Source organism: Helianthus annuus, chromosome 15, assembly GCF_002127325.2.
Source record: "Helianthus annuus cultivar XRQ/B chromosome 15, HanXRQr2.0-SUNRISE, whole genome shotgun sequence".
NCBI classification, from domain to species: Eukaryota; Viridiplantae; Streptophyta; class Magnoliopsida; order Asterales; family Asteraceae; genus Helianthus; species Helianthus annuus.
Genome location: NC_035447.2, coordinates 52,322,012 through 52,466,190, shown reverse-complemented (window position 1 = coordinate 52,466,190; position 144,179 = coordinate 52,322,012). Strand labels below are relative to the sequence as shown.

The 144,179-nt window shown below is 37.3% G+C and overlaps 6 protein-coding genes, 4 long non-coding RNA genes and 2 pseudogenes across 10 annotated transcripts; 7 read left to right on the top strand and 5 right to left on the bottom strand.

Annotated features, from left to right (window-relative positions):
* The first annotated feature begins 50,555 nt into the window (after positions 1 to 50,555).
* On the top strand, positions 50,556 to 56,538 carry LOC118487601. Its single transcript, XM_035984579.1, has 2 exons — positions 50,556 to 50,704; positions 52,716 to 56,538. Exon 2 carries the CDS (start codon positions 53,125 to 53,127, stop codon positions 54,376 to 54,378), a length of 1,254 nt encoding a protein of 417 aa, XP_035840472.1. The 5' UTR covers positions 50,556 to 50,704; positions 52,716 to 53,124; the 3' UTR covers positions 54,379 to 56,538.
* Positions 56,539 to 58,964: 2,426 nt separating this feature from the next.
* Positions 58,965 to 59,705, bottom strand: LOC110913692 (agamous-like MADS-box protein AGL80). The gene has a single exon (XM_022158516.1). The coding sequence runs from the start codon at positions 59,703 to 59,705 to the stop codon at positions 58,965 to 58,967; it is 741 nt and encodes a 246-aa protein (XP_022014208.1).
* Positions 59,706 to 66,264: 6,559 nt separating this feature from the next.
* On the bottom strand, positions 66,265 to 67,615 carry LOC110911011. The gene is made up of 2 exons (XR_002576661.1): positions 67,547 to 67,615; positions 66,265 to 66,522 (listed from the first exon to the last, which is right to left on the bottom strand). It is a non-coding gene; the product is annotated as an uncharacterized LOC110911011 (long non-coding RNA).
* Positions 67,616 to 81,069: 13,454 nt separating this feature from the next.
* LOC110909665 lies at positions 81,070 to 81,737 on the top strand. The gene is made up of 3 exons (XR_002575522.2): positions 81,070 to 81,151; positions 81,281 to 81,437; positions 81,539 to 81,737. It is a non-coding gene; the product is annotated as an uncharacterized LOC110909665 (long non-coding RNA).
* Positions 81,738 to 83,637: 1,900 nt separating this feature from the next.
* LOC110913694 lies at positions 83,638 to 84,213 on the top strand. The gene is made up of 2 exons (XM_022158517.2): positions 83,638 to 83,746; positions 83,830 to 84,213. Exons 1-2 carry the CDS (start codon positions 83,693 to 83,695, stop codon positions 84,211 to 84,213), a joined length of 438 nt encoding a protein of 145 aa, XP_022014209.2. The 5' UTR covers positions 83,638 to 83,692.
* Positions 84,214 to 85,734: 1,521 nt separating this feature from the next.
* On the bottom strand, positions 85,735 to 87,013 carry LOC110913695 (protein FAR1-RELATED SEQUENCE 6-like). The gene is made up of 2 exons (XM_022158518.1): positions 86,717 to 87,013; positions 85,735 to 86,456 (listed from the first exon to the last, which is right to left on the bottom strand). The coding sequence occupies exons 1-2, from the start codon at positions 87,011 to 87,013 to the stop codon at positions 85,956 to 85,958; spliced, it is 798 nt and encodes a 265-aa protein (XP_022014210.1). The 3' UTR covers positions 85,735 to 85,955.
* Position 87,014: 1 nt separating this feature from the next.
* Positions 87,015 to 87,654, bottom strand: LOC110909666 (protein FAR-RED IMPAIRED RESPONSE 1-like). The gene is made up of 2 exons (XM_022154502.1): positions 87,408 to 87,654; positions 87,015 to 87,327 (listed from the first exon to the last, which is right to left on the bottom strand). Exons 1-2 carry the CDS (start codon positions 87,633 to 87,635, stop codon positions 87,115 to 87,117), a joined length of 441 nt encoding a protein of 146 aa, XP_022010194.1. The 5' UTR covers positions 87,636 to 87,654; the 3' UTR covers positions 87,015 to 87,114.
* A 204-nt stretch (positions 87,655 to 87,858) lies between these two features.
* LOC110913696 lies at positions 87,859 to 88,753 on the bottom strand. The gene is made up of 2 exons (XM_022158519.1): positions 88,675 to 88,753; positions 87,859 to 88,565 (listed from the first exon to the last, which is right to left on the bottom strand). Exons 1-2 carry the CDS (start codon positions 88,745 to 88,747, stop codon positions 87,859 to 87,861), a joined length of 780 nt encoding a protein of 259 aa, XP_022014211.1. The 5' UTR covers positions 88,748 to 88,753.
* A 17,063-nt stretch (positions 88,754 to 105,816) lies between these two features.
* LOC110911610 lies at positions 105,817 to 106,927 on the top strand. Its single transcript, XR_002577173.2, has 2 exons — positions 105,817 to 106,415; positions 106,550 to 106,927. It is a non-coding gene; the product is annotated as an uncharacterized LOC110911610 (long non-coding RNA).
* A 6,334-nt stretch (positions 106,928 to 113,261) lies between these two features.
* LOC110911611 lies at positions 113,262 to 116,187 on the top strand. The gene is made up of 9 exons (XR_002577174.2): positions 113,262 to 113,639; positions 113,755 to 113,903; positions 114,139 to 114,237; positions 114,330 to 114,456; positions 114,648 to 114,755; positions 114,874 to 115,034; positions 115,128 to 115,563; positions 115,822 to 115,998; positions 116,076 to 116,187. It is a non-coding gene; the product is annotated as an uncharacterized LOC110911611 (long non-coding RNA).
* A 198-nt stretch (positions 116,188 to 116,385) lies between these two features.
* LOC110913697 lies at positions 116,386 to 117,495 on the top strand (annotated as a pseudogene).
* A 23,857-nt stretch (positions 117,496 to 141,352) lies between these two features.
* LOC110913698 lies at positions 141,353 to 142,136 on the top strand (annotated as a pseudogene).
* Positions 142,137 to 144,179: the final 2,043 nt, after the last annotated feature.

Here is a 144,179-nt window from a genome sequence, read left to right as displayed (position 1 = left end):
GATTTTCAATATAGTTTCTAAACTGGAAAAGAAATACAGAAACTTAAATGTAGAATGTAATGAAAATAAACTATTTACAAACATATTTTTGGTGAGCGTGTTAGGGAATCATATCAGCTATCAGACAAGTCACTAGTACCGTTAAGCTTTAATTTCATACTCAGAATTAAACAATTCACTTAGATTGTCGATATGTTGATCCTCTTAAATTCTCACACAATTTTCAATCTGTTCAGGATATGAATTAGGTGAATTAAGAACTTAAAATCACTCATGTATCCCACCTCTTGAATATACTCCCGTATCCAGATCCCAATATTCAGTCTTACAGGTGAGTATACTACAGATGATATCTGTAAGGGGTTAGATGCGAAACCGTGAGAGCTCAGGTCAGAACTTCCGTTCAACAGAGAGATGACGGTTCGACTTTCGGTGTGTCCCCTTTAGAGGATCTTTTTTTACAACAGCACACGATTATCATTTTGCAATGTTTCATCGTTTTTTATGCTGAGGGCGAGCTATATTTCAAGCAATGCAGAAAGTATTATTCGGGGACAAGGTCAGAACTTCCATTCAACAGAAGTCCCGGAATAATACCCCAGATATCACTGAGTATAAAGACCAAATATTTCAGAAAGAGGGACCTTTCAAACGAGATTTCAGGGGTTACCTATATATCCAAGTAGTGTTCCCCACGAAATAAGCAAGTTTGAATTTTATGTTTATATCCCGAACAAACCTACTAAATGTGTAAAAACCTATCGGCACATCATCAGTGAGACTGTTTAACGCTTTTAAACTTTACAAATCTTTAGCGTACCGTAACTGTCAAGCCAATGTACTATCATTTTCCCTTTTTTACACAAGCTCTTTTTCAGTTTTCTATTGTTTTTGGATTTTGAAATTTTCTCATGTTTTTGGATTTTTGAATTTTTTACTGTTTTTGTACTTTCTGAAAATATATATTTACTCCCCCTAAATACCAAAACAAGTAAAAAATCGACAAACCATTGCAGATTGCTTCTCATCTTCATCTACAATAGTACCTTCATCAACGCCAATAATTCCATCCGACACCGAGAAAAGCATCACACCGTTCAGTTTTAAAAGATATTTAAACCGTGTTTTATCAAAAGCTTGGGTATGTAAATCAGCTTTCTGATTGTCAGTGTGGATTTTCTCAATTCGTATCCACTTCTTCTCAAAGCAATCTCGGATGAAATGATGTCGAATTTCTATGTGTTTAGTTTTAGCGTGATGTACTGGATTTTTCGTTATATTTATAGCGGCCTCATTATCAGCAAAAATAGGTGTGTTAAGAAACTGCAAACCGTAGTCGCGCATCTGTTGCTGGATCCACAAGATCTGAGAGCAGCAACTGCTAGCAGATACATACTCCGCTTCACATGTGGATAGAGCCACAGAGGTCTGCTTCTTACATTGCCAGGTGACCAAACATGGTCCGAAAAACTGACAACCCGCTGTTGTTGATTTTGCATTGAATTTGCAGCATCCGAAATCAGAATCGGAATACCCTTCGAGCGTGAATCGCCTTTTCTTGGATACCACAACCCCAATGATGGAGTTCCTTTCATGTAGCGTAATATCCTCTTCACAATAATCATGTGCGAAGCTCTCGGGTTAGATTGAAATCTTGTTGCGAGGCACGTTGGGTACATTATATCAGGTCTTGAAGCAGTTAAGTACATCAACAAACTGATCATGGAACAATACATTGTCTCTTCTACCTTCTCTCCGGTGAGATCAGGATATATCCCATGATTCGTTGCTAGTGGGGTTGACGCTGGAGTAGAACCTGACATTCCAAAATTCTCTAGAATATCATGAACGTACTTCGTCTGGTGAATGAAAATTTCCTCAGGTAGTTGATCAACTTGAAGTCCCAATAAGAATTTCATCTCCCCCATCGATGACATTTCGAATTTCTGCTTCATTACTGATTCAAAATCTTTGCACAAATTCTCATTTGTAGACCCAAATATGATGTCATCCATGTATATCTGAACTATTAGAAGATGTCCGTCGACCTCTTTGGTGAAGAGAGTGGCATCCACTTTTCCATGAATGAAGCTGTTGGCTAGTAGGTGTTGAGACAATGTCTCGTACCAAGCTCTCGGGGCCTGGTGTAAACCATACAGCGCTTTGTCTAGCAAGTAGACCTTGTCTTTGTGGATTGGATCGGTGAAGCCCGGTGGCTGACCAACATATACCTCCTCTTTTACCTTCCCGTAGAGAAACGTCGATTTCACATCTAGCTGATATACTTTGAAGTTTTTCCAAGATGCAAATGCCAGGAAGATTATGATTGCTTCGAGTCGAGCTACAGGAGCATACACTTCAGTAAAATTTGTACCCTCCTGTTGACTAAAACCCTGGACTACGAGTCGAGCTTTGTTTCGCACAACAACTCCTCGATCATCTCTCTTACACTTGAACACCCATTTTGTGTTGATCTTCCTGTGACCATCAGGCAAGTCTACTAACTTCCACACTCCCAACTTCTCAAGCTGGCTCAATTCTTCTTGCATAGCATTGACCCAAGAATCTTCAGTTAGCGCCTCTTTGTAAGTTCACGGTTCGATCTGCGAAATAAAACAACTTAATGAAAATTCAGTTTGTAAAGGTGCTACTGTAGAATAAAAACAAGTAAGGCCTTGGTCAATTTGACGTCTAGTGCGAACGCCTGATTGTAGTTCTCCAATGATCAGCTCTTCTGGATGGTATGAAAGAGTTCTTGGCATCACCTCGCCTGGAACGTCTACCTCGCCTTCCAGATTAGTAACATTCTGGTTTGCACCTTGTTCACTGACAGGATCTGTTTGACTTGAAATCTGGAACTGCTCCCCCTCAGAATCTGAATCACCACGATCAAATATCGGCATATTCTCAGATTCTTAATTATCATTCTGTTCCAGATTCTTAATTATCATTCTGTTCCGTCTGATTACCAGGAGCAACTTCATTTTGTTGAATATCATCATGTTCTCCAGCATTGCTTGGACCTGCTTCATTGTCATTTGAAGTTTGTCGTGGTCGCCTTGAATACTCAGCTGGGAACCTTTCCTGTGATGACTCATACTCCCTCAGAATATCCAACTCGTCAAAGAAATCTTCTTCTTCTTCCGGTTCTTCCATCATGTCAAACGAATCCCACAAAGTGTCGTAATGATAACGCCATGAATCTCCAGGATTCTGCGGCGACACTGTATTACCTTAACATTCAACATTGTGAGCTTCAATAATCCGCTTCAAACTTGGAATAAAGACTCGGCGTAATGGACTTGCATAACCGATGAATATTCCCTCAATACTCTTCGGACCAAACTTTCCAAAAGGCTCTAGAACAGTACAGGGTGACCCAAACGGTTCAAGATACTTCAGATTTGGTTTGTGGTTATTGATCAACTCAAAGCTCGTTTTGTTGAATTTCTTGACAGTGAGAACTCTGTTAAGCGTATAGCATGCAGCAGCAACTGCTTCTGCCCAAAAATTTATCGGTAGCTTTGAATCAGCAAGCATTGTTCTAGCCATTTCGATTAGTGTCTTATTCTTTTTTTCAACGACTCCATTCCGTTGCGGAGTGTACGGAGCACTAAACTCATGCAATATACCTATTTCATCACAAAATTCTTCCATCTTGTTGTTCTTGAATTCAGTACCATTATCAGTTCTGATTCTTTTGATACGCCTTTGGTACAGATTCTCAATTTTCTTGAACAACGCCATCAGACTATCAAACGTCTCATCTTTCGACTTTAAGAATGAAACCCACGAAAATCTGGAATAATCGTCAGGAACCACAAGACAGTAGAGATCTCCTGTAATACTTTTGACATTCACTGGACCAAAAAGATCCATGTGAAGTCTCTCCAAAGGTCTTGAAACTGAATTGACTTGTTTTTTAGGGTGTGACTTTTTCTTCTGCTTGCCTTTGATGCAGCTAATGCACTCACCTTCCAGATGAAAACCTTTCACATGAACACCAGTAACCAAATCATTATGCATCAGGTGATTCATTTTTCGTAGGTGAATGTGGCCCATCTTTTGATGCCACAACTGCGATTCTTTCTCCGTTGCTCTAGACACAAAACAATAAGCCTGACCCGTGGTTGTAGTAGCTACGCTCATATCCAACACGTACAGATCATTGACTCTTGGTGCCCTCATGATAATCCATTCTTCAGGAATAACAAATCCTGGCTTCAAGATCAAACATTCTTTGTCAGTAAAGTGAGTGGTATACATCCTGTCACAAATCTGTGAGATACTCAGCAGATTATTCTCCAGCTCAGCAATGTAGTTAACTCTTTCAAACGTCACAATCCCATTGGATAACGTTCCTTCACCAACTATTCTACCACCTTGGTTGCCTGCGAATCCCACATCCATTGAAATTTCTAACATCATACAGTAGTGCTGTCTTCCCTGTCATGTGCCGAGAAGCTACACTATCCATAATCCATCGCGAAACGGATCTCGGAAGCTCATGCACATATCACAAATTGATTTAGCTAAAATAAACTTCTCAATAATACACTTAACTATTTAAAAAAAATTCAATAAAGATGCCGATTCATCCTTCGCGATTACCAACTAGGAAGCTCCGGCAAGTCAGGTTTTTCAAATGAAGAAAATATCCACCCAAGCCTCACCAGCCTTGGGTGATACCGTGTTACCTTCAACTTTCCCATTTTGTTTCTTAAAATTTTTAGCCTGAAGTGGTGGAAAGTTTGCATCATCCACAATTGGAACTGAATTCACCACCTTTTTCACTTGTGGAGTTGAAGTTTGTTTCTCTGTTTTAGGCTTCCAAATATGTTGAGACGATGCAACCCATTTGTAAAACTTGTCATTTTTAGTTACCACATCTTTACGGGTTCAGTTTTGACTTTAGTGATTTGATTTTTCAAAACTTTTTGCTCAACAAACATTGGAGCTTTTCCCTTCACATAATTTTTCTTCTTTGAATTCATCACAACTTCAATGTTAGGTTTCAAGGTGGTACACTTTCGTGCAATATGTCCAACTTGATTGCATTTGAAGCATGTTTGAGTGTCAACTACTTGACTTGTGCCTTCAGACTGAGGCTATGAGGCCTTCTTCTCAAAGAACTCTTTGTTTGATGTCAAAAAAATCTCAGATTCTTCATCAGAAAGTGAACTCGAACTGTTCACAAACACTTCTTCTCAACAAACTTGTTGTTTTGAACATTTTTCATTTGATAATTCTTACCACCCTGATAACCACCCGACCATCTGTTTCGCTACCACTTGTTGGATCGTTCCGGTGACCTTAAACAATCAAGTTGAGTAGTTCATCATCATTTACAAAGGCGGAATCAATGAAAACAATGTCAAATAGCTTGTTCCTTTTCAATTCCTTTTCTATTACTAAAATCCTGAGCTTTTACACGTTCAAATGACAAACGAACAGCACCTCGACTCAGAATACAAGACCAGATTCCGCTCCAAATGACACACCCTATCTCCTATTTATACTAATGGTGATTCCGGTTGAAACAACTCAAGCGGACCCTAATTCCGCTCCAAACACACTCAAGCGGAACCTCTATGTTAAGTTCAAGCGGAACCTAATACATTCGATTTCGCTTGAAATGACATATTGTCATTTCAAGCGGAATTACCCACTAATTCACACTATCTTGATTTCCGTGCACTATTCTTGTCACACCCCCAAATTACCACCTAGGGCGTGTCCCTACTGGAGGTGTAACGATCCAACAGAGAGCCACCAATCATATCAAACACAAGTTATAATGTACTGAAATACTCAATTGGAAGAAATGTATTGTTTGAAAGTTAAACCAAAACCAAAGTATTGAGCGGAAGCATAAATGTATAAGCGTATAAATGTATGAAAACCAAATCAATATAATCGTTTATTACGACCATAACCACTCCAGCAGCATCAGACGGCAAGCTCCCAAGTTCCTTCAATAATTACCTACAAGCATGTAAACAAGTGTGTCAGACTACGCTGGTGAGTTCAAGGTTTGTGTTTGTTTACCAAGTTGTGTTACCGATCATGTGAGTAAAACAGTTTACAAAACGATATGTTGTTTGTTGTTGTGATGTTTGATGTTTCGATGTTGTTATTACTCGATTACCGAATGGCCATATGATATGTGATTGCCAACCCCAATGCCTCTATCAAAGCATTGGTCATGTTTTAAGGTAATTAGTTCACGCCCGTTCTCCTCGAACGTCGTGAGGGTGCCAAACCTAATAGCGCTATCAACTAATAACCCCCGTTGCCCTACAAGCAATGACCCGGTAGATGTAGTGGTCTTACAATGATAGAAAACGGAGTACGATAACCAACATCCCATTACACATGCATTCCCCCTCGGAATGTTACCCGTTATCCCTTCCCTGGGATCCATGCTTGAGAAAGAGCAATGAACTCACCTTTGGTTTGCTCGGTTAGATTAATTACTCGTTTAACAGATGATCAATCAGTCCCTATTGTGGTTACCGATAGCAGTCAGTTTCACGTTCACATGATCATGTATTCATTGCATTTATTACACAAGTTACAAGTAAGCAAAACGCACATCGTTATGCAAGTCTTAGCAAGTATTTGGTCCTACTTATAATCACAATATAGGTTCACGTCACACCTTATCACAAGTGGTTCAGTTCACAATTAACTTTATACGTATCGGTTCGTAAACAGCTTCATAATCACATTTGTATGACACACCATAAGTTAATCACATAATAAAATGGCATTAGGGGTTTGGGTCCTATATTCAACGCCTATCATCAATAATATCAAACTGTTACTATAGTTCTTATAACCACTCGGCCCATCTAAGTCGGCCCAGATACATCATGTGTGCATGACGGATCGAGGGTGCAGGGCCTGCTATGTTCATTCACCCAGCCCACTTCTGATGGGCATTGCGTCTTGCATATGGTCCGGTTTACTATCTGTGGCCCAACAGCTCAATAGGCCCATGTCACATGTCAAGTCCAACTAAATATCAACAAGGAGCTGTGTAATTCGGCCCAGGTGTGTGTGGGTGGATCTGTTACTTGTTTGGCCCATATACTTGTGTGAAACCCAATTAAAATCATATGTTAATTACCCCATTTAATCGGCCCAACCCACTTTCATGAATTTATTAATTTGTTTAAAACAGCCCAACTTAGTCATACACACATAACCTTGGTCCAAGTAATAATCAAAGTTGTGCCATTAACCCTACATACTGTCATTGCTTAACAATCTGATACGAAAACAAAGATTCCTATCATGTGCATAATGATCAGTAATAATTTCTATTTGAACCTCATTCCTATGAACAACCACCACATAATAATTCTATTCCTACCGATCTCATGCCCATTAAAACTAAGCAATAGTTGCACTAATTAACACAATAAGGTCACAGGAACAGTGCTATCCCTATCACATGTAACAAGATACATACAATTAATCAACAAGCTGGATCAGAAGTCAAGAAAATAGCCAGCCCAAGAACCCAACCCCTGTTGGACTCTCACATCATGACATCTAATCCCTTTAGTGGTTTCGGCCCATTATCCCAAACTTCATTCAGTGAATAACCTTCCTATCTAATTAGCATGATTTTAACTGATGATGACCATGGTTATTAATATCAAAGAAATCGTGAATTCAAGTACAAAACAAGGTCACACAAGATTCATAGTTTCACATATTACCAAACCTAAAATAAGATTTCTCATAAACACTAATCAAGAATTAATGGCCGAATCTTCACATAAACAAGCAAGTCAACTAAAATCCTACTGCCAGTTAATTCTAATTCGTTTGTTAAAAGATGTACAACAAGATCATGCAACCATACAACCATGAACACCTTAGATAGAAATCACTAACCAAAAGTTTTGACTAATCAGAGTTATCTCGATCAGGGGGGGTATGCTCCACTGCCGTGCGTAGTCAGGGAATAGGTAGGGTTGTTATGATTTTAAACTAATCACAATTTGATTAAGAGTACAATACGTATGCCAATATCTATATGGATAAGGGTGTTGGGCCGGTTACCCTTTCTAAACAAACAGTTAGGGTGTTGGGCCGGTTACCTTTTCTAAACAAACAGTTAGGCCCACTGACTACTACGAGACAATAACTGGTCCAACTCAATTGACGACTATGCTAACTGGCTGGTAAATATTAACAAGATGTAGGTTATCTAAATCTAACCGAGTTAGTTAGGTTTAACTGAGTTGAGATCACGAAATTTAAACGATAACGAAATTTAAACGATACTAACCGTGAAGGTTCGGGTTGTCACATCATCCCCAACTTGAAAGAAATTTCGTCCTGAAATTTGGCAAGCGCCAAGTGTGAGAGAAACGAAGTGCGAAATCAGGATTGTTGCGGGTTCTGCTCAGTTCTGACATCATCCCCAACTTGAAGAGGAATCTCGCCCCGAGATTCACCAGTTTTGCTTGACTCTGCTTTGTCTTTGGGAAATAGGTGAGGATACTTGAGCTTCATCTGATCCTCGCGCTCCCACGTGAACTCCGGTCCACGTCTTGAGTTCCAACGAACTCTAACTATGGGAATACGACTGTGTTTACGCACTTTGACCTCACGGTCCATGATCTCGATGGGTTCTTCAACAAACTGTAACTTGTCGTCGATTTTTAACTCTTGAAGAGGTACCGCTAATGGGTCATCAGCATAACACTTCTTTAACTGTGATACATGAAATACGTCGTGAACATTACCCAGCTCAGTAGGTAACTCCAACCTGTAAGCCACCTTACCGACACGCTCAAGAACTTTAAACGGCCCAACATAACGTGGGTTCAGCTTGCCACGCTTCCCAAAGCGTACAACCCCTTTCCACGGTGAGACTTTCAGCATGACGCGATCATCTACTTCGAACACTACCTCTTTGGCACGCTTGTCCGCATAGGCCTTCTGGCGGTCACGAGCAGCTGCCATACGTTCTCTGATTTTCACGATCATATCAGAAGTTTCGAGTACCATCTCAGGACCTGTGATCTGGCTATCACCTACCTCAGCCCAGCAGAGAGGTGAACGACACTTCCTCCCATACAATGCCTCAAATGGTGCCACTTTGATACTGGTGTGGTAGCTGTTATTGTAGGAGAACTCTACCAACGGCAAGTGCTTCTCCCATCCTTTCCCAAAATCAATAACACATGCCTGCAGCATATCCTCTAGTGTCTGAATAGTGCGTTCACTTTGACCATCCGTTTGTGGATGATAGGTCGTGCTCATATCAAGACGTGAGCCGAACGACTTATGCATAGCCTGCCATAACTCCGAAGTAAAACGAGGATCTCGATCAGAAATAATAGAAGTCGGCACCCCGTGCCTAGAAACCACCTCTTTAAGGTACACCGCTGCGAGCTGCGAATACTTATCTGTCTCCTTGATTGCTAGGAAATGTGCTGACTTTGTGAGACGGTCGACAATCACCCATATAGTATCGTTCGCAGCCTGTGTTCTAGGTAACCCCGTAACAAAATCCATAGCGATCTGTTCCCATTTCCACATAGGTATTTCCGGCTGCTGAAGTGGTCCCGAAGGCTTCTGGTACTCTGCCTTGACCCTAGCACAGGTCAAACACTTACTCACGTAGGTGGCAATAATAGCTTTCATGTTCGGCCACCAATACAAAACCTTGAGGTCCTGGTACATCTTATCAGACCCTGGATGAATAGAATATCGCGACTTGTGTGCTTCGTCCATCACAAGTTCTCAAAGATCACCAAATGAAGGAACCCATATCCGTTCCATGAAGTAGTAGATATTGTCAGACCGTTGTTCGAACATCTTCTTGTGTAGCCCTCGTAATCCTTCGGCTTCGATATTTTCTTCCTTTAACGCTTCAATCTGAGCTGAACGAATACGGGCAGGTAAATCAGAGTGAATAGTAAGTTGTAGGGCACGAACACGCTTCTGTTTCGGTTCCTTGCGACTAAGGGCATCAGCTACAACATTAGCTTTACCTGGATGATACTTGATAGCACACTCATAATCATTAAAAAGCTCGACCCAACGACGTTGCCGCATATTCAATTCCTTCTGGTCGAAGATATGTTGAAGACTCCTGTGATCGGTATAGATGGTACACTTGGTACCGTACAGGTAATGCCTCCAAATCTTCAACGCAAAGACTACGGCTCCTAACTCCAGGTCGTGTGTCGTATAGTTCTTCTCGTGTACTTTCAACTATCGAGAAGCATAAGCTATCACCTTGTCTCGCTGCATCAACACACAGCCGAGACCCTGAATAGACGCATCGCAATAAACCACAAAATCTTCAGTACCCTCTGGTAGTGATAAAATCGGCGCGCTGCACAACTTCTGCTTTAAGAGCTGAAAAGCTTCTTCTTGGTTCGATCCCCAAGAATAAACAACTTTCTTTTGAGTCAGGGCGGTGAGGGGTTGAGCAATCTTAGAAAAATCCCGGATAAACCGACGATAATATCCCGCAAGACCAAGAAATTGACGCACCTCCGAAGGATTCCTTGGTGCCGCCCAATTTCGAATAGCATCGATCTTGGCAGGATCCACATGAATACCCATTTCGTTAACGATGTGCCCGAGAAAGTGTACTTCCCGAATCCAAAAGTCACACTTAGAAAACTTTGCGTACAACTGCTCCTTCCTCAGGAGCTCCAAAATAAGACGAAGATGGCGCTCGTGGTCTTCCTTGTTCTTGGAGTAGATCAATATGTCGTCAATGAAAACGATAACGAAGTTGTCAAGGTAAGGTTTGCACACGCGGTTCATGAGATCCATGAAGACCGCTGGTGCGTTGGTCATCCCAAATGGCATAACCAGAAATTCATAGTGGCCATACCGCGTCCGAAAAGCTGTTCGAGGCACATCCTCCTCTCTAACCCGTACCTGATGATATCCGGACCTCAAATCAATCTTGGAATAGAAACTTGACCCTTGCAGCTGGTCAAACAAGTCGTCAATGCGTGGCAGAGGATAACGATTCTTGATCGTCACCTTGTTGAGCTCGCGATAGTCGATGCACATACGAAAAGACCCGTCTTTCTTCTTCACAAATAATACAGGGGCTCCCCACGGAGAAGAGCTAGGACGAATGAAACCCCTGTCTAGCAACTCTTGAAGTTGATTTGATAATTCTTGCAACTCTCCTGGTGCAAGACGGTATGGAGCACGAGCAATCGGTGCTGCTCCTGGCTGGAGTTCAATCTGAAATTCTACTTGATGATGCGGAGGTAAACCAGGGAGCTCTTCAGGAAAGACATCGGGAAACTCCCGAACAACAGGAAGGTCTTCGAGTTTCCTCTCGTCAGTCTGAGAGTCAGTAACAAGGGCCAAAAGGGAAGGATAGCCCTTACGTAGACAACTTAGAGCCTTCATGGCTGAGATAATACCTACTGTAGCACCGCTACGATGACCCTGAACCGATAAAGATTCACCACTAGCAAGGGGAATACGGACGACTTTCTCCTTGCAGAGAATTTCCGCCTGATATTTGGATAACCAATCCATTCCAACAACTACATCGAAGCTTCCGAGAGTGACAGGGAGTAGGTCAATGTCAAATACTTGACCTAAGAGGTCTAATTTGCAACCCATGAGGACATGAGACGCTTCAATAGTTTTACCATTTGCTATTTCCACTACATGTTTAACAACAAGAGGTGTGGGACTCAATCCTAAACGACTACTGAACCCCGTAGACACATAACTCCAATCGGCGCCCGAATCAAATAATATAGAAGCATAAACACCATTAACAGAGAATGTACCAGTAACTACATTGCCGTCGTTCCGAGCTTCACCAGCTCCAATAGTAAATCCACGCCCACGCGCCACGTTGCCCCCATTGTTCCCACCATTGCTCCCTGCGTTGTTACCACCTGTATTCTGTTTCAATTGTGGGCAATCCCGCTTCATATGCCCCTCAGCCCCACACTGATAACATCCTTTTCTAGACCCCTGACTCTGCTGAGATTGCTGCCCTTGCTGTCTCTGATTCGGCTGAGTCTGCTGCTGCTGCTGCTTTGGCTGAGGAGCCCTACAATCCTTGGCCTCATGGCCTACCTTGTCGCACCTGCGACAAACTCGATCACACTGCCCATAATGATGAAACCCACATTTGCTACATTGAGGCTTCTTTCCCACATAAGGTCTCTGATTTTGATTCACTGAGGATGATTGGCTAAAGCTGCGAGTACTGCCAGTGTCTGTCTTCTTTTGGGGCTGAATCGAGTGGGACGCCTTGTCTATATCACCCCACTTGCGCTTACTATCAGTGACAGGAGTAGTGGCTGTGGTGGTGGCAGCTGTAGCTTTAGAAACACGCGGTGGTAGTGAGTTGCTTTCCACCTCCTGATCAATAATCTTGTGAGTCAACCGGACAATCTGGGTTAAGTTATTGAGGTTTGTAGCAGTAACCAAACCCTTCACTCGTGGAGGTAATCCCTTGATGAATAACTCGATTCTTCGAGACATAGGTCGAGACAAATTCGGACACAAGTCAGCCAACTCATACGACCGCTTCACGTATGCTTCAACCTCAGATCCCACCAGTTTCAGATCGTAATACTCGTTCTCTAGCTTCTGTATCTCATCACGAGGACAGTATTCCTCCCTCATTAATTCCTTGAAGTCGTCCCAAGTAGTAGCGTTTGCTGCATCAATACCCAGCAGCTGAACCTGGGCATTCCACCAGGTTAAGGCACCATCCTCAAGCGTTCATGTCGCATACTTCACGCGGTCCCCCACAGGACAGTTGCACATCGCGAAGACTGACTCAGCTTTCTCGAACCACCTCAATAGTCTCACAGCCCCTTCCGTCCCGCTGAAGGTCTGTGGCTTACAATCCATAAACATCTTGAACGTACAGGCAGGCTGGTTGTTCGGGTGCGCTGAGTGAAAGAAGATACAACACAAGAGTAAGAGTTGTGTACACGATACAGGATTAAAAGTATTTGATACAGTTCATACCAGCTTGGTAGGCTGCCAGTGCCTCAGCCACACGTGTGTTTCTCAGATTCGTTAACTCAGCCTGAGTCATGTTGATGCTACCACGTCCGTGTCCTCGTCCACTCATGTTTCTATATATGGAAATGAGCTAATCTTAGGAGTCGAGAACGAGAAAAGTGTTCAGGTTTATCACGTTAAGAACGATTAACTACCATATTCATACACAAATAGGGAAGAACCCCTCTTACACTCGTTAAGCCTCATTGGGATTTGCATGCACCACGCGTTATTATTATGTGTGCACCCATGATAATAAGGCGGTTTGCATGCTCCTCTCGATGCTTCTTAACTTATGTTTGAAGTTTCTCCCACCCCAATCAACACAAAATATGCACTACCAACATGATTAGGATTTACTAGATGCAAGCGTTATGTTACACTATTAATGTGTCATGATGCCTACCATGCCGTATCGTGTATGCTATAAATATAGTTACGTTTACTAGGCATATAATGCGTAAACTAATGAGGAACGAACCTTGCAATCTGAAGCTGAGTGTCATGGTCATCGTTTGGATCAATTCGGTTATAGTCTGGTTTTTATGAAAGCATTTTAAAACCGAGTTCTCTATAACCAGTGGCTCTGATACCAAACTGTCACACCCCCAAATTACCACCTAGGGCGTGTCCCTACTGGAGGTGTAACGATCCAACAGAGAGCCACCAATCATATCAAACACAAGTTATAATGTACTGAAATACTCAATTGAAAGAAATGTATTGTTTGAAAGTTAAACCAAAACCAAAGTATTGAGCGGAAGCATAAATGTATAAGCGTATAAATGTATGAAAACCAAATCAATATAATCGTTTATTATGACCATAACCACTCCAGCAGCATCAGACGGCAAGCTCCCAAGTTCCTTCAATAATTACCTACAAGCATGTAAACAAGTGTGTCAGACTACGCTGGTGAGTTCAAGGTTTGTGTTTGTTTACCAAGTTGTGTTACCGATCATGTGAGTAAAACAGTTTACAAAACGATATGTTGTTTGTTGTTGTGATGTTTGATGTTTCGATGTTGTTATTACTCGATTACCGAATGGCCATATGATATGTGATTGCCAACCCCAATGCCTCTATCAAAGCATTGGTCATGTTTTAAGGTAATTAGTTCACGCCCGTTCTCCTCGAACGTCGTGAGGGTGCCAAACCTAATAGCGCTATCAACTAATAACCCCCGTTGCCCTACAAGCAACGACCCGGTAGATGTAGTGGTCTTACAATGATAGAAAACGGAGTACGATAACCAACATCCCATTACACATGCATTCCCCCTCGGAATGTTACCCGTTATCCCTTCCCTGGGATCCATGCTTGAGAAAGAGCAATGAACTCACCTTTGGTTTGCTCGGTTAGATTAATTACTCGTTTAACAGATGATCAATCAGTCCCTATTGTGGTTACCGATAGCAGTCAGTTTCACGTACACATGATCATGTATTCATTGCATTTATTACACAAGTTACAAGTAAGCAAAACGCACATCGTTATGCAAGTCTTAGAAAGTATTTGGTCCTACTTATAATCACAATATAGGTTCACGTCACACCTTATCACAAGTGGTTCAGTTCACAATTAACTTTATACGTATCGGTTCGTAAACAGCTTCATAATCACATTTGTATGACACACCATAAGTTAATCACATAATAAAATGGCACTAGGGGTTTGGGTCCTATATTCAACGCCTATCATCAATAATATCAAACTGTTACTATAGTTCTTATAACCACTCGGCCCATCTAAGTCGGCCCAGATACATCATGTGTGCATGACGGATCGAGGGTGCAGGGCCTGCTATGTTCATTCACCCAGCCCACTTCTGATGGGCATTGCGTCTTGCATATGGTCCGGTTTACTATCTGTGGCCCAACAGCTCAATAGGCCCATGTCACATGTCAAGTCCAACTAAATATCAACAAGGAGCTGTGTAATTCGGCCCAGGTGTGTGTGGGTGGATTTGTTACTTGTTTGGCCCATATACTTGTGTGAAACCCAATTAAAATCATATGTTAATTACCCCATTTAATCGGCCCAACCCACTTTCATGAATTTATTAATTTGTTTAAAACAGCCCAACTTAGTCATACACACATAACCTTGGTCCAAGTAATAATCAAAGTTGTGCCATTAACCCTACATACTGTCATTGCTTAACAATCTGATACGAAAACAAAGATTCCTATCATGTGCATAATGATCAGTAATAATTTCTATTTGAACCTCATTCCTATGAACAACCACCACATAATAATTCTATTCCTACCGATCTCATGCCCATTAAAACTAAGCAATAGTTGCACTAATTAACACAATAAGGTCACAGGAACAGTGCTATCCCTATCACATGTAACAAGATACATACAATTAATCAACAAGCTGGATCAGAAGTCAAGAAAATAGCCAGCCCAAGAACCCAACCCCTGTTGGACTCTCACATCATGACATCTAATCCCTTTAGTGGTTTCGGCCCATTATCCCAAACTTCATTCAGTGAATAACCTTCCTATCTAATTAGCATGATTTTAACTGATGATGACCATGGTTATTAATATCAAAGAAATCGTGAATTCAAGTACAAAACAAGGTCACACAAGATTCATAGTTTCACATATTACCAAACCTAAAATAAGATTTCTCATAAACACTAATCAAGAATTAATGGCCGAATCTTCACATAAACAAGCAAGTCAACTAAAATCCTACTGCCAGTTAATTCTAATTCGTTTGTTAAAAGATGTACAACAAGATCATGCAACCATACAACCATGAACACCTTAGATAGAAATCACTAACCAAAAGTTTTGACTAATCAGAGTTATCTCGATCAGGGGGGGTATGCTCCACTGCCGTGCGTAGTCAGGGAATAGGTAGGGTTGTTATGATTTTAAACTAATCACAATTTGATTAAGAGTACAATACGTATGCCAATATCTATATGGATAAGGGTGTTGGGCCGGTTACCCTTTCTAAACAAACAGTTAGGGTGTTGGGCCGGTTACCTTTTCTAAACAAACAGTTAGGCCCACTGACTACTACGAGACAATAACTGGTCCAACTCAATTGACGACTATGCTAACTGGCCGGTAAATATTAACAAGATGTAGGTTATCTAAATCTAACCGAGTTAGTTAGGTTTAACTGAGTTGAGATTACGAAATTTAAACGATAACGAAATTTAAACGATACTAACCGTGAAGGTTCGGGTTGTCACAATTCTATTTAGTTATAGACATAAGACTCGATTAAGACGAAGTTAACAGACACTAGATGTACCAACATTTTGTCAGTAAAGTTTTATTACAATATAAATTACTAGTTTTTCCACTACTAGTTTGTGTTAAATTGTTAGTGATTTTGTTTTGCAGATTCGAGCATATGAATGGTACAGTTCATGAAGGCGATGCGGGACAAACACGGAAAGATTTTGAGAAATGCTCATATATGAAGGAGGGGTACGCTTATAACTTTGGCCCCTTTCTTCACTCTCAATCCCCAATTGACCTAAACACACTAGTAGCATAAGAAAGTGATAATTGTTGTTATTCATTTTGTGGATCTTTTGGGGCAGAATTTTTTTCATTCGATTTGGGTTTTGAATATATGCTTCACAAAGTGTTAATTCTTATTATTCATTTTGTAGTTTTTTCTTGGGTCAGGATTTGTCATTGTCACACCCCCAAATTCCACCTGCGGACAACACCCGCTTCGAGGGCGTGACTGACCAGGATCCAGCCACCAATTATACTGAATAATTAAATTGATAGCAAAAGTAATACTTACTAACCATAAGATTAGCAAATATCAAGTTCAGAGTTTAAGGTTTCAAGTTTAAACAGTAACAAGTAGCGGAAGCATAATTAAATAGTTTTAAACAGTGTTCATAAGGTAAGCATAATAAATGCCCAACACACGGGCAGACGACCACTACACATCCCAAGTAGCTGCTCCAGTCACTCACTGGCCACCTGCAAAGCATGCAGTAAAGGGGTCAACAATAATGCTGAGTGAGTTCACTAGTTGTCCAGTTTTAGTTACCAAAAACTTGTTTCACCAGTTAATTTATCCGTTTATACATGCCATGGGGAGCTACCCCAAAAGTTAGCGACTAAACTGTTTTTCCAATACCGAACACTAGGTAACCGTTTGCGTTTCCGCAGGATGCCCCGATGTCAATGTTCTATCATCATTGACGGATGCCTGAGTACATTAGTTCACGACCGATCCCATACCATGGCACGGTGTGAGGCTGGTAAGACCTAAATAGCGCTATCAACTAATAACCCGTTCGCCTGGCACCGGCGACTAATCGGTATTATGTAGTAGGGACTTGAGTGATAGAGTTGCGTTTAGTGCCGTTGGTTGCATTCCGTATAAACAGTAATTAACTAAAAAGGTTTCCCAATACAAGGGAAGATAAATTACGTTTGTTCCCAATAACTAGGGAAGGAATGTAGACGGTATCCCCTTTACAAGGGGATAGGGTTGTTTTAGTCTCGTGTCCCAAACCACCGGGACGCATGCTTTTAAGTTGTGAACTCACCTTGGGTTGCTCGGTAGATTAAATACTTGGTCAAGTATGTTGGTCACCACGTCCTAACATGGTTACCAAATATTGGTCAAGTCGGGTACTAGTAAACACATAGCGAACACGTATGGTAATACATATAGCAAACACGTATAACATGCGAATACACAAACAGTTGGGGTATTGGGCCTAAACAGTAACAGTTACGCAAGCAGTCCAGTTAATAGATAATCCAACAAGTTCTTTGGCCCAATAACAGCCCAGTCGAGACAAGGGTGACTCGCAACCAAGGTTGCGACTCGCAACGGAGGTCTCGGTTCGTCATGCTTTGGTTACGACTCGCAATCAGAGATTCCGACTCGCAACCGGCGGTTCCGACAAAGCAGTTATGGTTACGACTCGCAATCGGATCGATACGCGTTGATTACGACTCGCAACCGGGAGGTCTCGACAAATCCTGCTGTGGTTTCGAGTAGCAACCAAAGGTTGCGACTCGCAACCGTGATTACGTGCACATGAAACAGTTTCTAGAACCTGTCTTGTACTAACCAATAGAATTGCATTTTCATGAAACAAATATGTACTATCCACTAATATTGCATAAACATGTTTTCTTGTCTAAAATAGGCATAAATCGGATCAAACTAAGCATATTTGAAATATTCAAGTGACATTCATCAAGTTCATCATTTATTTAAACCACATTCAAACAACATTCAAACCCAAATACTATGCATAAAACCCTCTAACCAAGACCCTTATATTTCTCGGACAACATCAATGCACACAAACAAGTTATCAAAACAACATTTTATCATGAAGGTCCTAAAAATCAATTCTAAACCAAACCGATTCACATGGTGTCACACATATGTAAACCGGTTAACACAATCATTTCATATTCAAGACCCTCAATCATCACATAAGCATTATTTGGTATTTAGTAGTCACTTTCTTTATCAATCAAGTGCTAGATCACTAAGTTTTTGCTTAAACAACAATAGTAGCATAATTATACAAGATAAGCATCATTATACAAGATAAGGCACATTTGTCATGCATAACATTTAACAAACAAACACAAACAATATCATCTTCACTAACCGGTTACTCGGAGTTGAGAGAAAAAGGGGTGTTCGGGTGGTCTCTTGGTTCGGCCGATCTTCCTTGTTGATAGCTCACTTGATCCGAGAGATATGAAGGAATGGGGAGATGATTTTGGTTGCTAGAAACTTAGGGTTTAAGTGTGAGAGGAGAGTGTGAGAGTGTAGTGAGATGAGTGTTGTAAAAATGGTTAAGGGAGGGGTGGGTTGGTTTATATAAGGTTCCGAATGGGCTTAGGGGGGTTCCGGGTTGGGTTTTCGGCTACAAGGCCTTAACCGGCCCAAGTGCTTCACTGTTCACTCGAGACCGGGTGTGGTCTCGAGTCGGGTTCGCGGGTCTCGGCTCACATATATATATACATACGTATAACACACTAGTACAAAGATCACATATAATCATCAAGCTATTCATTTAATAATGTACACGTTTACATACACAAAATGTTGGTTCGAGAAGGTTGTCCGGGAGAACCCGAAGTGTCACATTATCCCCAAGTTTTAGGAACTTTCGTCCCGAAAGTTAAGGCAGCCACTGACAAGCTAGTGTAAGTGAAAGCGTTTCAACGGGGTGTCACATCATCCCCCCGTTAGTTTGGAATTTCGTCCCGAAATTCGGCTGTAGCTTCAGTGCTGGGGTTTTCGTTAGGGAACAGCTGGGGATACTTGTGCTTCATCTGGTCTTCCCGCTCCCAGGTATACTCTGGGCCACGTCGCGAGTTCCAACGGACTCGTACAAGAGGTATCTGGCTACGTTTGAGGATTTTGATCTCTCGATCGGTGATCTCAATCGGTTCCTCAGTAAAGTGTAGCTGTTCATCAATCGTCAGTTCCTTAAAAGGGATCACAAGTGTTTCATCCGACAAACACTTCTTCAGGTTAGATACGTGAAAAACGTTGTGTACCGCGCTCAGTTCTTCGGGCAGGTTCAATCTATAAGCAACCTTACCGATCTTCTCGGTAATTTCGAATGGTCCGATATAACGCGGATTAAGCTTGCCCCGTTTACCAAAGCGAACCACACCCTTCCAGGGTGAGACTTTAAGTAGAACCCGGTCACCGACCTGGAATTCCAATGGTTTCCTACGCTTATCGGCGTAGCTCTTCTGACGGTCACGAGCTGCCGCCATGCGTTGTCTGATCTGGGCAATCTTTTCCGTTGTATCTACCACCATCTCTGGGCCCGTGATTTGACTATCACCGATTTCTGCCCAGCAGAGGGGTGACCGGCATTTACGACCGTACAATGCCTCAAAAGGTGCTGCCTGAATACTAGTGTGGTAGCTGTTGTTGTAAGAGAACTCTACTAGCGGTAGATGCTTCTCCCATTTCTTGCCAAAATCGATCACACACGCTCTAAGCATGTCTTCTAGAGTCTGGATGGTGCGTTCAGACTGTCCATCCGTTTGCGGGTGATAAGCAGTGCTCATGTCCAAACGTGAGCCAAAGCATTTGTGCATAGCTTGCCACAATTCCGAAGTAAATCGAGCGTCTCGGTCTGAAATAATTGAGGTTGGCACTCCGTGCCTCGAAACTACTTCCTTTAAGTAAATCTCTGCCAGGGTAGAAAACTTGTCCGTTTCCTTAATAGCCAGAAAGTGCGCGGACTTGGTCAATCGATCTACGATTACCCAAATAGTATTATTTCCGCGTTGAGACCTAGGTAGCCCTGTAACAAAATCCATGGAAATTTGCTCCCATTTCCATTTCGGGATTTCTGGTTGTTGGAGTAGACCTGCTGGCTTCTGGTATTCTGTCTTAACTCTCGCGCAAGTCAAACATTTGCTGACGTATGTTGCTATGTGGGCCTTCATACCAGGCCACCAATATGTAGTTTTCAGGTCGTGATACATCTTGTCCGAACCAGGATGTACTGAGTAGCGGGACTTGTGGGCTTCGTCCATCACGAGTTCACGTAAATCTCCATAGAGTGGAACCCAGATACGCCCTGTTACATAGTAAGCACCATCTTCTTTCTGTTCTAGTTGCTGTCTCGATCCTCGCAGAGACTCAGCCCTGATGTTTTCCGGCTTCAATGCTTCAACTTGAGCACTTCGGATCTGGGTTGGGAGGTTAGACTGGATGGTAAGTTGTAATGCTCGCACGCGCTTCGGTACAGTGTCCTTTCGGCTGAGGGCGTCTGCCACGACATTGGCTTTGCCCGGATGGTATTTGATGGCGCATTCGTAGTCATTCAAGAGTTCGACCCATCGACGCTGTCGCATGTTCAATTCCTTTTGCCTAAAGATATGCTCGAGACTCCTGTGATCGGTGTAAATAGTGCACTTGGTACCGTACAGGTAATGTCTCCATATCTTAAGAGCAAAGATCACTGCTCCCAGTTCCAAATCATGCGTCGTGTAGTTCTTTTCGTGCGTCTTGAGTTGTCGAGAGGCGTAGGCAATAACTTTCTCGCGTTGCATTAGCACGCAACCGAGCCCATGAATAGACGCATCGCAGTAAACCACAAAGTCGTCAGTGCCTTCAGGTAGCGAGAGAATAGGAGCGCTACAGAGGTTATCCTTAAGCCTCTGAAAAGCAGATTCCTGCGCTTCATTCCACTTGTAGGCGACGCCTTTCTGAGTGAGTGTCGTGAGAGGTTGTGCAATCTTCGAGAACCCCTGAATGAATCTGCGGTAGTAGCCTGCCAAACCCAAAAATTGGCGAACTTCAGTGGGAGTCTTAGGCGTAGGCCAGTTCTTTATCGATTCGATCTTAGCGGGGTCGACGTGAATTCCGTTCTTATTAACTACATGGCCGAGGAAATGGACTTCTCGAAGCCAGAAGTCACATTTAGAGAATTTGGCGTACAGTTGCTCGTTGCGAAGGAGTTCGAGGATAAGGCGTAGGTGCTGTTCATGCTCTTCTTGACTTTTCGAATAAATCAGGATGTCGTCGATAAACACAATCACAAATTTGTCGAGGTAAGGCTTACATACGCGGTTCATAAGATCCATGAACACTGCCGGCGCGTTGGTCATCCCAAAAGGCATGACGAGGAACTCGTAATGACCATAACGAGTCCTGAATGCAGTCTTGGAAATATCTTCATTACGAACTCTCAGTTGATGATATCCTGATCGCAGGTCAATCTTAGAATAGTAGCCCGATCCTTGCAGCTGATCGAATAGGTCGTCGATGCGCGGGAGAGGGTAACGATTCTTGATGGTAACCTTGTTCAACTCACGGTAGTCGATGCACATTCGGAATGTGCCATCCTTCTTCTTGACAAAGAGTACTGGTGCTCCCCAGGGTGATGAACTAGGACGGATAAATCCTTTATCCAATAACTCCTGCAGTTGCGTAGAGAGTTCCTTCAGTTCTGCAGGGGCTAAACGGTACGGTGCACGAGCTATGGGTGCGGCTCCGGGAGCTAGCTCGATTTGGAATTCGACCTGACGGTGAGGAGGGAGTCCAGGTAGTTCCTCAGGAAATACCTCGGGATAATCGCGCACTACAGGAAAATCTTCAATCCTCTTTTCCTTTTCGTGGGTGTTGGTGACAAGTGCTAAGATAGCGGTGTGCCCTTTCTGCAAACACTTCTGGGCTTTTAAAGGCGAGATTATGCCTGTGACTTCTCCGCCCTTGTTGCCTTGGATGATGAGGGGTTGACCAGAACGGCGAGGTATACGAACTGCTTTCTCTTGACAGAGGATCTCAGCGCGATGTTTGGATAACCAATCCATACCAATGACGACGTCGAAGCTTCCAAGTTTGACAGGGAAAAGATCGATACTAAACGTGTGACCAGACAATTCTAGTGTGCAGTCGTGGACCATGTGCGTGGCCTCGATGTTCTTACCATTAGCTATCTCGACGATGTGCTTAGAACTTAATAATGCGGGCGAGTGCTTAAGTTTCTTACTAATGCGAAGGGACACATAACTGGCATCGGCACCGGAATCAAATAACACAGAAACATAACGATCATCAAGTAGGAACTTACCCGCCACGACGTTGGGGTCGTTCCTTGCTTCTCCAGCTCCAATCACGAAAGCTCTTCCCCTTGCATTCCCAGCATTGTTGTTCTGCTCAATGTTCCCAGCTCCCTGATTGTTGTTGCGATTCTGATTCAGTTCAGGGCAATCCTTTCGCATGTGCCCTGTTGCCCCACATTTAAAACATGCTCTATTGTTTCCCTGCTGCTGTTGCTGTTGGGGTTGTTGATTCTGCCTTGCCGGGAACTGACTTCTACAATCCTTTGCTTCGTGCCCCATCTTGTGGCATCGCTGACACTGACCCTTGTTGCATGCCCCATTGTGGTGCCTGTTACACTTGTTGCACTTAGGGTAGTTTCCCCGGTAGCCACCCTGTTGCTGAGTGCCTTTGTTGTTGTCAGTTTTCCTTTGCTGAGCTGGGGCTTGAGTAGGGTTAGCATCCTTGCCCTGATTTCCATCCCACTTACGCTTGTTGTCACTAGAAGTTCCGACAGTAGCACTGATTCTTTTGGGCAACCTGCCCTCTTCCACAGCCTGATCAGTGAGTTTGTGAGCAAGTCGAACGATCGGCTGAATGGTAGTGTGGTTGGCTGAAGTTACATGGCTTCGAATTTCTGGAGCCAGACCCTTGATGTACAGTTCGATTCTTCGATACATAGGTCGAGACATGTTTGGACAAAGAGCAGCATAGTCGTTGGACAGCTTGGTGTAGGTCTCAACCTCTGACCCAACCATCTTGAGTTCATAGTACTCATTCTCCAGCTTGTGGATGTCATCCCTGTGACAGTACTCTTCCTTGATCAAATCCTTGAAATCTTCCCACGCAGTAGCGTTTGCAGTCTCTAAACCAAGCATTTGAATTTGCGCCTTCCACCATGAAAGTGCGCTTCCCTCTAGATTACCAGTAGCAAACTTCACCCAATTCGCAGGGGGACACTCGCAGACAGCGAGGACAGCTTCGACCTTCTCGATCCAGTGCAGGAGACCTATGGCACCCTCAGTGCCACTGAACGGAAGAGGCTTGCAATCCATGAAGGTCTTGAAGGTACAAACACGCGGTTGCACAGGCGCAGGCTGACCTGTTGTGAGAAGTGAAGCGAAATAGGTTTAGAGGCGAAAAGACGATGTGGCGGTAGGATCTAAACATCCTAAAACATCGAGTTTACCTATAGGGTGAGCCGCGAAAGCTGCAGCCACAGTGTTGAGCAGGTTAGTGAACTGAGCCTGAGTCATGTTGACGTTTCCTCGTCCGCGTCCACTCATTGTCTTCATAACCAGTAAACATAGTATGAGTGTGTGATAGCGAGAATAAGATAGAAGAGAGAAGATGTATCTATCTAATCAGGCAAACTAGAACGTATAGCAAAACGGAAAGCATAAGACAATTAAGCAAGTAACTATGGGTCCGAGCTATGAGGTCAGATAAGTCGAGCCTTGTACTTGGAGTGTAGTGTCGTCACAAGTCACGGGTTATAGTCTGGTTTTTCTCAAAAGATTTTTCCCCTTTTTAAAACCAAGTTCACTATAACCAATGGCTCTGATACCAATCTGTCACACCCCCAAATTCCACCTGCGGACAACACCCGCTTCGAGGGCGTGACTGACCAGGATCCAGCCACCAATTATACTGAATAATTAAATTGATAGCAAAAGTAATACTTACTAACCATAAGATTAGCAAATATCAAGTTCAGAGTTTAAGGTTTCAAGTTTAAACAGTAACAAGTAGCGGAAGCATAATTAAATAGTTTTAAACAGTGTTCATAAGGTAAGCATAATAAATGCCCAACACACGGGCAGACGACCACTACACATCCCAAGTAGCTGCTCCAGTCACTGGCCACCTGCAAAGCATGCAGTAAAGGGGTCAACAATAATGCTGAGTGAGTTCACTAGTTGTCCAGTTTTAGTTACCAAAAACTTGTTTCACCAGTTAATTTATCCGTTTATACATGCCATGGGGAGCTACCCCAAAAGTTAGCGACTAAACTGTTTTTCCAATACCGAACACTAGGTAACCGTTTGCGTTTCCGCAGGATGCCCCGATGTCAATGTTCTATCATCATTGACGGATGCCTGAGTACATTAGTTCACGACCGATCCCATACCATGGCACGGTGTGAGGCTGGTAAGACCTAAATAGCGCTATCAACTAATAACCCGTTCGCCTGGCACCGGCGACTAATCGGTATTATGTAGTAGGGACTTGAGTGATAGAGTTGCGTTTAGTGCCGTTGGTTGCATTCCGTATAAACAGTAATTAACTAATAAGGTTTCCCAATACAAGGGAAGATAAAGTACGTTTGTTCCCAATAACTAGGGAAGGAATGTAGACGGTATCCCCTTTACAAGGGGATAGGGTTGTTTTAGTCTCGTGTCCCAAACCACCGGGACGCATGCTTTTAAGTTGTGAACTCACCTTGGGTTGCTCGGTAGATTAAATACTTGGTCAAGTATGTTGGTCACCACGTCCTAACATGGTTACCAAATATGGGTCAAGTCGGGTACTAGTAAACACATAGCGAACACGTATGGTAATACATATAGCAAACACGTATAACATGCGAATACACAAACAGTTTGGGTATTGGGCCTAAACAGTAACAGTTACGCAAGCAGTCCAGTTAATAGATAATCCAACAAGTTCTTTGGCCCAATAACAACCCAGTCGAGACAAGGGTGACTCGCAACCAAGGTTGCGACTCGCAACGGAGGTCTCGGTTCGTCATGCTTTGGTTACGACTCGCAATCAGAGATTCCGACTCGCAACCGGCGGTTCCGACAAAGCAGTTATGGTTACGACTCGCAATCGGATCGATACGCGTTGATTACGACTCGCAACCGGGAGGTCTCGACAAATCCTGCTGTGGTTTCGAGTAGCAACCAAAGGTTGCGACTCGCAACCGTGATTACGTGCACATGAAACAGTTTCTAGAACCTGTCTTGTACTAACCAATAGAATTGCATTTTCATGAAACAAATATGTACTATCCACTAATATTGCATAAACATGTTTTCTTGTCTAAAATAGGCATAAATCGGATCAAACTAAGCATATTTGAAATATTCAAGTGACATTCATCAAGTTCATCATTTATTTAAACCACATTCAAACAACATTCAAACCCAAATACTATGCATAAAACCCTCTAACCAAGACCCTTATATTTCTCGGACAACATCAATGCACACAAACAAGTTATCAAAACAACATTTTATCATGAAGGTCCTAAAAATCAATTCTAAACCAAACCGATTCACATGGTGTCACACATATGTAAACCGGTTAACACAATCATTTCATATTCAAGACCCTCAATCATCACATAAGCATTATTTGGTATTTAGTAGTCACTTTCTTTATCAATCAAGTGCTAGATCACTAAGTTTTTGCTTAAACAACAATAGTAGCATCATTATACAAGATAAGCATCATTATACAAGATAAGGCACATTTGTCATGCATAACATTTAACAAACAAACACAAACAATATCATCTTCACTAACCGGTTACTCGGGGTTGAGAGAAAAAGGGGTGTTCGGGTGGTCTCTTGGTTCGGCCGATCTTCCTTGTTGATAGCTCACTTGATCCGAGAGATATGAAGGAATGGGGAGATGATTTTGGTTGCTAGAAACTTAGGGTTTAAGTGTGAGAGGAGAGTGTGAGAGTGTAGTGAGATGAGTGTTGTAAAAATGGTTAAGGGAGGGGTGGGTTGGTTTATATAAGGTTCCGAATGGGCTTAGGGGGGTTCCGGGTTGGGTTTTCGGCTACAAGGCCTTAACCGGCCCAAGTGCTTCACTGTTCACTCGAGACCGGGTGTGGTCTCGAGTCGGGTTCGCGGGTCTCGGCTCACATATATATATATACATACGTATAACACACTAGTACAAAGATCACATATAATCATCAAGCTATTCATTTAATAATGTACACGTTTACATACACAAAATGTTGGTTCGAGAAGGTTGTCCGGGAAAACCCGAAGTGTCACAGTCATCTAGTTGAATATATGCTACAGAATGTGTTTTATTTGAAGTTACATACTACAGGTTGTAGCTGGATTAGCTGCATATAGGAGGCATGCAAGAGCCAAGTCTGAAACCCACAACTATGAAAGGTTTTATTTTACTTACTCTTTTTCCTGTCACTACCTTAAGATAACACTTTTAGTACTGGAGAGACCCTATTTAAGTTGGGTTTAAATAAAGTTTGACTGATGATGCAGGCTTGTATATGTGACAGTAGTTGGTTACTTATAAAATGTTTGGTTAAGGCTTTTTCTGAAGCTTGTATCTTGTGTCTTGTTGGGCATAAGTGTAGAAATGCCTATGGGTTGTGCATATAGGATTATAGGAATTTAGGAGTTTGGACTAGTATAAACTTATGTACTGATTGATAAGTCATAAGGATGATTGTTGATTACAGAACAAAAAAGAAATGAGTGATGGACATCTTCAAGAAATTATGTAATTTGTGTTAGTTTGACATATCGGCTATCAGAGTATTTAAGGTTCTATTATTCAAAATTGTGGTCACTGGTCACTACCTTTTGTCAGTAAAGTTTTATTACAATATAAATTACTACATAACAGTGCGCATGTGATCCTTTATTTTCATTCCTTACATATTACTATATATTACTTCTTGACTTGTCAAACTATTTGACATGAGACTTAAGTCTGTTAAGTTCCTTATTGGCTGCAACTAGGGGTCTAATCAAGCCGAGCTAAGTCCGAGCTCGTTTGACTTATGAAAGCTTGAGCTAAACTTATGAAAGCTTGAGCTAGAGCTCGGCTTGAGCTTTGTTTCTGAAGCGCGAGCTTGGCTCGTAGGTAGTTTTCAAGCTCGAGGTTAGCTCGATTGGACCCCTATGTGTATGCATGTATGATTACTTTACCATTTGAGTTTAAAGATTGCATTTTATACATATGTACGCTTGCGTATACATTTTAAGCTTCATTTTTGTTAATGTAACGTTATGTTTTGTTTTGTTAGGCAATTTATATGGTTCCGGTTGCAAGTATGAATTGAAGCCGTCCATTTGGGTTGCAAGTATGAAGACATTAGTTTGGGAAGTTATTGTATATCACTTTCATCTTTAGAGATAAATGTATTTGTGTTACTTTCAAACTTTTTTAATTTTGTGTTACTTTGAAATCTTTGTAATTTATATTCTTGGGTTATTTTATATTGATTTTAATTTAATTTTTTTATTTATTTATTTTCATTTTTAAATAATTTGTTTATAATGAGAATTAATTGTGAAGTTTTACTATTTTTTTATATATTGAACAAAAATATATTATTTAGCTTAAACATCAAGAGATGCGGTTCTTAATGACTTAATAGGTTAATGAGAATTAAAGTGATCAAATGATGCGGTTAAATTGGCTATGAGATGCGGTTTTAGACTTGCATCTTATAGCATGGCATCTTATGGCTATATGTAAAAAAGATGCGGTTACAAGAGATGCGGTTATAAAACCGCATCTTTTTGTCAATTTAAGCAAAAACTACATTTTTTTCAATTTATTCAAGAGATGCGGTTTTAGAACCGCATCTCTTGGTGTTTAAGAAAAATAATATATTTTTTGTTCAATATATAAAAAAATAGTAAAACTTCACAATTAATTCTCATTATAAACAAATTATTTAAAAATGAAAATAAATAAATAAAAAAAATTAAATTAAAATCAATATAAAATAACCCAAGAATATAAATTACAAAGATTTCAAAGTAACACAAAATTAAAAAAGTTTGAAAGTAACACAAATACATTTATCTCGAGAGATGAAAGTGATATACAATAACTTCCCGAACTAATGTCTTCATACTTGCAACCCAAATGGACGGCTTCAATTCAAACTTGCAACCGGAACCATATAAATTGCCTAACAAAACAAAACATAACGTTACATTAACAAAATGAAGCATAAAATGTATACGCAAGCGTACGCATGTATAAAATGCAATCTTTAAACTCAAATGGTAAAGTAATCATACATGCATACACATAGGGGTCCAATCGAGCTAACCTCGAGCTTGAAAACTACCTACGAGCCAAGCTCGCGCTTCAGAAACAAAGCTCAAGCCGAGCTCTAGCTCAAGCTTTCATAAGTTTAGCTCAAGCTTTCATAAGTTAAACGAGCTCGGACTTAGCTCGGCTCGATTAGACCCCTTGTTGCAGCCAATAAGGAACTTAACAGACTTAAGTCTCATGTCAAATAGTTTGACAAGTCAAGAAGTAATATATAGTAATATGTAAGGAATGAAAATAAAGGATCACATGCGCACTGTTATGTAGTAATTTATATTGTAATAAAACTTTACTGACAAAAGATAGTGACCAGTGACCACAATTTCGAATAATAGAACCTTAAATACTCTGTTGAATACTTGAATCTTTGTTTGCAGAATTCTCCATCTTCCTTTTTCTTTGCAGACTCTAGATGAATACTTGAATCTTTGTTTGCCATTGTTATGTACAATGAGCTGTGTGTGTGTCTGGCATGTATTTATTTGTAGGAAAAGCTTTTTTCAAAGAAGATGATAAAAGTGGTCATTACCCATGTAAAGCAAGAAACAAGTAACTTTTGTTGCATGCCTATTTTTGCTTGCATTGCTCTTTTTCTCTGTATAGCCATGTAAAGCATGAATCAGTGAATTTCACATACTATGCAACTAACACAGTCCAGTATCAGATTGAGATCTACTCAAACACACGATTCTAACCGAATGATTTCGAAAAAAAAACAGATGAACATCACAAGTCAATAATCGATTGTAACTGAATAAAATCGATGAAGAAAAAAAACACACAAGCATCCTCACAATTATGAACGAGCCAGTTAAAATCGACGACGAATAGGATCGAACCAGTTAAAATCGATGAACAGTCATAATCAATTATGATCGAACCAATTATGATCGAACCAGTTATAATCGATGAACAGTATCGAACCCGTTAAAATCGATTAACAGGATCGAACCAGTTACGGTCGGAAAAAAACACACAATCGATGTTGTAAACAGAATGTTTGTACAGCCTATAAATGAACAAGATTCGAGTTTTTGAACATACCCGATGAAGAAGATGAACGACGTCTTTGGTGGAGAGTAGAAACTGTGTAGGGTTTGGATGATTTGATTATGCGAATGGGGATATACACGCAGGAGTAATTTGAGGGTAGTTAGGTAATTTCTCAAAAAAAGGAGAAATATGTAATTGATTTTATGGTTTAGGGAAATATGTAATAAGGAGGCTTAGGAGGGGGAAATATGTAAAAATCTCTTCTCTTATTATTGGAATTGGTTTTATCCATACGTAATCCATCAATAATCACCAACACCAAGGGCGTCGCCCGTCTACTAAAGTAGCATTATTTCTTTAGAATCCAGTATAACAAGACGAATAGAACCAGCAAATAGTTATCAAATTGTACATCTAAAATCACAAGTTTAATGATTACGTAATTGATTGTATGTTTTATGATAAACTGTAGATGGATTCGTCAAATGTCGACATCGAGAATGTATCAAGCAACGACTCTGACGGAGAGGAAAGAGGAAAGAGGAAGTCACGGAATGTCGAAAAAGAAACTGCAAAAAAGAAAATTAAAACCACAACGATGAAGAAAACGACAGGTTCTAAAACATCAGGAAAATCTACTGTTTGGATTGATTTTGAGAAGTATAAAGATGAGGACGGAAACCAACGGGCAAGATGCAAGCATTGCTCGAACGATTTGGCTGCAGACCCATATAAAAATGGCACATCGGTGTTGAGTAAACACAATAGGAGATGTGAAAAACATCCGGATTTTTTTAAAAAAACCAAAGCAATATTTTCTTGAAAAAAGGTGATGATGGGGAGGGCGGTAGTGGTGAGGTCAAGGCATGGAAATATTGTGCGAAAGCAAGTAGAAGAGCCATAGCAGAGAAGGTGTTAATAGACGAGGTACCGTTTTCAGTCGTTAAGAATCAGAGATTTAGAAGGGTTATTGTTGATGCACTTTGGGTGTTAAGTGCATGCCTTCCAATTGTTAGGGTCTTTATTGTACATGTCTTGAAACTTAGTCCATGGTTTATCCTTGGACAATTTGTCCAAGTTTTTGTCTTGAAACTTAGTCCAAGGTTTATCCTTGGACAATTTTGTCCAAGTTTCTGTCTAGACTTTTGTCAGGGGTTTGTGTTTAGGCAAAAGTCAGGGTTTTAGTGTAGTTTGTTTTGTCCAGGCTTCTAGTATGTCTTGGAGTCCGTGGTTTGTCTTGTATATATACCTTTATGTGGAATAGACAAGATGGCGATTCTTTGTGAAATTCCGTGCACCTTTCTAACCCTAATTATTGTGTGTGTGTTTTGTCTGGCGGCTACTGTGTGTGACGTCATTCATCTTCCTCATCAAGAATACTCTGTGTATTCTTGATTTCTCTCACAAATCTTAGCATTCTAGTGTTTCATCTACAGTGGTTGATCATCAGGTGGATTCCGCACACCTGTTGGTTGCATTGTTGGTGCATGAGATGTCTGTTGACTACGTTTGTATCGTGTCTTAGGTCTAGATAGATTGTACTGAGTCGAAAATCAGGAAATAGGATGTTAGAGAGTAATTTCGCTCATAATGACATGTGTGCCATTATAAGCGAAATCTGTTAGTTAGATATTTCGCTCATATGTACATAGGTTATATAGATTTCGCTCATTAGGTCACCAGGTGGTTTCGCTTTTAAGGTCACACGGGATTTCGCTCTTTAGGCAGTCCTAAGAGCGAAATCAGTCCTCCTATAAATACTCTGATGTGTGATTTTCATTTGTAACTTGGAGCGAAATCTGGTCATGCTTGTGGTGTCGAAACTCTGTCAAAATCAATTCAGAAAGCATCAATAAAGAAGGAATTAAAGAGGAAAAGTTGTTGTTACTTTGTATACATTGATTCCGCCTTTGTACGCAAAGATGAACTGCCTTAACTGACTTTTCAGGGTCATAGAACGGTCCAACAAGTGGTATCAGAGCTCAGGACGAGGAGTTCATACTACTATAGCTTGATTCTACCAGATTCTCTTACTTCTACTCACTTCTTCTCATACTTTTCTGATTTGAACTAGTTCCAATAGTTGAAATGGCCTGAATTTCGAGTATAACGTGTAAAACATACAATTAACAAACCCTAGAAAGTATCAGGTTAAAATTCGGACTAAAAATGGTGAAAATATACTAAAAACCTGATTTCGCTTTTATGAACATCGAGGGGTAATTGCTTGATTTCTCTAATAAGGACATAAATTTCCTGATTTCGCTCATAGGAAAGTTCTAATTTCGCTCATAGTGCCATTAAAATCAGATTTCGCTCTTAGATCATCCCTAATTTCACTCTTAGGGACAAAAATTGACTTATTTCGCTTTTGTGACAAATTGACTGATTTCGCTTTTGTGACAAGTTGTTGATTTCGCTTTTGTGTCATCACAACTGATTTCGCTTATTAGTCACTGCTTTCCAAAATTTCGGAAATTTTTCTAATTGTTTGCTGATTTTTCAGGTACATTCAAGATGGATGACATTTTCTTGAACCTGTTTAGCGACATGTATACGCATTTTCTGGAAATTCGGGAGACGATACATCTTCAAGCAACAACAATGAGAACCCGCCAAATGTAAAGAAGAAATTATCGGATGCTTTGGAAGTTGAAAGTGCTTTCGGAACTTACAACAAACCCCCGAAGTTGATGGCTATTGAGGATTATAGTCGGTAGGCAAAGAAATTCGAAGATTGGTTGATGGCGTTTGCGTTTCCTAGTTGGAAGAATCTCAAAAATGGCTACGATAATGGGAACAAAAAGGGTGAAACGTTATCATCATCTGAAGAGATAGAATCGTTTGTTGCTGAGCAGAAATGTATTGCGTTGATGTTTCAATATGTTCGTGAAGATATAATCTCTCTGATCGAATACTCTAGTTCTAAAGATCTCTGCGAAAAGTTAGAAAAGAAATGTATAGGTAGTGAAGAAATCAAGAAAAAACAAAAAGAAATTACTTAGGAAAGAGTTTGATATGTTTGGGTGTTTAAAGAATGAATCAGTTTCAAAAATGATCGAGAGGTTTGGGCACCTGAAGCTGGAATTAGCTAGACATGATATTAAGTATCCTGAAGATGAGCTAGTTGACAAATTGTTCGATTCGTTGCCAGACGAGATCGATTGGCGATATTATGCGCTGATGCTGAAAAATACAATCAAGGCACCAGAAGTGTTAACTTTAGATTTGCTGATTGAGAAACTCGAGAGTCACGAGTTGGAATTGAAGAAGACATTCAAAGTCAATCACTCAACTTACCAGCAGAATTTGGATTTGTATTATCCAAAGAGCATGATGCCAAAAACAACATCTCCTAAGACTGCGTTTTCTGCTGAGAATGTGTCCACAACTAGCAAAGAAAGTCAAAGCGGTCAAAGCAGTGGAAATCACAGTGGTTATCACAGTGGATCTTCATCATCTGCAAGTCATTCTGATGGAAAGAATCGTTTTCAATGTAACATCGCAATAGACTTAAAGAATGCTTAGAATTTTGACGAGGAGTCTGCTAAACAACAGATGATTTTCTTAGCATCTGTGTTGGAGTCGTATGAAGGGTTAGTAGCAGGGAAGATAGGCAACACCAACCTAACGAAAAAGGACTATGATCAAATAGATCCTGAAGAAATGGAATTAATCGACATACGGTGGTGTATGGCCAGTGTTGTTCGTCGAGCACATCGTTTCATGGAAATTACTGGCAGAAAGTCAATTGGTGGACCATCTACCAAGCTGGGGTTTGACAAGTCCAAGGTGACGTGCTTCAAGTGTAAGCAGAAAGGTCACTTCAAGCGAGAATGCAGAAACGCATATGCTGATGAGTCGGAGAACCATTTCAGAGAAGACTAATACAAAAAGGCGATATATCATCAGAACAAATCGGAGCCGCCAAGAATGAAGCAGATTGAAGAGAACAAAGAGAAGTCTAGAGCTCTTGCGGTGATTTATGATGATGAGGGTTACGACTGGAGTGAGTTGCTACCGGAGGAAGATGCGGTTGGTTACACTTTCATGGCAAAGAATGAACCTGTTCCGTGGAAAGACAATAGAACTGAACAGCAGAAGTATAGATACAGAAAAATGTTAGCTGAAAACAAAATTACTAGAATATCTGGTATCTATTTGGAAGCGAAAAGAGCAAGAAGATGGGATCCAGACATGGAGTGTTATCTTGACCCATATGGAAATATTGCTATTGATCACAACACTCTTGATATAGAATCCATAATAAATGAGTTCAAAATTGATGATGATTATTGGCAGAATAAATGGTGGGGAACTGGAGACGAGAAAGAGAAAGAAGAGAAAGAGAAGACGGAAAAAGAAGAGAAAGAGAAGTCAAAGAAAGTTGATACTGGAATCATTGATACTACTCAGGAGTTGACTGCTGAAAATCTCGGAAAGATGGCTGACAAGGTGCTGGCAGCTAAGGCGATTGAGGTAGACTCTAACTCCGTGTCTGAGTCTAAAAGCCAGGTCAGTTCAAACACGTCAACGACTGAATTAGGTAAGAATGTAAATGGGAATGTTGATTGCAAAAATTGCATCAAAGAATGCAAATTTTGTAATAAGTCACATATCTCAACGGTAAGAAGGTTGATGATCTGACAGCAAAAGTCAGAAGCGTTGAGAATCAAATTCTTGATCGTAACAAGATGGTTAAAGCTTCAACTGAACGGATAAAAGAGTTAACTAACAAAATTGAAAATGATAAAATTGATCATGAAAGGATTAGAAAAGAAAATGAAAAGTTAGTTCTTGAAAACCGTCAAATCACTGAAAAATTTGAGAAGCTTAAAACCACAATGAAAGATAATGGTGATCGAAATGGTAAAACTTATAAAGAAAATGTTCAATTAAAAACCGTGCTTACGGTAAAAGAAGAATCAATCAACCAACAACTAGATGAAATCTCTAATTTGAAACTTAAGGTTCAAGAGGCTGAAATCGAAAATGAGCGAATCCAGTTGAAGCTTAATAGTTACAACTCCGCAAGCTTTGTTTTGCAACACATTGTTCCAAAACCCATCGGTAAAAACAAAGCTGGCGAAGATGTTTATTCTGATGGAACAGGGGTGGGTTTTCATCAAGTTCCACCACCTATTCTTGATAACTATTCGAAAAAGCAATCGGGGTTGGTTGAAATTGGAGAAGAAAGTGAAGTGAAACTTCCTGAATCAATTGATGTCACGTTCACATCTTCCAATGACGATAGTGTCCAAAATGATGTTGTAAAAAGTGTTGTTGAAAATGTGCTAAAAACAAATAGTGACATTACTGAGGAAGATGGATGTTTCTTGGACAAATACATTCCGAAACAAAAGTCCAAGAACAACTTAAATGAAGAATCAAATCTTGTCATGTACAAGATGTTGGGTTCAGATAAGTTGTTTTCGGATCCAGAGTTTCCCATTGAGAATGTAAACATGAACAAATTGACAAATGTTTTCAAATTGGTTGAAGTTGAGTTGTCAGAAGTGAACAATCTGAGTCAAACAAAGAGACAAATGAATTTTGCGAAAGATAAAGCTTACTACAAGAAACCTGTAGTTCCACCGCGGTTTTATAACAACAAACGAAATAATTGTTCGGGTGGTTATCAGGGTGGTAAGAATTATCAGAGAAGAAATGTTCAAAACAAGAGGTTTGTTGAAAAGAAAAAGTTTGTGAACAGTTCGAGTTCACTTGCTGATGAAGAGAAAGAAATTTTTTCAAAATCAAATGAAGAATTTTTTGAGAAGAGAGCTTCACAGGCTCAGTCTGAAGGCACAAGTCGAGTGGTTGATACTCGAACATGCTTCAGATGTAATCAAGTTGGTCACATTGCACGAAAGTGTACCAACGTGAAGCCTAAGACTGAAACTGTGAAGATTCAACAGAAGAAAGTTGAGGTGAAGGGTAAAGCACCAATGGTTGTTGAGAAAAAGAGTGTGAAAAATGACAACACCAAATTGAAAAATGAACCCGTAAAGAAAGAGGTAACTAAAAATGACAAGTTTTATAAACGGGTTGCATTATCTCAACATGTTTGGAAACCTAAAACTGAGAAAAAGATTTCACCTTCTGAGGATTCAATTCCGATTGATTATGATGCAAATTTTCCACCTCTGAAGGCTGAAAACTTTAAAATTCAAATTGCGAGAGTTAAAAGTGTCAAGGTTACATCCAAGGCTGATGAGGCTTGGGTGGACACCATGTTTGACTAAGCAGTTTGAATTGCCGAAGTTTCCTTGATCGCGAAGCATGAATCGGCATCTTTATTGGAGTGTTTAAATCATGTTGTTATATGTGCAGGATCTTCCGAGATTAGTTTCACGATGGATTATGGACAGTGGAGCGTCTCGACATATGACAGGGAAGACTGCATTGTTGTATGATGTGAAGAATATCAATGGAGGTTATGTTGGTTTTGCGGGTAATCAAGGAGGAAGGATTATTAGTGAAGGAACGTTATCCAATGGGATTGTGACGTTTCAGAGAGTTAACTACATTGCTGAGCTGGAGAACAATCTGCTGAGTATCTCGCAGATCTGTGACAGGATGTATACCACTCACTTCACTGATAAAGAATGTTTGATCTTGAAACCAGGATTTGTTATCCCTGAGGAATGGATTATCATGAGGGCACCAAGAGTAAATGATCTGTACGTGTTGGATATGAGCGTAGCTACTACAACCACGGGTCAAGCTCATTGTTTTGTGTAGAGCAACTGAAAAAGAATCGAGATTGTGGCACCGTAAGATGGGACATATACATCTTAGAAAAATGAATCACTTGGTGCACAATGATTTAGTTCTTGGAGTTCATGTCAAAGGTTTTCATCTAGAAGGGGAGTGTATTAGCTGTCTTAAAGGCAAGCAGAAGAAAAAGTCACACCCTACAAAGCAAGTCAATTCAGTCTCAAGACCCCTGGAGAGACTTCACATGGATTTGTTTGGTCCAGTGAATGTCAAGAGTATTACAGGAGACAAATATTGTCTTGTGGTTACTGATGATTATTCCAGATTTTCGTGGGTTTCTTTCTTGAAGACAAAAGACGAAACATTTGACAGTTTGATGGCATTGTTCAAGAAGATTGAGAATCTGTACCAAAGGCGTATCAAAGAATTCGTAGTGATAATGGTACTGAATTCAAGAACAGCAAGATGGAAGAATTTTGTGATGAAAGAGGTATTTTGCATGAGTTTAGTGCTCCGTACACTCCGCAGGAGAATGGAGTCGCGAAACGCAAAAACCGGACACTAATCGAGACAGCCAGAACGATGCTCGCAGATTCAAAGTTACCGATAATTTTTTTTTGGGCTGAAGCTGTTTCCGCCGCATGCTATATGCTCAACAGGGTTCTCACTGTCAAAAAGTTCAACAAAACATGCTTTGAGTTAATCAATAACCGCAAACTGAATTTGAAGTATCTTGAACCGTTCGGGTCACCGTGTACAGTTCTTGAACCTTATGGCAAGTTTGGTCCGAAGTGCATTGAAGGTATATTTGTTGGATATTCAAGTCCGACGTGTCTTCATTCCAAGTGAGAAGTGGATTATTGAAGCTGCAAATGTTGAATGTCAAGGTTAGTCTATGCCGTCACAAAGTCCAGGAGATTCATGGCATTATCATTATGACAAGTTGTGGGAATCATTTGACATAATGGAAGAACAAGAGGAAGAATCTTCGATGAGTTGGATATTTTGCATGAATATGAGTCACAACAAAGGTTCCCAGCTGAGTATTCAAGGCGACCACGGGAAACTTCAAATGACGATGAAGCAGGTCCGAGTAATGCTGGTGAACACGATGATGTCCAACAGAATGATGTTGCTCAAGATAATCAGACGGATCAGAATGATAATCAAGAAGCTGAAAACATGCCAATCTTTGATCATGGAGATTCAGATTCTGAGGGGGAGCAAATTCAGGATTTAAGTCAAACAAGCCAAATAGGTGAACAAAGTGCAAATCAAAATGTTACTAATCTGGAAGGCGATGTGGATGTTCCAAGCGAAGTAATGCCGTGAACTCTTTCATATCATCCAGAGGAGTTGATCATATGAGAATTGCAAGCAGGCGTTCGCACGAGACGTCAAATTGATCAAGGCCTTACATGTTTTTATTCTACAATAGCACCTTTACAAACTGAATTTTCATTAAGTTGTTTCATTTCGCAGATCGAACCACGAACTTACAAAGAGGCGCTTACTGAAGACTCTTGGGTCATTGCGATGCAAGAAGAGTTGAGTCAGTTTGAAAAGTTGGGAGTGTGGAAGTTAGTGGATTTGCTGGATGGTCATAGGAAAATCAGTACGAAATGGGTATTTAAGTGTAAGAGAGACGACAGAGGAGTTGTTGTAAGGAACAAAGCTCGACTTGTTGTTCAGGGCTTTAGTCAACAGGAAAGGATTGATTTTACTGAAGTCTATGCTCTTGTGGCACGACTAGAGGCAATCAGAATTTTCCTTGCATTTGCGTCTTGGAAGAACTTCAAAGTATATCAGTTAGATGTAAAATCGGCGTTTCTTTATGGGAAGGTTAAAGAGGAGGTTTATGTCGGTCAGCCGCCGGGCTTTACTGACCCAATCCACAAAAACAAGGTCTACTTATTGGACAAAGCGTTGTATGGTTTACACCAGGCCCCAAGAGCTTGGTACGAGACGTTGTCTCAACACTTACTAGCCAACAGTTTCATACGTGGAAAAGTGGATGCCACTCTCTTCACTAAAGAGGTCGACGGTCATCTTCTGATAGTTCAGATTTATGTGGACGATATAATCTTTGGGTCGACGAATGAGAATCTATGCAAAGATTTTGAACAGGTGATGAAGCAAAAATTTGAAATGTCATCAATGGGGGAGATGAAATTCTTTCTGGCTCTACAAGTTGAACAACTACCTGAGGGAATTTTCATTCACCAGACGAAGTACGTTCGTGATATTCTAGAGAAATTTGGGATGTCAATTTCTACTCCAACTGTTACCCCACTTGCAACAAATCATGGGATTCACCCAGATCTCACCGGAGACAGGGCTGATGAAACATTCTACCGTTCCATGATAGGTTCTTTGATGTATCTAACTGCTTCACGTCCTGATATCATGTACCCAACGTGCCTCGCAGCAAGATATCAATCTAACCCGAAAGCTTCGCATATGATTATTGTGAAGAGGATATTACGCTACCTGAAAGGAACTCCTTCATTGGGGTTGTGGTATCCTAGAAAAGGCGACTTTACGCTTAAAGGGTATTCCGATTCGGATTTCAGATGCTGCAAAGTCAATTCAAAATCAACAACTGCAGGATGCCAGTTCTTTGGACCTAGATTGGTTACCTGGCAGTGTAAGAAACAAACGTCTGTGGCGTTATCTACATGTGAAGCGGAGTATGTTTCTGCTAGCAGTTGCTGCTCTCAGATCCTGTGGATACAGCAACAGATGCGCGACTACGGTTTGCAGTTTCTTAACACACCTCTTTTTGTTGATAATGAGGCCGCAATAAATATAACAAAGAATCCAGTACATCACGCCAAAACTAAACATACAAAGATTCGTCATCACTTTATTCGCGATTGTTTCGAGAAAAAGTTGATACGAATTGAGAAAATCCACACTGACGAACAGAAAGCTGATTTGCATACCAAAGCTTTTGATAAAAATCGGTTTAAATATTTGTTAAAACTGAATGGTATGAAGCTTCTTTCAGTGTCGGATGGCATAATTGGCTATGATGAGAGTACTGTTGCGGATGAAGATGAGAAACAATCTGCAATGGTTTGTCGTTTTTTTACTTGTTTTGGTATTTAGGGGGAGTAGATGTATATAGTTTATTTTTTCAGAAAATACAAAAACAGTAAAAAATGCAAAAATACAAAAACATGATAAAATTTTAAAATCCAAAAACAATAGAAAAATGAAAAAGAGCTTGTGTATAAAGGGAAAATGATAGTACATCGGCTAGACAATTATATTATGCTAAAGAACTGTAAAGATTAAAAGAGTTTAACAATCTTACTGATTATGTGTCGATAGGTTTTCGCTCATTTAGTAGATTTATTCGGGATATAAACCTAAAATTTCAAACTTGCAAAATTTGTGGGGAACACTACTTGGATATATAGGTAACCCCTGAAATCTCGTTTGAAAGGTCCCGTATTCTGAGATACTAGGTCTTTATACTCAGTGATATCTGGGGTATTATTTCGGGACTTCTGCTGAATGGAAGTTCTGACCTAGTCCCCGAATAATACTTTCCGCAAAATGCATGAAACATAGCATCGCCCTCAGCAAGCTGATGAAACAATAAAATTGATAGTCGCTGCTGTTGTAACTAAAAGATCCTCTAAAGGGGACACACCGAAAAGTCGAAGCCGTCATCTCTCTGCGTATACGGAAGTATCGACCTGAGCTCTCACGGCCCTCGCATTTAACCCCTGACAGATATCATTTGTGGTATACTCACCTGTAAGACTGAATATTTGGGATTCTGGATACGGGAGTATATTCAAGAGGTGGGACACATGAATGAGCTAAGTTCATAAAACATCTAAATCGTATCCTGAGTAAATTGAAATCTGTGTGGGAATTTAAGATGGATCAGTATATCGACAATCGACGTGAATTGTTTAAGTCTGAGTATGAAATGAAGCTTAACGGTACTAGTAATTTGTCTGAAAAGCTGATATGATTCCCTGACACGCTAATCAAAAATAAGTTTGTAAATAGTTTACTTTGTTTAATTTTTGCAATTTAAGTTTCTGTATTTCATTTCTTAGTTTAGAACACTTTATTAAAATCCAAAAAGATTTTATTTCTGCTTTATTTTTGACAAACCAAAGTGGAAAGTTGATCGTTGGATTCTCGAAGATCGAAGCAGATGCAGGAAAAGTTCCGAGCTGAAGAATGAGGAGAGCTTATCTTGTCGGAGTGTGAGATATTGAAAAGTTTAAACAAGTTCATTAATTTGATGCTTGTTACATGTTTCAGAAATTGTTTGAAAATGTTAATAAAAATCAGTCTGTATTGTCAAATGATCAACCAAGGTCATTAAGTTGAACTTGGTAGATTAATTGAGTAATCAGGGTCATTAATTTGGACCTGAATACTTGAGTGGATTTCTAGTACTGATAGATTGTGTGATTTTGTGAAAAGATAAGTTTGTAATGTTTGATGTTTGAGACACAGTTTTGGACTTCATCATTCCCACGGGAGCTAATTGTCAAAGCTTGAACCAGATCAAGACGTCAGATTCTAGCATACTGAGAGGGGGAGTCTGTGAAAGGGGGAGTCTGGATCAACAAGTCAAAGGGGAGTCTGGAGATGGAGCTAGGAAGTGATCCTGAACTTGTGAAGATAGAGTTTTTACGATGAAAAGACAGAGTTGGAGAAAAGACCAAGACTGAAGACTCGGAGCTGAAGACTTCGTCAACATCTAAGGGGGAGTCTGTTGGTGCATGAGATGTCTGTTGACTACGTTTGTATTGTGTCTTAGGTCTAGATAGATTTTACTGAGTCGAAAATCAGGAAATAGGATGTTAGAGAGTAATTTCGCTCATAATGACATGTGTGTCATTATAAGCGAAATCTGTTAGTTAGATATTTCGCTCATATGTACATAGGTTATATAGATTTCGCTCATTAGGTCACCAGGTGGTTTCGCTTTTAAGGTCACACGGGATTTCGCTCTTTAGGCAATCCTAAGAGCAAAATCAGTCCTCCTATAAATACTCTGATGTGTGATTTTCATTTGTAACTTGGAGCGAAATCTGGTCATGCTTGTGGTGTCGAAACTCTGTCAAAATCAATTCAGAAAGCATCAATAAAGAAGGAATTAAAGAGGAAAAGCTGTTGTTACTTTGTATACATTGATTCCGCCTTTGTACGCAAAGATGAACTGCCTTAACTGACTTTTCAGGGTCATAGAATGGTCCAACATGCATTAGCTGAGTGAGATCTTGGATTAGGAGGCCTTACAAGTGGTATCAGAGCAGTGTGCTCATACTACTGTAGTTGTTTCTTAGTTTGAAGATTTTTGTGAGAAAAGTTCAAACTTTGATAGGGTTTAGTGAGTGTTTATTGAGTTTTTGTGGTTTATTCTTGATTCATCATTCATTTCTAGTGATTTGGTGATGGATTTTGAGTAGCTTATTGATTCTTAGTGTTGATCTTCATCTGGGTTTTACAGAGGTTTTGGTTGTTGTTCATAAAGTGTGTTGAAGGTTGAAAAAGATTCTTAGTTTGATCTTTGGAAGGATTGTCCGTGCTTTAAAGTTTGTGTTTGTGTTTCAGGGTTATTGGTGAACCAGTGTGAAGTCACACTGGGGAAATAATCTGGAAGCTTGTTTCTGAGCCTTGTCCGAGTTTTTCTTTACACCTTTACTTGGTCAAGGCTTGTAGGTTCGAGTTTTAGAACCTCCATTAAGTCCGAGTTTTAGTGGAGTCTCTTTGTTAGTTTCAAATTAAGTCCCTGAGTTTTAAATCCAGAACTTGAGAGGTCCGAGTTTTGAGTTTGTACCTTTTATTCCGAGTTTACCTTCTCTAGTTTATCCGAGTTTTTTAGTTAAAATTTAAGTCCGAGTTTGTTTGTTCATCAGTATTGTGTCCGAGTTTCCATAACCTTTGTGGGTCCGAGTTTTTAAAAGTTCATTGTAGTCCGAGTTTATTTTAAGGTGTCCAAGTTTTTAAATTGTCCGAGTTTATATAACAATTGATCCGAGTTTTAGTTTTTCTTTTGATCCGAGTTTCTTATAAAGTTCAACAAGTCCGTATTTTAGCATAGAGTAGAGTGGTCTGAGTTTAATTCCTTAACAGTGTAGTGTGGAGTTTTTGTTTGTGTTCTATTTCAGGTTGTTATCTGGGTTTGCTCTTTGTTAAAGGCTCAGACATTTCACTCTGTGTTTTCTCTCCGGGTTTGGACTTAGAAAACTCCCCCAGTGACTATTTTTGCTTGGAAACCTACTGTTAACTTTCTGTTTAAACTCAATGTTTCTTTCACAACTATTTCGAAATGGCAAACAACAATCTGACTGCAATGGTGCAAAACCTCAAGCACAATGCTGAAGTAGGGAGTAACGACAAACCTCCTTTGTTGATAAACGAGCTTGATTTTCCTGAGTGGAAGGGGCGTTTCGAAAGGTATGTAAGAGCGAAAGACATCAAGATCTGGTTGCGCATCGTTAAAGGATGTGGAGCTACTCCAGTAAGAACGTTAACGATTGATACTTACATGGCACTCACCGACGACCAAAGAAAGTTTTATGATTGTGAAGAGAAAGCTATGTCAATGATTACGATGGCTATGACGCAATCTATACTTCATACTTTCCGTAAGAGAAGTAACTCGAAGGAGTTGTGGGATAGCATGATCGAGCGCTATGAGGGAAATGCAATGTACAAGAAACGACGTCTCGAACGATTGAAGCTCAATTTGTTGTGTTTAAAGCTTTAAGAAATGAATCATTCGATGATACGGTGAACCGATTTTATCATCTGTTGAGCGAACTTGATCGTAGTCAAGAGGGGATTTACACTGAATTTGAGAAAGTTGAGAAGTTTCTAAATTGCCTTCCCAAAGAATGGAATATGTACACTGCATTGATTAGAGAAGGTGTTCTCTACGAGGAGCTCTCATTGGAAGAAGCTATACAAAAACTAAAGGGTTATGCTTGGAATATGGAAGATCAAGCATCAGATTTCGAGAAGATCCAAGATCCTCAGTTATATAAAGCTTCAAAACCGACGGATAAAGGTAGTAATGGAGTAACCGGTGTTGCCCTATATTCAGAGAATGAAGTTCCTGCAAGTGAACACGCCTTTATAAGCAACAATGTCAGTTCAAGTGGAACAATAAATTCCAATCAAGGAATGTACTCTTCTAATGGAGCTCAGAAATCTCAAGCAACAAACTTGAACATTCCAAAGTTAGATGCAAGCTGCTTAAAGTTGATAGAAGAAAACATGAGCCTTTTGGCGTCCTTCATGACTGCCTACGAGAACTTCTGTCTTGGAAAGCTTGTTGAACCGTCAAGTCTTGATGAGGACTTTGACCAGATAGACCAAGACGAAATGGAAGAACTTGATCTACAACTCAATATGGCATTCTTAGTCCGTAGAGCGAAGAAATTTCTGTTGAATACGGGTAGGAAGTTCATAGGAGGTCAGACGAAGACTCGAATGGGGGTAGACATGTCAAAGGTGAAATGTTACAACTGCGGCATCTACGGGCATTTCGCACGTGATTGTCGGAAGCCGAAACTGGAAAGATCTGACAGAGAAACCAACTCTCAAGCAAACAGTTCAAGACCTCACAACAATGCATCAACTACTTCAAACTCAAGTGCCCGTCCTAGTGGTTCTGAAAATCTTACACCTTCGATAAACAACGCCATGGTGACTCAACCTCTACAAAATGTGACTCAGCCTTACGACTGGGGTTGTGCATTGGAAGACATTTCAGGAGCTATTGTGTCACAAGCCTTTATAGCTGAAATGAACCAAAACTGTGTTTTGGAAAAGAACAAAATCATTTTGAAAAAGGATAATCTGATTTTAGATCTGCAAGAAAAATTGAAAAGTTCGGGGATTCATCTGAAGTGATGAATTTCTATATTAACAGCCAACGTCTCAAAGAATCTGAGGAAGAAATGTTCGGCATCGGTTATAAGAAAGTGCCTCCACCGGTAAATCATAATTATACATCGATGCCAAGCATTGATCCTGAATTGGCAAATTTTGTGCCAAAGACCCCTCTGATGGTTGAACCGCAAAGTGAGTCAGAATCTGAGCCAGATGAGGCTTCTGACTCAGAACAGTCGAAGGTGAGTGAAGTTACAAAGAAAAATGAGCTAAATTTTGATAACATTGGGAAGTTGATAAGTAATAAATTTTGGAAATTTTTAATCAAGTTCAAAATGCGAAGTCTAAACCAAAGTCACGTGGGAAACCCAAAAAGAATTTAAAAATTATCCCTAAAACTGAGTTTGTTAAAGGGGAAGATTTTATCAAAGAAGAAGAGAAAATTGAAACAGGTTCAAACTCTCAGTTTGTAAACCAAATTTTGAAAAATCCCACTAACGCCTCATCATCTTCGACCAGTCATGAGGAACGTCCAAAGAATGTTGCGAAAGTTCGCAAATGTTATAAGTGTCGTGGGAAAGGACACTTAGCAGCAGATTGCCCAGATGACAAGGGTAAATCCCTTGTTGATCCTGATCAGAAGAAACCTTTTGTTGAAAAACCACAAAATGAAACAGTTAATGTTGAAAAGAAAAATGGTAAAAATCAGAAGGTTGAGAAAAACAAAGTGATTAAACAAGAAGTAAAACCGATTATCAAAACAAATGTTAAATCACAACAAAATCAGGATCATGGGGAGAAACCAGTTGTTATTAATCGTGGTGAAGGATCGGAAAGTTCATCTCAAAGACATGATACTCGTGAGAAAACTCCTCACAGACGACAAAATCATGTTACTTTCCAAACAGTTGAGAATGACCAACGTTCTGGAGGTTCGAACAACAACTATGTTAGACCTCATGCACAGAACAGATTCATGAATGATCGAAATGCGTTACCCCCCCTGATTTTCAAATCAAAGACAGCATTCGGATAATCATCCACGATCATTCTCAAGACACGATGATGGTCCTAGATTTGTTAGGAATTTTGAGCCACCCAGGAATCAAAATTACGGTTACCAAAACTATGGAAGCTGAGGTTATGGAAACTCTGGTTATACCAACAGATCGTCAACTCCGTATAGTCCACGATTTGCGGGGAGTCATTCCAACAATTACCGAAATGGAAATGGAGGACACAGAGGCGATGATGGTTATTTCAAAGAGTTTTCTTATGTTGATGAATCGGGACGACCCAAGACCATCATGGCTTGGGTCCCACACTCTAACTAAATTTTCTTGTTGGGGAGTGTAGGAGCAGCTGAAGAGGGCTATCTATATTTGGTATATCGATAGTGGCTGTTCCAGACACATGACAGGAAATAAAGAGTTATTGAACAATTTTAAACAATTTCGTGGTGGTTATGTGAACTTTACCGGTGAGAAGGGTGGATACATCACCAGTGAAGGTTCGGTGTCAAATGGAAAAATTACGCTGCATAAAGTGAAATACGTTGAAGAACTGAAGCATAACTTGATGTCAGTTTCTCAAATTTGTGATAACAAGTACACAATGTTGTTCACTGATAAAGCTTGCTTCGTTTTGCGTCCGGGATTTGTTGTACCTGAAGATTGGATCGTTATGAGGGCTCCAAGGGTGAATAACACATATGTCATGGAAATGCGCCCGTTGGTTAACTCGTCTGCTCCAGTGACATGTCTACTTTCGAAGGCGACTGAAGATCAATCGTATCTCTGGCAGAGGAGAATGGGCCACGTGCATCTACGAAAAATGAACCACTTAGTGAAAAACAACTTAGTGTTGGGGGTTCCTTTACGTAGTTTCAATATGCACATTAAATGTGAATCATGTGAAAAAGGAAAAATCAAACGAAAGCCTCATAAACTGAAAACTGTTAACTCAATCCAAAAACCACTTGAATAGCTTCACATGGATCTTTTCGGCCCAATCCATGTTGCTAGCAATGGTGGGATGTCTTATTGCCTAGTTGTCACTGACGATTTCTCACGATACTCGTGGGTATTTTTCTTAAAAACAAAGGACCAAACTGCTGGTATTTTAAGGGACTTGTTCAAACAACTTGAGAAAAATTATTCACTTCCTATTAAGAAAATCCGAAGTGACAACGGCACTGAGTTTAAAAATCATTATATGGATGAGTTACGTCAGGAAATGGGAATAGTTCATCAGTTCAGCGCTCCATATGTTCCTCAACAGAACGGAGTTGCAGAACGGAAGAATCGTACCCTAATTGAGGCGGCCCGAACTATGCTTTCTGAATCAAAATTGCCAATTTTCTTCTGGGCCGAGGCGGTAAACACTGCATGTTATGTGTTAAATCATGTGCTTACGGTCAAAAGAGAAGATAAAACGTGTTATGAATTGCTTGAAAACAGGAAACCGAATTTATCTGGTTTTCAACCTTTTGGGATCAAGTGTGTTATCAAACGCACCAAAGATACTCCTAAAATGGGGGAAGTTGGAGAAGTTGGGTTCTTTTTGGGATATGCCAATGGAACTCCAAACAAACGCGTTTATAACATTAAGAAGCGTACAGTGGAGATCGTGTTTGATATAACTCCTTTGAGTTACGATCCTCCACCGTCCGAATTCGGTCCTAAAAGCAGTTATGATTATGATAAATTATTTGACTCATTTGATCTTCCTGATGTTTCAGAAGAAGATTCGGAGGTTGTATACACACATCTTGTGAACAAAGTTGAAGTGGATGCGAGCTGGAGAGCAAGTATTCCTACTAATGTGTCTTCGAATGTTCCAGTCGCTGATTCTTCGATCGTAAATGAAGTTGTTGCTGAGCAGATCCCCAATGCAGCTGCTCAATCTACAAGTGGTGATCTTTACGTTGACTTTTCAGCATATCCAAATGTTAATGCGTCTTCTGGAAATGATCAACCTTCTAGTAGTAATGCAAATGCTGAGGAGGGAGATTCAATCGAATTTTGGAAACAATCTTCAAGCTCCGGTAATCCCAGTTCCAAGAACAAATATTCATCATCCTGTTGATAATATTATTGGGAATCCAAATGCTGGAGTGCAAATGCGAAGGAGTATTTCAGAGATGCAGTGTCTGTTCTCTACTATCAAAAATGAAGAAATCTACAATCTTAGCCTACATGAATGTTTTATCTCTCAGATAGAGCCGAAGAACTATCAAATGGCTCTAAAGGATAATTCTTGGTGTGAGGCGATGCAAGAGGAGTTAGCTCAGTTCGACAAGTTAAAGGTGTGGAATTTGGTCGATCTTCCAAAGGGCCAACATGCAATCAACACGAAGTGGGTTTTCAAGTGCAAGAAAGACGATAAGGGTGTTGTCGTCAGAAATAAAGCACGGTTGGTTGTTCAAGGCTTCAATCAAGAGGAAGGGATTGATTATACAGAAGTTTATGCACCGGTGGCAAGACTGGAAGCCATTCGTCTGTTTCTAGCTTTGCTGCTCACATGCGCTTCAAAGTCTATCAGTTGGATGTGAAAAGCACGTTCCTTTACGGGAAATTACATGAAACTGTGTATGTATCCCAACCACCGGGTTTCGAAGCTCCAGGGTCTGACAACAAAGTTTATCTGTTGGACAAAGCTCTCTACGGTCTCCATCAGGCTCCTCGGGCATGGTACGAGACTTTATCAAGACATCTATTGGAGCACGGGTTCTCGCGTGGCGCGATTGACTCCACACTATTCATACTGAAGAAAGGGGGAGATTTTATGATCATGCAAATTTACGTTGATGACATAATTTTTAGTTCTTCAAATGAAGAATTGTGTCGTGAGTTTGAGGCGGTGATGAAGTCAAAATTTGAAATGAGCGCGGTGGGCGAGTTATCGTTCTTTCTAGGTCTTCAAGTGAATCAAGAAAAAACCGGGACGTACGTGCATCAGACGAAGTATGTCCACGAGATTCTCAGAAGATTTGGATTGGAAGATAACTTACCCTATGACACGCCTCTCCCGACAAATCACAAGCTTTCACTCGATAAGGAGAAAGATCCTGAAGTGGATCCGACTCTATATCGAGCAATGATAGGTTCGCTAATGTACCTTACTGCTTCACGACCAGACATTATGTTTTCTCTTTGTTTGTGTGCCAGGTTCCAATCAACTCCGAAAGAGTCTCACTTGAAAGCGGTCAAGCGTATCTTCAGAGATCTGAAAGGGACGCCTAAGCTTGGATTGTGGTATCCAGCTGAAGGTGGTCTGGATTTGCTGGGGTATGCTGACGCAGACTTCAGAGGGTGCCCGATGAACAGAAAGTCAACCTCTGGCGGCGCACAACTTCTTGGGAACCGTCTTGTCTCTTGGCAATGCAAAAAGCAAGTTGTTGTTTCTTTATCCACATGCGAGGCCGAGTACATTGCTGCATCAAGCTGTTGTGCTCAGGTCTTGTGGATTCAGCAGCAAATGAGGGACTACGGTTTGAATTTTACTCGAACTCCTATTCTTGTCGATAACAACTCTGCCATTTCCATAAGGACATAGATGTTAGGCATCACTTCATTCGCGACTGTGCAGAGAAGGGTTTATAGAAGTAGTTAGGGTAGACACCTTGGATAATCTTGCCAAAAGACATTCGATCGGGCTAGATTTAAAAATCTGGTCCGAATGATTGGCATGATCAACCCCGAGTAAAATGCTTTTCAAAACTCGCATAGAAACTTTATTTTATGTTTTCTGTACAGTTCTTACCGCTTTCCAAAAATTGAAAAACTTTAAAAAATATTTTACTTAGTTTGTAGGATAAATTTTAAGAAAAATACAAAACATTTGAAAAATATAAAATGAAGTCATGTTGAGATATAAGGGAAATGATAGTACATCGGTTAGTCGTATCTGGTGCAGGACTATGGTCATATATAAAATTAACCGTTAACAATAACAGCTTCATTATACGTTGCTTCGGTAGGTTTTACGCGTCAATAAGAACCTGTTTTTGGCATATAAACATAATGAACTGCGTAACTTGTGTGGTACATCTCTCGGATATATAGTCTTGGTACCGTAATTTCGTTTGATAGATTGCCGAGGTTCTGAGATATGTGGTCTTTATGCTGTTTATCATCTGTGTATCATGGTTGTTTCTTTTACCGAAACAACGGGGACGCAAGTCTAGATCTTCCATGATTCCATACATACGTGTAAATATCATTCAATCGTGTATATAATAAATGATGCATTCGACCTCAATAAGTGATAAACAATCACATGTCCCACAAAATATGTGATAATATATCACAACTCTTATGCGGGAGTCAAGTTCGTCTCTTTATCTGTACGATGGTACTAACCTGTTCACGGACTTGCTCCTGTGCCCTCATGCATCTGAAAATCAAGTTCCTCATCAATAAGTGATTCTATCACATGGGGCTTGTTTTCAATTCAAAATAAGTGAGTATCTCACATCAGTTTATACGTCAAAACAGATGATAAATGGTATACTCACCAGTAAGATGATCTCTCGTGCATACCTTGATACAGGAGTATATTCTGAGGTGGGTAAACATAGTTACAATCAGTTATTAATACACTTAATCACATATCTCGAAAACAGTGTTCGAAAGCGTGCTAAAACTTAAGTGGACCACAATACCGTTGAACGTCTTGAACTATTAATATCATTCTAAAGGCTTAAACTAAAATACTATGGTTCATGTGTCGGATACTGACATAAAAACCGATATGATCCCTTTGCTCCGATTTCACAAAAAGATAGTTAGTGTGAATACGTTCGTAGGTTTAACCTCTTTTTCTGTCAAAAATTGAAAAACAACAAAAAGATTTTGCTTTCTTGTTTCTATGTGCGAGTTATCTTTCTGAAAAATACTCTAAGGGTTGTGAACATTTTTTAATAAGATGTTAGACATCAAGTTCGGTAACTTAAATAAGTCTTTCTCATGAAAGTCGGTCGTGCAAGATACATTTAAGTGTGTGTGGGAAATTTCGTCATTTTAAAGGGTTCGATAAAATTTTGTTCCGAGTAGTGATATTTTCCGTTTCGAAATTTTTATGTGCGGAAGTGAAAGGATTGTTTTTTGAAAGTTTTACCAATTTTTTTAATTTCGAAAAATTATCTCTATAGTTAATGTTCAAAAAAAACTAAAAAAAAATAATAATTTTTCGAGGTTTTGAATTTAGGGGTTCAAGTCCGAGCCTTAAGTGGTCCGAGTTTTAATTGGTTTAATGTCCGAGTTTTAAGTCTAACTTCAAGCCGAGTTTTTATCATATAACCTCCGAGTTTTGGTAAAGGGTTTTAGGTTCTCCTCCCTCGTTCAATTTCAAAGTCTCAGTAGATAGAAGACCTGCATCGACCCCTCCTCTTTCCTCTATTCTTTCTTCCTTCAAATCTCTTTTTCACTTGTGATTAGAACCTTAAGTCTTCTTTAAGGTATGTGTTTCTACACTCATAACATCTCCATTGTCTCAAATTAGGTAAGAATCTTGGTTTCTAGGGCTTGGATTTCCATCTTAGTTGAACTTAGTGTTCTTATTTCTTGTTAATTCTTGCTTGAATGCTTCTTTCTTGCTGAATGATGATGATATTTGATGCTTTTGAACATCTTGAAGTTAGGGTTTTGTGAGAAATTTTGGGGGTTTTGTGTTTGGCTTCAAGAACTTGGTGTTCTTGAGGTTTGGGGTTATGAATCTTGAAGAAAATTGAATGATTGAGTTAATTTTGAGCTTTGTTGGTTAAAATCTTGCTTGGATGTGTTTTGAATATGCTTGCTTAGGTAAAATTTTGCTTGTTTTTGTGATGTTTTAGTGGAGTTTTGTGATGTTCTTGGCGGGTATTCTTGGGTTTAAGGAAGAAGACAAAAGAAATTTGAAATATCGGGTTTTGATCTTAAAAAAATTGCCAGTTTTGTTGTTTGAATATCCGAGTTTTAAAGAAAGTTCGGGGTCCGAGTTTTATTGATAATGGTTTTGTTCCGACTTATGTTGAAACTGTTTGGTCAACGAATTTGTTCCGAGTTATAATATGGATTGGTTCCGAGGTTTTTTTTTTTAAGTTTTGAGTTTCAATAAATGTTTCCGAGTTTTAAAATTTCGTTCATGCGTCAGTTTCTAAGTTCCAAGTTTTAAGCAGTGTTGGCTCCGAGTTTTAAAACAGTCTTCTGAGCGTTGGCTCAATTCCGGGTTATTGTTGTTTAAACTTGTTCCGAGTTTTAAATTTTGGAGTTATTAACAGTTTTGAAACTGTTTGGATTTGTTCCGGGGTTTCAACTTTCAACTTGTTCCGAGTTTTAAAATTTGGAGTTATGATTAGTTCTGAGGTGACAACTTTCGAGTAAGTAACAGGTTCTGAGTTTTTTAACTGTTCATTCCGAGTTTAAAAAAAAAAACAGTTCCGATCTGTTTCAGTTTCAGTCTTCCGAGTTTAAGATTCCGAGTCTTAACAGTTCATTCCGAGTTTTAACATGAAAGTTTTAACAGTTCCGAGTGTTTAACAGTTCATTCCGAGTTTTTTTTAATCAGTTCCGATCTGTTTCAGATTCCGAGTTTTAACAAGTTCCGAGTTTTCAAATTCCGAGTTTTAACAAGTTCCGAGTTTTCAAATTCCAAGTTTTAAAGACGGTTGAAACTGTTGGATTTGTTCCAAGTTGTTCCGAGTTTTAAGTTTTAATAAGCTCCGAGTTTTTCAAAGATCTGTGTTATTAAATTTTGGTTCTGAGTTTTGTTCAGAGCTTTTAAAGTCCGAGTATTAGAAGCTCCGAGTTTCAATCTGTTTAAACAGTTCTGAGTTTTTAATAAACGGTTCATCACTGTTTCCAGGTTTGGGTGTCCGGGTGTTTAAGTAAGTTTTGGTTTTGAGTTATTAATTTTTTCGAGGTTCCCTGTTATGTTCTGAATTGTTTATAATTCCTTTAAAACTGAAATTGATTCTGAGTCTCGCTTTTATTTTTCTTGTGCTATAAACCGGACAGATCATATAAATGACCCATATCAGTTGTCAAGTGTCTGGTCCGGGGTGTTGGGTTTATAGTCAGAGTTAATGAGTATTAGACTATTAGATTGTTATCTGTTAACTGTTTCTTGTCCATATCTAAAACTGTTATGTGTTAACTGTGTTTTAACTATTAGATTGGTAATATGTGATTAGTTCACTTTTTCTCTCTCTCTCGGATTCAGCTCTGTGGTACTATGTGATAGTTTCTTTGCCAAAAATTGAATGTTTGAAGTTTACTATGTGTAAACTGCATACCGTTGTTTCTATCTATTCCGAGACACTTGTTTGTTAATATGTTTAATATGTCGAAGATTGGTTCCAAATTTGTTCTGATCCGGATGGAAATAGCTCACTGAGAGCTGTTGTGTTTAACAATATGTTTGCTTCTGTTAATATTCCTTAGACATTATATCTGATGCATGTGTTTCGTTTCTGTTTTGATTTCCAACAGAAATGGCAGATCCACCTCGTCCTGTTCGAAAATTTCATCGTCATCATAATCAGATTGCATTGTTAAACGAAAACGTTCGTGGTGGAGCCGAATATTCTGATATTATACATTTTCTTTGAAATTCAAGAATTTGTTTCGCGATTTCAGAAAATATTCACCAAGTACAAGAGTATGTTGAAGATTTTTGGCGTACGGCTCAGATTGTTGATGATTCTATCGAAGCTACTATTCATGGAAAGCCGTTATTCGTGCGGCTTTGCGGTTTGGTGACTTAGATTATGGAAACACGTGTTATGTAAAGCAAATTCGTGAACGTGGGGCTAGATCTTTCGGTTACGTGGGTTGTTTTACCAGGAAGGAGATCGCCAAAGGATTGATTCTTGGGCAGTGGAGATATTTCTTTCATGTAATGATGCAGTGCTTAGCTCCACGAAAATCGGGAATGGATGGCATGGCTCATGATCTTCTTTCGGCAATGATTGGGTTAACTTACAACCAGCCATACAGCTTCTCACTGATGATTTTCCAAGCTTACAAACATCAAATTGGCCTGAAAGAAAATGATAAGCGATTGATGATTTTGTATCCTCGTTTTCATTCGCTTATTATTCGACACTTGTTGCCAAATCTTTCGTTCGATGTATCTCTACCTGCGTACGCTCAAGCGCCCATGCATACTCGTATTTTTACCGATTGTGCCAAGGTTAATGTGTCCAAAAGGACTGATGCTCGTCCTGTTACGACTCCTTTGCATGGTGCAATTGTTCAAGAGAACTACAATCTGGAAAATGATCCAATTTGGATAAACATTCGGAATGGTGTTGATCAAATCTTTAGTGGAGGAATGCAAACAGTTGAGGCTAATGTTCATGAACCCGTGGCTGTTCAACCTCTGGTTGATCTTCAACAACCACCGGTTAATACTCTACAACCTGAACCCATTGAAGAACCAGCTGTTGATGAATCAATTGTTGATGTTTCTGTTCAGGAAAATGTTTTTGTTCATACTCCAGTTTCTACGTCTTCGGCAACGGGAGTTGCTGTAGAAACTGATGAGGTGATCCTAGAGCTTGATGCGGCTCTAGAAGCGGGTCCGTCTTCCCGTGCAGTTGATAAACGGAAGCGTCCTATCGAAGAAGTTTATGTGGATGAGTCGGTTAATGATATGCTAACTGAAAAGCAATACCTCCTGTTAGTTATGAAGAACCTTCAAAATCGTATCACACCTTCTGAAAGGGAAAAACTTGATTTATTTCGCGCAAAGGTTGCTTCTTTCGGTCCCTCTTCCAACTGGTGTATACGCTTAGTGAGTTGGAATGATAGAGCGAACGATTTGGATTCAATCGCTTTTAGTTCTTCTTCTTCTGATGATGAGGATGAAGACCGTCGTCGTCCCGATACTGATACTGTCCGTGTGTCAGCTCCTCTCAAGACGTATAAGCGACGACGGGTTACTGTTTCGGATTTTCAGTCTTCGACTCCGATAGTTGCTTCAGTTATGGTTACATCAAGCGCTGCTCCATCAGATTCCAGAGGTCTCCTAAGATTGGAGTTATCTATCGCTCTTCCGTCACTGTCTTCTTCACTTCCGTTCACATCCTTTGTGGAAGCTACCAGCATGATTACTTCTGTTCATCCGTTAACGCCGATGATGTCTTCTTAGATTCCTACAGTACCGCTTTTTGGGTTGTTATCTTCTCCAATGGGTACGGGCAATTTGTTTGCCTTATCAGGAAGTTCTTCCTTGCCACCGCGGCCTAGTGCTTTCACCGATATGCGAGCGCCAAAGACACGGAAAGTCCGTCCGAAGGTTGCTTTCGGTCCAAGTCCGCCAGTGCGATCGAAGAAAGGATCTCAGAGACCTCCAATTTTTCCGTCTTCAGGTCCTAGGCCATCCGGTGCACAACCGTCTGGTTCTAGACCTGCTGCTCCTAGACCTTCGACAGCTTCTGCCTCGAGACCGTCAAGTTCTGGTCAAGAGCAGAATTTTCAAGAGTTTGTTCGTGGAAAATTTCAGGATGCTGCTAAGGTCATGGTACAACATAAGAATCAGATCGCGAAGCAGCAGAAAGAAATTGTTTACTTGAAGAAAAAGGATGTGGTTCGAGATCAGCAGATGACGCAGCTCTTTCGTCTAACCAAAGACCAAATTATTCAGTTGGGAAAGTTCATAACGCAAGATGCCACGACTTCAGCCCGACAGAAGACTTTGGCTAGGACAACAGATCGGCTTCTCGGTATTGTGACGGATCTCGTGTCACTCCTTGCTGCTCAGGGGGAGAATTTGGATTTTCAGATTCAGGATCAATGTAAGATAGATGAGCTAAAGAAAATCAGAGATGATCTCGACAAGGACAAGGACAAGGATCCCAATGCAGCGAAGCAGGGGGAGCAGTCAAGGAGCGCACGTGCTCCTGAAGCTAAAACCTCGGCTCAAGTTGAGGGGGAGTCCTCGGGTGCAGCCGCAGGGGGAGATAAAGGTCCTGTGGATGCTGATACAGGTGCCTTATCTGATTCTAAATTGGATCCTGCTGTTTATTTGGTTTTAGGAGATGGTGAAGTGGTTGAGGAACTGGTTGAAGACTGGCGAACTGATGACGAACTAGCTGGTAAGTTCGAATTCATTGAGACTGCGCATGGGAATAGGATCGAGTACGAGTCCCTACCGGTTAACAGTGATGATATTAGAAGCTTTGTGTTTGGAAGTGAAATGCCTAAATAAATCTATAATCCTATTCGAGTTCCCGAGGAAGTTAGTTTAGCAGCTTGCAAATGGTTTAAACCTCTTCCCAACGAAACTCAAAGGAATAGGTATATGAACGCAAAAGGTGAGTATTCGGGTCAAATTCGAAGTTGGGACTTTGATGAACAACACAGCTTGGTGATGATCAAAAGGACCGATGGGGTACAGTATTTTAGGCCAAGGGCCAAGTTCCTTCAGACTCTTCTAGCTCGTGATCTCCATCACATTACTCAGCTGAATCTCAACAACGATACGAATGTTGCTAGCATCAGATGATTAATTCCTCATCTCGTTGCTGAGAGTCGAGCAAATAAATGGAAGACTTTCAAGCCAGCAATTAGTCGGGGAGTTAAGTATCTCAATAAGTTTACCGGCAAGGAAGAATGGAAGATGGTCTATCCTCCAGCGAGATGCCTCCGTAAAATCCCTATGCGCAAATTTGATCTCTATAAATTTGACAGCTTAGGTTATTGGTATCTCAATGGCAAGACTGGGGAAGCGGTGATTACCAAGAAGAAAGTGACTGACGAGATTGCAAAAATTCTGGATCCGATTTGGCTTGTCAACCTAAGGGAAGGACATCTGAAGAAGCTTCGACACCTGCCTCTGAAATACTTTAAAGAAGATCGTGAGCTAGCTGATCAGTTCTTCAAGGTAGTTCAATTCTGTGTGAAGAACAAGGTATGGGCAGGAAGCAAGTACTCGAAGCAAGGATGAAGAATTCAAGACCACATGAAGACCATGCACTGATCAAGGGGGAGTTTGTTGATGCACTTTGGGTGTTAAGTGCATGCCTTCCAATTGTTAGGGTCTTTATTGTACATGTCTTGAAACTTAGTCCAAGGTTTATCCTTGGAAAATTTGTCCAAGTTTTTGTCTTGAAACTTAGTCCAAGGTTTATCCTTGGACAATTTTGTCCAAGTTTTTGTCTAGACTTTTGTCAGGGGTTTGTGTTTAGGCAAAAGTCAGGGTTTTAGTGTAGTTTGTTTTGTCCGGGCTTCTAGTATGTCTTGGAGTCCGTGGTTTGTCTTGTATATATACCTTTATGTGGAATAGACAAGATGGCGATTCTTTGTGAAATTCTGTGCACCTTTCTAACCCTAATTATTGTGTGTGTGTTTTGTCTGGCGGCTACTGTGTGTGACGTCATTCATCTTCCTCATCAAGAATACTCTGTGTATTCTTGATTTCTCTCACAAATCTTAGCATTCTAGTGTTTCATCTACAGTGGTTGATCATCAGGTGGATTCCGCACACCTGTTGGTTGCATTAGCTGAGTGAGATCTTGGATTAGGAGGCCTTACAGTTATAGAAAGTTTTAATCCGAATTTTAAGATGCCTAGCAGGTTTACGATTACGAGGGATATTCGGGAAATATTTTTAGAGGAAAAGGGGAAGTTGAAGTCATTGTTTGTAAAGAATAGCACACGGGTGTGTCTAACCACAGACACGTGGACTTCAAACCAGCGGGTTAACTATATGTGTGTTATAGCTCAATTTATAGATGACAATTGGGTGTTACACAAAAGGATCATCAACTTCAAGCAAATATTCAGCCACAAGGGAGACGAGATAGGTAGGTCCCTTATTCACTGTTTAAAAGAATGGGACATTGAAATGTGCTGGCCATACAATTTCTAAAAAGTAGGTTAAACAACCTCTTGTTCGACGGGAGATACTTGTACATCAGATGTTGTATAGCACACATAATCAAGCTGATTGTGAAAGACGGCTTACGTGATGGGTCAATATGCATAGATCGTATCAGAGATGCAATTCGCTATATTAGAATGTCTCCTCAGCGATTAGACACTTCTAAAAATGTGTAAAGGCAGAAAAGATCGAAAGCAAAGCATTAATAAGTATAGATGTGGCTACAAGATGGAACTCGACTTGCGAGATGTTAGACAAGGCAGAAAAAATTGAGAAGGCATTTAACAGATATGATCTGGATGACCCAAATTATAAAAACGATTTGGGTGATGATGCTCCTAGAGTTACTGATTGGAGCTACGCGAGACAATTGGCAAGTGTGTTAGAATTGTTTCAGCGTAAAATTGCCAACGCTTCTGCTACAAAAACAGTTACCGTTAATTTATTTTTTAACGAGGTTAAGGATATAGACAAGCATTTAAGGGAGATGAAAGACGGATCTGACTTAGAAGGTAAACTTATGGGTGCTAAGATGCACCAGAAGTTCGACAAGTATTGGACAAATCTACCTACTGGCAGATCTTTTAATTAAATTTTGTATTTTGCTGCACTTTTAGATCCAAGGTTAAAGGTTCGTGTTATTCAGTTTGGATTTGAGAGAATATTCAGGGCTGAAAAAAAATGAATAGACAGAAGATAACTTGAAGAAACGAGTTCAAATTGTAGTTACAAGTATAAAGGGCGATTTGAAGCTTTTGTATGAGCATTATGCATCAAGCAGTGAAAAACAAGGTTCAGATAAAGTTTCACCAAGTCAGGAGAACTTTGAACCATCGGCACAAGGAGAGAGTGATTTTTTACAGAATTTAAAGCGGATGGCGGTTCTACATCTTATAACACCAAGTCAGAACTTTAGAGGTACCTAGACGACGGAGAGGAGGCCCATACAAGGGATTTGATATTCTAGGTTGGTGGAAGGCTGCATCTTCAAAATACCCTGTATTAGCGAAAATGGCAAAATGTATGTGTACTAATTAGTAGTTTATTTATATTAATTATAATAATACAATAGTGTTAATTAGATTTTCTTCCTGTCACTATAGACATATTGGTATCCAGTGTTGCTTTTGAGGAGGCATTTAGTACAGGCAGAAGAGTTGTCAATACTTATCGAACTTCTTTATGAAGGTGAATGCTCTGATTCCGATCTCATCCCAAATTAGCTCTGATGCTGAAGGTGAATGCAGTTTTTTCGAGCTGTAGCTGTTAAACTGATAAATCAGCTTTCCTTCATCGAGACGGTGTTTAAAACAAGAACCGACATACCCGACTATGCAATTACCCAGAACCGACCCTGTATTATAGGGTACTGATTCGGTTCCAGTTATATGCTTTTCTGGTTCTCGGGTCGGTTCGGAATCTGATAGGGTCGGGTCGGGTATGGACATTTGCTCATGTTATAGCCGCAATTTTGAATTCTGGCTGTGTTTTTTTAATATAACACTAAGCCTGGTTATTACATTTTTACAAGTCAAGTATAGTCTTTATTTCCTAGATATAAAGTAAATATTATATAAATATATTCTTTTACATTTGGATTCATTGAATAGTGTCTAATATCTTAAACTAAAAGTTCAGGAATGAAAAGAATTCATCATTGCAAATTGAAAAATACTTGATCAAATAGCAACAACATTAGATATCCCAAGACCTACTAATTGAACAGAATGACAAACAAAGTTTAAAACACCAATCAAACCAACATCAATAAAGAAAAAAAAAAGCAATAACAGTTCCAACCTTGCATGACCAACAAACCAGTCTCTATCATGAAAACCATCCGACAAGAGATGTCAACCTGTTTTCGGAATGTATGCATCAGACCACGAAGCAATGGGGTCAACAGGAAATGAGTTCATCATGTTGATCCCTGGAACAAGATCCAAACCATGCCCCACATGATCACTAGTCCAGTCAGGCGGGTACCATCCAGTGTTTTCCATCACTGGTACATAGCAATCGACATTTGTTCCTTCAGCCGCCATATGGCTAGCAGTGTTCCTACAACCCACAACTTCCTTTGGGTCTGGTAGTTGCGACTGTGCTGCAGGGGCATCACTTTTGAGAACCTTAATCCTGTCCTCAATTTCTGAGAGTTTATGACCAGCCAATGACCCAAGATTATTCAAATCTTTTGAGTTCAAGCCAGAGAGTGAGGCTTTACCACTCAAGCAATCTGACATCAAGTTGGCCATCACCAAATCCTGGTTCGCCACGATTTGCTTCTTGATCTGACCCTTGACCTTGCTGATCCTTTCTTTAATGTAGCTATTCTGATTCGACATAAACTTGTGTATCTCCATGGGTGACTTCGTTAGGAACGCGTTCAACACATTTTGGAAGGCAGTGTTGTCTTCGGGCCACACCTCGAGTCCAGGTTCGTACGAGCTATAAATGATGGCGCATGCCTCGATGCCGCATAGGGTGGACAGCTCCTTCAGTTTGTTCTTCAGGCATTCCTTTCTTTTCATGAAGGAGTTTTTCCTTGCCTTGTTGTCTTCTATGAAAGCAAGCTTCACTTTGCCCCTAGGCATGGTAAGGATTAATGGACTATGCCAAGATATAAATGTAGAAGCTTGTGAGTGGCTTTCAGTTGGTTCTTATGTTGATTCTTATATGAAACAAGTTCATTAAATCATTAATATAATATCTTTTGGTTTTAATGATCTTGTAAGATAGTAATTAAATTTAAAGATATAATCAAAAGTAGATGATTGACTAAAATTAATTTAAAGATTATATCAAAAAAGAAAAAAAAAAACAAAACAAAACAAAAACGCTCACACACACACAAATAAATCATTTAAATTCCTGCTAATGGAAGAGAATAAACTTGAATAAAATTTCATCCTAATATTTTCCATTGTTAATGAAATATACCTACTTTTGCATTAATGAGTAAAATTTATTTTCAAGATACTTAAATACGACATATGTTATATGAATAAATAAAAATAGACGAGTAAGTAGTTGCATGAAGAACTTGTACCCATTCACATGCTTCAAAACGTTAAACCTTACTATTCATTTGAACTTCTTTTAGTATTAATCTAATATATGAACTCTTTAAAGGTGATGATCGATGGCTAGAATGTTAAAATGTCGTTTGATAGATGGCTTTTACATGCCTCATTGGTTCAAAATATCAGATCCCTACTTTACTACAAATAGTAGTGATGGTAACACTCTAATATAACCGGTTTTACTAGAAAACAGTAAAAACAGGTCCTAATAGTGTCATGAATAATTTAAGTGCAATAGACCTGGTTTGCTTATACACAATAAAATTTGGATCATATATGAAATTCTCTAAAAATTTGAGAATTTTTGGAAAGGCAACCTTGCTCGATTTGTTTATTACACATAATGTCCGATTACATTAAAAAACGGATCTTCATTTGTCAAGACAAAAATTAATGTTGATTTTTATCTTTTGTACGTATATTGGTACATTTAATTTTTATATATCTTATTTGACTTCGTGTATTTCATATTCGATGTATTTGTTTATTTTATAGCCGTTGATACTAAATACAAACCCATACATGGAAAGATCATTTAATACATAATCACGTATAATACTAATTAACCATTATTCTTTTTTATCTTAAAATTTAAATTAAACTATGTAATCATAGAAAACTAAATGATTTATTTTTTCACGTCTTTCCTCTATCCTCCCTCATCTCACTAGTGATGTGCATACGTAGATCAAAGTGGACCTTGGTCTGCCCCCGATGGGCTAGGTCACGCAAGACCATATATAACATCACACATAAAAGGGGAAACTAGGATTTTTGGTAATCCATGTGACCGATAGACCATTCTAACTGATAAATAAGTTGGATGGTTCTTAAATACATTTCTAAGTTAAAAGTTTTCAAATTCTTAGGGTTTTAGTTTACTATGTAAATTTTCGTTCAATCAAAAAGATACGTAGATGAGTAAAATGAGAAAATCATCCCTGAGGTTTTTTCATATTTGTTTATTCAATCCAAAATGACTTTTTTGTGCATTTTAGTCCTTCAGTTTTCCATTGTATTGTCATTTCCATCTAAATCACTAACTCAATTTATTGTTTATGTTAAGGTGAATGGCATTTTTGCCCTTTTGGATGAAACAAGCAAATATGAAACCTTAGGGACGATTTTGTCATTTTACTCTTACATCTTTGTTTTATATTTTTATTACTTGTTTCTTATTTATATAGGTTAATGTTTATTATTTTAATAACTTCTTTGACACACACACACACACACACACATATATATATATATATATATATATATATATATATATATATATATATATATATATATATATATATATGTATATATATATATATATATACTTGCTATAAAAAGAGAAATCTAAGTGACATAAGAAAAGCTGAGTGTCAGCTCGACAGCATGTACAACAAGGCTTTTCTTATGTCATTATTACATCATAATGCCTAATATATAAATCACTTTAATTTGATTTCAGACCACTGTTTTCTGTATTCAAATGGTCTGGCCCACATTCCACAGGGCAAACCACTGCCCTTCTATAAGAAAGTAACAGATGCTTTCTTTAGCAAATGTATATCTAGCAACAGATGTTCTGAAATTGCGGGTAAATTGAAATTCAAAATGCATGGGGATATGTAATTTTCAATTAATCCATGTCACTCACTCACTTCTGTCAATTATCTTCTTATATAAACGTGTTCTCTACTTTTGTATTTTCAAACCACATTTCTTATGTATCTCTCCCTCAAATCCCTTCTTCTCAATACTCGGCATTTGTTCATAAAGGATAACGGAAAACTGAAGCTCTCTCTGTCCCACTTTCAGAAAAAATTTTGGGGATATGTGGTTTGCCTTCATCATGGTAATGTGATATATATGATTAAAGTTTTGTTATCTGAGTTATGACTAAAAATTTTGGGGATATGTGGTTTGTTTTTCTTTTTGATTTTTACTAAAGTTTTGTTATCTGAGTTATGACTAAATGATGATTGTGAATGATCTGCTGCAGATATGATGATGATTGTTCTACAGTTGTTTCCAGTGTCATTGTTTCAACATCGTTTAAAGTATGTGTTTTTTGCTACTCCAATTTTGAAATTTTGAATTCTTAATTTTGAAGTGATATACTTTAATTCTCGCTTTATATTTCAGTCTAATCACAGTTGTTTGAAATTCATACAATCTGTTGGGGTTATTATAGGTTTGTATTAAAAGAAGCATAAAGTTAAATTAAACACAAAGAAAGATTATTAATAATGTACATTTAAATGATGATTATATATATGATTTTGGGCAGATGATGATGATGTAGAACCCGCAGTAGTTCCTACTAAACGCAAGAAAGGATCTGCTACTGCTGTAAGATAAGATTTTATCTTACTAGAGTAGTGGTCTTTCCTGACTTTTTTGTATTAAAAGAAGCATAAAGTTTGGTTTAAAGCTACTCTTTATGAACAAAGTTAAGGATTACGTATATGAGGACAGGGCTACTCTTCAACAGCTGAAGAAGTGTTTTCATGTATTGCATCTTGATCTGCTCACGAGAGATCAGGTTTCTAGAAACCTGATGTTGATGCATTGAGTACTTCTGTGGAGTTAATGGTGATTGTTGAAGATATACATTGATGGAGTTTAAAGCAAAAAGCACTAAATTTTAAGCTAAAAGCACTAAATTTTTGCTATTAGGTTCGTAAATTTCTTGGTGGTGTTGTTAGATTTTAAAGTTTCGTTGTAATTTTAAGCTGAATAAGTATAGATTATGTAATTTTTAATATCATCTGATTATTGCAGATTGGTACTTTTGATGTAAAGTGAAATTGTTTCTGAGTTTAATTAGATTATGTTGATATTGTATCAATTTCTGTTAGCTTATAGAGAACATCTGCTCTAAATCATCATCTGCTGATCTAACGGCTGTTTGACTTGCTACTGTTGTCAATTGCCAACATCTCTTGTTGCCAACATCTGTTTGACTTGCTACTGTTGGAAACAGGAGAGGCTTTAACAGATGTTCGCAATATCTTTGTATTCCAAATGAATAGATTTTTTATCTGAGTTAAGACTAAATGATGATTGCTGATGTGTCAATTTTTTATCAGAGATTTTTTATCTGAGTTAAAATACATTTAATTTCAAACTACTGCTCTATATTTAAATGTCAAAGGTCTGGCCCACATTCAAGAGTGCAAACTACTGCCCATAGCCAAGAAAGTATAACTTAGCAGATGTTTCCTTTGGCAAACATGTACCATAGCAGTGGCTTTGAAATTGCCGGTAATTTCAAATTCAAAATGCCTCGGGATATGTACTTTGCAATTAATGCACGTCACTTAATCACTTATGTCTTATGGTAAAGGCGTCTTATAGGTAAATGAATAGGTTAATTGTAACTATAATAACGTGTTTAATTTTATATTTTTCCCATGTAAATGCATTAAAAGCCTAACGAGTGTTGCATCATATTCTTTAGTCATAACCGCCTTCATTGGGTATATAAAATACATTGGGCAGTGGTTTTGATCATTACCGTTTTCATCCATCTACTCAATCATCTTCAAAAGTTTGTTGACGAGATTTTCACAAGGCTCTCTGCAGAATGGAAAAAATTGGGTTTCAAGTGATTGTTGACGAGATTTTCACAAGGCTCTCTGCAGAAGATATTGGTCGTTTCAAATGTCTTTCGAAGAATTTTTATAGCGAATTGTCAAGTCATGCATTTCAGATGATGCATGCTCTCCGAAGTGGAGATAAGCAACTAGAGCGGTGCCTTAAGTCTTCATGGTGGAATAAGGCTAGTTGGGTTGCTCGTTCGCGTCGTTGTTGTTGACCTCAGCTGGGTTGGCGTTGATGTTGAAGGCTCTACCTCTTGCTGGTGGGGGTGCTGGGTTATCCTGATTCGCTTGGTTAACTGGGTTTGCTTGGGCTTGAGCGTTGATGATTTAACCAGCCTAGGGCACGTGTTTCTGAAATGGGTAGGGTCACCACAATTGAAGCAGGCTCTAATATAGGGAACCATGGGATATTGTGGTTGGATCATGTTTTGGGCAGGTGGTGGAGCTTGGTTTTGAGGGGTACGACAAGTGTTACTCAGATGACCATATCGTCCACAATTGGCACACAGTCGACAAGGTATGGTGGGTTGATGATGATAGTGGCAAGTGTTACATTGAGGGTGAGGACCAGTGTAGGGCTTCTTGTTTGGGTAAGCTGGGTTGGGTGCCACTTGGGGTGATTGGAATGGCTTGGAGAGGTACAGCCTGTGGAGTTGGGTTAGTTGAGGCAACGGCGTAGTTTTTACCATCACGCTCCCGTTTGGTGTCGACACGGGAAGATGATTCAGTTTTTTTTTCTTTTATCTCCTTTGGCTTTTCAGCAGAAGCCTTGTCTGATGAACCCTAATCCCCTTTGCGTTTCAGGTCCTTTGACTGTAATCGATTTTCAGTCAGCTGGCCAGCTAGACGCATAGCCTCTTCAAGAGTGGCTGGTTTACTTCCTTCCACCGTGTCCTTGATAACTGCAGGGAGACCCTTGATGTACTGCTGAATAAGTCGGGTAAGGGGAGTGAATAGATACGGAACCATCTTTGTTAGCTCGTGAAACTGTTTATTGTAAGCCGTGTTCTCACCTTCAATTTGTTTCAAAGCCCAGAATTCATCTTCTAAGTTCTTGATTTCATGTTGGGGGCAAAACTCCTCTTTCATAATCTCCTTTAGCTGCTCCCAGGTCAGAGCCATAGCAGCTTCCTCACCACGAGTATTTTTCTCGGCATTCCACCAAGTTAATGCATTTCCTAGCAAACGACCCGTAGCATATCGAACCTTACGATTGTTGGGACATTCGGAGTTCAGAAACGTACTTTCCATTTCTTCGAACCAACGGAGAAGACTAGTAGCACCACCGGTGCCTTCATAAGAAGGGGTCACAAGACTTGAAATGTTTGAATGGGCATTTGGACGAACCAGAACCACCATGGTTCTCTTGGTCATCGGCCCCTGTGAGGGTTTGGTGAACTTGAGCCACAATGTTGGGAAGGATAGCGGCCATCTCTTTGGCAAGGTAAGACGCCATGCGACATCCAGAATTTCCGACACGCTTTCCGTTGAGGTTGCGTTTGGCAGACATCTACAGGAATCAACGCAAACGAGGTTGTGAGATTTTTGGCGGTCTTGCTAGCGGATATGCAAAAAAATATAAACATATGATAAAAACGAAAACGTTTGGGGTGTATTTAAAAACAAAAACTCATGATAACACTTTTAAAGTGTTCTTGGGCTTTGCTCGCAATTGGGCCTTGCATCCTGCCATACTTCACCTTCGTAATCATGTGGGCCCCCATGATTACCGGGCTTCCGTATGGTTCGTATGTGTTAGCCTGATACGTACACTAAAACCCGGAGAAAATCGAGAAACGTGAATGTAATATATGAAAATCGGAGGGTATCCTTGGTTGGACACGATGACAACTCAAAGTGGGGTTAGTTCACACAACGTTTGGTGTGGCATGCTTTGGCCTAATAGGTCCTTCGTACTCTCATCGTTAGTCCCCGGGTAGGCAAACTGGTCCGTTAATTTGGATTTATACGAATGGCAATCCTAGACAGGACGTCCCGACTACCGGTACTCGAACCCTTCCGGTTACTACATGCCCATCACATGAACTCACTTTGATGAGATTTGAAAACAAAAAAAAAATCACAAAAGTTTGAATAACATGAAATGAGTATTTCGAAAATGGAGGGAAATGTTTCAAAAATTTAGTGAAATTGAGAACTTATAAATAGGATTTCATAAGTTTCGTGTGGTATATTGGAGTGATATATATGTAACACATATGTAGACTTCATGACATAATTATAACACATTACATGTATCATGTAATTAAGTAGCAAATAAAGTGCTTGCATGCGTTTGTGTGTGAAATGAAAGGAATTTAAATGCGTGAGCAATAGCAAATCATAAGTTAAGCATAACATAAAATCACATAAGCACATAGGTGCTAGATGACTAAAGTATAGGTTCTAAGGGTCTAATAACCTGTCCTATATATGGCTCTTATACCAATTTGTCTGTAACACCCGTCTAATTTCACTTGAATTTATTAATAAATTATCTCATTTTAGATGAAAATATCTAATTATAACATAGATTTGATAAGTAAAGTTCAAAAGTAGCAAAACCTTAGCCAACTAATGACTAAGTCAAAGCATTCAAAAGTTGTTTAACAATTTGATTACATCCCATAAAAAAGTCTATCAAAGGTTAAAACATAGCGGAAGCTTCAAAAGTCGTGTTCGGTTCTTGGACATTTCTTGATCGCCATCCGTAAGTTCACCATAGTCACCTAAGGTCAAAACCACATCAGATGTTAGTTTTGACAATACTAGAATGGATATAAACAAGTATCATGGGTCAATAAACAAGAAAAAAATAAAATTTTCCGGAAGGGGGGTGTCGCGTGACGCCAAGGGGCTACGCGTGACGCCTAGCCCCCTTTTTCACAGAATGTTGTTTCAGCTGTTGCTGTACATTCCCGGCTCCAAGTTTATCCAAATCCCAACTTAAAATTGCCAAAACTTATGATCCGTAAGTCCGTTTTTGGTGATTCTTTTTCCTACACGACCGTAATTAAATTACCAACGTGTCTACCATAATTATTATCCCGAAAATTTGGTTTACGGACTTAGTCACTAAAATCTCTATTTACATATTCGACCCACTATATTTACACAACTTTACTATCATACAATAGCAACCTTGAGGCATTTTCACCCAACATCCAGGGCTTAGCATCACTCGCATTTCCTTACCAAATCCATGGTTTAATGCTCTTGTGATTGATATCGCCTATGCTAACTAATTAGACTCCAATACTACACTTTACACCTTTATTCGACCCGTTGGCTCATCTTGTGGAAAATCCTTCAATGTGATGACTACCAAACGGTTCCTTATCAATTTAACTCTATTAATTCAAGTAACAATTATGGTCACTACAATCAACACAATTCCTATTCTAAAATGCGACTATGCATAATTTAACAACAATTCGTTCAATGTAACGGGTCAAGTTACATACTTGCATAATTCATCAATGTTGGTTTCTAACCATAATTACCCATTCCCGGGCTTGTCATCCTCAGCGTATCTCGCCCATTCCATGGTTTACGCTATTATAACTCAAACTTAATGATTGACGTTTAAGTCACTTCGAACACTACCATTTCGACCATTATTCGGCCCATTTGGTTGTCGAGTGAACTTCGTCACTTCTATGACATACCAAACTTGCATTTGACACTACAATTTCATTAACATTTCTAAGACTATTGTTTATGCATAATGTAACGAAACCAAAAGTTACGTACCTTTAAAGCGCTCCTTTCTAACGCGTGTTTCCACCGGCTTGTCCACTCGACGATCCGGAATCCTTACCTATAGAGTTCAACCAAACATTGTTTAGAACTCCTTTCACAATATATCATGCATAATTTGCCGTATAGCTCAAGCAAGCGTTTCTATCCTTATTTTCCTATGTTAGCTTTCTCTTAAGCGTTTTAACAAACACCTTGAGGGCATAATTTTACACATTTATAATCAAGTTCATAACTTGTTATTTTTGCCAAGCTTAATCATACATTTTAACTCCATTATGTCATGCATGCACATGATCATCAGAATCATCTTGTAGAATTCAAGTAACACCACTTATTATAGCCATAATTCTTGTGTTCATCCTATTTCTATAAAACCCATTTAACCTATAAATGGATTATCATAAATTTCATTGTTTGAACATAATTTCAGCAAGTTATTAACTAGGATTCACTCCTAGACACGTTTTCGTTACAAGATTCATCTAAACATCACATAATAAAGCTTTGATTTTCGATTTCACAAATCATCAAGAATTTGAGATGTAATTAAACGATAAAATTTAGCACACCTTATGATCCCTTCAACGAGGTGATCATGAATTTGTGCTTGAAAATCGATTTGGAACTGATTAGGGCCTTCAATTTGATAGAAATTGCATGAACTAGGGTTTGTGGGGAACCCTTGTGTCGCCCCTGTGTTTTGAACGACCAGACACACACAAGGTGTTTGGTACTTTTTTTTTTATTTTTATAAAATCAAGTTTCCAAATTAGCACTCTTGGCCCTCCAACTATTGCCAAGTTAAACCTTGGGTGTTTTAACCAAGTTTCTTTGTTACATCTAGACTTATGACTAACTAGGTTAAACAATCCTAGTTAACTTAGTGGGTTCGGGGAAATCATAACCCGTTTTATTTTGAAGTCCCGTTAACTCGGGCCCCTTATGAATTTTATTTACTCAAAAACTTTTATTCTCTCTTTATTTACTACGCGGTTTATTTATTTAAATCCTGATAATTACCGGGTTAATATTTATCACCTACGGCATCTTACCCGTTCATTAATATTAACGTGGTTTGATTACTAAAATCCGTTTTTGGGGTGTTACACTGTCACACCCAGACCCGCAGCAGAAAAGGTGATCGGGGCATGATCGGGTTAACTCGAGAGCTTATGACTTGCTATTGCGTGTTTTAAATAATAATTTATTCATAACAAATGTTTCACAAAACAATTTATTCAAATAAACAATTACAAACGCGAGACATAAATAAACTACACTAATCCGTTTCTTGTTAACTAAGGCCCATCATATGTCCAATCTTCTCTTCGTACCTGTTGACCTGTATCATGTGTACAAATGGTTTTGGGTCAACAAAAGTTGGTGAGTAGATCTTTATTTGTTTTTATTTAACCTTAAAAGATTAGTTGATTTTATTTAATAAAAATTATGTAACAAGCAATATTAAATGTAATAGTGACATCAACAAATAATTCATCAATCAATCCACATCAACAAGTAATGTAACAAGACATAATCAAACATAATCAGTGAAACAAACAAATGATGCGATTCAAGCCCCGAGAGGCGAAAAACGATACTATGAAACAATGATGGTGATACCGAGTTCGCCCCATGGCCGTGGGGGAACCGGTCAACCAGTAGTGGATCCACGCGAAACAGAGAAACAGAGACACAAAGCGGTAAACACGTAATACAAGTATGTGAAACAGATAGCGAAACAAAGCGATACCAAACATGAACACATATGACATTTAAGTTTGCATGTTGGGAAAATAATATGAAACACTTATGAACACGTGACACATGATACACCCCAAAAAAAATAAAGTGATAAAAAGAGGAAGAAGTAGGTTCTACTCACAGTGGTTGCGTATAAGGATTCCTTGAAGATAACGCACAAGGAAACCTAACGAACGGAAACGATTATCCTGCATATTTACAATACCACACAATGATCTTGTTAATATTTATAGGTTAAATAATATTCCTAATATTTATTGTTTACCATATAACTACATTTTTTATTAAAATCTTTAAACCCATATCTTTGTTTTATAAAAGATTTGCATAAGTCCTTTTTATTATTAGTGTTTAAAGACATTGGGTGTGTGTGTGTGTGTGTATATATATATATATATAGGGAGGGGCTCATGCGAGAACCACCCTTATTGTGAGAACCTTGAGAACCAATGTGAACACAACTTAAAATAGCTAAAAAAAACCTAAATAAAACCTAACCCCCACCCCCCCCCCCCCCAAAAACCTAAACCCCCCTCCTCCACCCCCCAAAAACCTAAACCCCCCCCACCCCCCAAAAACCTAACCCTCCCCCCCCCCCCCAAGCTAAAATGCTAAAAACTAAACCCCCAAAAAACCTAAAAAAATCTAAAAAAAATCTAAAAAAATCAAAAAAAATTCTAAAAATTTTTTTTTTGAATTTTTTTAATATTTTTTATGTTAAAATCGCTACTTTTAGAAGCCAAAAAAAAAATTTTCTTTTAAAAAAAAAAATTAAAAAAAATTTTTTTTTTGGCTTCGAAAAGTTGCGATTTTTTTATAAAAAATATTAAAAAATTCAAAAAAAAATTTTTTGTGTGATTTTTAGCTATTTTTAGGCATTTTTGGTGTGTTCACATTGGTTCTCGCGGTTCTCACAATAAGAGGTGGTTCTCGCATGATCTTCTCCCTATATATATATATATATATATAGTGTGAGGTTCAATGGGGAACACAAAAAAAGTGGGGAACTGGGGAACCCCCTTAGAAACCCTTGGATTAAGTTAATCAATGGTTAAGATTAGATTACATTTGTGAAAGCTTAAAAAACATGGAGGGGCATATTTGGAATTTTTGAAAAGTTAGAATCAGGTCCCTGGAGAGTGGAGAGCATTACGTAGATCTCAACCGTCGTCACCGGAGTAGGTCGCCGGAGAACACATCTGAGAGCTTTTAACCACCGTCGCCAGATTAGGTCATCGGAAACCATTGTCTAGATCGCCGGAGAACACTTTTTAGCCCTAATCGTCGTCGATTTTGTTTATTTCAGGCTGAGATTTATCAGAAAACTGTAAGTTTAATGTTTTGAAAAAGAAATCCGTTAACTCCCTTGCTTTACGAATGTTCGGATAGCTTATACATTCATATAATGTTATGTACATCATGTATCTAAGATCTAGGTTGTAATAATTTGCAGGTTTTCAGATCTGCTCGCCGAACACTGTTACGGAACCCTAGCCGCGACCAATTTCGTTTGAGATCTATGGAGTATTAACTTATAAGTTTTCAGATCTGAAAACCTGCTAGTACAACTTTGATATCACTATAAGGTATCATCTATCTAATATTTACTTGTATGTTTTATTTATATTAACATGAATATAAATAATTATGATAATTTTTAGATTTATATTCATAATTCGTAGTTTTTTCAAACAAAAAAATTGTTTTAACATGTTAAATTCTTTTATTTCAATTTGATTTTCAACAGATTTGTTAAGTATATCATTAAAATGATTTAACATGTTAAATAACCTTTCTATTAAACACTTTATTAGATTCTCATCGTCCTAATACTTTCTAAAGTAGAGGTTTAGAAGAAGAAGGATATAGTTCAAGTTTGATTTTTAGAACCTTTTACAGATTTTCTGAATAATTTAATTGATGATTATGTATGTGATTTGTATTTAGGAGTGATTTCTTGCTAGGATGTTACACTTCATGGTCTTCATGCTGCAAATCTGTGACACTCGAGGTTTTTCCGAACGAACACCTTGTAATATTTTGTGTATGTAATTATTATTAAATGAAAACGTGATCTTTATTTGCTTATTGTGTGTTGAATGTACGTATTATATATAAATGTATGCGAGTCGAGACCATGACTCGCAACCGGGCGGTTGCGAGTGGGCCTTTGGGCCGTAACCGGCTTGGGCCGAAACCCCAAGCCCAAACCGAAACATCCCTTGGTATATATACCCCACCTTCCCCACTTTCCTTCACTTTACACAAACACACAAACACACACTCCTCCTATTTTTCTCTCAACTAGAAACCTTCAACAACAACACCACTCTTTTCGGTTCAAGCAAGGATCCCGGACAAGAAACTCGGTCAAGACTATCACTCGGACACTTCATCTTCTCTCATTTCCTTCCTTTCTTTCGGCTCATCCTCCTTCTTCACAACCGGTTAGTGTTGTTACTATGTGCATGAGATTTATGTTTGTTGTATGAACTAGAAATGCTTGGTTAGAATGATTATGCATGACTCTTAGGTTGATTTGTAAAGTTTGACAATATTTGGTAACATGTTTAAGAAAATGGTAGTTTAAGAATGATAATGCCTAACCATACTATGCTTCATTGTTTCCTTGTAAAATAATGATGTTAAACTTAAGATTTCGGATATAATGTATGTCTTGCATGTTGATCTTGCTAAAACATGTGATTTTGGTTCATAAATATATGATTATGTTGATATGAAAACCCTAGAAAATGATGAACATAAGATGAACTTGTTTGAATATGACTTGAAGATGTAAAAATGGCAAAGTTTGATCTATCTTTACTAGTAATCAGATTAGGAAAAAGTGTTAGTGAAACCTTATTGGTTGTTTCCTAATCTGGGTCTGAGTACATGGTACAATTTCGGACTGTTGCATCTGCATCATCACGTGTACGTGAAAGGGACAGCTTACGACTCGCAACCGCACCGTTGCGACTCGCAACCAAGGCAAGACAACTCGAGACCACGTAGTTGCGACTCGCAACCACTGCATGACTACTCGAAACCACAAGATTGCGACTCGAGACTACGTCAGTTGCGACTCGCAACCACAGCATGATGACTCGAGACCACGGTTACGACTCGCAACCATAACGTGACAAGCCGAAACCACCTGGTTGCGACTCGAGACCAGCTGGTTGCGAGTGGGCTGTTCATTTTGGTTATTGGGCCCATATGTGTATAACTTGGGCTATCTGTTGACTGGATTATGTGTTGCTGTGACTGCTTAATTGTTTAGGCCGGCCCAATAACCCAACGACTGTTTATTTATATGTGTGTTACGTGCCAAGTATGTGTTTTACGTGAATGCTTGTATACCGAACCTGACCTATACCAGTAACCATGTTAGGACGTGGTGACCAACGTGATTGACAAGTAACCTAAACCTACCGAGCAACCCAAGGTGAGTTCACAACTTAAAAGCATGCGTCCCGGTGGTTTGGGACACGAGACTAACAACCCTATCCCCTGGTAAAAGGGGATACCATTTACATACTTTCCCTGGTTATTGGGAACAAAACTTACTTTTCCTTCCCTGGTATTGGGAAACCTTTTGGACAATCCTATCCCCTGGTAAAAGGGGATACCATTTACATACCTTCCCTAGTTATTGGGAACGAAACTTACTTTTCCTTCCCGGGTATTGGGAAACCTTTTGGTTAATTACTGTTTATACGGATTGCAACTAACGGCACTAAACGAAACTCTATCACTCAAGTCCCTACTACAAATACCGATTAGTCGCCGGGTTAGGCGAACGGGTTATTAGTTGATAGCGCTATTTAGGTGTTTACCAGCCTCACACCGTGCCCTGGTTTGGGACGGGCGTGAACTAATAGACTCAGAAATCCGTCAATGATGATAGAACATTGACATCGGGGCATCCTGCGGATACGCAACGGTTACCTAGTGTTCGGTATTGGAAAAACAGTTTAGTCGCTAACTTTTGGGGTAGCTCCCCAGGGCATGTATAAACGGGTAAATTAACCGGTGAAACAAGTTTTTGGTAATTAAAACTGGACAACTAGTGAACTCACTCAGCATTATTGTTGACCCCTTACTGCATGCTTTGCAGGTAACCAATGATTCAGGAGCTGCTGCTTGGGGATGTGTAGTGTTCGTCAAACCCGTGTGTTGGGACAACTGTTTTGATCAATGAACTGTCTTTAAAACTGTTTTGGTTTATGCTTCCGCTGTTTTGTTAAACCAATTACCGAGTCTAAACTCTAATGTTGTTAATTACTTCGGATATTAAATATTTCTACTATTAATTTAATGCTCAGTATAATTGGTGGCTGGATCCTGGTCAGTCACGCCCCCGAAGCGGGCGTTATCCGCAGGTGGATTTTGGGGGTGTGACAGATTGGTATCAGAGCCATTGGTTATAGTGAACTTGGTTTTAAAAAGGGGAAAATCTTTTTGGAGAAAACCAGACTATAACCCGTGACTCGTGACGACACTACACTCCAAGTACAAGGCTCAACACTTTTGACCTCATAGCTCGGACCAGTGTTTACTTGTTTGCTTACTTTATGTTTCCTGTTTCGCTATACGTACTAGTATGCCTAACTAGTGAACGCCCACATACGATAGTGCATGTGATTGCACGTTAGCACACCAAAATGAATTCATGTACACATTCTCGTATCATGTGATTAATAGGGTGGTAATTCCCTAAACCTCCATGACTTACACTACTTGATACTCTTTGAAATCTACTCGAGTGTGGGGAACCATTTGACATGAGTTAAGAGGAGCTGAGATGAACATGCAAATCACAATATTATTGTGGGTGCACACATAATAATATAGTGGGGTGGATGTGAGTCCCAGTGAGGCTTAACAAGTGAAAAAGGGGTTCCATTTCGTTATTTGTATGATGAGAAACACAACAGTCCATAGGAGCCGTAGCAGTGATTGTCTCCTACTCGAACACGATCTTTTCACTTCTCACTGCACCCCTTTCGAACCTCGATGCTATCGAGTATTACCTGAACACCCATATGAACGCCTAGCGAACTGTGTAGAACATTAGGTGCTTGTACGAACATCCCCGGGATGGATGTTGAAACAACAATGATTGGTCTATATCCTTCTCACCTCTCTTCGCTTGCTGGAACTTAACGTGTTGACGTCTTAAATCCCGAAGTGCGATCACTCCTGCAACACTATCTCAACATACCGTGTATTAATCAATCAAGAGGATAGACGTAGTACCTTACTGGCTTCAGCATTTGAACGACCCTAGTCACCGACAACGAGCATCAGCGAATTGACTCCAATCGAACCCTTAACCCTAGTCAGCGGCTCATAGGAGCCAGCTCTTACGAATCAGTCGGGCCATAAGCGATGACAATTGACAATGGTGCGGAAACGCGTAACGGCCAGCTCAATAAGTACACCTTGGGACGCGGCACGGAAACGTGACAAGATGGACTTGTCAGTGAAGGATCGTAGCGCACCATTTCAAGCAACATTAGAAACAACAGTCGCGACAACATCAAGGTCAACAACATTGGAAATGATGCTCATGGAAGGGCATTTAGGGTTGACGCAGGCGACGCCAGGCATAGTAGCAACATGGTAGCTTGTATGGGTAGTTGTTTGCTTCATCTCTATTCTGCTTGACCCTGATACTTCTTAAAACCGAACCAGATGCGGAATCGACTGATGGCAAGTCAAGTAGAATCTCAAAAGTTCGTTAGGATGTAAACACGACCTTGTGGGACGAGTGTCCAATGTCGACCTTCCTTCTACCACACTCGGTGGTTACAACGCAGTAGTTAGTGTGAATTGGTTACCCAGGAATCACGCGAATATACCCAGTGAGGAGAAAACTTTGTGTGGAGGATCGGCATTTATTCTAGAGCATCAGAGTAGTTCAATAGTTAGCGCCATTCCAGCTGTGAAGGCCAGAAGTGTCTACAGAGGGATTACTCCGCTGTGTTAGCAACCGCTACGGATGTTAAGGCTAAGGAAAAGTGGAACGAGGATCCACCAGTTGTTCGTTGTTTCTCTCGGCGTGCTATCCGAGGAACATTCAGTTTTTCTTCCGAAAATTTGTTAGGCGGAATCTCAGTTTGATCTCACGCCTGAGGCAGCCCTGATTACTTGTACTTTTACCATTTTGCGCCAGGAAGGTCGCAAGATCTATCAAAGCAACTATAGGAACCGTTGGACAGGAGTTTTGTAGGGTCTAGTTCTTCGCTTTGGGGGAGCCCCACTTATCCTAGGGAAGATGAGCCTTTTCGTGTGTATACTGACTATTAAGAGCTCATCAAGGTGACAGCCCAAAACCGTTTGACTCGATCCTGTATTGACAACCTGTTGGCCAGTTACATGGGTCATGCTCCTATGTGAAGAATGAGTAGCGAACGAACTAACATCAGATGGAAGTCCAAAGGGAGGATGTTCCTAAAACGGCATAGTGAACGCAATAAGGCCATTTCCAGGAGACACCGGATGAATTATTCCATGACCTTTTGGGGTGAACAACCCACCGGCTGCTTATGGATCACACTGCAACTGTGTTTATCTAGTACGTTTTGAATCACTTCTAGGAGAAAGGGGCACCTTGAGCAACCCTTGTATTCCATTGTAGAGCTTCTAGGGGAGGAGCGTCTACGTGCGAAGTCTACCTAAGTATGACTTCAGGATTCGGGAAGTACACATTTTCTTTTTATCAAACAACGAAGTGGGAATACACATGGATCTCGCTAAGATCCATTTGGTTAGGAACTGATCAACATCAAAGATCCCTTCGAGGATACGGGAGTTTCTTGGTCCCACTAGATACTATCGCAGCTTAATCACAAGATTTTCGAAGGTCGCACAGCTTAAGTCTCGTTGGCACAGCAGGGTGTTGTGTTCGTGAAAGACCAAAACAGGAGGACGTCTTTTCAGCTTTCGAATCCCAACTTTGTAATGCACTGAGCATCATCTTCACCCTAGGGTACGGGTGATCTAGCGGTATACCATGATGCTTCGAATCAGGGTCCCAGTACACACGGATGCAACACGAGAAGGTTATTGCTTACGCCTCTCGACAACTTAGGACGCACGAAAGGAACTACACAACGCTTGATTTGGAACGGGGAGCAGTGATCTTCGCACTTAAGTTATGACGGCATTACCTATACGGAACCAAGTGCGCCATCTACACCGACCACAGAAGTTTAGAACACATATTCAAGCAGAAGGAACCGAATATGCGACAGCGACGATGGGTCGGACTGCTGAATGATTACGAGTGCTCTATCAGGTATCACCCGGGCAAGGCCAATGTAGTGGCAGACGTCCTCAGTCGGAAGGACACTACGCCTAAGCGCGTAAGAGCTTTACAACTCACGATCCATTCTAGTCTACCTTCGCAAATACGAGCTGCTCAGATAGAAGCACTGAAACCAGAGAACGTTAGAGCTGAAGCCCTACGCGGGTCAAGGCAACGCTTAGAACAGAAGGAAGACGGTGCTTATTATGTAACAGGACGCATTTAGGTCCCACTCTATGGCGACTTACGAGAACTTGCGATGGATGACGCGCACAAATCTCGCTACTCAGTACACCCTGGTTCGGAAAAGATGTACCACGATATTAAGACTACGTATTGGTGGCCTAGCATGAAGGCCCACATAGCAACTTACGTCAGCAAGTGTTTGACTTGTACGCGAGTCAAGACGGAATATCAGAAACCCTCAGGCCTACTCCAACAACCAGAGATATCACAATGGAAATGGGAGCAAATTTCCATGGATTTCGTTACTGGCCTACTTAGATCACAGCGCGGAAACGATACTATCTGGGTGATCGTGGAGCGACTCACGAAATCCGCACACTTCTTGGCAATCAAAGACAACAGATAAAATTCTCCACTCTGGCGAAGATACACCTCAAGGAAGTTGTTTTGAGGCACGGGGTGCCCACCTCTATCATCTCTGATCGAGATGCACGTTTTACTTCGGAACTGTGGCAAGCAATGCACAAGTCTTTTGGCTCACGTTTAGATATGAGCACAGCGTATCACCCACAGACGGACGGGCAGTCCGAACGCACTATGCAAACATTAAAAGACATGCTTCGCGCTTGTGTAAACGACTTTGGCAACAGCTGAGAAAGGCATCTGCCACTCGTGGAATTCTCGTATAATAACAGCTACCACACCAGCATTAAAACTGCTCCGTTTGAGGCATTGTACGGACGTAAATGCCGGTCACCTCTTTGTTGGGCAGAGGTGGGGGATGGTCAAATCACTGGTCCAGAACATGTGGTAGACACTACTGAGCGGATTGCTCAAATACGACAACGCATGGCGGCCGCTCGTGACCGTCAGAAGGCCTACGCCGATAAGGGCAGGAAACCACTTGAGCTCCAGGTTGGGGAGCGGGTATCACTCAAAGTTTCACCCTGGAAGGGTGTGGTTCGTTTTGGTAAACGAGGCAAACTCAACCCACGGTACGTTGGACCTTTCGAAATCCTTGAGAAAATAGGCAAGGTGGCCTACAGACTGAACTTACCAGCAGAACTCGGTGCAGTTCGCAACGTTTTCCATGTGTCGAATCTGAAGAAGTGTCTGTCAGATGAGACGCACGTAGTTCCTCTGAAGGAACTCACGATCGACGAACAGTTGAAATTCGTCGAAGAACCTGTCGAAATCACGGACCGGGATGTTAAGGTCCTCAAGAGCACTAGAATACCTTTTGTTCGAGTTCGTTGGAACTCACGTCGCGGCCCAGAGTTTACCTGGGAGCGGGAGGACCAGATGAAGTCCAAGTATCCCCAGTTATTCCCAAACGGAAACCCCAGCACTGAAGCTACAACCGAATTTCGGGACGAAATTCCAAACTAACGGGGAGATGATGTGACACCCCGTTAAAACACGCTAGCTTGGCAGTGGCTGCTTCAACTTTCGGGACGAAAGTTCTTAAAACTTGGGGATAATGTGACACTCGAGGTTTTTCCGAACGAACACCTTGTAATATTTTGTGTATGTAATTATTATTAAATGAAAACGTGATCTTTATTTGCTTATTGTGTGTTGAATGTACGTATTATATATAAATGTATGCGAGTCGAGACCATGACTCGCAACCGGGCGGTTGCGAGTGGGCCTTTGGGCCGTAACCGGCTTGGGCCGAAACCCCAAGCCCAAACCGAAACATCCCTTGGTATATATACCCCACCTTCCCCACTTTCCTTCACTTTACACAAACACACAAACACACACTCCTCCTATTTTTCTCTCAACTAGAAACCTTCAACAACAACACCACTCTTTTCGGTTCAAGCAAGGATCCCGGACAAGAAACTCGGTCAAGACTATCACTCGGACACTTCATCTTCTCTCATTTCCTTCCTTTCTTTCGGCTCATCCTCCTTCTTCACAACCGGTTAGTGTTGTTACTATGTGCATGAGATTTATGTTTGTTGTATGAACTAGAAATGCTTGGTTAGAATGATTATGCATGACTCTTAGGTTGATTTGTAAAGTTTGACAATATTTGGTAACATGTTTAAGAAAATGGTAGTTTAAGAATGATAATGCCTAACCATACTATGCTTCATTGTTTCCTTGTAAAATAATGATGTTAAACTTAAGATTTCGGATATAATGTATGTCTTGCATGTTGATCTTGCTAAAACATGTGATTTTGGTTCATAAATATATGATTATGTTGATATGAAAACCCTAGAAAATGATGAACATAAGATGAACTTGTTTGAATATGACTTGAAGATGTAAAAATGGCAAAGTTTGATCTATCTTTACTAGTAATCAGATTAGGAAAAAGTGTTAGTGAAACCTTATTGGTTGTTTCCTAATCTGGGTCTGAGTACATGGTACAATTTCGGACTGTTGCATCTGCATCATCACGTGTACGTGAAAGGGACAGCTTACGACTCGCAACCGCACCGTTGCGACTCGCAACCAAGGCAAGACAACTCGAGACCACGTAGTTGCGACTCGCAACCACTGCATGACTACTCGAAACCACAAGATTGCGACTCGAGACTACGTCAGTTGCGACTCGCAACCACAGCATGATGACTCGAGACCACGGTTACGACTCGCAACCATAACGTGACAAGCCGAAACCACCTGGTTGCGACTCGAGACCAGCTGGTTGCGAGTGGGCTGTTCATTTTGGTTATTGGGCCCATATGTGTATAACTTGGGCTATCTGTTGACTGGATTATGTGTTGCTGTGACTGCTTAATTGTTTAGGCCGGCCCAATAACCCAACGACTGTTTATTTATATGTGTGTTACGTGCCAAGTATGTGTTTTACGTGAATGCTTGTATACCGAACCTGACCTATACCAGTAACCATGTTAGGACGTGGTGACCAACGTGATTGACAAGTAACCTAAACCTACCGAGCAACCCAAGGTGAGTTCACAACTTAAAAGCATGCGTCCCGGTGGTTTGGGACACGAGACTAACAACCCTATCCCCTGGTAAAAGGGGATACCATTTACATACTTTCCCTGGTTATTGGGAACAAAACTTACTTTTCCTTCCCTGGTATTGGGAAACCTTTTGGACAATCCTATCCCCTGGTAAAAGGGGATACCATTTACATACCTTCCCTAGTTATTGGGAACGAAACTTACTTTTCCTTCCCGGGTATTGGGAAACCTTTTGGTTAATTACTGTTTATACGGATTGCAACTAACGGCACTAAACGAAACTCTATCACTCAAGTCCCTACTACAAATACCGATTAGTCGCCGGGTTAGGCGAACGGGTTATTAGTTGATAGCGCTATTTAGGTGTTTACCAGCCTCACACCGTGCCCTGGTTTGGGACGGGCGTGAACTAATAGACTCAGAAATCCGTCAATGATGATAGAACATTGACATCGGGGCATCCTGCGGATACGCAACGGTTACCTAGTGTTCGGTATTGGAAAAACAGTTTAGTCGCTAACTTTTGGGGTAGCTCCCCAGGGCATGTATAAACGGGTAAATTAACCGGTGAAACAAGTTTTTGGTAATTAAAACTGGACAACTAGTGAACTCACTCAGCATTATTGTTGACCCCTTACTGCATGCTTTGCAGGTAACCAATGATTCAGGAGCTGCTGCTTGGGGATGTGTAGTGTTCGTCAAACCCGTGTGTTGGGACAACTGTTTTGATCAATGAACTGTCTTTAAAACTGTTTTGGTTTATGCTTCCGCTGTTTTGTTAAACCAATTACCGAGTCTAAACTCTAATGTTGTTAATTACTTCGGATATTAAATATTTCTACTATTAATTTAATGCTCAGTATAATTGGTGGCTGGATCCTGGTCAGTCACGCCCCCGAAGCGGGCGTTATCCGCAGGTGGATTTTGGGGGTGTGACAAAATCCACGGGTATTAGAAGTAATTTCATTTAGATGTAAGGTTTATATGTATATCTATCATGTTTAGTCTTTGTAATTTCATTTAGATAACTCTTAGAAGTAAGAGATCTGATATCTATAGGGGTCGTGGTGGACATTATATGACATTGCGGTTAACATATATAAAGTTGTAAATTATTTTCTAAATAGTGGATTATAGAATAATTTTCTTGTGGTCCTTTATACTGTGTCCAATTTTGTTTCAGGGTGAGTCTGCATCTTTGGCTGATAGATATGGTCTGCCTATTGGCCCCTCCAATTGCCACAGCCATTTTCCTGAAGAAACAGATGCAATATAGACTATATCATGGAATAGGTAATACTGATACAGTGATGCACCATATCGCACTTGACTCATTGGCCGGTTTTACACATCGTAGATTGAGCGTAGACGTCAATTAAGGTAGTCTTTGGCATTGTGTATCGAAGCGATTATCAATAAAATTACATGCAATACCTAACATCCCCTAGTCATCGTTGATTATTTCTAGGCCTTGTACTTACCGGTCTGGTGCCTGATTTGTTTTTGTAGAAAATTGGTGGACATACATGAGGACTGACGCTAAAGGTTTGGATGAGATTTACAAGCTGACCGAGGCTTGAAGGCTGAAAGTAGAGGTGCAAAAGACATTCTTAATTACGCAAGTTCAAGAGGCACACATTGAAAAAAAACAGAAGGATAATTCCTGGTAACGTTCTTGAATTTGACTGATATATTACAGTTGTTCTTCTTGAGGGACCTCTATTCTGGGATTTTAACTATTCGAATGCAATTTCTAATTTATTACAGATGGTAAAAGATTAGTGTTAAGGACAAGTGATTGTTAAGAGCCGGTTCAGATTCAAATCAAAGTGAATTTTAGAAGTTATAAAGATGGTAATTTTGACGTTTTGAGGTCAAACAGAGACATTCAACTCCTTTATTATACTAAGGTCATGAAATATCAATAAAATCTTTTTGATCACAATAAACTTACAAACATAATACAGCTGGGAAAATATTTTTGTGAGGAACTAGTAACAAAATCGGCACAACTTTAAAGGTTTGACTTCAAAGTCAAACTATGACTAATGTGTCCCCTGGAATTTTTTTCTTATATATATATTTATATTTTTTAATGAATATATCTAATGTGTTGGGTTCATTGGGGAACACTAAAAAAGTGGGGAACCGGGGAACCCCCCTAGGAACCCTTGGATGAAGTTAACTAATGGCTGAGATCAAATTAGATATTTTAAAGGTAAAAAAGCAGAGGGGTATTTTTGGAATTTTAGAAAAGTATGAATTAGATTATTCTGGACTTGTTCCCGTACATTGCAACCGTCGTCCCCATCACCGGAGATCCGCCGAGCTTTTAGATCTGGCTTTTGAAGACTGTTGTCGTCCCCATCGCCGGAGATCACCTATGATTTCAGATCTTCTTTTTGAAGACTGTCATCATCCGATTTTGCGGGGATCGCCTTTGTTTTCACATCTGCTTTTTAAAGAGTGCTGTTGTCTGCGTCGCCGGAGATCGATTATGATTTCAGATCTGCTTTTTCAAAGACTGTTAGGATATCCTAGCCTCTACCGATTTCATCTTAGATCTATGTAGCATCTATGTAACATCTAGGTTTGTTCTAATTTGCACTTTTTCGGATCTGTATTTCCGAAACTGTTTGAAAATCTTAGCGGTTACTGATTTCTTCTTTGATCTCTGGAATTTTATTTTGTAGAATTTAGATCTTAGTTTAAGATATCACATATTTACTATTTTCTTTTAATTTTACTTAATTTAGCCTGATTACATGAAATTTATGAGTACTTTTAGATGTTTGTTCATGTGTTGTTGCTTTTTTCAAAAAAAAAATATATTGTTTTAACATGTTAATATTTTTTTAACTTGATTTTATATAGTTTTTTTTTAAAATAAAATTAAAACGATATAAAAAGTTAATTAATATTTTTTATCAAACACTTGATCATATGTAGGTTTTTTATGTTCATTTTTCAAAATAGGTTTAGTATTCTATTCATTTTATGTTGATATGGAATATGTTATCTCCGGGCACTCAGTCTTCACTTACATCTATATTGTTGACTTGTGTGCAGCAAGGAGAAGGAAAAATTATCATAAAAAAGTTATGAGATACGATTTCAGAACTTGCTTCGAGTATATTACTGGATAACGGTTAGCCTGAGCTTGTTACCATTCATGTTCCAGTGTGTTTCGTTGGATAAATTTTAAGCTTCAGGAGTCTGCGTTTTTTATATTTGCTCAATTGTCACAGATAGGGATAGGTTTCAAGATCTACTTCCTGCGATGATGACGACTTTGACAGAAGCTTTGAACGGTGGACAAGAGGCCACCGGACAAGAGGCATTGGAGATGTTGATTGAGTTGGCCGGAACTGAACCAAGGTTTTTGAGGTGACAGTTAGTGGAGGTGGTTCAGTCAATGCTGCAGATTGTGGATGCTAAGACGTTAGAAGATACTTCTTTTCTACAAGTTTAATGGTAAGAAAATAGTCGATGTTTGGTCTTATATTTTGAATAATGAAGAAATGTATAGATCAGATAATTCTAAAAGAAGATACTTCTTTTCTACAAGTTTAATGGTAAGATTAATTTTTATATATAATATTTTTGCAAAATATTATTTAATTGTTATTTAATAAATTTTCAATTAGGATAACAAGTTGATAGGTAATGCTGAAGAATTTGAAAAAATATATGAATTGTTTAAAAGAAGACTAGAAGTATTAATGGAAAAGGAGAAGCATCTTTTATCATTTCAGGATATTGATCTGGTATGCATATTTATAATTTTTGAATATTTTTTTTTATATACAACGAAGCTTATTTATTGTATAATTTAATTTATATCAGGTCTGTATACCAGTGTTAAGTTCAAAGGATTTCTATCTTTTAGTACTCAATTTGAATGATGTATCCCTAATTCTTATGGACAACAAGTGCAAAAATATTGATGATTATGAAAAAGTACCATATATCATAGTAAGTCCGTTATTTATATTTTACTTAAAATTTTATCCTTTTCTTTATTTCTAATATATGAACCTATCAATTGTTTTTTTTAGGGGAAGTTATTTGGAAAATATCTAAATTCTTTTAAACATAAGAATGCAAAAGAGATATATAAAGTTGAACCAAAGAAAGCTGATTTCAAATGGAGTACTGAAAAAAATCATACAGATTCTGGAGTATTTCTTATGTGTCACATGGATACTTACATGGGAGAAAATATAAAGGAATATCATTGTGGAATTTTTGCTAAATGTTCGGGTCAAGTAAATCAATTAAAAGTTCTAAGAAGGAAGTATGCGACAAGAATTCTATTATCAGAACTGAATTTGAAGAAAGAAGAAATTCTAGTAGAAGCTAATCATTTTCATTGTCTTAGAAAAGAAGAGAAGAACAATATTTTAGATTATGCTATAAAAAACTGGAATAACAGAGGTTGAGGTTTGAAGATGTATTGAATTTTTCTATCAAAAATTTAATTTTTTTAGTTAATGTATTCTTTCAGTTCAATTCTTCAGGACAACTTTTTTTTTTAAATTATCAGTTTTGACGTTATATTTTCTTAACATGTTAAATAATTGTTTTTAATAACTGCAAAAAAGTATTCTTATAAAGAAAACACTAAAAAAATGGCGAACCGAGAAACACTCTTAAAAATTAAACTTAACATGTTAAAAAAAACATGTGTTTTGAAGTTAAATTTTCTTAACATGATAAATTATTGTTTTTACTAACTGCAAACAAATAATCTTATATGCGGATGGTTCATTGGGAAACACTAAAAAACTGGGGAACCGAGGAACACTCTTAAAAATTAAACTTAACATGTTACAAAAAACATGAGTTTTGATATTATATTTTCTTAACATGTTAAATTATTGTTTTTACTAACCGCAAACAAGCAATCTTATATGGGTATGGTTTATTGGGAAACACTAAAATGCTGGGGAACCGAGGAACACTCTTAAAAATTAAACTTAACATGTTAAAAAAAACATGAGTTTTGATATTATATTCTCTTAACATGTTAAATCATTGTTTTTACTAACCGCAAACAAGTAATCTTATATGGGTATGGTTTATTCGGAAACACTAAGAAGCTGGGGAACTGAGGAACACTCTTAAAAATTAATCTTAACATGTTAAAAAAAACATGAGTTTTGTTGTTATATTTTCATAATATCCAGTTTTTACTAACTGCAAACAAGTAATCTTATAATATACAGGGAGGGTTCATTGGGAAACACTAAAAACGTGGGGAACCAAGTACAATCTTAAAACTTAACATGTTAAAAAAAATTTCTAAATGTTTTTCGATGTAGAAACATTTTTAAGAAAAAAAACAAAAAGTAAAATTATTTTAAAAAAAGAGTTAAAAATATATATATATATTATAAAATTAACTTAACATGTTAAAAATATTGTTTTTTTGAAATTTTTTCAGCGGTCTTTTTTTTATAAAAATGGGTATAAACTAATCAAAATAAAAAATAATTTTAACATGTTAAGTTAAATTTTTTCAAGTGTTCTCCTGTATCCTACTTTTTTTGTGTTCCTCAATGAACCTCACACTATAATACATTTTGTATCTTATTATTATTATAAATTTTATTAATTGCAAGGTAATTTTTGTGTTACCATGGATTCCTAGATCACGAGTGATCCGGGTGAGATTGGAGATACATGACCTTGTAATATTCCACTACAATTATTTATCATTAATATGAATATTTTCTTAACATGTTAAACAATTGTTTTACTAAATGCGTTCATGTAATCTTATAATAAACATTTCTAAAAGAACTCTTATATTCTAACTTGTCAACTTTTTTTAAATCACACATTGCTAAATATTTTTTCAGACTGTTTCCTTATAAAATACATGTAGAAACATTTAAACATATAAAAACAAATAAAAGAACTTAAAAAAGTCATAGTATTTAAACCATAATAATCTCCAAGTCACTACATTAAACCATCATTAAAGATTAAAGATCCATGATTTACAAAATAAACGACCATTTCTTTTCTTGCTTTCTTCACATTCCTAATTTCCTTTTTCTTTGTTCTTGTTTTCTTCGGCCTGTCTTTCTAATTCCTCATGATACTTTCTACAATTTCTACTATCATGTGTATCTGTGTAAATTCCACATAAATTGCACCTTCGTATGGTCCTCTTTTTCTATTCAATAGCCTTCTCGCCTGGACCCTTTAATCTTTTGCCTGTACCAGAACCTTTGTTTCTAATTCCAGTTGGATTTTGAATTTCATTTTGTTCTCTAACACGTACTCCAAGCATTGATTCATACCTAGCTTCCTTCGGTAATTTTTCTTGATTTAGCTCTTTAGCTTCTATTTCTGTTCTCATATCCTCTATTTTTTCCATGAACTCTTTAAGTTCAGCTTTATTATTCGTCAAAGCCCTTAAACAATAATCAACCGAAGATATTGCTTTGTTAGCCATTTCTTCAACTTCATTATCTGTTTCACTGTATAGAACTTTTTTTTGCCTTACATCTGCAGGAATCAAGTCCTTCGTCCAACGTTTGCATATATACTTTTCAGGAATTTCTTCAATATCACAGTTATTTAAAACATGGAATATATGTTTGCATAGTATTCCAAGTCTCAAAAACATTTGACATGAACATTCAATATTTCCATCTTCTGTATTACGGGTAACCTGAAATTAAAGTTTTAATTTAACATGTTGATTTTAAAAAGTCTTATAAAAACGAAACAAAAAACAATATGAAAAAGCTATAAATAAATAACTAAGATGGACTTTATAAAACAAATAATATTTAACATGTTAAATATTTATGAAACTAAAATAAAACTTAAAACAAAAATTTTGTATTTTGTCAACCTCAAATCGATACAAAAAACAATATGAAAAAGCTATACATAACTAACTGAACTTAAACAAAAATTGAAACATACCTTGAATTCATGTATTGGTTCAGTGTTATACATCTGCAAAGGCACTAAGTCATCTTCAACAGGTTGACTTTTTCTCTTTTCTTTTACGATTGTAGTTTCAATTACTCCTTCAGAATTCACAACATTATGAGAACATCTCCAAACAGATTCTTCGATTTCAACTTGAATCAATCTAAATATTGTTCTAGTATATAATTTTGCAGCATGCTTTTCAATATTCAAAGGAGTTTTATACTTTGGAGTTGTGTTTTTTGTTTGATGATCTAGCGTTTCTTGTATATATTGTTGTTTGTCCATAGCAGCATCAAATGAAAACATAAATTGTATCAACGTATCTCCATAGTGAGTAAAACTGTTGAAAAATGAATTCTCACTTTCTGATCTTGAAGTTGTTCTCATCAATCCACAAAATTCAACATCTTTAAAATAAGATGGAATCCATCGATGTCGAATTTCATACATATCTGACAGCCATTTATTTCCCAAAAGATTGTATCTTCCATCAACTCTCTCCATCTCTTCTCAAATTGTTCAGGTCTAGTATAAATACTCCAAACAAGTTTATGAAACTTACTTTTAAACTCAGCATTGTTTTCTACATCTCCACAAACCTAAAAATATTTATTTTAACATGTAAAAAAAATTCAATTGAACATGATATTAATAAATATAAAAAAAACTTAAGTTTTACCTTTGTTGGAAGTTTGTTTGTAATGTGCCATGTGCAAAGTCTATGTTTTGATTCAGTGAATACTTTTGACACAGCAACCTTCATTGCCGGATCTTGATCCGTAACAATTATGTTTGGTTGTTTTTTGAATGCTTTCAGAAAAATTTCTAGCAGAAATGTAAATGATTCAATATTTTCTTTTGCAATCATCCCAGCTCCAATCGTAACACATTTCCTATGATTATCCATACCAGTAAACAGTACAAAAACCATACAATACCTGAAACAATTAAAAAAACAATATTAAAAATTAAATTAAAATTCAATAAATATTTAATATAAAAAATATAACAAATTTGTTTGTCCTATAAGTTGCATCAAAAGATATAATATCCCCAAACGCTTCATAATTGCATTTTGTAGTTTCATCAGCCCAAAAGAAAGCAGACAATTCATTGTTTTCTAACTTATATTAAAATGAGAAATTATGCAAATGTTCTCTTCTTTCTTCCATTTTATCCTTTAACATTTGAGCATCATTCTCACCAATAAAAACATTAAGATTCCTTCTGCAATTTTTAAAATCTGTTATTGTTCCATGCACAAGATATCTAGAACCTCTAATACTGCTTAATACATTATGAGCACGTGTTGCTCCTATATTATTTGAAGCAACCCTGTGAATGAATTTTTCTTCCATGTCATCCAATTTCCTTCTTTTTCTTAACAAATGCTTGTATTCTGAAGAAACTAACTCATGATTATGTCTATCTTCAAAATTATAAAGGATATAACAATCTTTTTCATCGCTTAATCTAAATCTCACTCTAGCTTTACAATCTGTCTTTTGAGCATTGGAGTTTCTTTTCTGTTTACCACTATCTTTTTCATCCAACGTATCAACACTAACATTTTCAGGAGCGAATGCTTTGTTGCAAAGTATATATTTTATTTTAATATTTCCATCTTTATCATGCTTTTGTGTAGACAATCTGGTATCAAAACCATATTTTTCTGCATATTCTGTATATGCTTGAATTGCACTCTCTAAGGTTTTGAACTTTTGACCAATAGACAGTCTATTTTCTTCTGGCCCATTTGGTACCCAAAATAAAGATCCATGAGGAGTGCTACTTGCATAACTGTTGTAAAATTCACTTGTTGAGATATAATTAGATGCTGAAAAGAAAAAAAAAGGAAAATCAAAACATATATATAATTTTAAACATAATGATATTAATAACAATAATAATTATAAGACAGAGAGAAAAAATTTTAATACCCTCACCTTCAAATTCACTTGGTCCTTCACTTGTACTTACACTTGGTCCTACTATAAGATTATCATTCATTCCATCCATTTTGAATTTTCAATCTAACCTTTATAAAACAAAAATTATAAGGTTAAATTCTTAACATCTTAAATATTTATTTAACATTTTAAATATTTATCATTCATTAAATCCATTTTAAGTTTCAATGAACCTTTGTAACAAAAATAAAAAGCAACTTCTCAACATGTTAAATATTATAATATAAATCAGTTAAAATAAATGACAAACAACTTGTGTAATTTTTAATCTTTACATTTAATATCTTATTTAGATGCAGATAAATATTTTCTTAACATGTTAAATAAATGTTTTTACTAACTGCATAGACGTAACCTTATAATATAAATCAGTAAAATTAAATGACAAACAACCTATGAAAGTTTTAAACTTCACATTTGATATCTGATATAAGCATAACAAGTTATATTGATAAACTAATATGTTAGTTTTTATTAATCGCAAGGTACGTCTTGTGTCACCATGGTTTCCTAGATCAACAGTGATCTGGGTGAGACCAGAGATACATCACGTCGTAGAAGGTTAGGAGCTTTCCCGACAATATACCATTGCGAATAATTATAAATAATACAGAATATTTTCTTAACATATTAAATAAATGACAAACAACCTATGCAAGTTTTAAATTTTACATTTGATATCTGATATAAAGCACAACAAGGTATAATAAAAAGCTATATTCTGAACATGTTAACTATAATAAAAAGCAGATAAATATTTTCTTAACATGTTAAATAAATGTTTTTACTAACTGCATACATGTAATCTTAGAACACAAATCACTTAAATTAAATGACAAACAACCTATGCAAGTTTTAAAATTTACATTTGATATCTGATATAAGCAGAACAAGTTATATTAAAAAGTTATATTCTTATCATGTTAACTATATTAAAAAGCACATAAATATTTTCTTAAAATGTTAAATAAATGTTTTTTACTAACTGCATAGACGTAACCTTATAATATAAATCAGTAAAATTAAATGACAAACAACCTATGAAAGTTTTAAACTTCACATTTGATATCTAATATAAGCAGAACAAGTTATAGTGATAAACTAATATTTTAGTTTTTATTAATCGCAAGGTACGTCTTGTGTCACTAAGGTTTCCTAGATCACCAGTGATCTGGGTGAGATCAGAGATACATCACCTCGTAGAAGGTTAGGAGCTTTCCCGACAATATACCATTGCGAATAATTATAAACAATACAGAATATTTTCTTAACATGTTAAATAAAAGTTTCTACTAACTGCATATGTGTAATCTTATAATATAAATCACTTAAATTAAATGACAAACAACCTATGTTAGTTTTAAATTTTACATTTGATATTCGATATAAGAACAACAAGTTATATTAAAAAGCTATATTCTGAACATGTTAACTATAATAAAAAGCAGATAAATATGTTCTTAACATGTTAAATAAATGTTTTTACTAACTGCATACATGTAATGTTAGAACACAAATCACTTAAATTAAATGACAAACAACCTATGCAAGTTTTAAAATTTACATTTGATATATGATATAAGCAGAACAAGTTATATTAAAAAGTTATATTCTTATCATGTTAACTATATTAAAAAGCACATAAATATTTTCTTAACATGTTAAATAAATGTTTTTTACTAACTGCATAGACGTAACCTTATAATATAAATCAGTAAAATTAAATGACAAACAACCTATGAAAGTTTTAAACTTCACATTTGATATCTGATATAAGCAGAACAAGTTATAGTGATAAACTAATATTTTAGTTTTTATTAATCGCAAGGTACGTCTTGTGTCATTAAGGTTTCCTAGATCACCAGTGATCTGGGTGAGATCAGAGATACATCACCTCGTAGAAGGTTAGGAGCTTTCCCGACAATATACCATTACGAATAATTATAAACAATACAGAATATTTTCTGAACATGTTAAATAAATGTTTCTACTAACTGCATACGTGTAATCTTATAATATAAATCACTTAAATTAAATGAGAAACAACCTATGTTAGTTTTAAATTTTACATTTGATATCCGATATAAGAACAACAAGTTATATTAAAAAGCTATATTCTGAACATGTTAACTATAATAAAAAGCAGATAAATATTTTCTTAACATGTTAAATAAATGTTTTTACTAACTGCATACATGTAATCTTAGAACACAAATCACTTAAATTAAATGACAAACAACCTATGCAAGTTTTAAAATTTACATTTGATATCTAATATAAGCACAACAAGTTATATTAAAAAGTTATATTCTTATCATGTTAACTATATTAAAAAGCAGATAAATATTTTCTTAACATGTTAAATAAATGTTTTTACTAACTGCATACATGTAATCTTATAATATAAATCACTTAAACTAAATGACAAACAACCTATGCAATTTTTAATCTTTACATTTCTTATCTTATTACGCACAACAAGTTATATTGATAAACTATTATTTTAGTTTTTATTAATCGCAAGGTACGTCTTCTGTCACCATGCTTTCCTAGATCACCAATGATCTGGGTGAGATCAGAGATACATCACCTCGTAGAAGGTTAGGAGCTTTCCCGACAATATACCATTGCGAATAATTATAAACAATACAAAATATTTTCTTAACATGTTAAATAAATGTTTCTACTAACTGCATACATGTAATCTTATAATATAAATCACTTAAATTAAATGATAAAACAACCTACGTTAGTTTTAAATTTTACATTTGATATCTGATATAAGCACAACAAGTTATATTAAAAAGCTATATTCTGAACATGTTAACTATATTAAAAAGCAGATAAATATTTTCTTAACATGTTAAATAAATGTTTTTACTAACTGCATACATGTAATCTTAGAATATAAATCACTTAAATTAAATGACAAACAACCTATGCAAGTTTTAAAATTCACATTTGATATCTGATATAAGCACAACAAGTTATATTAAAAAGTTATATTCTTATCATGTTAACTATATTAAAAAGCAGATAAATATTTTCTTAACATGTTAAACAAATGTTTTTACTAACTGCATACATGTAATCTTAGAATATAAATCACTTAAATTAAATGACAAACAACCTATGCAAGTTTTAAAATTCACATTTGATATCTGATATAAGCACAACAAGTTATATTAAAAAGTTATATTCTGAACATGTTAACTATATTAAAAAGCAGATAAATATTTTCTTAACATGTTAAATAAATGTTTTTACTAACTGCATACATGTAATCTTAGAATATAAATCACTTAAATTAAATGACAAACAACCTATGCAAGTTTTAAAATTCACATTTGATATCTGATATAAGCACAACAAGTTATATTAAAAAGTTATATTCTTATCATGTTAACTATATTAAAAAGCTGATAAATATTTTCTTAACATGTTAAATAAATGTTTTTACGAACTGCGTACATGTAATCTTATAATATAAACAACTTATTCAACTGAATGTATCAAGTCTAGGCTTCTAGAAGACATGTGTGTAGCTTGTCTTAGTAGCTTGGTTTTATTTGTGATGAAATATTATACATCATATTATATTTTAAACTTAGTTGGTAAATTGCTCAACCCCAAATATTGTACTGAATGCAGGGGGTTTGATGCAAACTTAGTGGCTTCGGGTAAAATAGTTGGTAAATTGCTCAACCTTATTGATAACACTGCACATCGTGTTGTTGACGGCCTACCGCCGCTTGTTCCATCAACATCTGGTGGTGGTGCCCAACATGACCACCATCAACAAACGCAGATGGGTCCTAGGGTTTTATCTAGTAAATCAGCAATGGCAGTGTCATCTTTAGTGCCATCTGCGTCTATGGAGCCCATCTATCAAGCAGACGGAAACAACATAAATATGATGCATAACCACAGTGCTTCAGAACCTGCTTTTGGTCGTTCTCCCATGCAGGTTGTCATAAATTTATATTTTCTTATAGCTGGATTTTTGATTCCGATTATTTGACATTACATTGTTGAAACGTTGAAAATGAAATAACTCTTCTGGTCGTATGGGACTTCAATGTTGGATCCGGATGAAACGTTGAAGGAAAACTCTGCTGATTCACAAAGTAAAGCATCTGGGAAGACTTCAGGGCGTCGCGGCTTCGGTTTGGGGGCCATGCTTTTCGAAAAAATGGTGTGTAGGATTCTACCGCCTCGCCAGGACAAACAAGTACAACTTATCCTAAATAGAGGTAGAAACTGGGCGGGCCGTGCCTGTTGGGTAACAAGTCAAAACGGGTTGGGCCGACCAGCAAACACAGTTTTCACTTTTGGAATACTATGAATAAAGAAAAAAGAATGGTCTATATATGATTACAAACCATATTATTACTAATAGACCCATTTATAGCCACCATACATCATGTTTACATTGATGTTTGTAGGCAAAGTTGGGGGACACTAATAAATTCTATTATGATGAGAACCTTAAGAGATGGTGGAAGAAGGGGTTGATCCGCCAGCAGAGGAAGCGGTCCTTGCTCCACCACCTGGGCGTTATTTCATCACAAATAAAACCAAGCTACTAAGGAAATCCAATGATAACTCAACTGGGCGTTATTTCATCACAAATCAAAATGTTAACTTTTGATTTCTATTCAAATGATAACTCAACTGAATGTATCAAGTCTAGGCTTCTAGCAGACATGTGTGTAGCTTGTCTTAGTAGCTTGGTTTTATTTGTGATGAAATATTGTACATCATATTATATTTTAAACTTATAGGAAATCCAAGCAAAGTATTTAACTATGTAAAGTAAAGCTATAGAAAATGATAATGAAAAAAGTACTCAAAAGAGCGAATCAGTTTTCAGAATGTTTTCAGAATGATAAGAGAATCTCAAGAGGAAGCAGTCCATAAATTTGATCTCAAAAAGAGAGAGAGACTGCATACACTAATAACCATACCAGTACTAAAGGAAATTTTGGTTGAAGCATTTTATCAAGCAGTTGGTATGCACATTCTAACTTATCAGTTTTGAACAATACAACAGAAAACACTACTCTATGTAGACTTTTTTAAATGATATTATAATATTAACCATACCAGTACTAAAGGAAATTTTGGTTGAAGCATTTCATCGAGCAGTTGGTGTGCACCTTCTAACTTATCAGTTTTGAGAAACATAACAGAATTCACTCCTCTATGTGTTGTATCTAATATTAGCATTTGCAGATTAACAACAAATATGATAACATCTAACCTAGATAACATCTCTATATAAATGAAATTTAATTAAAAATTATTAACATGTTAAAACAATTGTTTTTTCTAAAAAAGTTAAAAAAACATAAACATAAATATACATATAACCATAATTTCCTAAAATCAGGTTAAATTAAATAAAAATTAATCGATAATCGCAAAATAAATGATACCTTAACCTGAGATTTAAGATCTGAAACCCTAGAAACTAATACTGCATAGATCTCAGTCAAAATCGGCAACAGCTATAGTTTTGTAATAGCTTTCCTCAACCAGATCTGAAAAATATGAAGATTATTAGTGTAGATTCGAAAAATCTCATTGGAAATCTGAAAAATTGAACGGATCTGAAAAATATGGTGCTAGACCTTCTCTTAAATCGCAGTGGTTGTTGCTAGTGGTGTTTAATATTTGCGTTCGCGGATGCTGGTGGCGTATTGTAGTGGTGGTGGTGGTTTATGGTGGTGACGGTGGCGGCGTATGACGGTGACTCAGAGAACCTAGGGTTTCAAAGAAAGAATTCTGTTTGAATGTGGTGGAGTAGTAGATATATTATTTTGGACAAAAATGCCCCTGTTCCCTTGTTCCCCATTTTTTTAGAGTTCCCCAATGAACTCTCCCCTATATATATATATATATATATATATATATATATATATATATATATATATATATAAGGTAAGGTTCATGCGAGAACCACCTTTATTGCGAGAACCGCGAGAACCAATGTGAACACAACCTAAAATAGCTAAAAAAACCCTAAAAAACCTAACCCCACCCCCCAAAAGCTATTTTAGGGGTTTTTAGCTATTTTAGGTTGTGTTCACATTGGTTTTTCTTAGGGGTTTTTAGCTATTTTAGGTTGTGTTCACATTGGTTCTCGCGGTTCTCACAATAAATGGAGTTCTCGCATGAGCCCCTCCCTATATATAGGGAGGGGCTCATGCGAGAACTCCATTTATTGTGAGAACCGCGAGAACCAATGTGAACACAACCTAAAATAGCTAAAAAAACCTAACACCCACCCCCCCCCTAAAAGACCTAACCCCCCCCCCCAAGCTAACCCCCCCCCCCCCACCCCAAGCTAAATGCTAAAAACTAAAACCCCCAAAAAACCTAAAAAAAACCTAACCCCCCCCCCCAAAAAAAAAAAAACCTAAACCCCCCTCCCCCACCCCCAAAAACCTAAACCCCCCTCCTCCACCCCCAAAAACCTAAACCCCCCCCCCCCCCCCCAAAGTTAAAATGCTAAAAACTAAACCCCCAAAAAACCTAAAAAAATATAAAAAAAAATCTAAATTTTTTTTTTAATTTTTTTATGCTCAAATCGCTACTTTTAGTGGCAAAAAAATATATTTTTTTAAAAAAAAATATATTTTTTTTTCGCTTCGAAAGGTAGCGATTTTTATATTAAAAATATTAAAAAAAAATTGTGTGATTTCTAGCTATTTTTAGGCATTTTTGTTGTGTTCACATTGGTTCTCACGGTTCTCACAATAAGATGTGGTTCTCGCATGATCTTCTCCCTATATATATATATATATATATATATATATATATAAGCTGAAACTTGTTTATTTTCTTTAAAAACATTCCTTCGGCGCTTTTTGTTTTCTTTTGGGCCGAAAACTATTAAAAACATGTATATTCATTTGTTATTTTTTTCAAAAAAAAATGTCGGGAGGTTGGGTTTTCTAGGGTTTTCTAAAATTTTTAGGGTTTTCTATATAGCCCTACCCTATATACATATATATATATATATATAGGGGAAAGTTTATTTAAGAAGAAAATTTAGTTGAGAAGAAAAAGAACAAAGGTTAATTTTGTAACACTAAATATTTTTTTTCACTTATCTCATTTATTATCATTTTTTACTAATTAATTAGTCATAAAGACTATTATCCTTCACACTAACATTTTTTGCCTACACACATCAAAAGTTATCCTACATATTACAAAATTCATGCTACACGTTGAAATTTATCCTACACAACTCGTAATTTATCCTACACATTAAATTATTATTATTATTATTATTATTATTATTATTATTATTATTATTATTATTATTGAAAAAAAAATATATTTTGAAGATAAGTTACAAATTATTTAATGTAGTTAGCTATTAAAGAGGAAGACTAAAAATTAATGAAGCATGTAGATTTACCAATTTACCCTTATAGTAACATTAAATACTTATATTAAATGAAGTAAAATAAAGCATCCCTATTGGTTGAAATTTCTTCTTTTTTTTCTTCTTACAAAAACATTATTCTTATTTGAACTCTTCAATATATATATATATATATATATATATATATATAATCTAAAATATATATATATATATATATATATATATATATAATCTAAAAAAATTTGTGTGTTTTTTAGCTATTTTACACCAAAATCAACAATGACTGTTATATTTTTTTTAACTTTCAGTACATGATTTCTACATTGGTTAAGATTGTTTTTTTACATAAAAACAAAAGGAAACAAGCTCGATTGGAAGGATAAAAATATACCGAAAACTAAATGAGGAAGGTGATTCATGTCGTCACTTCGGCAGGTTGTGGGCACCTTCGGCTGCGCTTACGGACTCCGGCGGTGACTCGTAGCTTCGGCAAGTTGCAGGTTCTCCGGCAACTTGCGGGTCACTCCGGTGGCGTTCCGATGTACGAGAGGGAGTGAGGGAGATAGAGAAAAGTTGGGTGTCGATGGCTTATGTGGGGATGCCGTTTATATAGAGTTTTACATGTCCCGCAATGTATGGAAACGAATTTTGATTGATTCGTATGTGTATGTTAAAAAGTCTCGATTCATGATTTGTTGAAAAAAGGAAAACGCGTATCGGTTTATATCTCGAAAAATCAGCGAAATGTGAAAAGAAAATCTTCCATCCAAAAAGTATGGAAACATGACGGTAGGTTCATCCGTTTATTTTTATTTTTATTTTTTTAGCGGCAACTATATAAAACAAAAAGAATGATAGTTATAATAAGGTCCCTTTTCTATGAGAGTTTACTGGATTAGTTATAGTAATTTGTTTTTAAGTTCAGATTTCCTAAAAACTCATTTTTAACCTCTAATAACTAACTAGTTTATATATATTTATAAAAATTTAAATTAATTAGATAAATGACTATATTGATATTTAACAAAATGAATAAATGACTAGATAAAATCTCTCTTCATTTATTTAAATTCGTGAAAGTTTCTGAGGTTCGAAGTTAGGATCTGTATTTTTAAAACGGGTCGGATTTTGGGAATCAATTTTGACGGATGTTACAAGTAGATGAGAGGAAACTCGTTGCTTTTGACGTTCTGAGTGAGACTTTCAGAATGCTTCATTTTCCCAAGCGTATTGTAGTCAATTCTTGCCAAGGGCATTTTTTGACCATTGCAAAGAGGCTGCATTTGATTGTTATTGGAAAGTTTGTTGAGCTAACTGCTGATTTGCTCAGATATGAAGAAGAAGGCTGGATGAAAGTGTTTGTTTTCAATAATCCTCGTGTAGTTGATTATGTAGATTGGCGCCAAAGGACTAATATAATTGAAGACAACAAGTGGATGATAACAAGCATCTGGGGGGATATGATTGAAGTTGATCTGAGCAACGAAATTCTGAAATACCTCCAACATGTTGACAACTACAATGGTCCGAAAGGAGCTTTACTTATTGACACTACTGTTTCACCAATTGATTAGGAATTAGGATCCTGTATTTTATTGAATGTTATTTGTTGTTTTGACAATTGTATTTTTTATATAATTAGCGGTGTTAAAATTATTAATCATGTTTGTTATTTAAATTAATTAAATGAATATTGATGTTTGAGAGTGTAAAAGCTTGTAATATTGGCAAAGGTCTGTTTAAATGATCAAAGCTCTGTTATTGCGAACAGATGTTTCAAAATAAAACAGTGGTTGATACATCTGTTGACTTGGGTCAACAGATGGATGAACTTTGTATGTTGTTTGACACTTGTAGTTTTTATATAATTAGTTGTGTTAAAATTATTAACCATGTTTGTTATTTAAATTAAGTAAATAAATATTTAGGTTTGAGAGTGTAAAAGCTTGTAATATTGGCAAAGGTATGTTTAAATGATCAAAGCTCTGTTATTGGGAACAGATGTTTGAAAATAAAACAGTGGTTGATACATCTATTGACTTTGGTCAACAGATGGATGAAAACAAATGTTTGGAACTACTGTTGAGAAAAGTGTGGTTGAAACCGTTGTTTCGTTAAAATGGTGGTTTAAAACCACTGTTGGTTTAAAATAGTGTTTTGTGGAGGTTGAAGGGGATTGAAATGACTGATGGGTTAAAATATTGTTTTTTTTTGGAGAAGGAAGATTCTTGAATCACTGTTTAAATAATGACTGTTGTTAAGGCTCAGTGTTTTAATCCACTGATAGGCTATCCACTGATAGTTATAGTCAGTTACTGTTTTCATTTTCAGCACTGTAATATTGGCAAAGGTATGTTTAAATGATCAAAGCTCTGTTATTGGGAACAAATGTTTGAAAATAAAACAGTGGTTGGTACATCTGTTAACTTTGGTCAACAGATGGATGAAAATAGATGTTTGGAACTACTGTTGAGAAAACTGTGGTTGAAACCGCTGTTTGGTTAAAATGGTGGTTTAAAACCAGTGTTGGGTTAAAATAGTGTTTTGTGGAGGTTGAAGAGGATTTAAACGACTGATGGGTTAAAATATTGTTTTTTTTTTGAGAAGGAACATGCTTGAACCACTGTTTATATAATGACTGTTGTTAAAGGTCAGTGTTTTAATTCACTAATAGTCTATCCACTGATAGTTATAGTCAGTTACTGTTTTTTTTTGGAACTACTGATATTGATTCATCAATGGTTCCTAACAACTGTCATCCATTATTCATCAGAGGTTCTCACGTGGACAGTACTTAGCCGTCAGATCTTTTGTAACCGCTGCCACGTCAGAATTCACTTTTTCCACCTATAAAACCCTGATCAAAACCCCAAACAGGGTTTTGACTGTCGAGTCGAATTCAAAATTCCTTTCAAAAGCAGTTTTCATCAAATTCTCTCAAATCACTCATCTTCTTCCTTCGTTCTTAACTACCTTTGATTTATCATGGATCTACCATTCAAAATCCGTCATAACTACGTGTGTACACTTGCAAAAACATGTAAAAACACAGGTTTTCATTCCGTGATTGATGCACTTTCATCTTCAAAGTACAAAACTTTGTTGACCTGCAATGAAACCATCTACGTGGCTACCCAACGACTGGAAAAATGCAAAGCTTGAAACTAAGGACAAAAAGACCCGAGCTATTACTTCATCAATAAGGGGAATTCCAGTTGTCATCACACCTCAAACCATTTCAGGAGTTTTTGAAATCAATGATCTTACAGGTAAAAGCTCTTTCTCAAAAAAAAAAAGTACCAAACTGATTTCACTCAGAGAGGGTATGAAGAAGAAATGAAAAAGGATACTTTAGAAAAGGGCAGTTTTCTTCCTGCTTTGAGGTTTTTATTCCATACCCTCCTGATGTGTGTCTCAAATAAAACAACAACTTTTAATGAAATACCATTGAAAATTCAATACCTGGGCTATGCTATCATGGCTGAACAAAATTTTAACTACTCTTAGGAAATTTTCAATGATATGGTTAAGAATATTAATAAAAAATCATTTTTATTGTTTCCAAGGTTTTTAAGTTTTTATCTTCAAAAGAAATTTTCAAAGGATAATGCACATGTGCTTATCCAAGGAAATCCTATTCAAATAAACAATCTAACTTCTGAAACATTCACAAGGCTGTCAAAACCTTCAAAAACCCAAAAAGAGGTACCTGAGCAGAATTTAGCAGCAACAACTGCTCCTCAGGCCCCTGTTGTTGAGCCCACTGCTCCTGGTGATCACAGAAGCACAACCCCAACTGTGAAACCCACACCAAAAATAACCAAAAAAACCAAAAAGAAAACTATCCAAAAGCACCCCAAACCCACCAAAACGGTGACTCTGGAAGACGAGATCCTAGAGGTAACACCTGTGACAACACAAAAGTCACCTGAAACCACTGCTGCTACTTCCTCACAGCAGATGGAAGAAAGATCTAAACCTGAGCCTAAAACTCCTCCTGCATCCTCTCAAAAGGATTAAGTTGTATCAACAGGGACACCACAATCAATGATACCTCTGTTGGATGCACTTGATATAGCTCAGATAAAAATCAGTTCTTCTCAATCACCTGTCAATGAGAATATACCAAAACAAGTGACTGAGTCTGGTGTCTCTATCTCTGTTAACCCACTAATAGTTGAGGAGGCTACACTGCAGGAATTACAAGTAATTCCTGTCAGTAGTTCAAGTGGAGCAGCTACTACTGGTGTTGAACCCACTAGCTTACACCTGGATAATAGTTTCATTAGTGAGACTCCCTTGAAGGCAATTTCTTCTTTGGGAACCATAATGTCCACTGGTGTGTTTCCATTATACGCTGGTGACCTTAAAATGGTAAGCTCTGCTGAAGAAAGAAGTCCCCAGTACCGAGAACAAGGGGCATCAATGGATGATTTTTGGGAAACTTTTCTTAAGACAACCACTGATACAACCACCACTGGTGGGAAATCAGATGATCCCATTAACTTGGGTGATGGTTTAAAGTACAAAGAATTGACGGAGAGGGTTGATAAACTTGACACATCTGTTGCAGAAATCAAAACTATGCTGCAACAGTTGTTACAAGCTCAAAAGGCTACACTCACTGCTGCACCATCCGCAACATCTGATCCATCCGCTGCTGAGCTATGGCATCTGTTTCAACCTCTGTTTCACAAACAAAGACAATATGCAGATCAACAGCATGAAGTTCAACTTCAAATGGTCAGAAATGTCATGGAAGCTAGGTACAAAGATACTCAAGCAGATATCAAAGCCATTAAAGCTCATCTGCTTCAAACTACTGGCACTACTCCTCCTTCAATCATCTATGTTGAAAATCCTGATGATGTCAAAAAGTGGGAGAAAACTAAAGGGAAGAAGGGAAAAGAAGATGGTTTATACATGCCACCAGATCGAATGTCCAAACTTGTGGTAGAAATCCCAAGGCCAGATGGTTCCAAAAAGGTTGATGAGACTTAAAATGCATTTGTTGCATTAAAAGCAAAAATGAAAGGGTCTTAAAGGTTTGAGGAGGAGAAGAAAGTTTTGATGGAAAAAGAAGAGCAGGGTACTTCCGAACCTAAAAGAAGACAGCCTACCAGAAAAGTAAGTCAATGCAAAACCACACCTTCCAAAACCACCAAACAAACTCCTCAAATTCCTAAAAGTTCCTCTCATCAAACCTCCAAACCAACAGATGTTAAAACTCATGTTGTATCAATAGTTGTTGGTACTTCAGTTGTTTCAACAGATGTTATCTCAACAACTGCCATCACTACTACATTAACCCACACTTAATCCACTGTCATACCAAAAACAATATCACTACCACAAAAACCAGCTACCAAAAAGCAGAAGACAACAGTTGACACATCAACTGTTGTAGTGACCACAGTGGTTGAAAAACCAGTTGTTTCAACAGCTGTTAATCAGATACCAACTACTTCAATCTCTGCCACTGAAACCATAAATACACCACCAACTTCTCCAAAGCACAAAAGGAGAAAGATAACAAACATTGTACTGGAAGATGACACTTCCCCAACTCTAACATCTACACAACCACTGTCCCTTGTCACCAATCCAAACCCTGTTCCATTAACTTCAGTTCAACTCTTCAATCAAAACACTGTCATTGACCCTGCAGGAGTACAATATCCTCTAGATCTTCCAACAGTCAGGGAGGAAATCAAATCCTTCTACTCTGAAAATGATCCTGAAAAGAGGAAACTCCCATCTGTTCAAGGTTATCCTTTTCCAAGAAATATAGAAGAATATCTCAAAATAAAGGCCCAACAAGCAGAGGATATATCTAAAAGAGATACAGAGGGAAAGTCTGACAAAGAGATTCAATGAAATTATCAATACCTGCTCAGCAAAGTTAGAACTTTAGAGCAGTTCTCAAAACTCTTTTGTCAGAAATTATCAGAAAAAGATGATGAAAGCATGAGAAATTACTTTCTTGAATACATAATAGCATACAAGAAGTACAGGGCAGAAAAGTATCAATACAAAGAATGGACCATCAGTGAACTGCAAGAGGAGATAGCCAGAATTCAAAAGATGATTCAAGACAAGGTAAAGCAAACTCCTCCGGTTTGGGCTAATTACAAGAAAAATGTACCAGAAAGGACCTTGAAACTGAAAAGAATGAAAGAAGAGTTGATAACTGCTGATTATGGGTCAAGGAACCAGGTTACAAGGTGGAGAGAAGAAAAGGTGTTTGCTACCTACAAAAAGTTGGAAGAGTTAAGGAAGAGATATCCCACTGCTCCTAAAAAGCCTGATTATCCGAAAGCAGTGGTTCCGGTCAAACAACAAAAATTGCCAATCAGGAGACCCACTGCTCCACATGCTAGCATCCTTTATCAAAAAAGGAAAGAAAAGCAGATGGATGAATTAACAAAAGAAGACAAGGCTCAAGAAGATTACATCATCAAAATGGTTTTTCAGACATTTACGGAAGAAAAACAAGACTCAACACAATCTAAACTATAAGTTTTATACTCTAAACTTTAAGTATTTACTGACTGACTTAATTATTTATTTTATTCATAAGTCTATATAAATATAACTATAATCATCGTTTATATTTGTTATGCATGGTTTTCTAAGAAACTACCTGTGTTTGCACAATCTAAACTTTAAGTTTGTCAGACATCTTTTAGACATCTTTTATTAACTTTGTTAAATATCTTTTATATTTACTTATAGTTGTCTTTTAGCTATAATAAATAACAAGTTTTGGTACAATATCTATACATATATCTATATGTTCTGTCAATATGTGTTATGCATGGTTTTCTAAGAAACGACACGTATTTGCACACGGGTCTTACCGCTAGTATATATATAATAAAGTAAACCTATAAGGGACATTTGTCAATCATTGGAACTATTTATTTTTTGTTTTCCCGCCTCTCTCTCATACTTATCTATATCCTACTTATTTTAAATATTTATTTATTATAATTCATTTCTTTTTGTGTTGCACTAATCACACCGGATATTATTGAAAAAATAAGATTATTCTTATCCATATTTTCAATTTAAAAACACTTTTAAGTTTAAAGATATTGATAAGAGTCTTGATTCACGACATAAGGTAAAGTTACTAATTAGTTTGTTGAAGAAATAAATTAACATCCAATAATAATTATTACTGAGCATCAATTTTTAGTCACAAGATTTGCATATTTTCAAATTTTATCCATCGTTTTAGTTTTAAAAAAAAAGTTCGTCATCTTTATTTTAGTTTTGAAACGAATAATATGTTACTTTACCTCTATAAATGTTTAAAGATATATAAAAATAAGCTATTAACTTCACATAAAATTATCTTCAAATTATATAAATAAATATTAATATATTCGATTTTTCATTATTCTCCACCGGCTTTTTCAGTTCCTCTCATTCTCACTTATTTACAAGACATATATTATTCCTACATATTTTTTGTATCATTTTAGCTAAGAAACTTCTAAATGATCATGCATCTCTTTATTTATCCATATTGAATTAGTTAAGATATTAGTTGGTATATAATATATCCATATAGTAAATACAAATGGATCGTTTTGTCATATACTAGAATCAATAAAAATTGTTTGGTATAACGGGTCATTTATTAATATTAATTTAAATGATTATTACTATATAGTTATATTAATTTCAATGATTATTATTATATAATTGTATATTTTCTTTTTTCGTTTATCAGTTATTTATTCAATATTTCTTTTTTAATTATTTTTTTTCTGCTTGCTAATGTAACTATTTAATTTAATTTTTGATTGATTTAACATTGTGCAACACACACGTTTCTAATCTATTAATAAATAAAAAAACAAAGTAAAATGTTATAACTTATCTAATACACAAGTTTCTAACATAATAATAAATAAATAAACAAAGTAAATTGTTATAAAAATTATATAGTACGTCAATTTTTTTTCAAAAACATATATTGACTTCTTTTTGGTTTATCTATTATTTATTTAATATTTCTTGTTTTGGTTATTTCTTTTGTTTTTTTTTTTTTGCTTACTAATATAACTATTTAATATTTGATTGATTCAACTATGTGTAACACACAACTTTCTAATCTATTAATAAATAAATAAAATGTTATTATTTATGTAATACCCAAGTTTCCAACATAATAAAAAAACAAAGCAAAATGTTATAAAAAAGTATATAGTACATCAAAGTTCAATTTTTCAAAAACATATATTGACGATTGTGTGTGTTAACTGATTATATTAAGCAGTGTAATACATGTGTTTGTTCAATCTGTGTAATACACGGGTTTTTAAAGATGTAACCTTTTATTACTTAGTATATAAAAGTACTAGGTTATAACCCCGTGTATTTCACGAGGTTGAATAAATAAATTTTATATACTAAATAATAAAACAACATATCTTTAAAAACCTTATTTACTGTACGGGTTGAATAAATATATTTTTATATATTAAATAATAAAAACTTATATCTATAAGAACCATATTGTACAGGTTGAATAAATGTAATTTTATATACCAAATAAAAAAGTTATATCTTTAAAACCACGGATATTACACGAGTTGAACAAATGTAATATTATTTATCAAATAATAAAATAATACATCTTTAAAAAACCTCATTTATTACACGGGTTGAATAAATGTAATTTTATATACCAAATAATAAAAAAATTACATCTTTAAGAATATGCGCATTACACGGTTTTAATAAATGTAATTTTCCGTACTAAATAATAAAAAATATATATCCTTAAAAAAACCTCGTGTATTGTGCGAATTGAATAAATCTAATTTTATATATCAAATAATAAAAAGTTATATTTTAAAAAATCTCATGTATTACATGGGTCGAGTAAATGTAATTTTGTATAGTGAAAATAAAAATATTTAATATATTAATACAAAGTTTGTTTTTCGTGATAAAAATAGATTATTCTGTGTTCCAAAATTTGTTAATGAAGTCTCACTAAATTTAACCCTTTATTTAAAACTCCGTAAGTGTATAAATGATAAATAATATTAGTTAATTTTATTTTAAGTTTCGTAAAATCTATTTGATACCAAACTAAAAAATACGTTCAAATATAATTAATTCAAATAAATAATATTATAAATGAGATGGAGATTAAACTAAATAATAATTATCCATAAGATATTAAACTAATAATATTTAGTAGGAGAGTTATTATAATATAAGATGTTAAACTAAATAATATTTAGTAAAAGGGTTATCTATAATTAATTAGAAGAGATTAAACTAAAATAATAATTATCTATAAGAGATCGCCAAATATGATGACAAGTATCCTTAAAGTGGTTTTTTTTATTATATAGTATAAATATATATTCAGCCCGTGTGATACACGGAGTTCTAACCTAGTATATATATATATATATATATATGTATGTATATGTATATATATATAGGTATATGTGTATATATATATGTATATGTATATATATATATATATAGGGAGTCGCTAAAATGAAAATCACCCCCCGTTGTAAGAACCATGAGAACCACTCTCCACCAATCATATTCTGCCAACCAAAAGGGTAGTTTGGTCATTTACCCCAAATGTCTCATATCTCACTCTCTCTTCATTAATGATAGCAGACTATTACATTTAATCTTTTCTCTCTCTTCTATTTCTCTTTCATCTATGTCATAAATTCAAATCCATTTATTTTCATCTCTCTCATTGAGAGACACCTGCAACCCATTTGAAGCCCCATTCAAATCCATTCATTTTCATCTCTCTGCACTCCCCTTCCTTCCCCTCATCCGATCAAGCTCCTCCGGTGACTGGAGCTCCGACCAATTCCCAACTCACTCACACACACCTCTTAACCTACAAACCCTTCTTCCCTCTTTGTATCATCCTGCACACCCTCATGTCTGTGGTGGCTGGTGGGTGACGTCGAAGCGGCGGCGGGGCGGAATAACACGTCGAAGCAGCGGCGGCGGCGCAGTGGGGAACTCAATGACGATTCAAACTCACTACAACCGGCAACAAAACACCGATAAAACTCACCTGTAGAGTCAAATTAGACGAAATCAAGCCAAATCAGCTTAAATCTATGCAAACTTCGCATCAACCCTAGGCAAATTGTGGCGTATGTATAGTTCAACTTCAGGAGGAGCTGGTGTTCCATGTGCGTGTATGGTGTGAGATGAGTTCTTTCTGGTACAGAAAGGGCAAAAAAAAGGAATAATGAGTTTCAGGGGAATGAATAATAATGTGAGAGTTAAATACGTGGCAAAGCATAAGGTGAGTTGTTAAGATTCATGGATTTAATTTTTTATTTGAGGTAGCAAATCGCATCAAATTTGATTAAAGTTCAAAAAATGAAATATCATATGTTTTTTGGATTCCTTTTTGTTGCTAAATCTTGAATGGTGAAGGAGGGATCGGATTCATAGTCGTTCGGGCCAGCAATGGTGAAAAAAAGATGACGATGGTAACTAGCTTGGCAGCGGTTGATGGCTCGGTTCGAGGATTATCGGTGGTGGTTCCGACGGCAGCGGCGGACCGTCGGGACTCTACTTGTTCCCTCTTTTTAGATTTTTCCACTGATGATTTTGGTTTCGGTCGGTTAGGGTTTTTTACGTCAGCTGACGTCACTCCGGCGGATTTGTCGACTTCAATTTGGTTCATGGCGCATCACTTGCGGTGTATTTACATTTATTCAGGAAGATTATTTATTTATTGAGCTTCCATAGTAATATTGATGAACTGTCAACCATTTTTCTCAGTGTAAAAAGTTGAGTTGGTAGAACGTAGTAGGTAGAATGCAGTGGCGAAGCTTGTTTTTTGTAGTGTAAAAAGTTGAGTTTGTATAATGTAGTGTAAAAACGTAAAACGTAAAAGGTAAAACGTAAAAACGTAAAACATAAAAACGTAAAACGTAACAGGTAAAACGTAGAAACGTAGAAACGTAAAACGTAAAAAAGTAAAATGCAAAATGTAAAAACGTAAAAACGTAAAAACGTAAAACGTAAAAACGAAAAACGTAAAACATAAAAACGTAAAAACGGAAAACGTAAAACTAAAAAACGTAAAACGTAAAACTTAAAACGTAAAATGTAAAACGAAAACGTAAAACGTAAAAATTTGAGGTAAAAACTTTTATCTTGTAAACCGTAAACTTTTTTTTGAAAAAAAAAAACGGGTTGTAAAATACGTGGTGTAAAAAACTGGGCGTAAAAAAAATTGGGCGTAGATGGGGCGTAAAAAGGGCGCGCAAAAAACGGTGCGCAAAAAATAAATTGTTTTGTTTTAAATCTGGATTTAAAATGGGTTTTAATAAAAAATTGTTAAAAAAACCAACTATTATAATAATACAAAAAAGTAATAAAAAATAATAAAGATAAAAAGAAAAAAAAGTAATTTTACTAAACTTCCCTTTTGCATTAAAATATTAAAAACATAATAAGACTAAAGGTATTTAATATTAATTTTAACTACTTTTAATCACATCCATCCATCTTTTAGATCTATTGGCTAGAAAGTGGTTCTCTCGGTTTCTTACAACTGAAGGTGGTTTTCATTTTAGCGGTCCCCAATATATATATATATATATATATATATATATATATATATATATATATATATAGAGAGAGAGAGAGAGAGAGAGTAGGGTTCCTGCGGAAAGTGTGTTTTTCCTAGAAAGTCTAGGAAGCAATAAGAACACGACATGTAGCATTGAAGGATTTTAACTAAAAGGGCAATTGTGTAATTTGAATATTATTTTAATTATGGATTATTTTATTAGGATAACTAACTAACTAGAAAATTATGGAAACTAAATATTCCATTTAAATCAAATTGATAGTCTCAATTTAAATCGTACAAGACACTGTGTTTCTTGACAATGTGTTTTAACAGCAAGCAGATTTCTTAACGCTGTGTTTTAACAGCAAGCAGATTTCTTGACACTATGTTTTAACAACAAGCAGATTGCTAGAGGATTCTTGACACTGTGTTTTAACAGCAAGCAAATTGCTGGAGGATTCTTAACACTGCGTTTTAACAGCAAGCAGATTTCTTGACATTGTGTTTTAACAGCAAGCAAATTTCCTTGATACTGTGTTTTAACAGCAAGCAGATTTCTTGACGCTGTGTTTTAACAGCAAGGCCCTGTCACATGATCCTTGGAAAAAACACATGTACCACATACCTACACTCAAAAATGTAGATAAACCAAAATCAAATACATGTTTTTTTAATGTGTAAACTAATTTAATACGAAAAAAGTGGTGTATGAAAATAACTTACATCTCCTTATCTAGCTGTAAATGTGCTCTCAAATGTTTCCCTGAATTAACAGTCTTTCGGTTAATATTAGGACAGCAGTTTGAATATCTTGCGTAGATAGTGTTCTTCTTTGGTTCGATTAGGGAGAGAGAGAGAAAGAGGGGAAATCCCATGATTTTAGGGATTGGTTATTGATATGGCAGTTTCTTGACTGATTTAAAACACTTTCAATTACCAAAATACCCTCACTATATTAAAAGTCTCTAATTATATAACTCAGATATTACGAAAATGCCATCCATTTGATCTAAGCCATTAAAAACACCAATCGGAGGGCCCAGATCGCTTCCTAGACTTTCTAGGAAAAACACAATTTCCGCAGAACTCCTACTATATATATATATATATATATATATATATATATATATATATATATATGTTACACTAAAGATATGTTGATTAAAAAAGTTGTATTATTTATCAAAATCAATTGAAATACCCATTAAAATTTTATATCACTCAACCTGACCGGACCTAAAAATATTATCAAATAACAATAGATAATTGACATCTAAAAATTTCTACTTCTGGGTCTGCCACTAGTGATATCTGCATAGACATCTTTACACAGCTCGATCTGGGTCGAAAAATATTATTACATAGCGCTACATAAATGACACCTAAGAATTTCTACTCCTGGTTCACCAATAGTGATATCTACATTGACATCTTTAACGTCATTGTTTTTAGTCATGTATAAGAAACAAACTATGAATGAAGAGTTAAATCTAATCTTACTTAAAACTATGATACTTAAGATCCATGCAGATCAATATCGGTGAACCAGGAGTAAAAATTCTTAGGTGTCGTTTGTGTAGTGCTATGTAATGATATTTTTGTCCTAGATCGAGTTGAGTAAAAATTTCATTGGTATTTCAGTGGATTTTGATAAATAATATAACTTTTTTATAAAAATGTATTTAGTGATTGTTGGTTTTTCAGTGGAGGATTTTGATAAATAATATAACTTTTTTTATTAAAATGTATTTAGTGATAATTGGTGTTTCTAGTGTATTATGATAAATAATATAACTTTTTTTATTAAAATATATTTCAGGAATCATATATATATATATATAGGGTTAGGTTAACGTACAAATGCCCTTATCGTACATTACGTACGCTACAATCTCAGCCGTCCGATCATCTTCACGCATTGAATTCGCATGTTGTTTTTTTTAACAATTTCGCATGTTGGTTTTTTAACATGCGATTTCATCAAAATTACCACATGCGAAATTGTTACAAAAAAAAACAACATGCTATTTCATCAAAATTACTACATGCGAAATTGGTACAAAAAAACATGCGAATTCATCAAAAATTATCACATGCGAAATTGTTATAAAAAAACAACATGCTATTTCATTAAAACGAGTTATCGCCTACCCGCGCGTTGCGGCGTGACGCTGTTTATGAATGTATTTGGCATCACTATATCAAACGCGAAAAATCTTATGTTTTTCTAACGCCTACTAAATCATTTTACTTGGAAAGATTCTTTTCATTTTTAGAAGAAAACGTAATGTCATTAATGTACTAACCAAGTATTTTTATAAGTGAAGAAAAATTATAGATAATAATGTAAAATATAAAGTTTGTCATATATATCATCTAAAAAGATTAGCATATGTATTATCAATTTTGCCTCCTACACTATATGTATAAGCCAACAATGCAGGCAATATATTTGACCGTTATCCACACCCTAAAAATTTTGCCTCCTACACTATATGTATAAGCCAACATTGTAGGCAATATATTTGACCGTTATCCACACCGTAATATCCGCTATGCTACCGTTAGTCTATCGATTGCAACCTTGAAGTTTGCCGGAAACCGGTTGGCTGCCACGAAGGTTGCCATATACTGTGTGTACATTAGCATTGTAGTTGTGCGTTATTGTTGTTGCCCTAAGTTCTTTAACGTTGTAACCTTGTTACCCCTACCGTTGGCGGGATGATTTTGATCAACACACAACTTTTCTTGCTTGAATTTGAACGGAGTAAACATATACTTTTGGAAAGAAGAAAATGAATATCTTTAAAGCCAAAAAATAACAGACTTCGATTACACCGGATTTATTCAAAACATGTGTCAATTAATGTGGTGTAAGTGGGAGTCTTGTATATTTAGTGTCATAATGTTTGGGGACCAGTTACTTGCGAACCATTTGGTGAATGAAATGGCAGTTTTTTGTTAAAAAAAACATTCAGTTTTGCCTGGTTGAATTTGAAGCCACATTTGATTTCCTGTTTTGAGATCTAAGGATAGACACATCTCGTACCCGATATTGATATCATCTACTTATTTTGATTCTCGCTCAAATCGTATCTAAGTCTGCGACTACGTACTATATAAATGCCGGAGTTTGTTTGACTGTTTACATTCCTCGGTTGATAAAAAATCACTTCTTCATTTGATGTCCACAATCCACACCATTGTTAGACTAATTCTTTGAACACAACACATTAATCAAACCATGAATCCATCTTGAATAGTTGAATCTGGGTAACATAATAGTGGTAAATGAGCCCACCGATTTTCAACAATCCCTCAAAATATAACAAATAATGTATCCTGGTGATATTGTGATTTCGTTTTTAGTGTCCATGAATCCACTGACTTCATCATCAAATCGGGTCAAAACCAAAACATTTACTCACCTTGGATAAATTTGCATTTAACCTCGAGCAAAAGCAAAATAAAATCATTTACCATTCACGTTCATCCTACTCGACCTTTATCCTTAGATTTGCAACTTCATCCTATATACTTACATAGCCAAATTAACAAACAAAATTAAACTTACAAATCGAACGTCTTAGGCATCAAAACAAAATTAGAAAAACCAAATTTGGTGTTTGAGATTGAAGTTTGTTACCGCAATGATAATATTAGCATGAGTGACTGTGTCGGTGGCGTAACAATGTTGAGGTTTATAAAGGGTGTGAAACGGTGGCATATGACGCCATGGTGACGTCGGTTGGAGAGGACGCTTCGGAGTACAAAGTTACGACGGTTCTTGAATATTTGCGACCGTTTATCATTGTATGTACTTCGATCAGAGATTCGAGTTTAAAATATTATTGTTTTTTTTCACCGGACTGTCACCGATTTAACTTCATCGGGCTATCATCATCGTAGAACACTGAATCTTCAAAACAAAATTTGATGTTTCGTGTTAATGAAATCGGTTGATGGTTTCTTGTTGATGAAATCTGATATTTCTTAGTTACAGCGATTTGAGATCAAATGGATCCTTTTATGTTAAAGAGAGAATCTGAAAGGTTTGATGAAATCTGGGTTAAAGTTTCAGAGAGAAGGAAAACAAAAATCTGTTTTTTTTAATATAAAAAGAAAAAAGAGACACACTAATGCACTATACCGTATATTTGATAACCGTTCACATGTTTCCACGTGCAATCTTAGTTATTTTTTTTTTCCTTTCAAAAAAAAAATAACTAAGATTGCACGTGGAAACATGTGAACGGTTATCAAATATACGGTATTCAATATTAAGTTGCTTTTTTAACATAGATAAATGGACCGAAACGACATCCTTTTTAAACGGACGCGAGTTCAACTATATTTTGTTTTTAACCGACGCGAGTTGGTTTTTGTATAAGTATATAATTATCAAATGCGAAATTGGTACAAAAAAACAACATGCGAATTCATCAGAAATTATCACATGCGAAATTGTTATAAAAAAACAACATGCGATTTTAAAATGCGGGAAGATGATCTGACGGCTGAGATTTAAGCGTGCGTAATGTACGATAAAAAATATTGTACAATAACTTTACCTATATATATATATATATATAGAAAGTATAATGTACTTCAAGGCTTAACCTACATTAACATACATGACAAAAAAATATAACGTGCGTTATTATCATAGAACGTGCGTGATTATAGTCCCATGCGTGATTATGTGGTCCCATGCGTGATTATACCCCTGATCCAACGGTTACCATTGTCTCATACGTAATGTATGATAAGGCTTTTTGTATGTTAACCTTACTCTATATATAGGGGATGGTTCAAATGAAAACCACTTTTAACGCGAAAACTCGAAAACTAACTAAAAAAAGCCTAAAAAACACACAAAAAATTTTTTTTTTTTTTTTTTCAATTTTTTTAATAAAAATCGCTAGTTTTTATATATAAAAAAAAACTTTTTTTCAAAAAAAAAAAAAAAAAAAAAAAAATTTGTGTAGTGCACATGTGTAATAATACACATGTGTAGTACACAGACACATGTGCAGTATTACACATGTGCACTACACAAAAAAATTTTTTTTTTTTTTTTTTTTGAAATTTTTTTTTTTTTTAATAAAAAAACCTGCGAAAATTTGATTGAAAAAAAAATTTTTAAAAAAAAAATTTTTTTGCATGTTTTTTTGGCTTTTTTTAATTAGTTTTCGAGTTTTCGCGTTAACTAGTGGTTTTCATTTGAACCTTCCCCTATATATATATATATATATATATATATATATATATATATATATATATATCTATACTGTATTAATAAGCATATTAGAAGGACTTCTTAAGGTCATTTAAATTTCATTAAAACACCTCTAAAGCATAATGTACAAGTCTTTTAAGCACCATAAAACATCACTTTCCACTTATACCCTTACCTCACTCAAGCCTTTTAAGTACACTAAAACATTTCACACGGATCACAATCTCTGCCGTTGATTTTGATACATGGATTATAATCTGGACCATTCATTTTGAAAACCTTGTCCATTGTGAAAGATAATCAGAGGAGAGAGAAAACACAAATCAAAGATGGATCTGTACTCACCACTCCTTTCCTTTCGCTCTCTCTCTCTCTCTCTCTCTCTCTCTCTCTCTCTCTCAAAGATTAAGATTTTAGATCTGGATCTGGTCTATTCACCGTAAGCTATTGTTCCCGAGGATCTGGACACCTTCCCTAAGATGGTTGAAGATGGATCCCTAGCCGTCGCATCTGGTGAAGACGATGGTGGTTATTTTTTTATTTATTTTAAAGATTTGTTGATTTGAACAGGTTTTCACCACAGATCTTCTTTGGGTTTTTTTTTGTACAAATTATCCCTAAGATGGTTGAAGATGGATTCCCAAGCCCTAACAATGTCATAACCGGAGCTCATTGATCATGCCGATTTGGACTTTTTATTGGTATTCTTTAAGGTGTTTTTGTTTTGATTTATTAGGTGATTTCAACTATCTGTGATCTTATGCTTTAATTTCTCTTTTGTTGGTTTATCATTGATCATCCCATTTCTTTCTTCAGAACACAGAAGAGAGAGAGAGATATAGAAAGAGATATCTGGAGTTAGAGAGAGAAAAGAGGAGCTACAAGAGGAGAGAGAGAACGGTGATGCCAGCTGTTAGGGTTCCGGCCATGAAACCGACTTTTCATTTTCTGGTCTGGTGAATCAGGTAAAATTCTATACCTATGTTCTATTTTCTTAGTAAATCAATATCAATTAAGTCCTGATCCTTAACTTTGTGTTATTTATCCGGCGAAGCTAGGGTTTAGGCCACCTTTAACATTTTTTACTTTGTTAAAAACTTGTCATTTTCTGTGTTTTCATGGCGAATTTTGTTGTTATGTTAATGTTTGTTCTCGGTTGTTATTTAAATTTTGATGAACTTATGATGTGGTTGTGTTTAGGAGAGCAAATTCTTGAAGTTTTTAGGGTATATGCGGAACACATTATCATGGGTTATGGAAGCTGCTGCTATTATGGCGACTGCCATTGCAAATTGAGGAGTAAAAACTAAGAACCCTAATTTAATACATGATTTTCTTGAAATTAGCATTTTCTCCTCTGTAAAACTTTGATTGAATTCAAAATGTTATAGGGAAAGCCGCCTGACTGGCAGTCTTTTGTCGGTGTTATCACTTTGCTCATAATGAACTCCACATTTAGTTTCATTGAAGCAAAGAACGCTGGTAATGCAACAGCTCTCATGGCCAGTCTTGCCCCAGGTATCCTATACTTTGTTCTTCATAATGTAAAAATTGCAAACATGGTTAAATCGAGGCGATTGCGATTGCTACTAGGGTCCATATGTTCTTTTGGAGAGTTGCTTATCTTGTTGATAGCACAAATCAAGCTGGTCACTTTCAAAAACTAAACATGAAAAAATCAAACCAATTATTTTGTTTCATTGGTGTAGGTTTTGAATCTTGCACACAACAAATCAGACATAGAACACCAGTTCAAGGCGTCATTGATTAATCTGCAGACAGACCGCTGGTTAAGGTCACTTGCTGTAGCATACCAGGTGATCCATTCATGTTTTTTTCGTACATAAAAGCTTGCTTTTCTAATTTTCTTTTATGTGTTTTTAGGATTTGATGTTTGTTTGATCTTATTTATATCTTTTTTGTGAAAATAAAAAGTTCTAGAGGAGCATTAGAAGAGTCCTGGAGGACCGTGGCAGTTCATTGGGCTAATGCTGCTCTTTGATCCGCCACATCATGACAATGCTGCAACTACATGTTATGTGGTGTTCATCCACAAGTCAAAGGGGTCAGTGATGGGTATCCATTACGACACACAGGTGGATCTTTGAGTAATATGCTGCTAATAGATGAACTAAATGTGAATTATATGCAGTGTGTTGTATTTGAGTTCTTTTTATCTTAATGTGCAGGTCGTTTACAGAACCGATTTATTTGGGTATTGGGGACGGCATCAGTTACAGGATTCCTCCATCTTATGAAATGTTGGCTACTACATTAAACTTACCTAAAATGTCGGAGATTCAAGTGGATGAGTTGTATCTTAAAGGCACACTTGATTTGGGCTCATTAGCTTCGATGATGTCCACGGACAAGAAGTTTGGCCTAAGAAATAGAGTAGGGTTGGGTGAGCCTAAACCCCAGTATGAGTCTCTTCAGGCAAGATTAAAGGCCCAATCTATAAACAACTCTCCCCAGAAGTTCAGTCTTAAAGTCAGCGATATTGCATTTGAATCGTATTCTGTTCCAGAGAGAGCGGCTGATGGAATACGGCGTTCTTTCATGTCAGATAGTGGAACTCTGCAAGTTCACTATGTGATGGTGTTGGAGAAAGGTGACACATATGAGGTTTGTATTAACATCTTTAAACTGACTTATTTTTACGTGTGTAAATGACCAAACGGGTCAGATTTGGTTTTCCTGAAAGGCTGAAGCACTTTTAGGCGGAAAAACGGTTTTTCTATACAGTTGTTAGATAAAACATAACCAAATCAATTCATTTATAAGCAAGCTGATCAAAGTTGCCCTTTTTACTTATTTAGTACTTTAGGATTTTGTTGGCTGTTGTCACTTACATGCACGCTCCTTGAACTGTTTGAATTCCAGATTATTGAGCGTAGTTTGCCCAAGAAGCGTGTTATTGAGAAAGAAGAGATGGGAAAAATCGGTATATATTGGGTGAACATGGTCAGACAAGACATACCAAAACATCATAGGGAAATCAGCTTTCATAGATAGCAGTTAACAGATGCCAAGAGATTTGTAGAAAACTGTCAACGTGATGTCGGTGCATAAGTGCTGTTATGATTTTATTTTATTTTTTCTTGTTTACATGCTTAAGAAGTTCTGCTTTGTTCCAGGTAAAGATGAAGGTGAGTAGATCGCTTAAGTTGATGAGGGGCGCTTCAATTCGCACAAGGAAACTGGCAAGGGACATGCTGGTCTTTTGGAAGAGAATCGATAAAGAAATGGTAATATTTTTGTATTTTAAGTGTTGAGTGAAGTTGACAACACTAATGTTGTTCTTTCAGGCTGAAATAAGGAAAAAAGAATAAAAAGAAGCTGCAGAAGCTTTGAAACGTGAACAGGAGCTTCGGCGCAGTGAGCGAGCGAGCGCAGCAAGCGCAGCGGCAGCGGCGTGGCGAGCGCAGCCGCGACAAGCGTAGCGGGATGGTTAACAAAAATGGCAATATGCGTGTATGGGACTTGACTGCAAATTCGTGCAGCTGTGAGCTGGTATGTGATGATTTTTCGTCATTTTACTGTCATGTTTTAATTTCTGAAAAATTATGAGTATTTTTCTTGTTACATTTTTCAAGTGTATGCTTAGTGGTGTAAATTTCTCTCATGTATCAAACTTAACATGATACGTGGGCTTGGGTTTGGCTTAAACGGGATTGGGACCAAAAAAGCTTTATGTATAACCAAAAGCTGCATACTAGATCTTATGTACAACCAAAAAAGCTTTATGTATAACCAAAAGCTGCATGCTAGATCTTATGTACATGAAGTGCCGCCTCAAGGTCCTGAGGTGTTATTTTGATCAAATCATGCTTCATGCACATGTTTAAAATCAAGGGCGAATGAGAGTTTATATGGAAACCCAAGTAGTTTCAGTGCATTCAAATGATGTGGGTGTTTTTTTTTATTTTATTATTTTTTTTGCATTTTCTAATAAATTAGCTCGTTTATAATCTACCTTCAAGAAATTCATTTTGCCATTTTCTACTGTTAGTTTCCACAATTGTTTGTTGCTTGTAAATCATTAGTTTCATCATTTTGCAGATGCTATTTGTGATCTCAAAGCCAGATGTTTTCAAGTCCCCTGCTTCAGACATATACGTAATATTCGGCGAAGAAAAAATAGAGGATCTGAACTCACAGTTGCAGAGTTGCAGAGTCAGGCAGCAGAGCAATTCAAAGCACCTAACCTTAGCAATGTGATATCGACGCCTGAGTTTGGCTCAGGACGATGAGGATGTAGACGAGACCGGGGTGGAGCCCAAGGACATCGAGCTGGTCATGACTCAAGCCGGGGTCTCAAGACCAAAGGCGGTCAAGGCGTTAAAGGCTGCGGATGGTGACATTGTATCGGCCATTATGGAACTCACAACTTGAAAGTGATTGACTCGCTGTCGATTTGTTTTTGTTCCTGTAATGTTTGAGATTGTTTGATCATGTTGTTATCTACTGTGCATTGACAATTGGGTCTTTGCTGAATTTGAGGATTTGAGGAATGATAAAGGAAATGGTTTATTTGAGATGTGGTTGGGTGTTTGATATAGTTTTTGCATTTTTAAAATTATATTCTTAAATAAGTGTTTTGTGTTTTTAAAGTAAAATTTTTTTTTAACAGTCTCAAGTAAAATTTAAACAATTTTTGTTAAAGTTATGTAGTTTAAAAGACTTTGAATAAATTTTGGATGTCCATTCAGAAAATTTTAAGTAAAATCCAACAATCAATTTTTTTATTTATAATTTAAAAACTAATAATACTATATATAATACAAAATTATCGTGATAAAATGTTTATAATTATTATACGGCCTTATAATAAAATATGTAACTTGTAAATTTATAATGGAAGCATATATCGTAAATTTTAAATAACCAACTATTATTCAACAAAGCATTATCGTTTAAATTGTGGCTATTTCATGGAACAATGACAAAATTTAAAATTATAAAATTCAAATTTTATGAAATCTATATTTATACTATACGATCCGTTTACCGTGCGATACGGCGGGAAACATATCACTTAGGTCGGTGAATTTAGGGCTATGTACGGGGCGGTTCGGTTTTGAGGGAACCAAAACCAATTTCGCGTTGCAACAGAAAACACAACACTTGTTAGTAATTCTAACGGTGTGCATGAGAAGGTTCAGATCAGTTGGGTCATAACTAAAATCTAAATTTTCGGTTAAGGTACTTCAAAACCGGTCATAGGGATTTAAAACGTTTTATGGTTGTGCTTTTGTTGGCTTGACGCAGTTCGGTTTGTTTACATCCTTTTAAAACTCTTTAAATCCCTATGACCGGTTTTGAAGTACCTTAACCGAAAATTTAGATTTTAGTTATGACCCGACTGAACCGAACCTTCTCATGAACACCCTTAGAATTACTAACGAGTGTTGTGTTTTCTGTTGCATCGTGAATTTGGTTTTAGGTATGGCTCAAAATCGAGCCGCCCCGTATATAGCCCTAAACTCATCAATCTAAGTAATATGTTTCCCGCCGCATCGCGCGGGTAAACGACTAGTATATATATATATATATATAGGGGTAGGTTAACATACAAAAGGGCTTATCATACTTCACGTACGCTACGCTTCCAACCGTCCGATCAGGGGAATAATCACGCTTTGGACATGTAATCACGCATGGGGGCTAGTTTTTTTTGGGAAAATCACGCATGGAACCAAAAATAACGCACGTTATTTTGCTCAAGAATGTAATTACGCACGTTACATCCTTTGTCGCGTACGATAATGTAGGATAAGGCCTTTTATACATTATACTTATTCTATATATATATATGGGACCGCTAAAATGAAAACCACCTCCAGTTGTAAGAACCATGAGAACTACACCGTACGGGGCGAGTTGGACCAAAAATTTTTTTCCATAAACGTAGATGCGTGTATTATAAACACATTTGTAAAAAATAAAAAATAAAAAAAAATGTCGTGTGTGTAGTTTTGAGCACCACAATTCGTGTTTACGGGTACCGTAAACACAAACTTGTGGTGCTCAAAACTACACACACGACATTTTTTTTTTGGAGTTTTTTTACAAATGTGTTTATAATACACGCATCTACGTTTATAAAAAAAAATTGGTCCAACTCGCCCCGGATCAAAAAGTTCTCATGGTTCTTACTTACAACTGGAGGTGGTTTTTATTTTAGCGGTCCTATATATATATATATATATATATATATATATATATATATATATATATATATATATATATATATATATATATATATATATATATAGGGCGACTTTCAATTAAGAACCCCACCCTTCATGCAAGAACTAAGGAACCAATAATAACCGACCATTGCCTAACACATCACTAATCCCATCTCTTAGGGCGTTTTGTTCTTTTATTACACCCAAATAAGGGTAAGTTCGTAAATTAACCCCTCAGTCAAATCATCCCTACCTTTTATACCTCACACCTTTCTCTCTCATCTAACCAAAATCCAGATCTAGATCAAGAGAAAAACTTTGAAAGTCTCTCTTTCTCTCTCTCATTCACACAAAATGCAACCACATATCTCTGTTTGTTAAACACCATAGAAAGTCTCTCTCTCTCTCTCTTGCTGCTCCTAACCAATAGATGGATGGTGATGTGTCGACGCAGGTAGGTGGTGGTTCGACGATAGGTGGCGACGGGGTCGACGTTTAAAACGGAAGATGAGGGTTGGTGGTGGTTCAACTTAGGGGTGAGCAGAAAACCGAAATAACTAAACTGTAACCGAAATAACCGACAAAACTGAACCAAAACAAAAACCGACGGTTCGGTTCCGGATTTTTAATAACCGAAAATTTCAGTTCGGTTTATGTATAACCATTTTCAATAACTGAAAAAACCGAAACGAACCGAAACAAAAAAACATATATTTTTATGTTTAAGTTTAAGTTGTTTAAGTGTTTATCCCACACTGTTAGAATTATTAAATTTATTCTTGAATATTAAGTATTCATAATAAAAACATTAAAATGTTTATTTATAATTGAGATGATTTATTTATTGCCTACAACAAATAACAAAATTTAATATATAAATTACGTAATCCTTAAAGTATTATAAAAAGAAAATGTCTTAAAAAAACTTGGAACAAACATAAAAATAGATTAGAAGGTTAGGTTTATGTGAAATTATTAATTAAGAAGGTTAAATATAATAACTTAAATCTAAACATATAAGAAAGATTCTTCTATTTTAATTATATTTTTTTATTTTTGAATCTTACATAATTTTCTTTCAAAAACCGCAAAACCGAACCGAACTGATGATAAAACCGAAAAGCAGAAACCGAAAAAAAAACTATAGGTGGTTTATTACTAAAAATTTTAATGAATTTGGGTATATAATCGATTGCTTCTATCGAGATCCCAAGAGCATGTACCAAACCTAATTTCTAGAAAACGAACACCCAATTCATAAATCATTGTGTTTAAAAACATAATTTAGATCAAATCAAAGCAAAATGACAAAATCCTACATCTCAACTGCTGCACTCAATCACTTTATGACTATCGTGGTATCTCCGTCCACTGCCTCTTTGTTAGTCTGTAGGTCCCGATACAAATCGTCGGACGAACGTGATTTCTTGTTTAGGATGTCGTAGCGAGTGTGGAATCCAAGCTACGACACAAACCGAGCGAGAGAATGTAATACACAATAAGATTCACCGTTTAAGGATTCCGTGTGTTCAATTCGACAGAGTTTCGGTACAATATTCGACAAATACAACGCACACCGGAACTCTCTCTCTCTCTTACACTCTCTCTCTCTCTAGCTCATTCAAGCTCTCTATTAAACTTGTCATCTGACACGTTCTCCTTGCATGTAGCTTGCGTGAATGCCACATATGCACACAAAACAAATCTAAACGCGTAATGAGAATAACCGCTAAGGTTTTAACCAATCTTAGAGAATTATCAGTTGAAAATATCACTAAGGATTGATTTTAAACAGTATACACAGACGACACACATGAGACCAACTTTCATTCAACTACCAACCGATAATATTTGAAAGTTTCAAAATTGTTCAATTTTAGTTCATTAACTTTCAAAACTTGTCAACTTCGACCATTATGAAGATGCCGTTGTTTTAGGCTTTTAATAAGGCTTTAGGTGGGATAGATTCTGTCACACCCCCAAAATACTACCTAGGGAATGTCCCTGATAGACGTGACGTACCAACAACGAGCCATTAATTACATTAAACCCATACAAGTTGCAAAATAAAGTTCTCAACTATTAATAAAAATACCATCAACCAGTTTAAATGAAAACCAACATGTTCAGCGGAAGCAAATAGTAAACCAAAGTTAAATTGTTCAAAACCAATGTATACTGTCAATAATCAATCACATGAATCCTTCCAGTCGACCCATGACCACTCCCGCTACTCCAGACAGCAAGTTCCCATGCAAGAAATCTAACGACCTACAAGCATACAAACAAGTGTGTCAAACGACGCTGGTGAGTTCAATGTTTTGTTAACGAGTTTAGTTACCAGATATATGTATAAAATAGTTTAACAATTTGATTAGATGTTGTTATTAACTCGATTACCGCAGTGGCTATAAGATGTATTTGCCCAACCCCAATGTCTCTATCAAAACATTGGTCATGCTTTAAGGGAATTAGTTCACGCCCGACCTCCCCGGTACGGTGTGAGGGTGCCAAACCTAATAGCGCTATCAACTAATACCCTCGTTGCCTCCCCGACAACTATCGGTAGATGTAAGGGGTCTTATATGATAGAAACTGAGTAATAACAAACATCCCATTAACCTGACATTCCTCCCCAGAACGTTACCCAATATCCCTCCCCGGGATGCATGCTTGGAAAAGAGCAGTGAACTCACCTTAGTTTTGCTCGGTAAGATTAGTTTACTTGTTTATCGTTGGACTGACCAAACCCTAGAATGGTCATCATTATTAATCAGTTTTGTAGCTCTCACTCATACATCCTTTATACGTATTATACAATTAACACCACATATTGCCATACAAGTTGTTGAATTCATTCCTGCAACCCAACACCTTAACACACATCATAGAATCATAAAATAGGTGTTTGATTCCCATCCTGTTCGTTTACACGGCCTATCCAAATACAGGTTGACAATCCTTTATCATGCAAACATGTTTTCACAATAATTCATAGCCTGGTTCGAGTGTACAACAAGTTGTGAGTGAGGCCCAACAGTACTGGCCCAACTAGAGTGTACTATGTGGGTGCGGTCCAAGTGAGGTCCATTTGGACTCGTGCAATTAGGATGGGCTTGTGCGACTGGCTCCACAACCACTCCCTGAATTCTTGCCGTCCATTACCACAATCAAGATCAAACAATTAATCTATGCCTCCTCAAAGTCCCTAATTAGGTTTTAGTTTTTTTTTTATTTTTTTAACAGTTTCCTCAACAACCTCCACTAACCAATGCCATGCAACCTATTGGATCCGGTTTTTATACAATTGAGTTTAGACTTACTTAGCTTTAAAATTAATAATAAACTTCATAGAATCCTACATCATCCATTACTAGCACATACACTTGTTTCCTATTCTGAGTTCATCGATTTCAACATGATTGTTTACCAATTACCTCATAACAGTCATAATACCAATTTCCTTAACCATCTATCTTGTACAAGATCATATAACTTCACATATCAAACGAAATATGAAGACATGACACAACAAAACAACAATTGCCACTTATTAGCAGGCTAATATATAACAACACAAATCAACAAGCATGTCCTCGGCCAGATGTGTCAAACATCAACTCAAAGTAACAGATACGTAATTATATTCACACATCAGATTAGATAAGTAAATCGTAAACGTACATAACTGTTAAATCACATCGTTCACATATACATGCAATCGTATAAAGCATATTCGTACATAACAAGATCAAGTAGTTGAGAGTTAAACCAATATGAATTCACTAACCAGAACTGGAACGATGATTCGAAGTGTAATCTCGAACAGGGGTGGGGGGGGTAGACCTGCTACCGCACGAACTAAAGGGGATGTAAGGTTTGTTTTGGTAAATTAGGGATTATGCAAAGTCAATACATACTAGCTTATGTATACATAGAGGTTTAATATTGGGCCAAACAAAAATCACGTGACCAACCCCTCAAACTGCAATCATTGGGCCGCACACAAAATAATCACATGGCACATGGTTACACATGGCTCACGGTTACTGCCAAACATCACATGTAACCTCTTGGGTTGAATGATATTATGGCCCATGCATTACAATCAAAGTCAATGTGTCAGACAAGTGGATCGATCCAAGTTGTTGGACATTAGCACAAGGTTACAACATTGAATCAAGAGGTGAGTGGCCGACAACCTTATCCCATCAATTTAAATCCTATTATTAACATAAATCAAATGCACCATATCGATTATTATGCAACCACAAAGCATAATTTAACTACTCAATTATTATGTCTATGAAAACAAGATTGCGAAACAATAGCTACGCAGAGAAGGGACCTTGCGATCTCGGGTTGTCACATCATCCCCAACTTAAAGGAAATTTCGTCCCGAAATTTAATAAACAATCCAGGGCAACAAGATGCTAGATCAGGATGACTGTGGATTTTTCCTCAGGTGCCACATCATCCCCAACTTGAAGAGGAATTTCGTCCCAAAATTCACCAGCTTTACCATATTTAGACTTTTCATCAGGAAAAAGTTGAGGATATTTGAGCTTCATCTGATCCTCACGCTCCCACGTGAACTCCGGTCCACATCTTGAGTTCCAACGAACTCTCACGATCGGAATACGACTATGTTTACACACCTTGACCTCCCGGTCCATGATCTCGATAGGTTCTTCGACAAACTACAACTTTTCATCAATCTTCAATTCTTAAAATGGCACAATCAGTGTTTCATCAGACAAACACTTCTTCAATTGTGAAACATGAAAGACGTCATGAATGTTACCCAGCTCAGCAGGTAACTCAAGTTTGTAGGTTACATTACCGATTCTTCCCAGACGATTGAATGGTCCATCGTGATTTCAGTTAAACTTGCCACTCTTCCCAAGCGTTCCACACCCTCCCAGGGTGAGACTTTCAATATGATATGATCTCCTACAGCGATCTTCCAACGTTTCCCAAGTTTATCAGCTTTCCTGACAGTCACGTGTTGCCGCCAATCAACTCCCGACCCCAACAACCTTCCCAAGAGTTTCGAGTACCAGTCCTGGACCAATAATTAAGTTGTCAACCATCTCAGTCTAACAAGAAGGTTGGCCTTATCGTCTATGTAATGCCTCAACAGAGCTGTCTGGTTACCAAAATGATAACTGCCGCAGTAGTACTCAACCATAGGTAAGAGTCCTTCAAATTTGCACCAAAGCCAGTCACACACATGCTCGCGGCATGTCTTCCAGTGCTAGGAGAGTTCGTTTACTCTGACCGTTTGTCCAACGGTGATAAGCAATGCTCTAGTCCTGACGTGAGCCAAGGTTGTCGTGTATTGCCTGAAATAAATCATGCATAGATAAAATTCAGAGGTAACAGGAGTTGGCACCTCGTGCCTAAAAGCCGCCTCTCTCAGAGGAACATTCACAACTGTGAAGACTCGTCAGTTTCTTGATTGCAAGAAAGTGTGCTGGTAATGTGAGTCCATCAATGATCATACATGTGATAATGTTTCCGTTTCGAGTTGTAAGTAGACCAGTGATAAAATCCACGGCAGTCTGTTCTCATTTCCATATATGTGTTTCTGGTTGCTAATATCCTACCTTGACTCTCCCACTAGTCAAACATCGTTCTCATGCGTTGCTATGTGGGCCTTCAGGCCCGGTCATCCGTACATGGTCTTCAGGTTTTAATTCATCCTATCAAAACTCAAATGAATAGGATATCGATACCCATGTGCTTTTCCTACAACAGTTCCCTAAGGTTGTTGTATAGTGAGGTCCATATTCATTCCATCAAGTAGCAAATATCGTCCGACCTGCCAAAGGTTGCTTCCCCATGCCCCGCATGGGTTAATCTTGAGAACTCTCTTCCTTCAGTTCTTCAGTTTGAACAAAGCGAGTCTGATCAGGTATGTTAGAGTGGATAGCGAGCCGCAAAGCTCGTGCACGTCCAGGTTTCACGGTCGTATTCATTCAAAAGTTCCATCCAGTGATGCCATTAACTGATTTAGCTCTCTCGTAACCAGGGTACACGGGAGGCCCTTGTGATCGGTCTAAGTAGTGCATTCGGTACCATCCAAGTAATGCCTCCCACTTAAATCCAAAGACCACGGTTTCCACCGCAGATTGTATGTCGTGCAGTTCCTCTTTGTAACTCCATTACGTAAGTCATCACTCTTCCGTGTTGCATCGGCGTGTAACTGGAACTCTGATTCGGAGCATCATGCTATATCGCTAGATCATCCGTACCCTTAGGTAAAGACGATGATCAGTGCATTGCAGAGTTGGGATTTGAAAGCTGAAATGACGTCCCCCTGTTTTGTCTTCCACGAACACAACACCCTGCTGTGTTAAAGAGATTTAAGCTGCACGATCTTCGAAAATCTCCTGATGGATCTGCCATAGTATCCAATGAGGCCAAGAATTGTTGCATACTCGAAGGGATCTTTGGTGTCGATCAGTTTCTAACAAAATGGATCTTAGCGAGATGCACGTGTATTCCCACTTCATTGTTTATATGCCCAAAAATGTACCTCTCGAATCTAGAAGTTACCTTTAACAGGACTTCGTGCGTAGTGGCTCCATCGTTATGATCTCTAAATAAGATACATATGCCGCCCATGCTGTTCCTTTCGCCTGGTAATGATTTATATGTCCTCAATAAGCACGGTCGGTTCATCTAATCCATAAAGCTGCTGGTGTTTGATTAACCCCAGGTCATGGAATACAAAGTCGTATGGCCGAATTGCGTTTGACAAGCCGCTTTAAGAACATTCTCCCCGTGAATTTCCATCCGATAATAGTCTGTTCGTAATTCAATCCTCGAATGAAAGCTTGTCCCTCGCAACTAGTCGACAGGTTGTCACTACATGGTCGAGGCAAACGATTCTCGACTGTCACCTTGTTAAGTTCTTGATAACCAGTACACGTATGGAAAAGCTTGTCTTCATGGGTGTAACTGGGGCTCCCCAAGCGAAAAACTAGTTCCGCCAAAACTCTTGGCATGAGATCAAACTGAGTTTCTGCCTAACAGTTGTGGAAGTAATCCTGGAAGTTCTTCAAGTAGTTCATCGGAAAAATTATAACCAACTGGTGGATCCTCAATCCTCTCTTCCTTAGCCTCATCATCAGTAACCGTTGTTAGCAATGGTGAGGTAATCCCTCCGTAGACACTTCTGTGCTTTCATTGCAGAATTGAAACTAACCTTTACAAAACTCTGATATTCTGGAACAAATGACGATTCTCCACTAGGGAGAGGGGGTACGCAAAGTTTTCTTCTCACAGGGTATATCTGCGCGCTGTATGGATAACCAATCCATACCGACTACTGCATCAAACTATCAAGGGTAGCAGAAGGAAGGTCGACATCGAACACTTGTCCCACAAGGTCGAGTTTGCATCCCAACAATCATATGAGGTTTCAGTTGACTTGCCAACAGCCGAGTCCACAACAGGTTCATTTTCAAGAAGCATCAGGGTTAAGCAGAACAGTGACAAAGTGATTAGTTTCCCTTACAAGCTACCATGTTGCTATTTTGTCTGGTGTCGCTTACATGAATCCTAAATGCCCTTCCACAAACATCATTTCTAGTGTTGTTGTTTTCGTTGCAAAGATTTCCAGCACTGTCGTCATCCCCTTGGTTGTTGTCGTCTTGAATTATCATCGGTCTATCCATGCCGTAGGCACCTTCATTTCTATACTGTAGGCTACGATTACAAGTACCTTGATGTTGCCGTAACCGTTACCTCTACTGTCGTTGCTTGAAGCGGAGCCCTACGATCTTTCACCGACAAGGTCCATCTTTTCCCGTTCTGTGCCACGTACTAAGACGCTACTCATTGTGCTGGCAGCTACGCGTTCCACACCGTAGTCGATTGTCATTGCTTATGTCCCGATTGATTCGTAAGAGTTGACTCCCATGAGTCGATGGCTGGGGTTAAGGATTCGATTGAAGTCAATTCGCTGGTGTTCGTTGTCGGTAATCAGGGTCGTCCAAATACTAAGGTCGGTAAAGTACTACGTTTACCCCCTTGTCCATCGTCCTTGCAAGTTGACTGAGTACTACACGGTATGTTTCCAGAGTGTTGCAGAAGTGATCGCACTTCGGGGTCTAAGACGTTAGTACAGTGAGTTCCAGCAAACAAAGAGGAGTGTGAGAGGTATAGACCAATCATTGATGTTGCAACATCCAACTCAGGGACGTTCGTATAAGCACCTAACATTCTACACAGTTCGCTAGGCATTCAGATGAGTGTTCAGGTGATACTCGATAACATCGAGATTTGTAAAGATTCAGAGAGGAGTGAAAAGATCATGTTCGAGTAGGAGACAATCACTGCTATGACCCCTATAGGCTGTTGTGTTTCCCATCGATCAAGTAACGGAACGGAACCCCTTTTTCACTTGTTAAGCATCACTGGGACTCGTATGCACCCCACATTATTATTATTATGTGTGCACCCACAATAATATTGTGATTTGCATGTTCATCTCAACTCCTGCTAACTCATGACAAATGGTTCCTCAAACTCGAGTAGCAAACAAAGAGCATCACGAAACATAAGTCATGAATGTTTAGGGAAATACCACCCTATCAGTCACATAACACATGCAAGTAATACATGAATTCATACCGTTGTGCTAAACGTGCCATCACATGCAATATCATATGTAAGTGTTCACTAGTTATGCCGTACAATGAGCATACGAGAGACGAACCTTGCAGTCTGGAGCTGAGTGTCATGGTCGTATTCAGAACTTGTTCGGTTATAGTCTGGTTTTATAAAAACGTTTTTAAAACCAAGTTCTCTATAACCAGTGGCTCTGATACCAAACTGTCACACCCCCAAAATACCACCTAGGGAATGTCCCTGTTAGGCGTGACGTACCAACAACGAGCCACTAATTACATTGAACCCATACAAGTTGCAAAATAAAGTTCTCAATTATTAATAAAAATAAAACCAACATGTTCAGTGTTAGCAAATAGTAAACCAAAGTTAAATTGTTCAAAACCAATGTATATTGTCAATAATCAATCACATGAATCCTTCCAGTCGACCCATGACCACTCCAGCTACTCCAGACAGCAAGTTCCAATGCAAGACATCTAACGACCTACAAGCATACAAACAAGTGTGTCAGACGACGCTGGTGAGTTCAAAGTTTTGTTAACAAGTTTAGTTACCAGATATATGTATAAAACCGTTTAACAATTTGATTAGATGTTGTTATTAACTCGATTACCGCAGTGGCTACAAGATGTATTTGCCCAACCCCAATGTCTCTATCAAAACATTGGTCATGCTTTAAGGGAATTAGTTCACGCCCGACCTCCCCGGTACAGTGTGAGGGTGCCAAACCTAATAGCGCTATTAACTAATACCCTCGTTGCCTCCTCGGCAACTATCGGTAGATGTAAGGGGTCTTATATGATAGAAACTGAGTAATAACAAACATCCTATTAACCTGACATTCCTCCCCGGAACGTTACCCAATATCCCTCCCCGAGATGCATGCTTGGAAAAGAGCAGTGAACTCACCTTAGTTTTGCTTGGTAAGATTAGTTTACTTGTTTATCGTTGGACCGACCAAACCCTATAACGGTCATCATTATTAATCAGTTTTATAGCTCTCATTCGTACATCCTTTATACGTATTATACAATTAACACCACATATTGCCATACAAGTTGTAGAATTCATTCCTGCAACCCAACACCTTAACACACATCATAGAATCATAAAATAGGTGTTTGATTCACATCCTGTTCGTTTACACGACCTATCCAAATACAGGTTGACAATCCTTTATCATGCAAACATGTTTTCACAATAATTCATAGCCTAGTTCGAGTTTACAGCAAGTTGTGAGTGAGGCCCAACAGTACCGGCCCAACTAGAGTGTACTATGTGGGTGCGATCCAAGTGAGGTCCATTTGGACTCGTGCAATTAGGATGGGCTTGTGCGACTGGCTCCACAACCACTCCCTGAATTATTGCCGTCCATTCCCACAATCAAGATCAAACAATTAATCTATGCCTCCTCAAAGTCCCTAATTTGTTTTTAGTTTTTTTTTTTTTTAACTTTTTTAACAGTTTCCTCAACAACCTCCACTAACCAATGCCATGCAACTATTGGATCCAGTTTTTATACAATTGAGTTTAGACTTACTTAGCTTTAAAGTTAATAATAAACTTCATAGAATCCTACATCATCCATTACTAGCACATACACTTGTTTCCTATTCTGAGTTCATCGATTTCCACATGATTGTTTACCAATTACCTCATAACAGTCATACTACCAATTTCCTTAACCATCTATCTTGTACAAGATCATATAACTTTACATATCAAACGAAATATGAACACATGACCCAACAAAACAACAATTGCCACTTATTAGCAGGCTAATATATAACCCAAATCAACAAGCATGTCCTCGGCCAGATGTGTCAAACATCAACTCAAAGTAACAGATACGTAATCATATTCACACATAAGATTAGATAAGTAAATCGTAAACGTACATAACTATTAAATCACATCGTTCACATATACATGCAATCGTATAAAGCATATTCGTACATAAACAAGATCAAGTAGTTGAGAGTTAAACCAATATGAATTCACTAACCAGAACTGGAACGATGATTCGAAGTGTTATCTCGAACAGGGGGGGTAGACCTGCTGCCGCACGAATTAAAGGGGATGTAGGGTTTGTTTTGGTAAATTAGGGATTATGCAAAGTCAATACATACTAGCTTACGTATACATAGAGATTTAATATTGGGCCAAACAAAAATCACGTGACCAACCCCTCAAACTACAATCATTGGGCCGCACACAAAATAATCACATGGCTCACGGTTACTGCCAAACATCACATGTAACCTCTTGGGTTGAATGATATTATGGCCCATGCATTCCAATCAATGTCAATGTGTCAGACAAGTGGATCGATCCAAGTTGTTGGACATTAGCACAAGGTTACAACATTGAATCAAGAGGTGAGTGGCCGACAACCTTATCCCATAAATTTAAATCCTATTATTCCCATAAATCAAATGCACCATATCGATTATTATGCAACCACAAAGCATAATTTAACTACTCAATTATCATGTCTATGAAAACAAGATTGCGAAACAATAGCTACGCAAAGAAGGGACCTTGCGATCTCGGGTTGTCACAGATTCGAGTTCCAACATCGGTCAATCAAAAATAAGATAGAAGCAAAATCCATTTGCCTTTTATAAAACTTATATTAAAACACACCTAAAATCTTTTTGGTATTTTTGAATTTTTCAAATGCAAAGACGGAAAGCAATAAATAAATATTTACAGACATTCTTTTTCCGAGTTTCGAGGGTAAGAGAATCATATCAGTGTACGGTCATGCCAAAACACCCTTGTTATTCAATTAGTTAGCATTTAGATAAGCATGCGATAACGATTATCGATATTGTTGTCCACTTAAACTCAACAATCAGATGTACTCATTTGACTTGGGGATACGTTTAGGTATGATTTATACTTACCGACCTGTGTTTATCCACTCACAACACATTTCTCGTATTAAGGTATGCACGAGAGTTCATCTTACTAGTGAGTATACCATTTATCATCTTTTTTGACGTATATGATGTGAGATACTCACTTATTTGAGGATGAATACAAGCCATTTGTGATAAAATCATTTATTTATGAGGAACTTGATATTCAATGCACGCAGGGCATGAGAGCAAGTCCATGAACATGTTAGTACCATTCTACCAACAAAGAGACGAACTTGAATCTCGGATGATAGATGTGATTTAGAATCACTTATTCGGGGGTGAATGTTACATGTTTATCACTTATTGATGGTCGTATGCAGCATGTATTATTTACACGTATGTATAGTAGGTACACGTATGTATGGTGTCATGGAAGATCTAGACTTGCGTCCCCGTTGTTTTTTGTTTTTGGTAGAAGAAAAAACCATGATACCTAGATGATAAACAACATAAAGACCATGTATCTTAGAACCTCGGCAATCTATCAAACAAAATTTTGGTACCAAGACCATATGCCAATGAGTGGCTCCCACAAGGTCTTTAGTTCGTTGTGTTTATATCGCCCTGCACACTTTAAAATGTTTGTGAGCCTACCGATACATCTTATATAGAGCTACTTATCGGTTTTTATCTTAAGTTCAAAGAGGTTTCTACCGACCACTTATTTACTATCAAAAACTCTTTTTCTCGCCAGGAAACTCATTTTCTCTTGTTTTTGTGCTTTTTGATTTTTTTTCAATTTTTTGTGTTTTTCTGATTTGGATTTACTCCCCCTAAAATTCAAAAAGTAAATTTAAACTATTAAATAACATCTTTTGGATTTTCTTCAAGAAAAATATTCACAAAAATGATTTCCCGGTGTGGATTAACTCATGTTTTACCGCAATGTCGTTTACTAAAATTAATTTAATAAAAAATGATTTATCGAATTTTGAAAAAAATGAGTTAGCACGTTGGTAATCAATGTGGACCAAAACAACATTGACGAGTTTCATATTGAAACAATCACGTGTGAGGTGATATTCGAGATCAACGTGTCTGACCAAGGAGTGTTGTACGAAATGTTAGCATTCGTAAAGCAGCTTAAATATCGACAAAGATAGGATAGATTAGAAATTCAAAACCGTAATCATGCAACTGCTTCGTGCATTGCCTGGGATGATCTGAGTGCTCTCCCAAACTGGATATCCACCTGGTGTGGATTTCAAGGTCGATTTTGCAGCTACTTCAAATAATTGAGAAATCTCTTCATAGCAACAAGATCATAGACCTCCGGGTTCGGCTGGCAAGAGGCAAGAGAGCATGTGGGGAAACTTGTACACATCATCATTGGTTGGTCCATACATGATGTCTTCCACATGTTTGTGCACCAGCAAAGGTCTTCGTCTTTCTCCTTGAGAAGTAGTGTGCGGTTGCTCAATCCAAGCCAAGGTATCTGCACACCCAGTTGGGTTTTTCAATAAACACATTTTCTTCAACACACCGTAGAGAAATGTACACTGCATGTTCATCTTGAAAGTCTTGAACTTCTTGCGAGAAGTATAATCCTTGAATCTTCGAAAAGTTTCAGACGTGCTGCAGGCGCGTACATTTTGTTGGAATCTATCCTCTTGACCCGATCAAAAACCATAACAGTCAAACTTTGGCACATTTTTCATCTTGTCGCAGTTTTCATCTTCATTCATCATCATTCCTTCATAGGATATTTTCTTCTTTTCTTCTCTCCATCAAAGGCAACAACTCCTCCTTAATTTAACAATATGCCGGAGCTTCATGTCACTGATCTTGTACCTGGATGCTCCACTATCAACAATCCTACGACTATAAATAGTTCCTCCTGGAACATCCTGCACATTCATTTAATGATCAGTTCGAGAGTGGGCCCCAAGCCTTCGTAGACTTTGGTCGTCCCACATCATCAAGAATTGTGACTTCGATTTCCCGATGATTCGGAATTGGTTGAGCTCCCCTTGAAACAATTACCGATTTTGGTTTCCAAATCTATTTTTGTTTTTCATTTTTAACATTTGGTTTAACAGACTGTGATTGGACAACCTTAGGTTTTAACACCTTTTCAACTTCCTTTCGTTGTTTTATTTTTTGTTTCAATTTTCTTTCTTTTTGAAACCGAAAGTCTTGTTTCGGTGTAATAGATCGTGATCGATAAGAGTTTCCATAGGGGGCATCAACTTTTTCCTTTCCTTTTGTGAGATATGGACAGTTTCTGACAATGTGTCCATACTCACCGCATTCAAAGTATGATCTCCGCTGAACAAACCTCGGAGTATCATGACGGTGATAAGTTGACAATGAACTTCGTGATCTCGAGGTACTTGGTCCTACATCACAACAGTTTGTATGTTGTGTGTAGTTGTTCTGACTGTTTCTTTTCAAAACCTGAACTTGTTTAACAAAATCTGTGTTGGATTTGTTTTCAAAAGTTTCAATTTTATCAGTCCCTTGAGACGTTACGAAGTTTATCTTTTAAAACTTCTTCTTGTTTTGAGCTCTTTTGCCCTTTATCTTTCCTTGATTAGCGTGATTTTGCTTTTGTTGATCTCGAAGTTTTTGATTTCCATATTGCTTCTGAACTTTGGCTTTTGGGATAGGAGCACTTTGAGTTACTACAACTCTTGGGCTCGACTTTCCCAGAAACTTACTGGTTGAATCCTCAAACACTTTATCAATCAAGGATTGATTAACATTTTTAATGGGAAAATCTTTGTTTGAGTAAACTTTTTCGGAACCAATCAACGTATAAAGCAAGTTCGCGCTTTCACATGTCTCAACATGAGTTTCAGCATTCTTAACAGGAGCACTCACACACGGTTTTGCTGGAGGATCACTTAGAATGTGATTCTCGAGAGGTATGTTTGCCTCTTTTGTCACCGTGTTTGACTGCTTAGCTTCGTCCACATTCGACTCATCATCTGAAATATCACAATCGTCAACAATGACTGGAGGATCCTGATTCTGTGCGGTTCTGGAATCTTTGAGATCAGCTGATTGAGCTTGATTGGAGGATATGCCCTTTTTGAATCCGAGCCCAGCCGCGAATTCCTCAATGTCTAATGAAATTGAAGGCTCAAAACGAGGCATATCCTCCTCATCAGGCATCTTGGTATAATTATGTCTGACAGGTGGAGGACAGAATGATACCCGATGCATTTTACATCACCTTTCTTCTTTTGTATTTCGATGATGTGATCCAACACATATCGTAAGTTGGAGTAGCAATCCAACTTAAGTTGGATCGCATCACTTTCACACTTTGCACAGGCTAATTCCTTTTTCATTTCCTCGAGCATGTTAATGTAGTTGTTAATTGTTGTTTGCATTCTTGAAACAATTTTCCTTAACTCAGAAACGTCTTACTTTAAGGTCTCAATGATGGTTTTAAATTCTTTTTCATGTCGTTTTCAAACCATGTTAGCCTCTGTGCATTTTGAAAGGTCGACAATCAAGTGTTGATTGTGGTTAAATGTCAATTCAAATATACTTTCTAACTCAGACAGTTCACCTTCTAATTCAGTACATGTATTGCATTTAACACACTTAGAACAGATAGAGTTATCGACACTTACCTGACTGAATTTACCCTTAGACATAACCCATCTGCCTCAGAATCAACAACCTCTCTCGATGGACCTTCTGATCCATCCGTGCTTGAACTTGAACATTCTTCATTTGAACTCCGCCCGTATCCCGAACTGTCATCATTTCCCAAAGATTCACCATCATTGACATTCTTGACAATTTAAGCATAAAACGTTGTTCTTGTTTGACCATCATTCCCCAACTGTACAGTCCGATCACAATCAACAGTAGGTTTAGCCCAATAATCAGTTTTTGGTTGTGGAAGGTTATTTGACGGCATAAGTTACTAAACCCAAGACATGTCAGGTTTACTTTGATGAGCAAGAGTATTTAAAGATTGAGATCCTAAAAGTGCTTGACCCCATGTCGAAGAATTGCATGATTGTGAAGAGTTTGCGTTCTTTGACCAATCCCACAGGTTGGTTGCCATTTTATCCGAACAATTAACCAACTAGCAAAAAATTTCTAAATTTCAAAACATTGTCCTTTCAACAGACTTTTGCATCACACCCCACTAATTTAGAAACGAATACCAAACAATCAAACGAAATGGGTGTTAAAAATTAAAACTGATAATGGGTTGATATAAATGAACCGAAAATTGGCCTATAGAAATTGAGGCGGGCTTCAGTTGTTATTTGATGAAAATAATGGACTTATTTAGAAACCAAATGGTATGGGTCTGGTTAATAAGTATAAATAATAAAAGATTGGGCTCCAACCATATTATATAACCTATAAAAAGGCTATGTCGGTGGTGGCCTTTTTTTTAATTTTTTTTTCTTTTTTTTTTTGTCTTTTCCTAGCAACATTTGACTTTTCTTTCTTTTTTTTCTTTTTTTTTTCTTAATTTACGTTTTCGGCCCTTATGCTTTGTGTGTTGTTTCTTAAATACCAAGTTCTTTTGTAATTTACAGTTATCGTCAACGTTTAAACTTTATGCTTTTACCCCTTGCACAATTTTTTTCTTTCTTTTTTGTGGTTTTGTTTTTTTACTTATAGCCTTTAATTTTCAGCATTGACTGTTACAACCTCCTAACTTACTAAATACTTTTTAATCAACTTTTACGTCTTTATTTTATTTACGTGTCGCTATAAACGTAAGTTGATTAGCATTCACATTGACAACCTTTTTACTTTGTAAAAACTTTTCTAATCGAGTTTCCCACTTGATGTAAGACATGTGTCGACATACTTTTGTATCAGATAAAAAATCGGGGCGCCCCGCCGCGAAGCGCGGATGTAAGTTACTTTCTAAAAGAATAATGAAGTTTCCCACTTGATGTAAGACACCGTGTAACACCCTAGTTACTTTCTAAAAGAATAATGAAGTGGGCTCTCAAATGATTGGGAAATGGGCTGATAAATAAAGAATACTTCAAATGATAATGGATTGGTGGATATGTGTTTAAACGAAGTTTTGTATAACATCTACTAAATCGTTTGAGAGTTGTGATATATTGATGTTGGGCCTTTGTCGGATGAAAATGATGGGTATATATATTTTTTTTAATAAGTGATAGTGGTTTGTTTGCTAATTTAAACGTTAATGATCTATATAGATTGTAGCCCAACTGTCATTTATCTCAGCCCAAACTATTGTATAATAAGATAATGGGCTTTTCATAAAATTTCATTCAATATCGTTTTATAAGCTGAGTTGGTCCACCTTCATTCAAAAGAAAATACGTGGGACTTTCCTCGGCTGTTTAGCAACTTCTAAATGTTTAAGTGCCGAACGAGTAATAGGTCTAAACCATTAAGTGCTGAACCAGTAAAGGTCTAGGTCTGAACCATTAAAAGCTGGTATAATGCTTAAGACTATCGGGTATGGGGCGGGGGTTGAGGCGTGGGTTGGGTAAAAACGCCAAAGTCACCACCCCGGGTGGGCTTGGGTTTGGGCGTGGCCCCTTGGGCGGGAGTTTTAGCCCGGGCGTTGGGCATGCCTAGCGGTCCTACGTGGCCGGCTCATATTGGATGGTTGGCTAGGCTACGTTTAAATTTTAAAATGTAACCGTTTGGCCAAGCCAACGGTTCAGCCAAGTCGCTATAAAACCCCCAACCCCACCGCCTGTCCCCATCGCTACCCCAACCCAAGTCACTCCACCTACCCGAACCGCTACCCACACACACCTGATCGATGGCCTCTTGGACGCACGAGGAAGAGCTAGCCCTTGTCACGAGCGTCGTGGAGGCGATGAAGGGCCGCCAACCCGGTGAGACCCGTTACTGGCCGGAAGCTTTCGCTAGCTACCGGCACAACGTGGGAAACGACCGACACAATTTAAACGCGTGCCAACACAAGTGGCGCGAGCTACGACCGAAGCTCGATCCTTTTAAAGGCTACTACGACAGCGTCCCGGGCGGTGATATAAGTCACGAAGACCGGGTGGTGGTCGCCAACATCGAGTTCCGGGGCAAGGAGCGGAAGCCGTTTGACAAGCTCGCCCTTTTCGAAATCTACCTAACGCTTTAGGCTTTTTTTTTTATTTTGTAATCCTCTTTTTTTTAGAATTTTGTAATTTTTAGGAAATTTTAATAATAATTTTAGGCCTTTTTTTTAATTTTGTGTGTATTTTTTTAATTTTAGGTTTTTTTATAATTTGAGGGGGGGGGGGCATGGCCAACCCACGCGGGCTAGCCACGCCCCGCCATACCCCACGGACACGTCACTCACCAGCGCGCGCGCGCGCGCGCGCGCGCGCGGGGGGGGGGGGGGGGGCTCGAACTCCACGTGTCAACCCATGCCCCACACCCCCGCCCCACCATACCCCACGATCTAACCGTTTAGAGACAAAAGTCTGACCAATTCAGCTTAGAGGTCTTAGAGCATTCACATCCAACCCCCTAAAATTATACATACATTCCACTAAAAAACAACTCCTATATCAATATATTTCCACTAAAAACAAATACTTTTTCTCTCTTCTTTTCAATTAAATAATATTTTTATACCTTTATCATTACATTTTTCTCTCTCCTTCACTCACAACCACTTTCAATATATATTAAAAAAATATAGTAGGTGAACAGTGTCCCCCCAAATATACAGATGAACAGTAACATTTTCTCTCTCCTCCACTCACAACCACTTTTTATACTTTTTATATTTTAAAAACACCACACTAAGAATATGATGCCTTGGATGTGAATGCTCTTAGCCATTCAGACTCAGTTATAATGTCTGAACCATTCAAAGCAAATGTCTAAACCATTACAGATTGAACCAGTAAGAGAGTAAGAGAGAGTAAGAAGTCTGAACCATTAAAAGTCTCGGTAAAAAAACAACCCCTCACTTTGATAAACAATGATGTTTCACTTTCGTTCGATCTTTTTTTTTTTTTTTTGAAACGGACAAAATTTCTACAAATGTCAGACAATAGTACAATCTGTTCCACTCAAAGTCAGCCAATAACACTCAAAATTGATTTGTACTTTTCCGGTCACCTTCTTCGGCAGCCAACCTCGTCGGAAAAAATAAAAAATGGTGACGTTGATTTTTCACTTCAAACTTAACAAAAACAATATTCTCAATTATCTACATCTTTTTTAACAATTTTCAACCGAAAACATTTTCAAATATCGTTCAATTTTCAGGTTTTAATCTATGTTTTTCAGCAAAAACAAATGGGTTTTGGGATTTTTAGACAATAAACCTTCAAAAATCACACCAAAACCTCACAACGAACTCGGTTTTCAACAAGAAATCGAACCTTAGGCTCTGATGTAGGTCCCGATACGGATCGTCGGACGGACGTGATTTCTTGTTTCGGATGCCGTAGCGAGTGCGGAATCCAAGCTACGACACAAACCGAGCGAGAGAATGTAATACACACTAAGATTCACCGCTTAACGATTCCGTGTATTCAAATCAACAAAGTTTCGGTACAATATATTCGACAAATACAACGCACACCGGAACTCTCTCTCTCTCTCTCCACACTCTCTATCTAGCTCATTCAAGCTCTCTATTTAGAAAAAGAGCTTATGCTGGTATTTATACTCAAACCAGCAAAGTTACATCGAAACATAACACATATCCAAAACACATCGAAATACTTCTACATCTATCGACTAGAAAATAGGGTTTTTGCTACCACATTTTTGGTCGCAAAACGGTGGCAATTGCCCTTTCGTCACCGTTTTGCCACCAAAAACTCAGTAAGAAAAAGCACACGTGTCGAATGCTCTATTGCCACATATTTGCTACCATTTAGTTTTTTTGCTACAGATTTGCTACCGTTAGTTTGTCGCCTTTTTGCTACCGCTTTTTACCACCGTTTTGCTACCTTTTTTTGTTGCTACCATTTGTCGTCACCATTTTGCTACCCTATTTGTCATCATTTTGCTACCGTTTGCCACTGTTTTGTTACTCTTTTTGCCATTTAATACCTATTTATATGCTCCTATTTCTATGCTATTTATATTCTTTGAAAATTAAAAAAATGTAACCATTTATAACCTTTCAAAATCATAACAAACATCCAATGATCCACATAATAAACATCCAAATGAAAAATATCCAATAACCCAAATTAAAACATTTAAACCCGAACATTCAAACTAAAAATGTTTATAGTTACTTTCGAACCGAAGTTAACATCGCCTCAATGTTCGTCATCCTAACGAGCATGGCTTCTTTCTCCGCTTTATCTTTTTCCATTTAAGTCATTAACTCAGCTATAATTCCATTGAATCTTTAATTTCTTTAAATTTCTTCCAAAGCTCCAATAATATACAAGTTGAGATGCAGCACTATGATCAAAATAATAAAGAACGGCAATCAAATTGTGGCTGGAACAAAAGCTCCAGTAATATACATAAGTGGAACGTTGACATATCTTGCAAGAAATATGATATTGCAAGAAATATGATACTAGTAACATAAGAAAAAACACAAGTTCTTATTCATGATTATAAGAACTAAAAATCACCTTTGCAATGGTCCAATTTGTGTAAGCACCAGGAGACCACGGATTTCGACTAAAAAGTTGCATGTATGACCACCATTACTGGGACACCATAATCCGCAATAAATCCCCTTAGCCACCCTTAAAACAAGAATCACATATCAACAAATGGATTGACTTTGTTGACATCAATAGGTAACATTAGACCAAAATACCCAGTACGGTACGGTACGGTTTGGTACCTTGCTACTTTGATTGAGTGGTAGAAGATGTAGAATTCAAGGAGTTTCCGCTTCGATTGAGTTCTTCGATATCGAATAAAAAGTATTAAGTTTTATTAATCAAAGTGATTGATCGGAGCGATTGATAATAGCGAATATTGTTGATCGGAGCGGAGCGAATGGCAGGAGTGATTGATCGAAGCCATTGATCAGCGGCAGTACAAAATTAGGATTGAATGAGCAGGGCACAAAAATTAGGGTTTCATTGTGAGAGGTGCTGTCAATTTGTTATTTACATGGTCAATAAGTTGCTAAATTTATTTGTTATTTACGTGGTCGATAAGTTGCTAAATTTGCTACCGTTCTTTTTAGTAGCAAATTTTAGTGGCAATTGCCTAATTTTGTAGTAGTGGAAATACACTTCTCGAAATAGACATGGCACGTGAATATATCGAATTGGACCTGATATAATCGAAATAGACCACTCGATCCATATATCATTCACCTATTTTGATGTCAAGGCACATGGCCTATTTCGATGTCATGGCCCAATTTCTATTTCGATGTATAAGCTTATGTATATTTAATAAAATAGGCATGAATAGATCACCATGACATCATGCTGATGTCATGGCAACTCTTTCGATCGCATGTCGTGGTGTTTTGTGTGTCGATCTTCTAGGCGCATGATAGAGGAATGTCGCTACGCCGCTCTAGAACCGAACCGAATCGAACCTAGCCATATCCACACAAAAGTGCATCAACATTGTCTCTCTCTCCGGTCTCTACCGTGTGCTTTTTCTCTTTCTTGTTGATACAAAACAAACCAATCAAGAAAGATTTTATAAAAATACATGGCTAAAAGGGAGGGTGGGCGTGTGGCATGACGTTATAGCCTCACAAGCTAAGATTACAACTCATAGCAACTTAAATCATCAATAAAGCCAATAGTTACCCAAGATACAACAAAAATCATGGGACACAAAAGAAAAATTTTCTATCGCTATGTTTCGATTTATATGTTCGGGTCGCTATTCAATTCGGGTCACGTCAAACAATAATAACTCCAAATAAAACTAAATAATCTTCATTCATTCAAAGGACTCGTTTTCACATAAACTTGGTAGGGATAGAAAATTTTTAGGCAATATAATTGGCGAGGCGGACATATATAATTTTAAAAATTCAGGACGGAAAAATCGGAAATATTACACTACTAACCTAAATATTGGCGGGGACAGGTGCACCCTCTTGCGCCTTAAGAGGTCCGCCCCTGCATGGTATGTTAACAAACTCGATTTAACATTCTCATTAGTATATACTCCCAAACTCAAGGTTTACTATGGTCTCCTAAAGTCGCTAGTAAATGCTTTATATTTCACCTAACACATTTAATTACATGATCCTGATATGGATTATGATACCTATTATACCTATTTTTCCCATAATAGATTATTTTCTTTCTAACTTTCTTTTATCTTTTTTATTTTCGTTTTTCAACAGAATGGATTCCCATGAGATTCTTCTATATAAATGGCTTGTGACAAAACAATTCAACTTTTAACTCATTTTAATACGTCAAAGCTCTTTGTAGAGTATAGTGGTTGTGGCGATATGCTCATGCTACAATCAACAAAGTTCATCTCGTGATTTTGAAAAAGAAAAAAGAAAAACAATCAAATAGGTGTAATCATATTAATTGTTATATAATTAATTCCTTGTTATAACTCTATTTACATAGAAAATCAACAAATTAATAGTTTTCCTAAAAAAACGTCATAGAAAACATTTTTAATGCTATAGTTATGTCATATATGTCACCTGTAGTGTATATATAGCAATGCCCAGTTGCAACAAAGAAACTCCACCATACAACTTCCATAATTCCTCTAAGTATTTGCTTGTTTGGCATTAGTGTTGCCATGACAAGGAAGAAAGTGAAGCTTGCTTTCATAATGAATGACTCAGCAAGGAAAGCAACCTACAAGAAAAGGAAGAAGGGTTTGATGAAGAAGGTGAATGAGTTGAGCACATTATGTGGCATTGATGCATGTGCCATAATATATAGCCCATATGAAGCTCAACCTGAGGTGTGGCCGAACAACATTGGTGTCCAACGCGTGCTAGCCCAGTTCAAAAGGATGCCAGAGATGGAGCAAAGCAAGAAAATGGTGAATCAAGAGAGCTTCATCAAGCAAAGGATCACCAAAGCAAATGACCAACTCAAGAAGCAGATCAAGGAAAATAGGGAGAAGGAGATGACTGAGGTTATGTACCAATGCTTGACCGGAAAAAGGGACCATAGCAAACTTGATCCTGCCGGATTTGAATGATCTAGGTGGGTTGGTGGACCAAACCATAAAAGACATTTCTAGTAGGATTGAGTCCCTAAAGAAAGACACCACGGGTAAAGGCGTAGCCGTGACACCGGAGTCAGTTCCACCTAGAGCACATGTAAGTGTTGGCGATCATGCTTCAAGTAGTAATAATGAAATGATGATGAGAGGACATGTGATGCAGGCATGGGAGAAAAGACCTATGGTTGATCCTAATATGAGTGGTATGGGTGGGATGCAAAAGACTCAATGGTTCACAGATTGGATGAACAATCCATCTGAACAAAATATGGGTCTTGGTCCCAGGTATGAGATGGCTCCGTTTCTTGACAACCCGAATCTCATGTGGCCAAACCATTATTTTCTATGAAAGTAAAGCTATTTTCCTATTTTGGGTGCATTTTTCTCTATGGACTTTCATTGGTGCTTCTTTTTACTTTCCTTAAAATGTCGGTTTCTGTTTCGTATCTTATAAAACCAATGTGATTTCTTCATGATATTAGTTGTGTCCCCATGTGTATAGTAGTTTAAAGTCTGCTTTTTATTTAAATTTCAAACTTGAAATATACTATCAAATAAAATTTCGTTTATGTCACACTAGAGAAAGAAATAAACTAGAGATTTATAAAAAAGGATGTAACATAATTATTTATTGTGAAATCTCTTTCAAAAGAAACGTTACATATATTTAATTTATTTGGTATCATAAATCACTATAAACTTATAAGGTTATGTTTTGATTAAGATAATCTTCAAGATATTTGTATTAAATAGTGATCATCAAAAACTAAAAAGCTATGTTTGTATTTTACTTGCTATGATAACATTATAACAACATGGTATAACCCGATAACATGATTTAATCTTCAATTAAGTAATAAGAACATATCAAATACTAAATACTCATCGAGCTTACATAAGTTATATCATGTGCGTTAAGCATAGTTTAAAGATAAAATTTATTTCTATAGGAGCGTAATTACATGTATAGAATTGCATGATTTAACATGCTTTAGTCATGACTGATGGCCGACTTGGATCGTATTGGTTCAGTACATCAGCTAGAAAACGAACAAAAAAAGAAAGAAAAATATGTAGGTTATGATCAAAAGTTTGAGGCTTTTTTATTTAATATTAAAACATGGAAATAAACGTACGATATACCGATTACATCAAACCCTATTTTTATAAAACCAGACCTAACATATTTAGACTCAAAAATAATTTTAAATAAACTCAACACTTACCCTAACTATGAGATATATCATGAAAAAATTATAACAACATAACATTATAGGATAATATGATAACATTATAACAACATAACATGGTAAAAATATAACACGATAACACAATTTAATCTTCAATTAAGTAATAAGAACATAGAAAATACTAAAGAAATGCACACCGAGCGTTACATAAATTATATCATGGGCGCTACGCATACTTTTAAAGATAAGATTTGTTTCTATAGTAGCGTAATTACATGTATAGAATTGCATGACTTAACATGCTTTAGTCACGATTGATGGCCGACTTGGATCATATTGGTTTAACACATCAACTAGAAAACAAACAAAAACGAGAATGAAAAATATGTAGGTTATGATCAAAAGTTTGAGGCTTTTTTATTTAACATTAAAACATGGAAATAAACGTACAATATACCGATTACATCAAACTCTATTTATATAAAATCAATCTAAATAAACTCGATACTTACCCTAACTATAAGATATATCATGACAAAATTATAACAACATAACATTATAGGATAATATGATAACATTATTACAACATAACATGGTAAAAATATAACACCATAACACGATTTAATCTTCAATTAAGTAATGAGCACAAAACAAATACTAAAGAAATACAAATCAAGCTTACATAAATTATATCATGTGCGCTACGCATACTTTTAAAGATAAGATTGTAGTAGCATAATTACATGTATAGAATTGCATGACTTAACATGCTTTAGTCATGATTGATGGCCGACTTGAATCATATTGGTTTAGCACATCAGGTAGAAAAGAAAACGAACAAAAAAGAGAATGAAAAATATGTAGGTTATTATCAAAAGTTTGAGCCTTTTTATTAAATATTAAAACATGGAAATAAACGTACGATATACCGGTTACATTAAACCCTATCTATATAAAACCAGACCTAATATATAGAATCAAAAATCAATTTAAATAAACTTGATACTTACCCTAACTATAAGATATATCATGACAAAATTATAACAACATAACATTATAGGATAATATGATAACATTATAACAACATAACATGGTAAAATTATAACACGATAACACCATTTAATCTTCAATTAAGTAATGAGAACATAGCAAATACTAAAGAAATACACATCGAGCTTACATAAATTATATCATGTGCGCTA

Excerpts from the sequence above, each read along its gene's own strand:
- LOC118487601 (XM_035984579.1), top strand. The coding sequence starts at position 53,125 with ATGATGCAGTGCTTAGCTCCACGAAAATCGGGAATGGATGGCATGGCT.
- LOC110913692 (XM_022158516.1), bottom strand. The coding sequence starts at position 59,705 with ATGCCTAGGGGCAAAGTGAAGCTTGCTTTCATAGAAGACAACAAGGCA.
- LOC110913694 (XM_022158517.2), top strand. The coding sequence starts at position 83,693 with ATGGACAACAAGTGCAAAAATATTGATGATTATGAAAAAGTACCATAT. Across the intron at positions 83,747-83,829 it reads AAAAAGTACCATATATCATA|GGGAAGTTATTTGGAAAATA; the intron begins GTAAGTCCGTTA and ends TGTTTTTTTTAG.
- LOC110913695 (XM_022158518.1), bottom strand. The coding sequence starts at position 87,013 with ATGGACAAACAACAATATATACAAGAAACGCTAGATCATCAAACAAAA. Across the intron at positions 86,457-86,716 it reads AACCAATACATGAATTCAAG|GTTACCCGTAATACAGAAGA; the intron begins GTATGTTTCAAT and ends CTTTAATTTCAG.
- LOC110909666 (XM_022154502.1), bottom strand. The coding sequence starts at position 87,635 with ATGGATAATCATAGGAAATGTGTTACGATTGGAGCTGGGATGATTGCA. Across the intron at positions 87,328-87,407 it reads CAAACAAACTTCCAACAAAG|GTTTGTGGAGATGTAGAAAA; the intron begins GTAAAACTTAAG and ends AAATATTTTTAG.
- LOC110913696 (XM_022158519.1), bottom strand. The coding sequence starts at position 88,747 with ATGGATGGAATGAATGATAATCTTATAGTAGGACCAAGTGTAAGTACA. Across the intron at positions 88,566-88,674 it reads AGGACCAAGTGAATTTGAAG|CATCTAATTATATCTCAACA; the intron begins GTGAGGGTATTA and ends TTTTCTTTTCAG.